This window comes from Salmo salar, chromosome ssa09, assembly GCF_905237065.1.
Source record: "Salmo salar chromosome ssa09, Ssal_v3.1, whole genome shotgun sequence".
Lineage (NCBI taxonomy): Eukaryota > Metazoa > Chordata > Actinopteri > Salmoniformes > Salmonidae > Salmo > Salmo salar.
The window spans coordinates 118,426,937-118,536,517 of NC_059450.1; the positions used below are offsets into that span (position 1 = coordinate 118,426,937).

The 109,581-nt window shown below is 43.6% G+C and overlaps 4 protein-coding genes across 9 annotated transcripts; 1 reads left to right on the forward strand and 3 right to left on the reverse strand.

Moving 5' to 3' along the window:
* Positions 1-9,216: 9,216 nt before the first annotated feature.
* Positions 9,217-14,407, reverse strand: LOC106612699 (forkhead box protein A2). Its single transcript, XM_014214122.2, has 2 exons — positions 13,726-14,407; positions 9,217-12,755 (listed from the first exon to the last, which is right to left on the reverse strand). Exons 1-2 carry the CDS (start codon positions 13,795-13,797, stop codon positions 11,496-11,498), a joined length of 1,332 nt encoding a protein of 443 aa, XP_014069597.2. The 5' UTR covers positions 13,798-14,407; the 3' UTR covers positions 9,217-11,495.
* Positions 14,408-18,131: 3,724 nt separating this feature from the next.
* On the reverse strand, positions 18,132-23,795 carry LOC106612697 (interferon regulatory factor 2-binding protein 1). 2 transcript variants are annotated; one of them, XM_014214119.2, is made up of 2 exons: positions 21,648-23,795; positions 18,132-21,420 (listed from the first exon to the last, which is right to left on the reverse strand). In XM_014214119.2, exon 1 carries the CDS (start codon positions 23,561-23,563, stop codon positions 21,668-21,670), a length of 1,896 nt encoding a protein of 631 aa, XP_014069594.1. In that variant the 5' UTR covers positions 23,564-23,795; the 3' UTR covers positions 18,132-21,420; positions 21,648-21,667. The 2 variants fall into 2 exon arrangements, with proteins under 2 accessions (XP_014069594.1, XP_014069593.1); XM_014214118.2 differs by having other exon boundaries at positions 18,132-21,423; positions 21,648-23,794.
* A 135-nt stretch (positions 23,796-23,930) lies between these two features.
* On the forward strand, positions 23,931-25,737 carry polr1g (RNA polymerase I subunit G). The gene is made up of 3 exons (XM_014214120.2): positions 23,931-24,224; positions 24,468-24,603; positions 24,816-25,737. Exons 1-3 carry the CDS (start codon positions 24,149-24,151, stop codon positions 25,579-25,581), a joined length of 978 nt encoding a protein of 325 aa, XP_014069595.1. The 5' UTR covers positions 23,931-24,148; the 3' UTR covers positions 25,582-25,737.
* Positions 25,738-47,563: 21,826 nt separating this feature from the next.
* nova2 (NOVA alternative splicing regulator 2) lies at positions 47,564-105,757 on the reverse strand. Of its 5 annotated transcripts, none has more exons than XM_014214115.2 (5): positions 103,969-104,875; positions 102,014-102,088; positions 92,778-92,921; positions 67,464-67,630; positions 47,564-49,224 (listed from the first exon to the last, which is right to left on the reverse strand). In XM_014214115.2, the coding sequence occupies exons 1-5, from the start codon at positions 104,123-104,125 to the stop codon at positions 48,196-48,198; spliced, it is 1,572 nt and encodes a 523-aa protein (XP_014069590.1). In that variant the 5' UTR covers positions 104,126-104,875; the 3' UTR covers positions 47,564-48,195. The 5 variants fall into 5 exon arrangements, with proteins under 5 accessions (XP_014069590.1, XP_045580346.1, XP_045580347.1 ...); XM_045724390.1 differs by lacking the exon at positions 103,969-104,875 and adding an exon at positions 103,144-103,526; XM_045724391.1 differs by lacking the exon at positions 103,969-104,875 and adding an exon at positions 103,140-103,170.
* Between the last annotated feature and the right edge of the window lie 3,824 nt (positions 105,758-109,581).

Consider the following 109,581-nt stretch of genomic DNA (forward strand, 5'->3'; position numbering starts at 1 on the left):
CACACTGGTAACCCGAGAGGCAGGCGGGACGTCGGTAATCTGGCCCAGCTGGGTTCCTGTCGTTGCTAATTGGTGCAAACGAGGGGGACCTGTGATTGCGGGGCCATGAAAACAAAACCCCCCAGTAACAGGCTCGTGACAGGGCGGGGACCCAGGCCACAGCGGCTGCTTCCACCAAACTGTGACCTCTCACTCAGCCAGGACCCAGGGTTGGGGAGTGAACAGGGACTCCAACCAAGGACCAACCAGATACTCCACAGGCTCTTATAGATGTCAAGACATAAGGCGAGGCTTTTTGTGGACTGACTCAATTTAGAGTGATCATTCTGCCTTTAGCTCTTGACATGTCTAACATCAGTATACAGAAATAACTGTCCCCTCAAGTGAGATTTTTAAGATCATGTAATAACCGAGGGTGGTAGATGAAGTGTCAGTACTTTTGGCTAGACTTTTGCCAGGTAAGTGACGATAATGCTAATGATGGTCATAATGATCATGATCGTGATGAGTAAATACAGCTAGTGTTATTGATGATAAGTCGATTCTGGAGGAATGCCATTTCCAGGGTAATATAGTCACCACACCAACTAATAGAGCTCTAACCCTCTGGCCAAAAGTCCAGGTCTGTTATAATAGCCCTACTACTCCTTTACTACATCTGTCAGTGGGTCAGGGAAACTAGTGTGTATCAGATATGGGACAAGACAGAGAAAAGCTTATCTGATTGGACTGAGTAATGAGGTCACATGCTGTAACGGCAAAGGGGCGGGGCGGATATCACTCACACACCTGTGATGCAAACGGCTTATAAGTACTGATAATAACAGCTTGGAGGCATTGCGTAGGTTGGGTGTGTCAAAAGTCCAGAAGTCCTTGTTGGGTTCCTGAAGTGTTGTTACCTACATCCGTTATCTGCCAGTGATCGCTAGCAACATGCTTGAAGAACAGGAAGAGGATCTCTAGGTTTCCTCATCTATATTTCATCAGATCATTAAACTTGGCCTAAAGCCAGTGAGATCCTATCTTGTCTACAGTTGAGCACATTCAGATTCCCGGAATGCATCAGTGTCAGTGCATGAGCAGATACCCTGATGTGGTCTATCATACATTCAAATCCACGCGTCCATCCTTTTTGTAAGGATGATCAAAAACACCTTTCAAAACGACCATGTATTGTGCAATGTGTAGGGGCCATGTGTTGTGGCTGCTCAGGTCCTTACTCTCCAGGACCTCCAGAGACAGAAGCTTAAGTGTGGTGGTGGAGGTGTTGGAGGTGGTGGTGGTGGCTTCACCCAGGAGCGGCTGGGTGGATGATGAACGCCTCTGGAATGTCCTCCGCCATCTGGGGTCCATGTGGAAGAGGGGGCAGGCCCTGGACCTGGACCTGGCCCGGCGGGAGCAGAGGAAGAGCGTGTCAGCCCCGGCTAGACCTTAAGACAACACAGCCAGGTCTGACAGCCACTGTCCACTGCCTCGTAAATCACCGGCTACACTATCACACACTGTCTCTCTCTCCCTGCAGCGAGACACTGCTCTGTTTGGACTCAGAGAGTGGAGTGTTTTTGGAAAGGAAGAAACAAGCATTCCTCCTTCTGTCTGAATGTCCTCTTCAAAATGTGTCAGCTCGTCTGTCGCAGTGTTAGTACCAAGAGGCAAATGAGGGTTAATGGACGCTTTGAGCGACAAAAGCTGTATCAGACGTACAGAGGGCAACTATTACAGGCCATACCAACAGTATGTGTTAGTTGGACATCAGCCAAGACATAAGAGCAGACATAAGCTCCTACGTACCGAGTTAAAGCCAGAGGTGTGACTGTGGCACTGGGCTGGCCATGGAGCTTTTCTCTCTGCATTGTTGACTCAACATTCAGGCCCTGATCAATCCAATAGTTTTTGTTCTTTCTTTCTCACAGGGAAATGTAATCAGTCCCCTTCTCTGTCTCGTTGTCTCCCAGTCCTGCTTTATCAGGAGCCACTTTAACAACACCCACAACTCACAGTGCAAAGTCCAGCGTATTATCTCTGCCTCTACCGCTGTCTCTCCCATGTGCACTCACTGGCTGGCCTCCTCCGCACAGCACAACATACAACAGGTTGGAGAGAGCTAGAGCAGGATATGAAGTCTAAAATAAAATGTTTATATATGTGTCCCGTTACTACACTCTGAGAAAAAAAAGGTTCTATCTAGAACCTAAAAGGGTTCTTTGGCTGTCCCCATAGGTGAACCCTTTGAATAACCCTTTTTTCCAGGTATAACCCTTTTGGGTTCCATGTAGAACCCGTTCCACGGAGGGTTCTACATGGAACCCAAAAGAGTTCTACCTGGGACCAAAAAGGGTGCTCCTATGGGGACAGCCGGAGAACTGATATAAACAGCCAGAGAACGATATAAACACAATACCTAATGTACACTATCTACATTAAATATATAACAAGGCATGTTTTTGTAGTCTCATATCTAATGTAATTATCATACAAGAGATTAAATGATGAATGTATACTATCTATTATAACTTTAAAACATGCATTATCGCAATTTTATATTTCACAGGGCTCAAATTTGTAATATTTCAGTATATGCTTCAAAGGGCAGCTACGTTTAAAAGTGCAGTCATCCCACCTGCGCAACCAGTCTTCCATTATTCCACTATTTTTTCCTCCAACAATCCAACATGAGAGTATAGCCTGAGGGTTGAACTGTAAGCCTCAGCACTTTCTTTCTTTTCTTTCACTGCTTGGGAAATGTCAACATACGATCCAACAGGATGCAGTGTTGCATCCAGGATGCAGCTCTCATTTACATAGTACATCTTCAAGGGATGAGCCAGGAGCCACCCTTCCCTCTAGTTTTATCTGTCACATCTACAGGTAAATGCCAAAATAAACGAAACACTTCAGTAAACGAGGGATACAAAAGTACACTGCTCAAAAAAATAAAGGGAACACTTAAACAACACAATGTAACTCCAAGTCAATCACACTTCTGTGAAATCAAACTGTCCACTTAGGAAGCAACACTGATTGACAATAAATTTCACATGCTGTTGTGCAAATGGAATAGACAAGAGGTGGAAATTATAGGCAATAAGCAAGACACCCCCAATAAAGGAGTGGTTATGCAGGTGGAGACCACAGACCACTTCTCAGTTCCTATGCTTCCTTGCTGATGTTTTGGTCACTTTTGAATGCTGGCGGTGCTTTCACTCTAGTGGTAGCATGAGACGGAGTCTACAACCCACACAAGTGGCTCAGGTAGTGCAGCTCATCCAGGATGGCACATCAATGCGAGCTGTGTCAAGAAGGTTTGCTGTGTCTGTCAGCGTAGTGTCCAGAGCATGGAGGCGCTACCAGGAGACAGGCCAGTACATCAGGAGATGTGGAGGAGGCCGTAGGAGGGCAACAACTCAGCAGCAGGACCGCTACCTCTGCCTTTGTGCAAGGAGGAGCAGGAGGAACACTGCCAGAGCCCTGCAAAATGACCTCCAGCAGGCCACAAATGTGCATGTGTCTGCTCAAATGGTCAGAAACAGACTCCATGAGGGTGGTATGAGGGCCCGACGTCCACAGGTGGGGGTTGTGCTTACAGCCCAACACCGTGCAGGACGTTTGGCATTTGCCAGAGAACACCAAGATTGGCAAATTCGCCACTGGCGCCCTGTGCTCTTCACAGATGAAAGCAGGTTCACACTGAGCACATGACAGACGTGACAGAGTCTGGAGACGCCGTGGAGAACGTTCTGCTGCCTGCAACATCCTCCAGCATGATCGGTTTGGCGGTGGGTCAGTCATGGTGTGGGGTGGCATTTCTTTGGGGGGCCGCACAGCCCTCCATGTGCTCGCCAGAGGTAGCCTGACTGACATTAGGTACTGAGATGAGATCCTCAGACCCCTTGTGAGACCATATGCTGGTGCGGTTGGCCCTGGGTTCCTCCTAATGCAAGACAATGCTAGACCTCATGTGGCTGGAGTGTGTCAGCAGTTCCTGCAAGAGGAAGGTATTGATGCTATGGACTGGCCCGCCCGTTCCCCAGAACTGCCCGCCCGTTCCCCAGAACTGAATCCAATTGAGCACATCTGGGACATCATGTCTCGCTCCATCCACCAACGCCACGTTGCACCACAGACTGTCCAGGAGTTGGCGGATGCTTTAGTCCAGGTTTGGGAGGAGATCCCTCAGGAGACCATCCGCCACCTCATCAGGAGCATGCCCAGGCGTTGTAGGGAGGTCATACAGGCACGTGGAGGCCACACACACTACTGAGCCTCATTTTGACTTGTTTTAAGGACATTACATCAAAGTTTGATCAGCCTGTAGTGTGGTTTTCCACTTTAATTTTGAGTGTGACTCCAAATCCAGACCTCCATGGGTTGATAAATTGGATTTCCATTGAAAAAAAAAAAAAAGTACTTAATAAGATTATTTCTTTCATTCAGATCTAGGATGTGTTGTTTAAGTGTTCCCTTTATTTTTTTGAGCAGTATATATTGAAAAGCAGGCACTTCCACACAGGTGTGGATCCTGAGATAATTAAGCAATTAACATCCCTTCATGCTTAGGGTTATGCATCATAATTCTGGGCAGGCCCTTATTTTGGCTACCATGGCTATGCCCCAATGGGATGATAATGCTCCCATCCTCGGGGCACGAGTAGTCACTGAATGATCTGATGAGCATGAAAACGATGTAAACCATATGCCATGGCCGTCTCAGTCACCAGATCTCAACCAAATTGAACACTGATGGGAGATTCTGGAGGGGTGCCTGAAACAGCGTTTTCCACCACCATCAACAAAACACCAATGTATGTAATTTCTTTGGGAAGAATGTTGTTGCATCCCTCCAAAAGATTTCCAGAGACTTGTAGAATATATGCCAAGCTGCATTTGTCACGTCCTGACCGTAGGGTAGGTCAGGGCGTGACGGGGGGGGTTTCTAGTTTTGTTTTTCTATGTTATGTTCTAGTTTTGTATTTCTATGTTGGGTTTTTGTTTGGGATGATCTCCAATTAGAGGCAGCTGGTCATCGTTGTCTCTAATTGGAGATCATACTTAAGTAGGTGTTTTTCCCATCTGGGTTTGTGGGAGATTGATTTTGAGTTAGTGTATGTTTCACCTCTGCGTCACGGTTTGTTGTTTTTTGTTCTTTAGTTATGTGTATGTATTGCATAGTTTCACAGTGAAAATAAAATGTGGAACGACACACACACTGCACTTTGGTCCGCTTCTCCTTACGACAACCGTGACAGAATCTCCCACCACCAAAGGACCAAGCAGCGTGGAATGGACCAGTGGACTTGGGAGGAGATACTGGACGGGAAAGGACCCTGGAGGCAGGCTGGGGAGTATCGCCGTCCTAAAGAGGAGATTGAGGCAGCGAAAGCGGAGCGGCGATATTACGAGGCACTATACCAACCACAAGGCAAGTGCAAGAGGCAGCCCCCCCAAAAAATGTGTGGTGATGCGCACTGTGTCGCCAGTGCGCATTCACAGCCCGGTGCGATCTGTGCCCGCGCTCCGCATTTGTCGAGCTAGGTTGAGCATTCAGCCAGGAAGGGTGGTGCCAGCTCAGCGCTCCTGGTCTCCAGTTCGCCTTCTCGGTCCAGGATATCCTACGCCGGCGCTGCGCACTGTGTCGCCAGGGCGTATTCACAGCCCAGTTCGTCCTGTGCCAGCGCCCCGCGTTTGCCGGACGAAAGTAAGCATCCAGCCAGGACGGGTTGTGCCAGCTCTACGCTCGAGACCTCCAGTGCGCCTCCACGGCCCAGTATATCCTGTGCCTGCCTCACGTACCCGGCCTCCAGTGAGTCTATCCAGCCTGCTACGCCCTGTGCCTGCTCCTCGCACTTGCCCTAAGGTGTGTGTCACCAGTCTGGCGCCACCTGTGCCAGCCCCACGTATCAGGCCTCCAGTGCGCCTGCCCAGTCCGGGGTGCCCTGTTCCTGCTTCCCGCACTTGCCCTGAGGTGCGTGTCACCAGTCTGGCGCCACCTGTGCCAGCCCCACGCATCAGGCCTCCAGTGCGTATTCCCAGTCCAGAGCTTCCGGCGACAGTTCCCAATCCAGAGCTTCCGGCGACAGTTCCCAGGCCAGAGCTTCCGGTGACAGTTCCCAGTCCAGAGCTTCCGGCAACGTTTTACGGTCCGGAACCTCCTGAGACGGCCTACGGTCCGGAACCTCCAGCGGCGTTCCCCGGTCCGGAGTTTCCAGCGGCGGTCTGCAGTCCAGAACCTCCAGCGGCGGTCGGCAGTCCAGAACCTCCGGTGATGATCCACGGTCCGGTGACACAAAAGCGGAAGGATCAGCGGGTGGAGCGGGGGTTAGTCCCCAAACCGGAGCCGCCTCCTCTGCTGGAGGATCCGCGGGATGAGAAGGTTCTGCGTACTGCACCAGAGCCGCCATATACATTAGTCACCCTCCCTAACCCTCCCTTTTTTTCCTTTTTTTTCTTCTCGTGTTTGTTTAGGTGCGTTCGGAGTCCACACCTTTGGGGGGGGGTACTGTCACGTCCTGAACATAGAAAGCTGTTATTTTCTATGGTAGAGTAGGTTAGGGCGTGACAGGGGGGGTTTTCTAGATTAGTTGTTCTATGTTATGTTCTAGTTTTGTATTTCTATGTTGGGTTTTTGTTTGGGATGATCTCCAATTAGAGGCAGCTGGTCATCGTTGTCTCTAATTGGAGATCATACTTAAGTAGGTGTTTTTCCCACCTGGGTTTGTGGGAGATTGATTTTGAGTTAGTGTATGTTTCACCTCTGTGTCACGGTTTGTTGTTTTTTGTTCTTTAGTTTATGTGTATGTATTGCATAGTTTCACAGTGAAAATAAAATGTGGAACGACACACACGCTGCACTTTGGTCCGCTTCTCCTTACGACAACCGTGACAGCATTAAAGCTATTCTGGCCCAACTACCTATTTAGACTCTATGTTGGTGTTTCCTTTATTTTGGCAGTTACCTGTACATACGACTACAAAAAACACAGCCAGGTTATAAGTATCCAATATTAACCGCCTGCTATGACAGCTTTTAACTTCCCAAATTATCAATGATGGCTGACAAGCCAGGAAATCCAAAGTGCATTCAGCAACCATTTAATTGCAAATAATGGTTCATTAGATACATGGTCTGGATGAACAATACATCTGTCCTACCAGTGTCCTTGTCGTATATCCACCCATATTCCCTAACAATCAACCAGCTCGCCGGAAGCCATTATTCACTTGTTCTTTCTGTCAGCGCACAGAACATCCGAAAAGTGATAAATTGTGTTTTTCCCCTGTGTGCTCCTGACAAGAGCACAAATTACTGTCACCTGTTTCTGTGCCTTAGGTGAAACGTTAAACAAGAGAAACTACAGTGGAGTTTCTCTTGAGGAGGACATTTTGAGATACTTTGCAAAACTATACCCTCTGGGTAAACTGGATAGAGTGAAAATAGTTGACTTGCTATTTCATCTTACTTTAGCGACATGACTGTAGTTGGTTGAATTGGCAAAAAGTTCTCAAATTGTAGCTAACATTTCTGTCTCATTATGAACCGATTCTGATCATCAATAGTGTTATGTTCATACAACTATCTGAGAAGTGTTTGAATGGGTTTATCATGGTTCACAACAGAGTACAAGACAAATCACAGCTAATATACGGGGGGTGACATTTTGTTCCAGGTTAGTCATAACTGGGCAGGACTCTGTCCCTTGTTCCCAATGCACCTTTGTGTAGCTGTGGCTACCATATCAGCTAAATACTGGCCTATCTTATCAAACCAACTGCACCATGTTGTGTGGAAGGTGACGAACGGCCATAGATTCCTATTAAAAGATTCAGGCCAGTGTGTGTGTGTGTGTGTGTGTGTGTGTGTGTGTGTGTGTGTGTGTGTGTGTGTGTGTGTGTGTGTGTGTGTGTGTGTGTGTGTGTGTGTGTGTGTGTGTGTGTGTGTGTGTGTGTGTGTTCTACGGTCAGCTTCAAACGCTCCCTCAGTGCGACGTGACACTGGAGAATGGTTTTGCACCCCTACGTGACAACTCCGGAAACACAGAGCAGTGTTGAGCAAGAAGGCTGTGGAGGGCTGTCCTACTGTCAATGGAATGCTGGTCTCTACTAAAACTCAACATAACGTTCTCCTCTGCCTGGATGACTCCTTCTTGTAAAAAGTGAATAACATGCCGTTATAACCTATCCATGAACGACACAGACAATGACAAAGAGTTCAGTTGACTGATACATAACATGAATGATACTTTTTAAAGAACTAAACTGCTATATCACAAAGACAATAACTGGTCACTTAAAGGAATGTCGTTCCTAAGCAAAACATGTATTTATGCTGCACTGATGTATATATCATCTTATTCTCAATTCCATCCTTTCTGGAATTTGTCCAACCAATGTATTGTCCCGTTGGACATGTGATCATGTCCCTACGCCAGCTATACTCAATAAAAACATACATGATGTTTCCTGTCTGATATGCCACAGAGATGTCTTCTTTCGGTCACACAAAATCATTTGAAGGAAACATTTTATCAAACTAGAAAAAAGTACATTTTGTGTGTTTGCTGTGTCAGGGAAAGTATTACATGTTACGAATAAGTACATGTAACGATCTAAGTTAGGGTTGCCTGAACACTTTAAAATGTGTTTTATTTTTAGAACTTTAATTGTTAGAAAGTTACAGCGTATACTCTACTATGCAAACTCAAGCAAATTCAAATAATCGAATAAAGTCTAGGTTTATTGTCGGAATAGTCTGTTCTGTCGAGTGTTATATCTTACAGTACATTACCTATATTCAGTATCATTATACATAGGCTATTTGCCACTTTAATATGGTGTGATGTGTAATCATTGTAAAATACCTTCCATGTATGCAAACGTTAAGGTTTACAGTAATTAAGTAATGTCGGGGGGTTTCCATCATCCCAAAGTTGGTTTGGTGTTTCTAGCATGAATGGTTAAGAAAGCAGTGGCACTTTGAATGTCTAGCTCTCATGGTCACCCGTGACTCCCATGTTAATTATGCAAATATTTAATAGTTGTTATTTCTAAATTATAAATAATATAAGAAATCTGAACAGAAGCAACGTAATTTACACTAGACTCGATGTTTTGAAGTTGCAAATATAATATAATAATATGAATCCATGAAGTGTTTCTATCTTCCTGAAGTTGTTTTGGTGTTTCTAGCTTGAATGGTTAGTATAATTTTTTATGTCTACATCTCATTGACTCACAATTTATTAATTGGGCAAAACATAATCCAAAACACAACCAAAACAAACTGCAAATGCATCTCACAAGCTTGATGTAGTCATTGTGTGCAATGAATATGGGACCAAATACTAAACATACACTAAAGCGCTTTCATTTCTAAATTGTAAAACAGATAAGTAGGAAAATACCCTCAAATAAAAGCTGACATACTGTACTGTCACGTAACACGAAACGTTCTATCTCAAATCTAAACTGCTGGAATATAGAGCCGAATTAAAAAGAGTTTGCTTCACTGTCCAAATACATATGGAGGGAAGTGTATGAGTTAGGATTTTTTTACAGTAAAACTAGGATATCCTGAAACAGCAGAACAAAACAAACTGCAGTTAGAGCTTTTTTAATGACTAGAATTATACTTTTTGTTCAAATGTGAAGGCACCCAATCCCAATTAAAACACTCTGTTGCGAGATGATTCACTGGCCATCACAGTAAAGTAGTGTCTAGAAGCCTGGCCCAGTTTGTGTCGGGGCCAGAGGGCCAGCGTGAGTTCAACACTGTTTAGTCTAACCCACCCAAAAGTCACATACAAGAGTCATTTGGTAGGGAGCTGTTTCAACAACCCTATACAATTCAGGTGGACCTGTCCATCCTGCAGCAAGACCTACACCAGTGTTACCATCCAATTGTAAATATAAACAAAATGAACATGGAAATGACATATGGGACGAATGTTTTTTCTTTCAATTATTTTAAAGGATTTTGTAAAATAACATATACTCCCATTTCATCAAATCTATAGATAATTTCACATATATTTTTATTTCAACGGAACAGGCAACAATCGTGTTTCTCCCCAAAGTTTTGCTTTTTAATAAGAAAAACATGAATCGTTCAAATCACAACATTCAAACCATAAACAACAACCTGACAATATATACAATATATAAGTCTGAAAACCAAAATCGTTTAAATAGTATTTTTAAAACTAAAATACAAGAAATAAAAACAGTATTTCTGACCTGAAACTCATGGTTTATCTTTGAAAAAGTGTTCCTTCAGTGAATATTCAGTTATTGGTCCTCCATTATCAGAACATCTTGAAAGGCACTTTGAGGATGAGGGTTGCGACATAAAGCTCAATGTTGCATTGACATTGTTACAGTGATCCAATTCTAGTTTGCCATTTGCAGTAAAAAAGGTTATTATATAGCATTGTTGTAACACACTGGGCCACCCCAGCTGTGCAAAATGGTGGGAAATCTCGTGCAAAGTACTGTATGCAAATGATCCTATTAGTGCATTTTCATTCAACTCCTATCTTTGTAACTGACATACCATGGCTCCTCTCCCTCCTAACCCTTGGTATGTTGTGTAATATAATGTGAAGCAATTCCCAAATATCCTATGCCATGAAGAGCTGGGGGAACAGCAGGCTCTCATTATTGATAATAAAAGGGGTCTCTGGAAATGTTGTAAAACAGACAAACAAAACTGAAATTAGATTTACCACAGTTTCATCCATTTTGAAACAGATTTCATATTTTTTCTTTAAATGGATACCTGATAAAAGAATACAAGAAAGGGCTCTCTTATCAGTAAAAACAACAGCCTTCCACCTCTTGTAAAAATGAACCATGGCAGCTACATTTGTGTTTATGGATGGGTATTTGAAGAGATTAAAACAGCATATTAAAAATGGGAATGAAGCAATATGTTGTAAAACACAACAATAATTCCCTGTAATGCAGTAACAACTGCTCGAAGCAGTAACCTGAACCTTTTCTCACTCCCACAATCCCTCAAATTGTTTCATGTCACATTTGTTTTGTAACTTGTCAATACAGCACTGTACAAGATATATTAATTTTCTTCCCTTCATAAATAAATGCACAACTCCTTTCCCCCACTCCATCTATTTACAATGTGTACAACCCAAGTAGTCCTGCTTGTCTGTTGAACAAACCAAAACCCAGTTTGAAGTAGTCTAAAAAAGAGATAAGCAAAAAAATGGCAAAGGGGAGACATGGCTTCTGTGTGAATTTATGAATGTATCAGTTTAAAGACCTTCTGATGAATAGGTGTCAATCCAGCACTGGGTTTTACCTTTGTCTTCGACTTCATGTAACTGTAGTGTTTCCCTTTTCAACTGTGTATCAGCACTGCTAAATCTTCTTTGGTCCCTATTGAGTAGCCCTTCAATGGCAGCCATCTTACATTTTGGGATTTCAAGGCTGCTAAAAGTCCTTGTCAGCACCACTTGGCTGTGGTCCAGAAGGCCTCCATGTTAGGAGGCATTGAGGACCGACCGGCTGTAGAGGGTTTGGTAGTAGGCCCCAGAGTCCATGGCCGAGGGTCCCGCGCTGTCGTAGATCTGCTTGGCTGCTATCGGAGAGGAGGAGGCGTAGCCATTGTAGGCCATTACCTGGTCCTGGTACGTCTTCAGATCCATCTTCTGCTCATTGGACATGAGGTTGGTGATGGAGAAGGGGTGATTGAAGTTGTAGTGGGGATCCATGGACTTGAGAGGGTCGTTCTGCAGGTCCAGATTATGCATGGCGCTGGGAAGGAGGTGGGGGCTGCCTCCCATGATCTGGGAGTGGAGGAGAGGGGCAGAGGAGGAGATGGAGGAGGGCACAGAGGAGGGAATTTCCACCGGGGTGCTCTGGATGTGGGACTGGGGCTGTGGGGGGCAGTCCAGCTGGACCATGCTCCTCTGCTGCTGCTCCTCTGAGGAGGAACCAGGGTGGGAGTTGTCAGAGTGGGCCGAGTCAGCCCCCTCCGAGCCCCCCGCTGGGCTGTGCTCCTCCATCAGGCTGTCTCCATGTCCCCCCTTCCCTGAGCCTCCCTCCTGGGACTTCCCAGACTTCTTCGCAGCCTTCTCTTGATCGATCTTGAAGCGCTTCTGGCGGCGCAGGTAGCAGCCGTTCTCAAACATGTTGCCTGAGTTGGGGTGCAGGGCCCAGTAGGAGCCCTTGCCGGGCTTGTCGGGCGAGCGGGCCACCTTAACGAAGCAGTCGTTGAAGGACAGCGAGTGGCGGATGGAGTTCTGCCAACGCTGCTGGTTCTCGCGGTAGTAGGGGAACAGGTCCATGATCCACTGGTAGATCTCGTTGAGGGTGAGCATCTTGCTGCCAGACTGCTGGATGGCCATGGTGATGAGGGAGATATAGGAGTAAGGTGGCTTGGCGTGGGTCAGTGAGCGGCGGTATGGCTTGGGCACCTCCTTGGCCCGGTTGAGGGAGGTGGGAGAGGGGTAGCTCAACTGGCTCATGGGCTGGCCCATGTTCTGGTAGTGGGAGAGGGAGCCCAGGGAAGGGGCTGGGGAGCCCAGCTGGGAGAGAGAGTTGGGGTTGAGGGATGAAGTCACCGGGGACAGGTTCATATGGTTGGCCCCTCCGCCCATGGAGGCCAGTTGACTGTTGAGCCCAGAGCTGCCATAGCCCATGTTCATGGTGGCTGGAGAACAAGCTGGGTTCAGGTTGATGTAGCTGTTGATGGTGCTCATTGAGCTCATTGAATTCATGACACTGGGAGAGGAATACATCTGAAAACAAAACAGAAAAGAGTTCATTTAGTCATTTAGAAACAAAAAATATAGATATGTAGTTTTTGACAATAAATAATGTAATTGTATTTTTGTGTACAAAAGCCTGTACTAATGGAAAGCATAAAAGGGACATTGATTTCACGTAGCATTGTTAAACCTGAAAATAAAAAATAAAAATAAATTTAAAAAAATACGACTCAAAATAATAAACTGAAAATGCGCGTCATGGATTCGTTCCCTTTCATTTAGTAGTTATCCTACTACTAAGTACTACTAAACCACAGCAAATAAAACAAACTTTTAACGAAACGTTCCAAAATATCTGACCATAGGCTGTCGGTGATATAATACGCGTATAAAAAAGGATCACAGAGCCGTAAACTACACAATCATCTAAGAAACCTAATATTTATTTGAGAGCATATAATGTTGATTAAAGACAGGATTTCAGTTGCCTTTCATTTAATCAAGAATTTCTTGAGGAAATGTATATCTTATTTAAACTTTCGGGGGTAACCAACGTTAATCAAATGAACTGCTAATTTAATTTCCGAGATGCTTTAACATTCACAATTTGCATATTTAAATATGTTAGTGTTAGTAAACAGACTAGGGAATAAAAATAATAATAAAAATGATAGATTTTATGTAAACAGGCTTCTAAATGTCACATATACAATTTCAACAGGTCACACAATAGACAAATTGAGCCAAATCATATCACATCAGTGTTATATGTTGAATTGTAAAAGTCTAACATTACTATATTAAAGATACGAAATTGCAGCCACAAGTGAAAAATGGAGTGAAAAATATCAAAATAAAGCCAGTTGTGTTCGTAAAATACTGAGCTTTCGATTCAATAACTTAATTTTAAGAAAGTCTAGAATAGACTTTAAAGAAACATACATCCAGCATCCACACACATAGCCCATATGGTAAACTTATATAGAAAAAGTGTTTTTACCTCACTGGCTTCGCTGTAGAAGGCATTCCACTCTGGCAGTTCATGAGACTCCATCTTCACTGAGCTCAACATCCCAAATACAACTTTTTATAGTAAGAAACTATATTTGAGCGAATGAGACTGCAAATCCTTGTTTGAGTTTATAATAGCTTTGAGTCTCTGCTCAAAATTCAGGCAACCGGCAAAAATAGTACAATTTAAATCCAAGATAACGAAAGAGTTCCACTGACTAGATAGAAGGCTGGAATGAAATTAAAAAACAATGCTTCCTCGGGCTATGAGTAGGTCTTCAGTTAAATGTCAATATTTATTCGTTGATGTATCGGCAGGGTAGCCTAGTGGTTACAGCGTTGGACTAGTAACCGAAAGGTTGCAAGATCGAATCCCCCAGCTGACAAGGTACAAATCTGTCGTTCTGTCCCTGAACAAGGTCGTTAACTCACTGTTCCTAGACCGTCATTAAAAATAAGAATTTGTTTTTAACTGACTTGCCTAGTAACATAAAGGTAAAATAAATAAAAAAATCAATCATCCATCGTTTCATAATCAAGAGTAACAGGTTATTTATATTAAGCAGACGTTCTCTTTGGGGAACGCTAGATCCGTATGAAGTCCGCAGAATTCTCCGGTGCAACACCCGATCCGTGTGAGTCAATGTGCTATGGGCAAGTACAGTAAAAGTTGGACGTGCCTTCTTAAAAACTCAGGTAAGGGCCCGCCCCATAAGGGCATTTGAATATCGTCCAAGGCTATTTGAATATCGTAAAAAGACCTCTCTTGCCCCCTGCTGAGGGTGTATATTGGCCCGGGACAGACACATCCATCTCAATTGCAGCATGCATCCTCCACTTCTTGACTACAAACTGCTGCTTAAACCTCACTGGATGTGTCTGATTGTAGGCTATTTTCATAATTTATTTTACACCACAATTATAAAATCAAAACTAATTATTTATTACAATATGAATTTATAAAGTATTGCTTCAAGCTGAGTCGTCTTTGATAATCACTATGACTGCCAATTGAAGTCAATCTGTAGCTCAATGGGAATACAAATATTTTATTTGTCTCTCATTTTAATACACTTGACCAATGAAAATATCAGCTCAATAGGTCAAGATATGAAATGAAGACGACAACTCAAAGTATTACTGCAGGCCTTGACGAGGTCTTGATGTGGTCAGTGCTATAACCTTCTCACGGGTTAAATGCATCAGTGGGAGGTCTGATAGGGAAGCCTGAGGTGAATGACCAGTGGGAGGGAGAGCTGTTAATACCCCTGACTAACACTTCTCTGCAGCTCTAACGGCTATATGGAGAATGATTAGTTGCTGGGGAAATTGACTTCTCAGAAGCACTTTGGTCCCCATCTCCCAAAGCCCATGCTCTTCCTCGTTATAGGCCTGCACAGTTTAAGTCCAATTGAACACTACATGAACGAAACATTGAATTATTCATGTGCAATACAGGCTGTTGTCTGCAACAAGAGGGTTACATTTGAAGGTAAATGAAGTGATGAAAATATTGGCCAACCGAAATAACGAAAAACAATAAATAATGTAGCCCTAATCCAATGTGTGATGTAGGCCTATCCTTGGCCTGATTCAGAATACACATCTCGTTGTCAGGCGCAGACAGTACAATCTGAATGTCAATGCATTTCCTAATTGCCAATGAATGGAGCTGTAATTGATGCGCATAGGTGGTCGACAGGATTAGCTGAGAAAAGTGCTAAGGAAATACGCAGGAAGGACACGTCGTGTTCAGCTCAATAGGCAGAAATAGCTTACTCCGGGACACTTTGGTTTAAAAAATAATTGAATGTATGAAAAACAACATAACTAATCAAAAGTTTAAATACAACCGAATTCGTTCATTAATACATATTTGTGATTCAACATTAAGATCATGAGGACTAAGGAAAGCATGATCTCTATTAGGCCTATTGGTCTTAACACTTCCAACGATTTGCGCCTGTTTGCAAAATGTTGTCAGGTCGATTAACACATTCAATGGGATCAATCAAACGTATTTATAAAGCCCTTTTTACATCAGCCGATGTCACATGGCGGTCTGTAATGCTAGCAATTAAGCTTTATAGAACAATTCTTTCCTAACCAAGTACATGATTAAAGTCGGCTATAAGCAACACGTTTGTGCACTGCTTTGAACAATTATATTTAGGCATGGGCGAACATTTGATTTAATTGTTTCCCAAGGCCAAATAAAACTATCAAGGCTATTTTGTTTTGAATCGAAGGCCAGCTATTTCGATAGATATAGATAACCCGTCCAATGACTCTACTACATTATGGAGAAGGATGCTGTGCGGGCTGTACTGCATTTGAGTAATGAGTAGACAGAACTACTTCCTCATTAATCCTTTGACTTTAAATGGTCTATTCCCCCAACACACATCCTACATCCTCCTGCAGGTCGGCCGCTTCTAATGCCAACGTGACAGTAGATCGTTCATTAACACCTCAATAATTAGCTAACAATAGCTTTAATGAGTTGACATTAATAGAGGAAGCCAGAGATTTCAATATGCTTTCTAGTGGGGGGAGTTATGACTGAGATTCGCCCTCTACAATATCTTGGTAGGCGGCGTTGTTCATTTAGGCTAACCTTTATGTGGGTTTTAAGATGTGTGGGCTTACAGTAAAATACATTGAGAAACAAAAGGTCCCCATCATTACATAACAGAACCTATTATCTAAGTGAAATGATGGCCGATGTCAAATACGACGCCATCTAATTGATTAACCGGTAACTGGGCCATTTCAACTCCAATATAGCGACCCCCTACAAAAAATCTAAACATTGGAAAATGAAGTGCCCTCCTGGTAGACTACAAGAAAAGTGGGCAGTAGTTCACAACACATTTTTAAAGTCAAGATCTGCACAGGTTAAAGTCCGCCATCTACTGGACATAGCAAAACAATGAACATCGAGCGTTTCTTTGCAACACAGCATAAAAACGTGGCAGTATTTATTTTTTATTTTTTTATTTATGCTTCAAAATTGTCGTCAATTACGTAGAAGCTTCATGAAAAATAACAAATCAAAAGTGACATTTACACCCAATGAAGAAAAAATATATACAGTACCAGTCAAAAGTTGACACACCTACTCATTCAAGGGTTTTTCTTTATTTTTGAAAACTATTTTCTACATTGTAGAATAATAGTGAAGACATCAAAACTATGAACACATGGAATCATGTAGTAACCAAAAAAAAGTGTTAAATCAAAAAATATATTTTGCATTTTTCAAAGTAGCCACCCTTTGCCTTGACAGCTTTGCACAAGCTTGGCATTCTCTCAACCAGCTGCATGAGGTAGTCACCTGGAATGCTTTTCCAACAGTCTTGGAGATCCCACATATGCTGAGCACATGTTAGCTGCTTTTCCTTCACGCTGCAGTCCAACTCATACCAAACCATCTCAATTGGGTTGAGGTCGGGTGATTGTGGAAACCAGGTAATCTGATGCAGCCCTCCATCACTCTCCTTCTTGGTCAAATAGCCCTTACACAGCCTGGAGGTGTGTTTTGGGTCATTGTCCTGTTGAAAAACAAATGATAGTCCCACTAAGCGCAAACCAGATGGGATGGCGTATCACTGCAGAATGCTCTGGTAGCCATGCTGGTTAAGTGTGCCTGGAATTCTAAATAAATCACAGACAGTGTCACCAGCAAAGCACCCCCACACCATCTCATCTCCTCCTCCATGCTTCACAGTGGGAACCACACATGCAGAGATCATCTGTTCAACTACTCTGCGTCTCACAATGACATGGCGGTTGGAACCAAAAATCCCAAATTTGGACCAAAGGACAGATTTCCCCCGGTCGAATGTCCATTGCTCGTGTTTCTTGGCCCTAGCAAGTCTCTTCTTATTGGTGTCCTTTAGTAGTGGTTTCTTTGCAGCAATTTTACCATGAAGGCCTGATTCACCCAGTCTCCTCTGAACAGTTGATGTTGAGAGGCTGGTAACTCTAATGAACTTATCCTCACAACACAACTGATTGGCTCAAACGCATTAAGAAGGAAAGAAATTCCACAAATTAACTTTTAACAAGGCACACCTGTTAATCGAAATGCATTCCAAGTGAATACCTCATGAAGCTGAATGGAAGAATGCCAAGTGTGCAAAGCTGTTAAGGCAAAGGGTGACTACTTTGAAGCGTCTCAAATATAAAATATATTTTAAGATTTGTTTACTACATGATTCCATGTGTGTTATTTCATAGTTTGTCTTCACTATTATTCTACAACGTAGAAAATAGTCAAACAAAGGAAAAACCTTGAATGAGCAGGTCTGTCAAAACTTTTGACTAGTACTGTATATGAAATGAAACTGAAAGTTGCATGAAAAATTAAAAAGGGACACCCAGTCCTATAGCTGACATTCAGGGTTTTATTTAACTAGACAAGTCAGTTAAGAACAAATTCTCATTTACAATGACAGCCTATGAACAGTAGGTTAACTGCATCGTTCAGGGGCAGAACGACAGATTTTTACCTTGTCAGTTCAGGGATTCGATCTAGCAACCTGCAGTTACTGGCCCAACGCGGTAACCACTGGGCTACCTGCCGCCCGGAGTAGGTTTCCATTCCAGGAAAATGTTTAAAAAAAATAAGGGCAGAAATAGGCTAGTGTCAAGTAGAAATAGAGTTGGAATACAAGCTTTAACCTTGAACTGTTTTGAGATAAGCAACTCAACAGGAGTCCATGGCAGACAGGACCATAATAATAGAAAGGCCGGCACAAGACAATCCTTACTAGTTTAGGGGCCAAATACAAAATACTTCTACTTTGTATGGATTTTTTACAAGTGCTTTCAGACAGAGGACGCCATTAAAGGCACTTTTTTGAAATGTATTTTTTTTTTTACTAGGCAAATCAGTTAAGAACAAATTCTTATTTACAATGACGGCCTACCCCAGCCAACGCAGGGCCAATTGTGCGCTGCCCTATGGGACTCCCAATCACTTGAGGAAAGTTGCATGAACATATCAGTGCTTTTGTAGGAAATTCATTTTTGTTGTAAGGGCTACATTTGACTTACCGTATTTTAGATAAGTAATAGGCCTAATTTTAGTACTACATACACTTTCAGATACAGCTACTAGTGTACAGTATACATTCATGCCCATGTGATCAGCAATGGCTTGATGTATTGTCCTCATTCAATTTCATATTTACACATGCACATGGTAAGGTATTGATTGGCACTAGCTTTGCAAATTGATAATTCAATTAATATATTAATTTTGGTGACGAACATGAAAGGTTAAGGAAAACCTGACAGAGAAGTATTTTGATATACATGTATATATTATCTTTTAAACCATTCAAAGAGATAAGTTCATAAGTAAAACAGAGCATAAAACAGGGATTTTATAGAACTTTAAAAAATAATAAGAATCATGAGGATCACGGGAAACAAACTTGAATCTCAGTCAATATAGAAAAAAACCTTTGACTTGACATAAAGAGTAAATTCCTTTAAATTAAACATCATAAAGTACACAATATTAGTTTAATCTCTACAACTTCAGTTAACCTAGAACTATCCTAACAAGAACCGTTTCACCCACTATTTCCCTGGCACATATTGAAATAATAAAGTCATTTAACACAAAAATAATAAGATTACAGAAAGTCTATACCCCCTTGAACTTTTTTTCACATTTTGTTGCGGTACAAAGTTGGATTAAAATGTATTTGTCATTTTGTTCAACAATCTACACAAAATACTGTAATGTAATGTCAAAGTCGATTTTTTTTAAAGACGAATGAAAAATAAAACACTAATATATCTTCATTGGATAAGTATTCACCCCCCTGAGTCAATACATGGTAGAATCACCATTGGCAGCAATTATGAGTCTCTTGAGTAAGTCTCAAAAGAGCTTTGCACACCTGTATTGTGGAATATTTGCCCATTATTCTTTTCAAAATTCTTCAAGCTCTGTCAAGGTGTTTGGGATCATGGCTAGACAGCCATTTTCAAGTCTTGCCATAGATTTTCAAGCAGATTTAAGTCAAAACTGCAAATTGGCCAGTCAGGAACATTCACTGTCTTCTTGGTAAACAACTCCAGTGTACATTTAACTTTGTGTTGTAGGTTATTGTCCTTCTGAAAGGTGAATTTCTCTCCCAGTGTCTGGTGTACAAGCAAGTTTTCCTCAAGATTTTGCCTGTGCTTAGCTCCATCCCATTTCTTTTCATCCTGAAAACCTCCCCAGTCTTTGCCTATGTCAAGCTTCTTAACTAATTTAGACTTGCCTAAACAAAGGGGGTGAATACTTATGCAATGACTATATTTTAGTTATTTCATTTGTAAAACATTTTCAAATGTTCTTTTCACTTTGACATTATGGAGCATTTTGTGTTGATCAATGACACTTTTTTTTTTTTTTTACAATTAAATCTATTTAAATCCTACTTCGTAACAACAAAATGTGAAGAAAGTTCAAGGGGGTATAGAATTTCTATAGGCACTGTAAATCTACTTTAGCATGAATCTATCTTTGGTTTCTACGCACGTGTATAGGCTACTCAGTGATACAATACAGCTTGTGTGTATCAAAACTATAGATTGCACATCTATTACCATCGCGAGAGATTGTCTTACATTCTACATTCAGTATAAAATAGAGAGGTATCCATCCCATTTCTTACATGCTATATAAAGCATCTTTGTTGGGCACTGTGAAAGCCATGTTATTGTATCGCGTAGCACTGAAAGTCCCTGTTTCTGTCTTATAAATCGATGGCGACATACCTTAACTGCTGGTTTGAGGTTTCAGCAAAGAGCAAACAATTAGTTCGGTGACAGTCAAAGTCAGTTTTATGTAAAGGTCAAATGTGACGCAAAAACAAACAAAAAACGGTCACAAGAGGAACAGTCCAAGGCTATACGTTGCTGTAAGATTTAGTGAAGTCATCAGTCTTTCTCAATGCCACTCAGAGATCTTTTAGAAAGATGTTCCATGAAACAGAAAACAGACCTAAAATCAACTATAACAGGACAGATTTATTTTTATTTAACCTTTATTTATCTAGGCAAGTCAGTTAAGAACAAATTCTTATTTACAATGACAGCCTACCCCGGCCAAACCCGGACCAATTGTGCGCCGCCCTATGGGACTCCCAATCACGGCCGGTTGCAATACAGCCTGGAATCAAACCAGGGTTTGTAGTGATGCCTCTAGCACTGAGATGCAGTGCCTTAGACCGCTGCGCCACTCGGAAGCCCTAGATGAAGTGCATACTTCCCAACCATGGTCCACTGGTTTATAAAGTCAGTGACTAATACTAGTGACCAATACTAATAAGTTGATGTTTGAGGGACAAAGGGGTGAATTAGGTATTAGAGGTGAGCAAGGGCTGGGGGCACGGTCACCCCCCTAACCAACCAGACAGTGGTGTGATAGTGTAAGGCCTGCCCCATGGAGGTAGAGGTGTATGATGATTGGCTGCGAGGTGGGGAGAACCTGTTGAGATCGTCATGGTGATTGGCTGTGAGGTGGCGAGAACCTGGTGGATTGCCGTGGTGATTGGCTGTGAGGTGGGGGAGAACCTGTTGAGATTGTCGTGGTGATTGGCTGTGAGGTGGCGAGAACCTGTTGAGATTGTCGTTATCTGCAGGCACCAGGCTGCTGCTCCACTCAGGCGTCAACAGCCTTCTGTCCAGACAGACATCACATAAACAAACAGATGAATAAAAAGGAGGCTAATCATATTCGGTGACAATTTAGGCTACATATCATATATTATACTGTATCATAAAGCACGTCACAAACACTAAATTAGCCTATGGCCTAGCTACATAGAGAATACTTTGGCCTAAAGACTGACTCCAAGACAACACATTAAAAGGAAATCAAGATGTAGTGAAATTGCATCTTACAGTCAGGTGTCCCAGAGGATTTAGGGGTCGCGCTCCTTCTTCACCTTGACGTCTCCAGCCAGGATGGTAGCAACCTCTCCCTGCATAAAGGCCCAGGGCACATTGGAGCCCACCAGGGGACACCTCTCTCCACTGGGGCAGAACATCTCGATGCCGGCCCCCTGGCTCCGGATGAAGTCTCTGGTGCAAGGGAAGCAGAATTTATGGGCCGCAACAGACGGGCACTGGACAAAGTGAGTATCTTCCAAGCGCTCGTGGCAGATGGTGCAGCAGAGAGGGGGACCAGAGGAGCCGGAGGGGTCCCCTGCTCCCTGGTCCGAGGCCCCAGCCAGGGGGAGGGCTGCCGTGGTGCCCCCTGTAGAGTTGCTAGCTCCCTGGGGTTCCCCGTTCCTGGAGGCCAGGTGGCGCTGCTGCCCTGCAGGGCAGGCTGCCATGGGGCTGCTGCTGCTCTGTCTCACTGCCAAGGAGGAGTGGCCCAGGCCTCCACTGCCACTACTGCTGCTAGGGGCTTCTCTGGGTGACTGGCCAGCGGCTGCACCCGCGTTGTCAGCCACGCTCATCAGTGCTGTGATGGGGGAGGGGTCGCTGCTGTGGGAGTGGGAGGCCGAGCCCTCCTGGTGAGGAGGTGGCTGGCTAGCGCTGGGTAGGGAGGAGGCAGCTAGGTGAATAGCCATGCCCGGGTACATCCCCATGGGCCAGTGCTGCCGGAGCTGCTCCTCTGTGGTCACTACCTCTCCACCCTGGGGCTCCGGGGAAGTCTTCCTCCGGCGCACGCGGGCTGGCGGTGCTGAGCGGGCCATGTGACACAGCGCTGTGGGCAGCATGGAGCAGCTGGTGTCCAGGTAGGGCTGGGGGAGAACGTCAGGGCTGGGGGTGTCCTTAAAGGCCCGTACCGAATCACTCAGCAGCTCAGAGAGCAGCCGCCAGTCCCCCGTGCCATGCCTTTTCTCGTACTCCACATACTTCAGGCCCAAGTTGATCACCTTGTTCCCAGAGTCTTTCTGGCTGTCGTGGAACATCTGCTTGACCAGCGCCGCCAGGCTGGAGAACATATACCCCGAGCCGCACGGGTACTCCGCAAAGATCTTAAGCTCAAAGTCCAGCGTCAGCTTGGCGTCGAAGGCAAAGATCCGCCCCACCAGGCTGTGGTCCTTCTTGAAGCGCACGTTGAAGGGGGTGCAGCCGGAGAGGGTGAGCAGGGCCCCTCGTACAGCCTTGGGTCGGCCGGCCCAGTCGTCTGCTCGGTTCCGTACACTCTCCGACAGCTCGGCCAGAGCCTCTGCGTTCCTCTGCTTCTCCCTCAGCTCCTTCTCAAACTCAGGGCTCAGGAAGGAGGCCACACCCATGCCCATGCTTAGCTGCCGCTTGGTGATCTCGTTCAGCATGGGGGCAGAGAGGGTGAGGGGGGTTCCCCCGACTCTGGTATTTAAACCGGGCACAGCTGCTAGCAACCCGTGCGGAGCCCCCACAAGGCCTTGTGTCATTAAATTGGGTGGAACGGTACACACCATGGGTCGTCTGGCGTTGTTAGGGCTCTGTCCACTGACATCTTGTTGTGGGCCCCCGTCATCTATTCTGTGCAGACCGTTGAGGAGCCGTGCTGGGGCTCCGTAGTCCCCTCTTACCCTTTCAAAGCGTTCAGGAGGTGGCCTACCACCCTCCATAGGTCCATCTCTCCCACCTGGGCCATGTTTGGTGGGCTGGGGACCCGGGGACCTGTCATCCTGCATACCATGAGTTATTTTCAAATGCCTGGCCGTCTCTATGAGGAATTCAATACGGTCCGCCCCTTCATAATTCACACAGCCTCGGCAGACAGTCTCGCTAAAGTCCCAGATCATAGCCCATGGCATCTTAGGCAAATCGCAAAGGTAACAACACCACTGCCGCCTTGAAGATGACTGGGAGGAAGACATATTTGATAGGCCCTCTTATATCGTTCTGGCTTTCTGAGGTCCTGGTTAAACAGATTTAGCTTTCAATTGTTCAGGATCAAAAGCCGCTTATTTTACTTCTCAAATACCTAAAAAAATATATGATACACTTTTTGTAATAAACACAAAAAAAATAGTGTTTACCCGCTTTCGGTCGCCTGCGCCCATGAAGTGTTTCTACTAGAAGACTGTCTTTGCTGGAACTTACACAACTCCGTGATAATGATGCATTCTGGGATTTATTGTTTTCGTTTGCGAGGGCCTTCGTGAGTACGTGCCTCGTGAATAGCATCAGTTGCGTCTAAAATGCGAATATAGACTGCACACAGACCAATGTTTACGAAAAGTTATCATATGGATATTAATAAACACAGTATGTAAAATAATATATATTTACAAAGGAACCCATATGCGCATCTCACGCAACACAGATCCTCGTGAACCGAGCTAGCTAGTGTATCCAGGTCAAAGGTGATTATTCATTTTTTTTTACAACACATGTTGTTGCACCCATGCGCTTTTAGTTAGACTAAGTTACATTTCGAAATTTAGCAGTACACAGAGGTCATGCCAAACGATGTATCTTCATCAAGTGATGAGGCAAGTGACACCCAGGAGGTTCCGCAAAAACGGAGAAAGCAGGGTAAGTTTTTGCTAGCTTAAATAACGTCGGCTAGCTATCTAGCTAATGTTAGCCACTACAATCAAGTCCATCAAAGCTGTCTGCCAGGTATCTAGTAAATCCTGTTAGGAATAAAATTTAGGGATGCTGCAATGGGCAGACAGCATTGTGTATTATATGGCGAATTCCAAAACAAACACAGATTACGTTCACTTCACTAGCTAGCTATCTAGCTAATAACAATAACTATGTTTATCCCTTCAGCTTCAAGGTATCAGTGTCCAGCTGATTTTGTGGAATTTGCCCACAAACCCTGTGCCAGTACCCTCATCGAAAGGGTTTGTGAGGACAACACAGAATTATGGCTCATCAAAGCTCCCAGCAGTTTCAACCTGGACAGGTAGGCTATCCTTTTTTCCATTTATTTGAATTATCATAGAATCGTCATGATTCACTTCTAATAACAGACAGAGATATCTAACAAAGTCCTCAGCATTTCTCGGTCAGTTATTAGAAGTAAGTCACCGTCCACTTCCATTGCTTTACACCCACATGGTCTATATCTGGTGTGCGTAACCGCTTAACATACTGTGATCTCTCTCTCTCCTACAGTTTCAGCAGTCTGAAGATGCCTCTGTCTGGGCTGCAGACCATGCAGGCCCCTGCCCAGCAGACGCATGGTGGTGGGAACACCAGGCAGATCTACAGCGTGCTGGGTGGGCCCTCTGGTGCTGCGGACCTCCGTCTCCTCACCAGTCACCCCCAGACGCTCAACTTGGTGGTCTGTGCCCCGGCCTTCAGCGGCCTCCTCAACATCTGTGAGAGCTACGGCGACTGCAGCACCAACCAGACCCCCATAGCCATCCCAGCCACCCCGGCCCCCACCGTGCCCCCGGGGCTCCGCCAGCGGTTCCAGCCTTTCGGAAGCAGGACCCCCACCCTCTCCAGACTGATGGAGGATACACCGGATACTCCGCTGTCGTCTACACCAGAGACGCCTCTCAGGGTCACACTGGACCCGGGGGAGGAGAGGAAGAGCAAGAAGAAAAAGAAGAAAGACCAACTTATAAAGACTGAGGAGGAGATGGAGGAGGTGGTCAGGGTGAAGCAGGAGCTGCTAGAGATGACTCACAGCCCAGAAGAGCCATATGAACTTCCTGGGCAGGAAGCTGAGCTCTCAGAAGAGAAGAGGAAGAAGAAGAAGAAAAAGAAGGATAAGGACAGAGGAAAGGTGGAGGACACTGTATATTCATCTTTTAATGTAATTAAAGAAGAGGTGGAAGTTAAAGTTGAACCAATGGACAGTTCCTATGGTGAAGTTGAAGATTCTGGAAAAAGAAAGAAAAAGATGAAGAGAAACAGGCATGATGATGACTAGTTATGTTTTTTCATGGTAATCTGGCTTTGTGAAGTTATGATATAATAGTATCATTCAATTAAGCAGTTCAACAAATAATTATTATGCTACTGTACTGTCATTTGGATTTTGGGGCGGAAATTTGATCATCTAATAAAACCGAGACGATAACACATACCGGAGTGTTCAGACTTGTGCCTCTTTAGTCACACTAAACAAAAATATAAACGCAACATGTAAAGTGTTTCATGAGCTGAAATAAAAGATCCCTGAAATTTTCCATATGCACAAAAAGCGTATTTCTCTCAAATCCTGTGAACAAATTTGTTTACATCCCTGTTGGTGAGCGTTTCACCTTTGCCAAGATAATCCATCCACCTGACAGGTGTGGCATATCAAGAAGCTGATTAAACAGCATGATCATTACACAGGTGCACCTTGTGCTGGGGACATTAAAAAGCCACTCTAAAATGTGCTGTTTTGTCCCACAACACAATGCAAGTATTGAGGGAGTGTGCAATTGACATGACTGCAGGAATTGAATGTTAATGTCTCTACCATAACCTGCCTAAAACATTGTTTTAGAGAATTTAGCAGTACGTCCAACCGGCCTCACCATGTGTTACCACGCCAGCCCAGGACCTCCACATCCGGCTTCTTCATATGCGGGATCATCTAAGACAAGTCACCCGGACAGCTGATGAAACTGGGTTTGCACAACCGAAGAATTTCTGCACAAACTCTCAGGAAAGCTCATCTGCTTGCGCGTCGTCCTTACCAGGGTCTTGACATAACTGTAGTTAGGAGTTATAACTGACTTCAGTGGGCAAATGCTCACTTTCAATGGCCGCTGGAGAAGTGTGCTCTTTACAGATGATTCACTGTTTCGACTGTACTGGGCAGATGGCTTGTATGGCGTTGTGTGGGCAAGCGGTTTGCTGATGTCGACGTTGTGAACAGAGTGCCCCATAGTGGTGGCGGGGTTACGGTATGGGCAGGTATAAACTAAGGATGATGAACACAGTTGCCTTTTATCAATGGCAATTTGAATGCACAGAGATACCGTGACTAGATCCTAAGGCCTATTGTCGTGGCATTCATCTGCTGCCATCACCTCATGTTTCAGCATGATAATGCACGGCCCCATGTTGCAAGGGTATGTACACAATTCCTGGAAGCTGAAAATGTCCCAGTTCTTCCATGGCCTACATACTCACCAGGCGTGTCACCCATTGAGCATGTTTGGGATGCTCTGGATTGACGTGTATGACAGCATGTTACAGTTCACGCCAATATCCAGCTACTTCGCACAGCCATTGAAGAGGAGTGGGACAACATTCCACAGGCCACAATTAACAGCCTGATCAACTCTATGCGAAGGAGATGTGTCGCACTGCATGAAGCAAATGGTGGTCACATCAGATACTGACTGGTTTTCTGATCCACTCCCCTACCTTTTGTTTTAAGTTATCTGTTACCAACAGATGCATATCTCTATTCCCAGTCATGTGAAATACATAGATTAGGGCCGAATGAATTTATTAAAATTTACTGATTTCCTTATATGAACTCTAACTCAGTCAAATCTTTGAAATTGTTGAATGTTGCGTTTATATCTTTGTTCAGTGTAGTTCATTTATCCTCAATGTTACCCTGAACTATTGATTCTGCTGCAGTCCTGCAGTACTCTGGCTCCACAGGCAGATAGCGCTGTGGTACAGGGGTTCTTCCCTGGTTACCGGACACAGATTCGGTGGGTTGCCTCTGCCTGCTCTCACTCTGCACTGGAGTATGGTCCTGTTTTCTAATGAGTTCAGAGACACCTCTGGTGCTATCCGACTCAATGTCTGTACTTTCCTCCCACTACACTACATGTATGCATCGCTTACTCACTGCAAGGATGTGGCAGAGCCGCTTTTCCATCTCTTCCCTCTCTTTTCAGACACACATTACTGTATTTTTGAAGGTTGCATTTGGTTGGTTTGATTTTGTGAGTAAATTCCGCGTTGTGAACAAAATATTGTTGAATATCCATAAAAAAGGTATAAAAGGTTATGTTTTGTTAAAAAAAACATGCATTTTGTTCCTGAATAACAATAAAAAACTTGCATGGAAATTCTAATCAGAATTCTTTTTTCATTCTTGCTGCTCAGAGAGTATCTCAAAGACAAAACAGCTGCTATTTTGTAGCTCTGGTATGGAGAGCATAGAACTTTGATGTTGGATCAAATCTTATGTGATATTTCTATGTGTTCTCACAGACGCGTGCAATGTGTGTCTGTGTGTGTGTTTGGGCTCTGCTTCCAGTATGGTGCTGCAGATAACCTGGCTCCTAGCTAGTGGGTTACACAACAGGTAAACAGCAGAACATTGGCTCCTGTTCTGTGGGTGTCTCCTACACCACCACTGCCCACCTTTGCTGTCTCACGGGCTAACAGATTTAACCATGACTGGTTATTTGTCCGTTTCCATTTGATCCACTTGAGGAGAGCAGTCGTTGTCCTCCAGCAACAAACCATTCTGGTGCTTGTGTCTTCCTCTACATTGTGCACACGGTCATTAGTGTTCAGTGGACTAGACATAGGGTCACCAGGTCAAGTCACAGCTGGGACAATGAGGCCCTCAAGTGAAGCACCTGGACGTGAAACAGAATTCTAGTAGAATTCTTAGTATGTTCCCCTCTATCTCTATGCGTTGATGTATTGTTTCATGGGGATGGTTTTGCTATAGGCGCTGCAGGTAGCTTGAACAGTAATTGCTGTCTGGTGAAGCAGATTAATAATTGAATGCAGTCTGAAGTTAAGATACAACGTGTCCAGACTGCAGAGCAGGATTGGGCCCTGCGCGCCCCAACCGATGCAAATGATGAGATTTGAGGGGAGGGAGAGGGGAGCGACTAGTGGGGGTAATGCATTGGAGAACCAATCTCGCCGGCTGTACCCACCCCCTCCTTCTCTTCCCCCTCTTCCTTCCTCCCTCCCCATCACTGCAGCGATTCCCTCTCCCCCCTCTCCCTCTCCCTCTGTACTGCTCTCCTTTTCAACCAGCGCTCTCCAGCCAGCCTGCTGCAATGTGAGGGTTTCCATGGCAACGCAGACCTGCCAAGGACCATGGTGCTCTGCTCTGTGGCAATGGAGAGAGAGAGAGAAAGAGCGAGAGGGGTTCGGCTCATCAATGTATTATACGTGAGCTCCACCACTCTGGGCATGCTAAGATTGGTGTCTCGGAAAGCTGCAGTCCCCCTCTGCTTTTCTCTCTGTCCTTTTCTTTCCAAGACCATAACACTCAGCATTTGACAGGGGATTAAAGTGCATGGATCGATGCAGAGAGAAATGGTCCATTGGTTTAAGGATGACAGTGAAATTGGTCTGTGTTGCTAAATGCAATGAGAATTGGCATTGCGTTCTGGCGTTGTTTGCCCTTTGATGAATAAGTGCCACCCTGACATTGCTTTGGCTGCAGCAGAGCGCCTCCAAAACAAGTCCTACCACACCAGCAACTTCATTGCATACTAATGCCTTAACATGACGCACACTCAGCCCTCCCATTCGAAGAGCAGAAATATGTCATTGAACCGAATAGTCTAAGGCCGCCTCTGCAATATAGAAGAAACTCAATACAGAAGTACGTACTCTTTAAAAGTGTTGAATACACATTGTGCTCAGAATGAAAAGACATACTGTCAATGGAGACTAACCTTGTACCGTTGATCAGGTGGACGAGGGTTTGGGAAGCTGTCGCTGATGATGTTTTGGGTCTTTTCTTCTCCTGGGCTTCATGTTGATTTGAATGGGCTCCTCTTGTCTGCTTCTTTTCTGTTGAATGTTACTTGAAGAACTGAACACCATGAACGTGCTGTGCCTATTAATGCTTGAGGGAAAAGCATTCAGCATAAATGGCTATCTAATGTAGATAAGCGTGTAGATAATTGATGATTGTAGATAAAGTGATTGAAAAACAATGTATTTACTTTTGATATTAGCCATTCAAATGAACAAAACTTCAATGGGGAATGGTCTGCACTGAGGAAAATCTGTTGCTATGCACTAAGTCAAGTCAGACATATGCTATGAAAGCAGCCCGAGCTGTCTTTGGAGCCAGTCTCCATGACAACCTCAATGCTATTTCCCTCATTGTTGTCTTGGACCAGCTTTAGACATCCTGAAAGTGTTTCTTGGACCCTAATTCGTAAAAGCCTGGATGTCCTTCTATGGGCTTGCATGTATTCTTACTCGTTATTCCCAGGTGGCAGTTTAGACTTTTGGAGGAACAAGACAGCAGAGACAGACAGCAGTCCCTCGGGGAGAGAAAAGTCCTTGATTTGACCTTCACAGTAGCAGGGAAGAAGGAGCAGTGAGCAGTTCAAACATCCCCGTAGCCCATACACTGGAGACTAAGACTCCTAAAAATCAACCTTGGTGATACTACATTGTCTGCATGCTGTACAGTGCCACTAAACACTGTGGCATTAGCCATATAATACTGCAGATCATTCACTCCAACATATGAACTTCAACTAGTTCCATATCAGTGGCATCTAAACATTTGTCACTTAATTGTATGCACATTTATGGTATGGAATGGAATGTGTATATGTACTGTACGCCCTAATACACATTGTGGCATAGAATATACATAATGTTGGTGGGATGTTAAAACATTTTGTAAATATTGAATATGGACAGTAATGCGGGTCACTTTTGTTCAAGAATGACTTCATTGACTTCAATTCAGTGAAATAGATCACATAACTACAGTCAATTGTAACCGTAATTCCTCGTTAATTCAGAGTGGACTGCACAGCTGATCTGTCTGTACAGCTGGACAAGCTGTGCAGGTTAAGTGTTTTGCTCAAGGGCAGAGCAGCACAGTCTCCACCTGGGACTTCACAAGGACCAGATGACACCATACCTTAGTGAGTCCTTAATAATGTATCAACTCACTGTCTCTAATGCAGTCTGTCTGGCATCATTTGCGATCTTTCAAGACGTCATAGCATCTAATTTAATAGAAGGAATCAAACATACATAGTTATACTATTTAATGTACCGCTTCATACAGTTGAAGTCGGATGTTTACATACACCTTAGCCAAATACATTTAAACTCAGTGTTTCACAATTCCTGACATTTAATCCTAGTAAAGATTCCCTGTCTTAGGCCAGGTAGGATCAACAATTTATTTTAAGAATGTGAAATGTCAGAATAATAGTACAGAGAATGATTTATTTCAGCTTTTATTTCTTTCATCACATTCCCAGTGGGTCAGAAGTTTACGTACACTCAATTAGTATTTGGTAGCATTGCCTTTAAATTGTTTAACTTGGGTCAAACGTTTCAGGTAGCCTTCCACAAGCTTCCCACAATACGTTGGGTGAATTTTGGCCAATTCCTCCTGACAGAGCTGGTGTAACTGAGTCAGGTTTGTAGGCCTCCTTGCTCGCACACACTTTTTCAGTTCTGCCCACAAATTTTCTATAGGGTTGAGGTCAGAGCTTTGTGATGGCCACTCCAATACCTGGACTTTGTTGTCCTTAAGCCATTTTGCCACAACTTTGGAAGTATGCTTGGGGTCATTGTCCATTTGGAAGACCCATTTGCGAACAAGCTTTAACTTTCTGACTGATGTCTTGAGATGTTGCTTCAAGATATCCACAGAATTTTCCTTTTTCATGATGCCATCTAGTTTGTGAAGTGCACCAGTCCCTCCTGCAGCAAAGCACCCACACAACATGATGATGCCACCCCCGTGCTTCACGGTTGGGATGGTGTTCTTCGGCTTGCAAGCCTCCCCCTTTTTACTCCAAACATAACGATGGTCACTATGGCCAAACAGTTTTATTTTTGTTTCATCAGACCAGAGAACATTTCTCCAAAAAGTATGATCTTTGTCCCCATGTGCAGTTACAAACCGTAGTCTGGCTTTTTTATGGCGGTTTTGGAGCAGTGGCTTCTTCCTTGCTGAGCGGCCTTTCAGGTTATGTCGATATATACGACTCGTTTTACTGTGGATATAGATACTTTGTACCCATTTCCTCCAGCATCTTCACAAGGTCCTTTGCTGTTGTTCTGGGATTGATTTGCACTTTTTGCACCAAAGTAAATTCATCTCTAGGAGACAGAACGCGTCTCCTTCCTGAGCGGTATGACAGCTGTGTGGTCCCATGGTGTTTATACTTGCGTACTACTGTTTGTACAGATTAACGTGGTATCTTCAGGCATTTGGAAATTGCTCCCAAGGATGAACAAGACTTGTGGAGGTCCACAATTGTTTTCTGAGGTCTTGGCTGATTTCTTTAGATTTTCCCATGATGTCAAGCAAAGAGGCACTGAGCATGAAGGTAGGCCTTGAAATACATCCACATGTACACCTCCAGTTGACTCAAATGATGTCAATTAGCCTATCAGAAGCTACTAAAGCCATGACATCATTTTCTGGAATTTTCCAAGCTGTTTAAAGGCACAGTCAATTTAGTGTATGTAAACATCTGACCCACTGGAATTGTGATACAGTGAAATAATCTGTCTGTAAACAATTGTTGGAAAAATTACTTGTGTTATGCACAAAGTAGATGTCCTAACCGACTTGCCAAAACTACAGTTTGTTAAGAAGAAATTTGTGGAGTGGTTGAAAAACAAGTTTTAATGACTCCAACCTAAGTGTATGTAAACTTCCAACTTCAACTGTATATAGCCCTAAAAAAGGTTTGTTCTATTTTGAATCACAACATCCTTATTTTTAGCAGTGTAACTAATTCAACCTTGTATAAATTATCATACCAACTCAATGTGTTGTAGTAGTGGATGAGATTTGTTTGTGTGTGTACCTTGGACAGTTTTGTCTCTCTGTGTGGCCTGGGGGACCGTCGTTTTGTCAGAGGCCAGGTTTCAGGGGCCAGGGCACTGGATGAGGAGCACGTAACCTGTCGAAGAGGGCCACCGCTGCCCCTGCCAACCCTGCTGTGCACCCATCTGCCGCTGGGCAGCAATATGCCGACACGGCTCCATCTGTCCAGTAGCTCCCCCCCCCCCACCCCCACCCACACGTACATGTCTTCACCCACCGTCTCCGTTTTTTGTTAGTGGTGAACTAGATAAATGGGGAAGCAGCGGAGGAAAATGGGTCACGGGTGCTTTATATACCTCCTCCATGTGTATGGTTTAACCTTCAAGTACTTGCTGCTGTCGCTGGAACCATGGACAGGCATTTTATATGACTCAAAGTGGAAATCCTGACGTGTGATCCACTTACAAATATGGCAGAGGCTTTTTCCTCCTGCCATTTTCAGTATTACAGTATGCATGAAGCTTGAGCCAGAGGTTTTGGTTCAGAATAGTATCACATTAGAATTAAGTGGGTCAAGATTGCAGTAGGCTAATTTCCTTCCTTAAATAATCACTGATTATCCTAGATATTAACACCTTAGTGGTCCTACAATCAGAGAGTACTCCATGCATGTTAGTATGATAGTAGAAAAATGTATCTAGGCTGAAACTGGACTTCCTCACATTATGAGTTCTCAGAAAGCAGGCTCAATAATCTGAGTTATGTAAAACAGGATTATGTCTACTGCAAGTATTGCATAAATACCCCTGTCATTCTAAATTCTCTGTGTAGTGTTCATCCATCATTTTGTAATACAAAGGTGACCCCTCAATCCTCAGCCTTAAAAGTCAGTTTAGTTAACAATTTATCTATTTTGATAAGCGATATTTCTGCCAGATGTTGATTGTCTAACCGTTATGTGTTGTCTTGGTCTTTGGGGGGAGTAAATAGCAGCCGTCTCATTTTCCTGCCCACTTTATCTGATTTGATTAGTCTGACTTACTGAATGGCCATAAAGCCTGTAATAACTCGGAGGGGTTCAGTCTAAAGGGATAGTATCATGGTCATCCATCCACTGTTCATTGTGTACTACTTAATGTGTCTAGTCTATGACCTTCCCCAGTTGAATAATGTCTTACCGTTTGTACTTTCTTCAACCTTTACCTTCTTGTCCCCTGTGTTCCTCTGTATAACCATTCTCTGACTCCTAACCCCTGTTCTTCCCCTGTGTGCCTGCTCAAGGCTAAAGTAGCAGCTCCTTACCCATTAGCCCACGGGATAAAATCCACAACTGCCTCAGTCTGTCTCAAACTGGGCCAAGTCATTTGGATCTCCCCTGGCTTCTCCCTTATGGTTCATTGGCATGTTGCAGAATCTTCCATCTCCGGCCTTCTAAGTGTCAGGCCAGGGCTCCTTAGAAAGGTCAAATATGTTTGTGTTTCCCGGGGCCTGAAAAAGAATAATGTGTCCCTTTAGGGTTAAAGCCGTCCTTGGAATGTCTCCGGGTGGCAGGTGTACAGTATAAGTCTGTAGCAGGACAGGAAGCCAGACGTCAGGTGATGAGTGGTCAGTTGGTGTCAAAGGACTTTGAATTCCACCATGCAGTCTGTATCGACCAGTGTAGAGTACCTAAGAGTACCCTGCTGTCTCTGTAAGGAAATCACAGTGTTGCACCTCTGTGATCGATTAGCAAGCCCTGACTGGAACTCATTATCCTAAGCAAATGGGTGAGTCAGTGTACGTTTAATATTCCTGTCTGCCTTGTTTTGTAATTGTTCAAATGAGCTGTATAACACACATTGTTGGGACAATGACTATACAAGGCACAGCTATGGTTGATAATCAATTATGTGAGCATTTAGTAAGTACAGTATATGCCGTTCCCTTGGGATAATTTAATGAAGTGAAGTATCATTTACAAAGACAGTTCAGGACCATACAAACATTAGCTATTGAAAAGCTATCGAAAAGACGGAAATGAATGATGGCATTGTCGCGTCCCTCTAACAAATGAAAATGTTTTAGTTGCCCCCCCCCCCCCCCCCGACAAAAAACACACACACACACACACACACACACACACACACACACATACACACACACACACACACACATCATCATCATCATCGGTTGGCAAATATGCACCCAAAAAACATTTCCATTATGCAAATCCACCCACAACCCACCCAGGCTCAGAATTCTATTGGTATGCTGTACTGTCACCCACTTCATTTCCCTGTAGGATCATGTTGATACTAAACACACAGAGACAGTTCACATATAGGATATTGGAATAATACAGCAGGCACTGCTTAGACTTCCCTTGTATACAGTAGAAAATGTATTTATTAAAGCATATGCTCAAGAACTGAAAAACAACAACTGCAAGATTGCAGAACATATCATGTACCATAAAATTGATAAAGGAATCACTGTACACGCTACAGTGTTTTAAAATCACAGCTTTTGCATCGCAATTTAAACGTATTTATTCTAACTTGTATTTATACACATAATAATCAAACATTAATTACATTTAAAGTACTTTTTGGAATAGTTAAGAATGTAATGTGTTTCTAATTTTAAACATAATCTGTAATGTTGGTTAGAAATATCACAACAACAGCAACAACAACAAAAATAAACATACAAAAACATACAATCATTGTTCAGTATTTTGCTTATCTGACTGGCATAAATTATTAAATCAATTTGATTTAAAAATAATGATAAACCAGATGGAATAAATACAGATTTTGGTCTGTGGAATAAAGGTTCTGAAATATAATCTATAAACTGGCCGTGAAGTAAAGTGCCATAATTATAAGGTCATTGGCTACACCTGTCATTGCATAGGCCCCGCCCTCATACCACCTGTGGAACAGCCTATTACACTAACAGGCTAGTAAGTTCAATGCCTATGTAATGTAAAGTGTTGCCAAAGGACAATAGGCAGTTTCCACTTCAGTTGCTTAGGATGTGGGAATCATTTTTGCATTGTTGCTAGTCAAATATGGACAGCTCTTGTACCAGTGCAGATGGCAAGTTTAAGTGAGAGAGGTCCGTTGAGGTTTTCTTCAACCTTGGGGTTTGTTGTAGCTGTGTGGTTTTAAGTTCATTTCCAGGTCCAGGAATTTGATTTCACTTTCTTAATGATGGATACTTGTTAAATGCATAGAAGGTACATGCAAATGGTAGACAGCAACAATTTAATACTGAAAAACAAGTGTGGATTTAGTTTCAAGATTTCAGTCTTATGACAGTCTACAATTTGTATCTTCCTCAATCAAAGACAAAGTATTAGTTTCCTAGACAAACATGCAATAAGTAGATGAAAACATTCAAGAAATAACCCAAACATTGACCTGAGTCCTTGTAAAAATGCGAAAATTTCGGTATAACTTTTAGAACACAAACTTGGTCTTCCACAGGCAGTCGAAATACAAATAGCATTCTGTTTGTCAAAAATATACATTCCAATTTCAATTAAATTACAAATAATCTCCTTTATCAGCCAATACTTTAAAATCTGATGTAGTCTATAATTAAACATTTGTCTTCCCTAATTTTTATACAAAATATTGCATTAAAAATAAATGTATCTGTTGATTCAAGCAGAGGTAGGGTGAAATTGTCATTAAATGTCTCTGTAGCCATGTTAATTCTTAGTCAAAATTGTATCTTTAATTCTTGGTCAGAACTTTCTCTTAACTCTTGGTCAAAACATCTCATAAGGGAACAAATCTCAAACATTGGCTGTTATGACACATTATTATTCTTATCCTCTGTATCAACCTGTGCCTTGAATAGCCAAGCACAAGAGAATATAAATGAGCTTCCATGGAATTCAATTAGGCAGTATAGCACTGTGATTTGCCAAGGATTAAGTGCTTGTGAATTTTTCAGATTCAAAACATCTGCTGTTTATTCTGGCAAATGCATAGCCCCCTTACCAGCGACCTAGGTAACAGAGCAATAGGGTGTGGGTGGACATGGGTGTGCTGTTGCAGACAGAAATCTGAACAGCTACATACAGTAGGTCTGGTGATGGGACTAATGCTACTGTACTGTAGCCACAGGCAAAGCAGGTCCGGTTTACAGTCTGATTGTGCAAAACGCAGGTAAAAAATAATTATTAGCAACACATTTTTGTACACATCAATTACTATATGTGTAATGTAGCATACCCCCCCCCCCTTGATGAAATTGCCTTGGAGGACTCTGCCTTTGTATCTATGGCACATGATAAACTGCTGTCATCTTATCTATGAGGGGATAATGTGGACATTTATTCCATCATCTATATTTTATCCTGTGAACCCCATAGGGTCACGTCCTGACTGGGCTGTTATTATGACATTATCAATGGGAGTTGTCTTTGATGTCCTTGTTCTTAGTTGAGGGAGCAAGTAGAAGAACTAGGTGCAAAATCTAGTCGCTCCAGCCTCAAGCATACTGTATTAGGGCAAACTCTTTGTCTCTCACTCTCTGTCCTCTAGAACTGAGTAGGATGTTAGCCAACACTAGCATCAGCTGAGAAGCAGTGAGGAGAAGCACAGCAACAAGGCATTACGTCTATCCTACCTATCTAACTATCCGAACAGGACTAGGGAATTCCATGGAACAGCCGGTCTGGGATTTACAGGGATTCTTGGGATGAACAAGGGAATGGAAAATGAGCAGCTAGGAGGAGAAGGAAAATCAATGTCGCCTCAGGCAGGAGAGATGCACAATTAGCAGGATTGGCAGCGTTGGCGAAGATGAAGCACAAGCTGTCCTACCACCAATCCAGTCCAACTGGCAGGAGAGATAGATGGGAGGGATATGGAGGGGCCTAATCTGTCATTGTAGCGGCTTCACCAGATGCCCAGAGGTTTCACGGAAAACACAAGCCACAAATGGGGCTTACAGGGATTGAGTAGTATTCTGTAGAGTGAATAATACAGTGCAAACGCACCCTTTAAAGGGATAGTTCACCCAAATTCCAAAAATGAAATTTTGGTTTCCTTACCCTGTAAGCAGTCTATGGACAAGGTATGACAGCAATCAATGCTTTGGTTTGGTTTCCCTAGCACTGTTTCGACATGCTAACATTTTTGAATTTGTAGCACAAATCCCATTCAAGTCATTTTTTTGCGCATCCTTTTCAAAACATACACTACCATTCTGGCAATTTTGAGCCTGTAATCGAACCCACCAATGCTGATGCTCCAGATACTCAACTAGTCTATAAAAGGCTAGTTTTATTGTTTCTTTAATCAGAACAACAGTTTTCAGCTGTGCTAACATAATTGCAAAAGTGTTTTCTAATGATCAATTAGCCTTTGAAAATTATAAACTTGGATTAGCTAACACAACGTGCCATTGGAACACAGGAGTGATGGTTGCTGATAATGGGCCTCTGTACACCTATGTAGATATTCCATAAAAAATCTGCCGTTTCCAGCTACAATAGTCATTTACAACATTAACAATGTCTACACTGTATTTCTGATCAATTTGATGTTTTAATGGACAGAAAAAATTTGCTTTTCTTTCAAAAACAAGGACATTTGTAAGTGACCCCAAACTTTTGAACAGTAGTGTACATGTGACTTTGTTGAGCTTCACAATCAATTTTAAAGACCTTGGATGATTTGGACATGATGCGTGAAAAATGCTAGTATTGGTCCCATGACTGGAATGGGATTTGTGCCACAAACGCTAAAACGTAAAGCATGGATTGCTGTCATGCTTTGTCCATAGACTGCTTACAGGGTAAGGAAACCAATGTGTAATGTTGTAATTTGGGTGAACTATCCCTTTTAGGTTCAGTTATTCTCCATTAATCTCACAACTTACCTCCTTTCAGTTCATTGATGTTCTGGAATGACTACAAAGCTATCAAGGACACAAAACAAACACATCTACTGTAGTGCCTAAGAAGAGGCGCATCAAAGTTATATTATGTAGCTCAGGGGCTCATTACAATTGTTGGCTTCATATTGTACCATAACGTTATTTTAGCGGCGTTACAAATTGCCTTGATTTAATGACTTGGGAGGTGTGTGCAGTAAACCATAAACTCTGCTTCATTCTGAACCTTGGAGGTACTTCTTTACTGTATGGAAGGTTTGTGAGACAGGTTTGGTTTTCAGACCATGCTGTGAATGTTGATTAACCTGGGGACTCTGCTGTGCTGCAGGTCAATAAACCAATAGCCAATGCATGGAGAGGTCTAAGCCCATGGGCCAGAAGTTGCTTGGATCTGCCTAAATCCACAGGTCCTGATAGGTTGGCTGTGGAGACATGGTGAATGCGGGGGGTGGTGTTTGCTGGTTGGTGCACAGTGATGGTGGGAGGATGAAAATGTCAAAGAGCAACATAGCCTCCATCTTGATTGTGTCATTTCTATTGTATTGGGTGTACTGGATGAGGTGAGACGAGTCCCAACCTTTCAGATCGTCTAACCTCTGATTGCTATGCTGCAACACTCCTGATTTCCTGATGCTTGTTCAGCAAAAACATGGTGATGTCCAACATTGTCATTCATGTCCTCCTTATATACCTAAACCCGCTTGACATATTCTTTCTGCCTCGGGTAAACATGTGTGTTTGTGAAACGCCACAATATCATGTGCAACGTTGTGTTACAGGACAAGGGGTGTTTAACTTACCTCTTTTGGGGTTTGGTTATAGTAATAACTGTATTCTGTCCAATATCAACTGTTTTTCAAGCACCTCTTTGAGTATTAACGTGGTAAACCAATGTGTGGGCCTTAATTAATGAATTAGTAAGACTAATGATGTCTACCTGACAATTAGCTTCAATGGTTTATTTGACCCATTATTACCATGTACAAATGAACAAAACCGTTACAACATTTTGCATTCATTGGTCCAAAACCTCTCCTGATGGTGACATTAACACTGACACCAACGTTTGTTTTATTATTAGCGTCTAAATGTTGCACTAATTTGACAATGTACCATCCATTCTAACAGTTCAAAAAAGATATTTTCATTGCAAAAAATAGTAACATGCAACGACTCGTAATTACATTAACTCATGTCACAAAGATTGTTGTTGAAATGTCATCATTTAGCAATACGTAATAATTTGTCTTGTCCTACACATTCTTTTTCAACAGCGTTGGTCTCATTTAGGTTGTAAACAATACAGCATTTGCACACTCCTTTAAGTGTGTGCATGTCATCCCTCAGAATAATTGCTTAGCAACCATTACATGAGCATTGGAAATCATCGTCGTCTTTGGGCTCCATAGAAATCACTAGGGCAGAATAAAGTGGGACAACTGCAGAACGCAGGATATAAAGGTAGATCAAGAAGATACCCTGAGAATCACTATTTCTCTTTCTGTCTATTCTCTTGTTTTTAGAAGAATCGTTTTCTGATGGGCCTGGCCCCGGCAGCTAGAGAGGATGGTTGAGTATCATGTGAAGCAGGTTGACTGGCAACGCACTCCTTTTGGAAACATGGAGGAGACATGTTAATGTGGATCTGGTCGAGTAGTATGTTATCGATGGAGAACATCACATGGTGCTGGCGTGTGGTAAGGGATGACTCAGGGATAGGGTAGTGGTGGAGAGTGGTTTGGTGGGAGGGTTATGAACGATAGTCGACTCAGGTCACATGATGAAGTTCCAGCTATAACGTCAGGGGATTCCATTGGTGAATGGAAGCCCTCCAGGTTTTAGCTTTGGTGGACATTGGACAGAACACCCACCCACCAAGGCTCAGACAGCAGCCTTTCCATTCACACACTCTCTCCCTCATACACACACGCACGCACACACACACACACGCCACTCATACCATATGGCCCCGCCCCCAGACCAAGCACATGGTTTCAGGCACAAACTTGCAATGTGTTACTTGGATGAGACTGAGTGTAGTGGGAGGTGAAGAATAAGACAACAGAAGACAGGTGATGCTAAAATGAACATTTATAATGACTGTTGTTGCTGTCGGAAAAGAATAATCCTTAAAAAAAGATTAAATATATATTAGCACTAGATTGCTGACTTCACTGGTAATCCACAAGTCAATAAACACAACTCACTACTTTTTTAAACTTTTTTTTTTACAAACACAATGCTACAATTACATTAAATATTCAATACTCTTTAAGTCAGTTAATGAATGGTGTTAAAAGCAACCACTAAAATACTAAAAAACAAAACAATAATTCACCTTTCCAGTCATTCCCTTTTTCTTGTTGTGTTGTAATTTATTAATAGTATATAATAGGTTGAAAATAAATAGCTCATGAAGTGTTATCAAAAAATGAGGCTGGCAGCATAAAACATTGTGAGTGGAGAACAAAGCTAAGCAATGATATGGTCAGTCCAGTCTAGCTGTGTCAAATTAATACTTTCAGTCTTCTTCGATCGACTAAACTCACTGACCGAGATATGTCTCAGTTGGCACTACGGGCACCTTTGTCATGTTGGCATTTACATTCAGCAACGCCCACCTACAATATGCCTAATTAACATAATCGTAGTTATAAACTATATCACTTTTATCATGTGACTCTTTTGCACTAAAGAGGGCTCAACTTCCTTTTTGTGGTTTGGGAGCGACACGGTTTTCCCTAGTCTTGTGTGTCCCACATCTAGTGTAAGGTGCTGAGACTAGCAAGTTCTCCACATTGATATGTTCTTCCACTACCAAGCATTACAATAACTACGACTCACACTAAGCAAAACGAAACCACCAACGAATACAGCTACGCTAGCAAATGTAAACAATTCTATCATGAGGAGGATTTCCAGAACTTAATTCTCTTTTGCGTTTTTACATCCTTTTATCTAAGTGGAGCTAGCATGGCGATAAACAACAACAAATACAGCAGGTCACATCAATGTCAATACAACAAGCTACTGTAGCAGAACCAATGAGTAGATGTATGAGGTGCGTCTTTCTTTTCCTCTTTCCACTAAGTGGGTTTTATGCTGCCGGCCCCATTCTGTTGAACACGCCTCTCTTTACAGCTCAACAAAATCTGACAAAAATATTTACAATGAGAGAAAAATGAAATTGTGGAGAAACAGTTGTTTAGTTTTTTTTGTTTGTCTGTATTTTTTTGGTGGATGATTTTTCATTCTTTATCTCTGAGAATTGCCCCAATGATGAGAAACAAGCAAAAAAATCCAATAATTTCAACTAGAATTGCACAGTCTCAAATAGTTTTGGTGATGGAATGGAAATTTAAGTCCAAACAGTTTGATGAACATAGAAGGGGAGGAAGAAGGTCAATAAAGTTCATGAGGGGTGAAAAGTTCAAAGTTCAGAAGACAGAGGATGGCTGCTCAGCTGACGATTACACTCCTCACACCATTCTGAGTGTGGTTTAATGTTAAAGAAAAAAATCGTCATTAGAAATGGATTTTTTATTTTTCCCATCGAAATCAAATGGAGAGACTTGGGGGTGAGGAGAGTGACAAGTGCCCCCAACACTATGGCACACAATCAATGATGTCCTGGAGGTTGAAGAGATGGTAGAGAATTAGGAAAAGCAGTTTATGAGAGGTAGCCAGCCTTTACCGGGTTAATCCAGGTCTGCTTTTAGCTCGGGGGTTTTTGATCTGTTTCTTTTGGGTAATGTTGAGGCGTCATGACTGACATCATGTTATGGAGGAACATGCTGGCTTCATGGGTGCGTCCAATGGATGTCCAACATACAAGAAAACTCAAAAAAGTTTGGAATGGTACTGTTTTTGTTTGGCACTCGGGAGAAACTCGAGGAGGAGGAGGAGGAGGAGGAGGTGGGGGGTTTGGTGGTGTGGCGGGATCGGAGCAGAAGTGTGGGGGAGTGGTTGGAAAAGGGGGGCAGTGAAAGTGCAAAAAGGAGAAAAGGGGAGTAAACAGGATACATATGAATGGCATTTTGTTATAATTGGTCTAGGTTAGAGAGCGTAGTACAAATAAAAAACAGGAAAACAAAAAAGAGGAACTGAACAGTGATATGACAAATGCAGTCTAAAATTGCTGGTGCTTCGATGGGGTACAAGCTCAAGAGTGGGACCCTGGGTTCCGTGAATGTCTGGCTAAGGGTGGTGGGAGTGGGTGTGAGCGAGGAGGGCGGGGGTTGGGGCATTGTGAGGTTTTGGAGTTGAGCACTAATAGCCACACACCTACTGAAAAGCAATGATGTCACCTACAGCAGGTGAACCATAAGTTTGCATTCCTCTGCACATCACAAAACAGATCTGTTTACCCAGCAACATGGAGACGACATGATGCTGACCTACTGCAGACAAACAGACACGAGAGAGCCAGACAATAGCACATGCACAGCTGTACAGTAAGGTACTACACTAATGCACAAACCCCCATCTCAGCTTACTCTACAGGGCTATACAGTATACCTCATGCTGACATTGTATTGCAACTGAGGCATCGCTAGGAACAGGGATGTCAATTTGGTTATAGTTTAGACTGAGTGTCCTTTTTTGACACTGTTATTAAAAGCTTCAGAAATATACACAAGTCCAAATTCTGTGTTAAGTGAGGAAAAGTTATGTTTTCTTGTGGCTGACCAGCTTTTGTAATTTACAATCCCCTTTTGAGCATGCCAACACCATTCAGTTGTCTAATGGTGAAACTGAATGACAGTTGGGCAATGGACAACATGGGGAATATTGGCAATATATATATATTTTGTGGTAGAAAGTGTAATTATGTAATGAGACAAAATTCTGTGATTATAGAGTCAAACACACCTTGTCCCAAATTCTGGAGAGAGACCCAGGATTTTGAGAAATACAAAGCTGAACAGCAACAGAGTGTGAAAAATCATGGTGCCGACACACGGCCTAGTTTGACACATCAAAATACTTTTCCTAGTTTCCTTTCAGGAGATGGGGGTTTAAATGAGAAATCTGTCTAAATGAGAAATATAAAGTGCATATTTACATCAAGACAAGAGATCAAGCTCAGAAGGAGCCGGAAAGGGAAACAGATGGTTAGAATGACACTAGGGCCAGATCTGGCCTACCTGATGTTAGTTATTCACACAAAACACATGGACACTCAAGCCCTGAAGTCATGATCGAAGAGTGATATGCAAACTTATGCAGAGGTGAGTATACTCCTGGACAATATCTCCATATCTATGTAAAAAGCATTAAAATTAATTCGGAATGAAATAACGCAGTTTTAGAGTTTTAGTAAAATAAGCACAACCAGCAAAAAACGAATTGCTTCATGTTTGATTAAAAGTTTGTTCCTATCTCTCTAAGAATGTTTTAATGCCTAGACAAAGTTCTCACAAAATACTCATCCAGTCATACAATCTAATTACACTGTGGCCTTGCTCTAATGGACTATGTCCCTACATGTTCTTAGTGAAAACAACACACGTTTGAAATTGTGTCAAGGAAAATGAAAAGGCTTTTCCATTGTTGGCATGCAACGATTTGTCTTCAAAATGAAGAATACACACCGGGCCAAAAATTTTGTACGATATTTTTTTCTAACATTTTTTTGTTGTCCACGCTTCACTTTGATATCATGCAATATAGACGTGCAAAAAAGATAACATCTATCTCCACAAAATACATTTTCAGAACTATAAAAGGCGGTATTAAGAATGTTAATATCATGTGTATCATTAACCATGCTAATCTATCTATACGTTGGTTCTTCTGTCCCCGGAGTCTAAGTACGGTAATATTCAAGGAATTCTGGATTACTAGCTAACAAGATGGCTCCCTTCCTTCACAATCCCTTATTTCATGTCTTATAGTAAGTAAAGGGGAATTAAAAGTTTAACTAAAACTTTTTTTTTTTCATCGATTTTACTCAACAACAAAAAAGTCATTTGTACCATTTCCTTCTATTTACAATTATAAATATGGTCCGTTTGGCACTTTTCACATTTTTTTCCCTATAAAAGTACGTTTCCTTTCATGTAATGTTCTTTAAATCACGCATATTTTCAGTTTCAGTCTTTAAAGATCTATTTTGGCACAGGTTTATTTGTTGAGTTTGTTTTAACAGTAATTATTATCTTACCAGCATGTATAGCATTTAGTACACCTCTTGGAACTAGAACACCCTGCTAAACGACCAATCAGATATGTTTTAACTTTATTTTTAGTACATCACTTATTAAATAGCAGCAATTTCACAAATTAAAAAAAAATTGTCATTATGTAAATCTATTCAACATCTAGGTAAATCCAAAGCTTTTACAACGGACAGAACAAAAAGACAATACAAGGACAACATGCTACTACGTATATTGCTTCCAGTACTCATCACATTTTATCTAGATCCCCTAAATTACAAACCAACCAAAAATGGACACCCTAAAACCCCATCATCATGGGGTAATTTTGTTGAATTAGATAAAAAGATAACAAAGCCGTCCTTTGACAAACTTTGTTGGCACCTTCTAGTGATCTCCAACTACAGCGCTTTGATATCATTCACATTGATTTGTCACAGTTGTAGTATCGCTTATATCCAGTAATCTCTATCATTTCTTATTGACTTCAACGTGCAGTATTTCCCTTATTCTACTCGCAATCTATGTAAATGTGTTTATGAATGTACTGTATGTATCTGGGCATGTGTACCAAATGTAGCATAATGCTTTCACTCCTATCACTAAGATACAGAATAAAATATGGTTTCAAGCCACTGGCCAGGTGATTGACAGAATGAAGTCAGCTCTCTCTCTTAGATGCCTGGTTGCAGGTTCTCTTTCTTACTTCCTCTGCCACCTACTAATTTGTTCTCATTGCTGCTGGCAAAATGGTCACTAACTAGACTCTAATGCTCAGCTCTACAACCAAGGGAACTCTGTCCTCTCAACCCTCAAAGCATTAAGAGACTCAGACAGTCATTGTTTTGGAGTAGTTGTGGTCTGGAAGGGCAAGCAGACATGCATCGTAACACCAGACATTATCACCCATGGAGAGATGTGAGAGGGGGGCTTTGGGTTGATGTGTAAGAATGGGGTGCACGGAGGTACAAGGGTTGGAGGGTGAGGAAAGTGGATGGTATTAGATGGGAATAAAGAAGCCTCCTTACCAATCTGTCGAGATACGCGCTCACTGTCGCTCCAATAGACAATAGAGAAAACATTCCAATGTTGAATAATGGTGAGAGAGCCCCCCATTGGATAGATTTCCTTTACATTACAGTGTCTAAATGTCCAATTGGGGAGATAGGTTCCCTTACCAGACCAAGTTAGATTGTTTAGTGTCAAGCAAAATGTGCCCCCCCCCTTTGGCATTTTAAAAGTAATCACATTTTAGGTTAGCCCTCCATTTTCAGTTGGCTAACAGAATATATCAATTTCAACTGTTTGAGAAAACAGCAAATATGAAGTTGGACGATTAGAGTATCTTAAAAACAAGAGCAACCCGGTCAAAACTGGGATGAAACTCTTCCACTCCCCCCTCCCGCCCATCCCATCCTCCAAATAGAGACTGTTTCTACAACCACATTACTTTCATTGCCAAACTGAGTCAAAGCGCATCCAGAATCACGAGTCAAAGCCTCAATCCTGGATCACGGTTTCAACGTAGTGTTTAGAAACATGAATACTCTTTCCTCGTCTTGCACGTCTAACTGAGAACTGATATTGTATGCAAATAGAGTTTTGTTCGTGAGATATGACTAGTTGCCTGGTATTTTCATGTGTACATTTCCCTGACATAATAATAACGCATATGCCTGTGACCAAGCTCCTACAGCACACAGCCCTGACCTCATGGGCAGACAAAAAGATACCCACACTTCACAGTGCATTAAGATGGACTTCAGTGTACTCCGATTGCAACAACAACAAACAAAAACAAGATAAAACAAACCAAAACATCTTTAGCAGCTTATAGGTTAGTGGGTAGTATCCATTGCAGGGAGTGTGTAGTGGGAGGTCCCTACAGTTTGCCAAAATCAGAATAACCCACAACCATTAGACTTGTAGTTTACGCCCAACAGACCGTAGCACCTTACATTCCCCCTGTTCATCGTGGACAGAAGAACACTGCTTGATAAGAGCAAGTATTAGGGAAAACAACTTCGAAATATGAATGACCTTAAAATAGATCTGCTTGCAATGAGACGGGGCCTGGCAATCTGCTTGGACCCTAGCGAGATTGTTTCAACTATCAACTTTCTCATCTTCAGTGTTTGTATTTTTCAGTAGTATGGACGTATCCTGGCGGGGTCGTCACCTCTAGGTTCTAAGTGCTCTTGTTCCTGGTCTCTCGGCTGGCCTGTCTAGACAGTGTTGTTAGAGTGCCACAGGCAGAAGAGCAGCGCTCGCTGGATATCTCAGTGGAGACGGCTATGGCCCTACAGTCCCAACAACACTTTGGCTTTTCACAATGTTGAGGGTAACAGGCTAAGCTGGAGAGGGAGAGAAATCTGAGCTCAGACAACACTGAAACAGCTTTGGGGGTTGACGTTATTAGAGAACTTCGTTCCTGCAAGAACGTGAACGCTGCTCTTGGGCCTGTTGTGCAAGTGGCATATTCATTGTGCAGCTATGTATGTATATAGAGACTAGTCTGCTTGATTTCACCGTAATCTGCCATGTAAATATGTTATAATCCATTTTTAGCACTGAAATGGCATCAGAGGGTTTGTGTGTGTGTGTTTTAATGTGAATATTTACTGTCCTGCTCTTTGCTGGATATCAAAGCTAACCCTTACTCTTCGTCATCACTGTAGTGGTCCCTACGGTGCAGTTTTTACTGGACTTAAATAAGACATACTGTATATTACACTACGTGACATACTATTAAATCCACTTAAATTAAACAAATCAAATCAAAAATAGTCTTTACATTCATGTCAACCTGAATTCACAGATTTAAAAAACAAGGAAAATACTGAACTTTATGGGTGAAATCATATTAATAAATAATGATGATGATATCTATAATAATCATAATAATAATCATAATATCAGACTGCAAACCTTGTTGAGAAAAATGCCCCAACCTCTATATGTACTCTAGCGCTACTCTCGAATTCTGACCCAATGAGATGCACCACGCGTCTCTGCCTTCGTCCTACATACGAAACACGAGCATCCCGGATATAAATACGGAGCGTGGCATAGCATGCATCTGGCTAAATCAGAACCTAAGGCGCGAGGCAATAGGGATAGGAGGGCACATCTCAACCTCCTTTGCCCAAAACAGAGGGGGGGGGCTGTGAGAGGGGCGAGGGATGGGGGAATGGAGGGGGATGTCATCAACTACAGGCATTTTCCTTAGATCTCAAACCAAGCACTTGTTTGCAGTCTTATCAGACCCTTGTAGGGGGAGGGTGAAAAGTGTGGGGGGGGCAGGGTAAGAGGCAAATTGAAACTGAAGGCAAATCTGAAGAAAAAAATCTGTGAGCTACACAGGAATGGGGGTGGGGGTGGGGAAGGGGCTGATTCCATGGGGGTCATCCCCCAGTACCCCCACCGCCCCCCTTTTCCAAACTGCAGCGCGGCAGCATGCCAGTTTAAAATCGCATTCACCACTGTCCGGAGAATACCCAAACAAACAAAAAACAAAAGAACAAAAAAACAAAACAATAAAAAAATCCCGAAAGATCAAGACTTAAGTAATAAAACCGTATTTACATTTTACACCTTATTTTCATTTGTATTCCGCATTACACTTTCTCCTCTCTCCGAGCAAATTTTTGCGTCACATCATTTTTACAATACTGAAACACGAAAAAACGTGTGGACGATTCCTTCCAACATTCTTGCTCTCCTCTCCCTTTCTCTCTCACTTTGCATTACTCCCCAAGCCCCCACTCGTTTTCCTCCATTCCATTCCCTTTTTCTATCCCACCTTCTGTGGGTTGGTGGCGCGCACACCCTGCTCATACGTGATCCGTTGGCTGATCAGATACTGAGCTGCCTGCGTTGACGCCGGAGAGCCGGTTATGGTAACTTTACGGTTCCGGGTGCCGGGAATGAACTCTCCCTTTTTGGAGATCTGGATCCGGGCTCCAGTCAGCTCCTGGTACTCCACTAGCGTTTTCCCTCCTTTCCCCAAGATGGCTCCTACCAGGTTTTCGGGAACAGCGATCTCCACCACGTCCTTGGCCCCCTCCTGCATCTGCTTCTCAGTGGCCATCAGGGATTGTGCCATCAGCGGGGATGAGGCGCTCAGGTAGCCGTTGGTGGCCCCAGTGGCCGCGGCCAGTGAGCCCAGGGTGAAGCCTCCCAGGGAGGCGGCCTGGTGGCCTGCGCTGGTGGAGGCATCGCTGGCGTAGGATGCCAGGAGGTTTGCAGCGGCAGCCGCAGCAGGGTTAGCGCTAGCCGCTACGGCGGCCAGGACTCCTGAGGCTGCGGCGGGGTTGAGCCCCAGGCCCAGGGAGTTGGTGTTGTAGCCGTAGCTGGCTAACGTGTTGAGGGCCGAGGTAATGGTCAGGAGGTCGTTGCCTGAGAAGCTGGGACCCATTGTGGTGGGGAAGCCGCCCATACTCTGCATGGTGGCCTGACCCAGGAGGCTGGAGGCTGTGGCAGCGGCGGCAGCAGCAGCAGCGGGGTTCACCTCGGCTGAGTTGGCGTAGGGAGAGCCGGTGGGGTTGGAGTTGGCCACAGGGCCAGAGATGTTGGAGTAGCTGATGTTGAGGCAGCTGCTGCTCTGGGGGTCCTCCTGGATCTTCTGAACGATGATCTCCACGGCTTTACGGTTCTGCTCGGGCTCTCCGCTAATGGTGACCACGCGCTCCTGCAGGTTGATGCCCTCTGGTTTTTGTGAGAGCTGCACCCAGGCGCCTGACTGCTCCATGACGGCCTTGACTGTGGCTCCACCTTTACCAATGATCAGACCTGCTGTGCTGTTTGGTACTATCAGCTTGGCCTGGGGAGAGGAGCAGAGAGAGAGGACATAGAGATGGTTACTGCACTGATTTCACACTGCCTTAACATTGTATCTCTACATGACAGAAGTGTGATATCAATTGAATAGAGGAAGGGACTGGGCGAGGGAACGGAAGAAAAGAGATAACCAAGATAATAACTTGAAACAACCCAGAACAACAGAGAAGGACGTAAGATAACAAACAAAGAGTGCGAATAGGGAGTATGTTAGAAATAACTGACAGACAGAGAAAAAGAGAGTGAATCGAGCTTGGGGGGGCTAGCAAAAGGGAATAGCAAAAGGGAATAGAAGTATAAAAATTGTTCTATACTCAAGATCTTTTTTCAATGCTGTCGCATAGGGGAGAAATAAGAGTGAGCTGTTTTTACTCCTTCGACAAACATTGTAACATTGACAGAGAGAGTCGTTTCTGGACAAAAAAAAGGGAGAGAGAAAGAGTGTATTTTTTCCCCCTTTGTTTCCGAGCTGTGAATCCATTATAAAGAGGCTCCTGGTGAAAAGCATCTACTCCCAGGGGTCAGTGTTACCATGGAAACAGCTCCAGCATTCAAGGGGTACTGAAAAGGAGTCGAAGCGACGCGTAGCAACTAGATCCATCCCCCCCCCCCACTTCCACCCAAATTCACACAAGCGTGCACACACACACATATACACCCTAAATAATTCTCGATACAACTATGTATACACACTCACATAAACACCCATATTAAAACATATGCACGCCTTCACTGTCCTTTGTCATTCAACATTAGAGAAAAGGTGCCAGCTGGGGAGAGTGAGGAGGCGGATTTTCTTTCTTTCTTAATAAGTATGTACTTGATTAAATGTACTGTAGTGGTATTTTGAGCAAGGGTAGTTTTGCACCAAAGCCAGTCAAACAATGTTACGAATGAACCTACTATGGGAGGATGATAAATGAGAGGAGTCTCACAGGGATAGTAATGGTTACCTACAATATGTTCATATCGTGCAATGTGGAAACAGTTACAAAACTCTTCTTTGAATATTTGAAAATCCATCTTGAATGGTAAAAGAAGAAAAGCAAGTGAGTGTTGGTCGGAAGACAAGGCAAAGAAAGGAAGGAACAAAGAGAGAGAGAGAGAGCGAGAGAGAGAGAAAGAGAGAGTGTGTGTGTACAGGGGAAGTATGGGGCTAGTAATTAGCATGGCCTCCATGTTTCTCGCACTGGGTGGCTGGATTTGATCTTTACACTTTCTCAATGTTTGCTCCAGTCCTTCTAAAGACATCAACATTTCTTTACAGAGGCGCTGCTGTAACCTTGATTCTGTCGCCTTGCTGGCTGTGGTACACTGCAGTGAATTTACATAGAAATGGGAAATTAACAGACGGCAGGGACAGAGAGAGATCAAGACTTGACTTCAAACTATTAAATATAAAATATTATTTTTGAGTATTTGTAGTAAAATATTTTATACACATATTTACTTGTGACAGTGATGAAGAATAGTCATGCATTGGAATTGAGGGATTGTTTTGGTTTAGTCCCCATATGGATAAGAGCCATCTAAATTGGTCTTGGCTCAGTGCAATTTCTCATCCAGTTTCTCACAACCAATTTTTCACCACATTCCCCCTAATTTTCATACAAATGTGTGTGGTTCAATGTTGAGGCAAAAATATGTCCCTCTTTTCGTTCAAGCACGCATTAGAGATGGGTTTGAGGATCAAAACAACTGAGTGTGGAAGATTCTTAGGTGAAGATTCTCCTAAGAATCCTTTTCATCTTCTGCATTGCACACAGACACATACACACATACACACACACACACACACACACACACACACACACACACACACACACACACACACACACACACACACACACACACACACACACACACACACACACACACACACACACAGCTTTTGCATGTTGTTGGATTGGATGTGTAATGATTCAGATGGGACTTGCCTCCTAAAGATTAGAAGCAGCGGAATAAATAGCTGAATAGTGCGATGTATAAAACCCATTACTGCTAATGATGAGTCTCTTGGACCACATTCAGCTCTTTAATATTTAATAGATGTTCAAAATTGTAATTGTCTTTCTCTCATAAGTCCTTTACCCCACATGCACTGTTTCTAAAGCATTCATTTTGTTGTTCTTGGTTGCCGTTGAGTTTCCCTCACTATGTCATGTTTGGCCATTTTAATCTGAAATAATCGTCCTCATCCCCAAGAGTTATAGCTGACAATCAGTTTTTTTGTGAGTGTGTTTTTTTATGAAGGGGAGAACATTTGGCCTGTGCGTCGGAGCAAGCTGCTGATTAAAATGTAGGCTCTTTAGAGTGCGGTAAGAATAGAGCAACGTCGGCGGATACGCAGAGCTAATTTTGCTGAATGTGTCTTAATGCAAGCAGACTGAGAATGAAGCCTCCTACCTCTTCCTTCAAAGACCGAGTCCGAGAGAGAGAGAGAGAGAGGGGGGGGAGTTGTGAAGGAGGATTGGGAGAGGGTAGGGGGATAGGCCAGAGAGAAAGCGAAGATGAGAGAGACCTGCTGCTGTTTCATCTGCCGCGGCTAGTCGTTCATTATGTACTGTGGGTTGGGGTGCGGGACGAGAATAGGGGTGAGGAAGGAGGAAGGAGGCTGGAGCTGCGCTAATGGGGACCAGGGATGGGGACCATAATAGCCATGGAGGGTGCTGAGCCATGGAAATATGTTTGAACCAGCTTTCGGAAGATAACAAACATGAGAACAAACAAACAAGCAAACCACAGAAGTTAACAAGGCCTGTAGCCATCAAAGAGATAAAACAGCGTAATTTGCTAGGCTGCCGCCGTCCCCGATATAGAAACCACTTCTTTTTCGGTTCCAGGTTTCCATCACGTCCATAGCTTGACAGAATGTATTGCTGTAGCATTACTACACCCCCACTGTTCCTCACCCCCTCTCCTGGTTTCTCTCGCCATGCTCAGGGATACTGAGAGGCTCAGCTCATGTCTTCTCTATGTCAAGGGCTAAGGCTCAACCTAAACCTCCAATAGTACTGTTTCAGCAAGGAGTTATTGTCTGTGGATGCCAGAACCACACTTCACCCCCTACCCAACCCTCCTCTGCCCTCCCCAGACCCCCAGTTACGTACGTGTGGGGACACGGAACAACTGTTGCCCCCTGCGCCCTCTGTCCATCCTTTAGACGGGACTTGATCCGTGAGCAGGGGGCTATTTGTACTTTGAAGTTATAAGCACCAGACTTTAGGTTAATCGCCTGTCTCCTGATCCCCGGGCTTAGCCGCTCCTCTCTGCCTCGTCTGCCTTTCAGTGTGTGGCTCTCTCTCCGAGTCTGGAAAAAAACCTGGGTTAAAAATAACACAGAAGCATCACACTGCAGCCGACCCGCTCCAAAGGTTGACAAGAACGGTCCCGAGTGATGGACCTTCGTCCACCCACCGCGCACGCACAATCCAAATCAAATGATGAAATTAAAAAAGAATGCGTGCCTGGATGAGCGCTGTGGCACACACTCTGGGCCGCTAGCCTGATGTAAAAATGGTCTCTTTTTTGTTGTTGTGGCTGTAAGGATTATCCCTGGTGGTCATTTCAACCCCTCCCAGTGTCAGTAATGTTAATCCGCTCATTCTCCCTCCATTTCACTGCCTATCACACTACGAAAGCTGAATTTAGACATGCTAGTGATATGATGGGAGTGTGTGACTTTTCTTTCTTTCTGATGACATAGACAAACACAATAGGGTGGAACTGATATCTAAACAGAGAGACACAGTATTTGAAGGGAGGACTTAAAGTGGAACAGACAGCGTTTAAACTACTATGCAGATATGAAACAAACAGAGAATCGTAATATCAGTCAAAAAGATCAAATTCCCAGTTTATGCTACAAAACCAACTTAATAAGAGGTTGAGAGAATAGATGGATGCAGTTCAATCCATGATTAATATACAGTGCCTTCAGACAGTATTCAGACCCCTTGACATTTTCCACATTCTGTTACGTTACAGCGATATTCTAAAATGGATTAAATATATAAAAAATCCTCAGCAATCTACACAGAATATGCCATAATGACAAAGCGTAAACAGGTTTTTAGAAAATGTTGCAAATGTATTAAGACTAAAAACAGAAATACATGATTTACATAAGTATTCAGACCCTTTGCAATGAGACTCGAAATTGAGCTCAGATGCATCCTGTTTCCATTGATCATCCTTGAGATGGAGTCCACCTGTGGTAAATTCAATTGATTGGACATTATTTGGAAAGGCACAAACCTGTCTATATAAGGTCCCACAGTTGATAGTGCATGTCAGAGCAAAAACCAAGCCATGAGGTCGAAGGAATTGTCCGTAGAACTCTGAGACAGAATTGTGTCGAGGCATAGATCTGTGGAAGGGTACCAAAAAATGTCTGCAGCAATGAAGGTCCCCAAGAATACAGTGGCCTCCATCATTTTTAAATGGAAGAAGTTTGGAACCATCAAAACTCTTCCTAGCGCTGGCCGCCTGGCCAAGCTGAGCAATCGGGGGAGAAGGGCCTTGGTCAGAGAGGTAACCAAGAACCAAGGGCTCTACAGTTCGTCTGTGGAGATGGGAGAACCTTCCAGAAGGACAACCATCTCTGCAACACTCCACCAATCAGGCCTTTATGGTAGAGTGGCCAGACGGAAGCCACTCCTCGGTAAAAGGAAAAAGACAGCCCTCTTGGATTTTGCCAAAAGGCACCTAAAGACCCTCAGACCATGAAAAACAAGATTCTCTCGTCTGATGAAACCACAGAATTTGGCCTGAATGCTCAGCTTTACGTCTGGAGGAACCCTGGCACCATCCCTACGGTAAAGCCTACTCGTAAAACTGATCATCCTACCGATCCTCGACTTCGGCGATGTCATTTACAAAATAGCCTCCAATACCCTACTCAATAAATTGGATGCAGTCTATCACAGTGCCATCCGTTTTGTCACCAAAGCCCCATATACTACCCACCACTGCGACCTGTATGCTCTCGTTGGCTGGCCTTCGCTTCATACTCGTCGCCAAACCCACTGGCTCCAGGTCATCTACAAGACCCTGCTAGGTAAAGTCCCCCCTTATCTCCGCTCACTGGTCACCATAGCAGCACCCACCTGTAGCATGCGCTCCAGCAGGTATATCTCTCTGGTCACCCCCAAAGCCAATTCCTCCTTCAGCCGCCTCTCCTTCCAGTTCTCTGCTGCCAATGACTGCAACGAACTACAAAAATCTCTTAAACTGGAAACACTTATCTCTCTCACTGGCTTTAAGCACCAGCTGTCAGAGCAGCTCACAGATTACTGCACCTGTACATAGCCCATCTATAATTTAGCCCAAACAACTACCTCTTCCCCTACTGTATTTATTTATTTATTTTGCTCCTTTGCACCCCATTATTTATATTTCTACTTTGCACTTTCTTCCACTGCAAATCTACCATTCCAGTGTTTTACTTGCTATATTGTATTTACTTCGCCACCTTGGCCTTTTTTGCCTTTACCTCCCTTATCTCACCTCATTTGCTCACTTTGTATATAGACTTATTTTTCTAATATATCATTGACTTTATGTTTGTTTTACTCCATGTGTAACTCTGTGTTGTTGTATGTGTCAAACTGCTTGCTATATCTTGGCCAGGTCGCAATTGTAAATGAGAACTTGTTCTCAACTAGCCTACCTGGTTAAATAAAGGTGAAATAAAATAAATAAATAAAGCATGGTGGTGGCAGCATCATGCTGTGGGGATGTTTTTCAGCGGCAGGGACTGGGAGACTAGTCAGAATCGAGGCAAATATGAACGGAGCAAAGTACAGAGATCCTTGTTGAAAACCTGCTCCAAAGCGCTCAGGACGTCAGACTAGGGTGCAGGTTCACCTTCGAACAGGACAACAACCCTAAGCACACAGTCAAGACAATGCAGGAGTGGCTCCTGGACAAGTCTCTGAATGTCCTTGAGTGGCCCAGCCAGAGCCCGGACTTGAACCCGATCAAACATATTTGGAGAGACCTAAAAATAGCTGTGCAGCAATGTTCCCCATCCAACCAAACAGAGATTCAGAAGATCTGCAGAGAAGAATGAGAGAAACTCCCCGAATACAGGTTTGCCAAGCTTGTAGCGTCATACCCAAGAAGACTCGAGACTGTAATTTCTGCCAAAGGTGCTTCAACAAAGTACTGAGTAAAGGGTCTGAATACTTATGTAAATGTCATATTTCCATTTTTTATTTATAATAAATTAGCAAAAATGTCCTAAAACCTGTTTTTGCTTTGTCACTATGGGGTATTGTGTGTAGATTGATGAGGGGGGGGAATTATTTAATACATTTTAGAATTAAGCTGTAACCTAACAAAATGTGGAAAAAGTCAAGGGGTCTGAATACTTTCCAAGGGCTCTGTAATTCACCAATACATTTCTTGGTAGTCTTGGTTTTGTTTGAAACTGCTAGTGAGTCGAGTGAAGCTAATAGTACAGAAAGTAAGAATGACTGGGTTACAGCGGCAATGAAAAACGGAGCCAAGACAAGTAAAGCTATGTTGGAAAATAGGAAACCCCTAGACTCGTTTTTGGTCGGAGTCAGGTTTTTGGATCAATGCTACTTGGGAAATCCGTTTAATGTCTCCAGGAAAATCTGTAATATGTTGGAGGAAAGTGTGGAGTCGGTTAGAGTCACAAGAAGTGGTCTTATTTAGTTTTTTGTGTGTCTGCGGTGCAGAAGAAGCATGTTTTAAGACTCAAAAAGATATCGGAGTGGAATGTCGTAGCATAGTGCCTATCAAGGGGGTTATTTCTGGGGTGGCGCAAGAAATAAAGGCAGAGGATATAACTGAAGACATCGATGGAGTGGTTGATGCACATCGACTGACCTGTATGGTGGACGGAGAAACAAATTCACTTCATCCATGCTACTGTTCTTTGATGAACAGTTTCTCCCTTCTCATATAAAGTTAGGATTCATGCAATACCCTGTAAGAGCTTTTGTGCATAAGCCTCTTCAGTGTTATGAATGTAAAAGATTTGGTCATGTGTCAATTGTATGCCAGATGAAAGGAAATGCTGCAACTGTGGAGGTGAACATGGGTCTGAATTCTTGGAGTGCCCTGTTAGGGTGAAGGAGAATGAGGTGGCAAGGGTAAGGCATGTCAAGCGTGCTCCCTATCTGGAGGCAGTGAGAAAATTGGAAGGAACGAGTGGCGGGGAAGAAGCAATGGTAGTAAAGCCACCACAAGTGAAGGTTTCTTATCAAATGAGGGATAGTGAAGTGCTACATGTTAAAAAGGTGAACTTTGTATTATTTATTGCAATGGTCATAAACTGAGAAAAGAAGAAGTCTAAGAAAATTACAATCATTGTGAATGCCGCTGAACGTTTTTTGGGTCTTCATGATTTCACAGCCGAGGACGTGCAAGAAATCCTGTCGGTGACAGAGTGGATATGTAGGGATGTATTTTGGAGTGGATATGTAGGGATGTATTTTGGAGTGGATATGTAGGGATGTATTTTGGAGTGGATATGTAGGGATGTATTTTGGAGTGGATATGTAGGGATGTATTTTGGAGTGGATATGTAGGGATGTATTTTGGAGTGGATATGTAGGGATGTATTTTGGAGTGGACTGTGATTGAAGAAGTGTGATGGGTTTTGTTAGTTGACGTGTTTTATTTTGTATGACGTCGTTTTCCCCATTTCCCAAAATGTTATTTTTTTGTTTCTTATTCAATACCCCGTCCAGCCGGTGGCGGTAGTGCACCATTAACATTGGATGCCAACCGCCGTTAAACCCCCATCAAAGAAGAAGAAGATTTGGCATTGATCAAATAGACGGGCAGGCAGGCAAGTTCCCATTCAGTTGTCAAAACGTGGGTTAGGATAAGCATGCATTGGCAGCCAAGCTGCAGAATGACGAGAAGGCTACTGTTCACCATCGTTTATCAGTGCAATTTTGACAGCTAACTAGCTGAAAAAGTCTGAGAAGGTTTATCTAATGTTCCCTTGTTAGATTGTTTGCTCATCTCGCTCTGGCTAGCATTAGTTGTTGATCATGTTGTTGTTGATGTGGATAAGAAACTGAGGGATAGATAGCCTACCTTTTCATGGTTATTTGATAAATAGGACTTTGAAGATCCCAAATGTAAGAGGACTACCTTTCTATTAACATATTTGCAGAAATCCATTCAGGTGTATTTTGTGGCTTTTGGTGAATGTGTTAATGTGATCTAATGTCGCGCTGTTGCTACTGTCTGTAAACACACAATTCAGTTCAAAATGGCAGGCCGTGTGGCAAATGGCTTATTTGCATATAGGCCTACTGTAGCTATGATTGGCTGTGGCGCGCTGGTCTGCGTAGACTTCGGTCCTGAACAAGACAGAGGTTTTTTGGGGGGTTTATATTTACTGCAGTGTCTATTAATTGTCCAAACGCACGACCGCTCTCCCACTCTATTTTGCTATAGAAATTTCACAAATGCCTTACCAGACGTCATTCCCAAACATTCTATGAATTTATGAAACCGCTGAAATGACCATATCTAAGTGCTCGCGTGTCAGAAAATGTAAAAAAAAAAAAAAATCTTCCTGGACAGATTGAACAGATTTTAATAAGATTTCATGTTGCTAAAAGTTCCACTTTAAATGTATTAAGAAAGGAGTGCATTTGATAGGGATTGTGGTCTAAAATAGGATCTTAATTACATTATTTGGGTCAGTATGTTCACATATACTATAATGTATAGTACATGAACATATGCACGCGTGTTGCGCACCAACTTTGCTCAGATTCGTGGCTGGCTCTGATCCCAAACCTGGGCCCTCGATCATGCATTAAGTGACCTCATGAGGCCTGCCATCTAACAAGTGCTGATGAGGCCCAAAATAGCCTGTCCTTGTGGGGCTGAGGTGGGGCCACGTCCGTCCGACGAGGAGCCTCAGTGTGCTGCTGAGCCGGGCCAATGGGCTGCTCCACCAGGACATGTTCACTCATAGACCCTAACACGCTGTGACAACATGGAGCGGTTAAGAGAGAGAGAGAGAGAGAGAGGACTGAGAGGAAGACCTTCTCCTTCCAGCTCCAACGGAAACAGGGCTGATGCTGGGTTCAGGCTTTTAGCCTTGGAAGTACTATTCAGCCTTAAGTAATACAACACCACTGTCCACTTAGCCCCCTCAAGGCTTTCATTAACAGAAGAATCCTGGAAGCGGCACAGCTGATAGAGAATTTTAAGTCACTAGGGAACGGCAGTGTGTTTTGAGGCTGGGCTGGGAAGCCCATGTCAAACACTAGCCAACCAGAGGAGGCGATGGATGACACGCTCAGAAATGTTGGCGACCACAATCTTATCGGATTGTTTGTACAGACATCTCTTCTCACAGTGGATTAGAATAACTCAGAACCCTGGTGTGCCACTGGGAAGGAAAGTTGCTCTTTTCTCACGCATATTTAATAAAAGGGGATTAGTAATGAATTGTTCTAGTATCCATGGCAACTGCTGACCTCCATCCTCCATCTTGGTCCCATTCCCAGTCCAAGCCTTGCAGGCAGATATAGTACATTAAATTGTGGCTACATATTTATTAATTTAAAAAAATTACAATACAAAATATACACATACAAACAGCATGCAGACGCACACAAACATCAATGACATCACACCAGCCCAGACCCACCTGCTCACACCCCATCCCCAGCACCCGCATCACTCTCTGCCACATGGCCTCAAACTGCAACATTTTGTTTCTCTCCACGCCCACGTACTTTCAACATTTAGATAATAAATAAAGCATTTGACCTTTCCATTGTGTTAACGATTGAGGATTGGTTAATTTCCAGTTTTTAAGTATACGTTTAGGCTATACATTTAAAATGCTGGACATATCACATACACATACACACATACACACATATCACATACACACATACACACATATCACATACACATACACACACACACATACACACATACACACATACAAATACTAACTTTAACACCAGACGTTAGTTTCGCTTCCACAAAAGCCTGATCTAAACCTGATCTAATATTCCTCTCCACACATACTGTAAAGCAGCAGTACCTGTAATTCATAAACATAAAACAATTTCCTTCAAAGGACCTCTCCCTCCCAACTACACACATGCATGGAAGCATCCTCACACACACATCCATACACACAGTGGCAAATGCGTCCTTCCTTCCTAAGAGATTTAACCCAACATTAACGGGTGCACATCCTCGTCAAACAACAAATATATTGTAGTGCCTCTCTCCACCGTCTTTCCTACGAATGGGATCGATACTTGGCGGAGGAAGTGACCTTTTCCTGGGCCAGCTGATGAATCTGAAGGTTAAAAACGGCATTAAAATATTTTCTGCTGGCCATCGGTCCTCCTGAGACAAGGCTGGAGGGGGAGGGGGGGGTGGAGGGTTATTGGAGAGGTTGCATTGCTCTGTTTTCTTTTTTCATACGTTACAGCGATTTTCCTAATGTAGCTTTTAATTTAGGAGATGAACGGCCCACTCTGCTTGCGCTAGGCCCGGCTATATGGATTAGCCGGCGCTGTTCCAATGAGAACAGTTATTAGATACAGGATGCTGGTTAATTAAATAGACTGGACTTGGTGGTGTTGCGGAGGGTGGGCTGAAATGGCGCAGCCACTTAAAGCAATCACTTACAGTATGTCATTACAATGAAAGAGAACCTCTGCGTCACCACAGAGCGAGGGAGCATTTTAAGAGTTGAGGTTTATGGCTTACTAAAGCTTTTAAGAGATTAGACCAAAGAAAGATAGTTTACTGCGTAGCATCTTCATGGTCGCTTAAATGTTAACTTTCTGAACCGTTAAGAATATAAACGTTACTGTTTCTGACCCACAAGAGTAAGATCTAACTTTCAATACCTAAAAAACGAAATCCCTAAATCACAATTCCTTGTAATTAACCACCCAATCTCAGTTACAGTACCAGTCAAAAGTTACTCATTCAAGGGTTTTTCTTTATTTTTATTATTTTCTACATTGTAGAATAATAGTGAAGACATCAAAACTATGAAATAACACATATGGAATCATGTAGTAACCAAAGAAGTGTTAAACAAATCAAAATATATTTGAAATTTGAGATTCTTCAAAGTAGCCACCCTTTGCCTTGATGACAGCTTTGCACACTATTGGCATTCTCTCAACCAGCTTCATGAGGTAGTCAACATTTAAATTAACAGGTGAGCCAATCAGTTGAGTTGGGACAAGGTAGGGGTGGTATACAGAAGATAGCTCTATTTGGTAAAATACCAAGTCCATATTATGGCAAGAACAGCTCAAATAAGCAATGAGAAACGACAGTCCATCATTACTGACATGAAGGTCGGTCAATGTGGAAAATGTCAAGAACTTATAAAGTTTCTTCAAGTGCAGTTGCAAAAACCATCAAGCACAATGATGAAACTGGCTCTCATGAGGATTGCCACAGGAAAGGAAGACCCAGAGTTACCTCTGCTGCAGAGGACAAGTTCATTAGCGTTAACTGCACCTCAGATTGCAGCCCAAATAAATGCTTCACAGAGTTCAAGTAATAAACACATCTTAACATCAACTGCAGAGTAAAGGAAAAGCAGCCAACAAGTGCTCAGCATATGTGGGAACTCCAAGATTTTTGGAAAAGCATTCCTCATGAAGCTGGTTGAGAGAATGCCAAGAGTTTGCAAAGCTGTCATCAAAGTAAAGGGTGGCTGCTTTGAAGAATATTAAATATAAAATATATTTTGATTTGTTTAACCTGTTGGGGGTAGGGGGCAGTATTTACACGGCCGGATAAAAAACGTACCCGATTTAATCTGGTTATTACTACTGCCCAGAAACTAGAATATGCATATAATTATTGGCTTTGGATAGAAAACATTCTAAAGTTTCTAAAACTGTTTGAATGGTGTCTGTGAGTATAACAGAACTCATATGGCAGGCAAAAACCTGAGAAGATTCCTTACAGGAAGTGCCCTCTCTGACCATTCCTTGAGCTTCTTGTCTCTGTTTATTGAAGACTGAGGATCTTTGCTGTAACGTGACACTTCCTACGGCTCTCATAGGCTCTCAGAGCCCGGGAAAAAGCTGAATGATATCGAGGCAGCCCCTGGCTGAAACACATTTGCGCTTTTGGCAAGTGGCTGATCAGAGGACAATGGGCTTAGGCGTGTGCACGAGTCGACCCCATGCTTTATTTTCTTTCGTCTTTTTACCTAAACGCAGATTCCCGGTCGGAATATTATCGCTTTTTTACGAGAAAAATGGCATAAGAATTTATTTTAAACAGCGGTTGACATGCTTCGAAGTACGGTAATGGAATAATTAGAATTTTTTTGTCACGAAATGCGTCGTGCTCGTCACCCTTCTTTACCATTCGGATAGTGTCTTGAACGCACGAACAAAACGCCGCTATTTGGATATAACTATGGATTATTTTGAACCAAACCAACATTTGTTATTGAAGTAGAAGTCCTGGGAGTGCATTCTGATGAAGAACACCAAAGGTAATAACATTTTTCTTATAGTAAATCGGACTTTGGTGAGTGCTAAACTTGCTGGGTGTCTAAATAGCTAGCCTTGTGATGCCGGGCTATCTACTGAGAATATTGCAAAATGTGCTTTCACCTAAAAGCTATTTTAAAATCGGACATATCGAGTGCATAGAGGAGTTCTGTATCTATAATTCTTAAAATAATTGTTATGCTTTTTGTGAACGTTTATCGTGAGTAATTTAGTAAATTTTTTGTAAATTCACCGGAAGTATGCTAGTTCTGAACGTCACATGCTAATGTAAAAAGCTGGTTTTTGATATAAATATGAACTTGATTGAACAAAACATGCATGTATTGTATAACATAATGTCCTAGGGTTGTCATCTGATGAAGATCATCAAAGGTTAGTGCTGCATTTAGCTGTCTTCTGGGTTTATGTGACATTATATGCTAGCTTGAAAAATGGGTGTCTGATTATTTCTGGCTGGGTACTCTGCTGACATAATCTAATGTTTTGCTTTCGTTGTAAAGCCTTTTTGAAATCGGACAGTGTGGTTAGATTAACGAGAGTCTTGTCTTTAAAATGGTGTAAAATAGTCATATGTTTGAGAAATTGAAGTAATAGCATTTCTAAGGTATTTGAATAACGCGCCACAGGATTCCACTGGCTGTTATGTAGGTGGGACGATTTTGTCCCGCCGACCCTAGAGAGGTTAACACTTTTTTGGTTACTACATGATTCCATATGTGTTATTTCAGTTTTGATGTCTTCACTATTATTCTACAATGTAGAAAATAGTAAAAATAAAGGAAAACCCTTGAATGAGTAGGTGTGTCCAAGTAGGTGTGATCATCACAGAAACCAGAGAATATTTTACATTATTCAGGAATTGTTTGGGTCATGTGGTGAGGGAGGGTTCATGTTGTATGGGAAGTGATTGTTTATACTGTGCAGATTCACTCAACTATGAAACAATTTCTGTACCACAACAAATAGCCCTCTACAGGCAATTACACATGGTGAGCTAGCCACAACTGCAATGCATTTTGGTGTCGTAGGGCGGAACAACACACATTTGAGAGAAATTCCAATTCCATATTCCACAATTCCACTTTTCTACTCACTCACATCTAACTCGAAGTTAACCTGATTCCCGAATTCCTATACATTTTTGGGCTACTTCCTGTGTGGCCAGGGCAATAACAGGAAGTAGGAAGCAGGTGTTCCTGCATGGGGTGAAAGGTCACAGGAAACTGTGGTTGGCCAGAGGAAATCTGGAGGGAGGATTCTGAAAACATTTGAGACCAAAGGCAGTGGGGCGCAGCTCAAAGTTGACACAACTCACTGTCATCATGTTATTGTAGACGTCACAGTCTCGCCATAGTGGGCAGTTGTTGCCTTGAAATGCCAGATCAGATCAAAGTTAGCTAGCAGAACAATGCTATTTAGCATTTCAGCTAAATTAGTCATGTATTAGCCTAGGTATCAGTTTGAGTACTGAACGTTGCTCCATGTTAAGTGAGATTCAGTGTCGGTGGGTGTGGATGTTTTTTGTGCCTGCCTGTCTGTCTGTCTGTCTGTCTGTCCTGAGTGAAAGCTTTGGATTTGATTGAGTTAGGTGTTTGCTGCCTGTGCTCCTGCTTGTCCCGTCTCCATTTGGCTGGTGGAGATTAGCGGCTGTAGCTTACAGAGAGCCAGGCTGGCAGCTGTTGCTTAGCATAACTTCACATCTTATCTTACATCTCTCACTCACTCTGCTCCCTGGGGCAACCAATAATGAGACACATGCCACGACAGCCGTGCTCGTGACAACCAGGTAAAAAAAATAACCACACACATAACCAAAATAGGCCCTGAAAACGCATGCGTTGTGCCTTTTGAGTTGAGTATGGAATATGGAAGTCGATTCATCAGAAGACCTCCCTTCTCACTTGTTGTTTTGGTTACAACCGTTGTCTGAGCAATGTCGACCATGCTCTGCAGAGTCTACAGAGAGTAGTGTATGGACCATTGGAGTTTGGAGAATAGCTTACGTTACTAATAGCCCAGCAACCAACAGGCTACACTGTCTGTCTCTGTGTAACTCAAACACAGAATCATTCCATACAACACTCTCAAACTCATTATTATTAATAGTAAAAGACAGGCACAGGAATTATTTCTGTCTAAAATAACTGCCCTTTATCTGATGCCATAGGAGCTGTTCCTTTTTCCGGCACTGCCATCAATCCATCGTTCACTCAAAAGCTTGAAGGAAAGAATCACCCATTTTGAATGTTCTATCAATTCCCGGGGTCATTTCATGTTTTCATGTGCATCTGAGCTTATTGCCGTTCAAGCAGGCAGAAATACAGCCGGTATGTCAAGTTTTGCATCGAGATGCACAAAAACCACATACCATTCAAAATGAGTGAATCTTTCCTTTAAATACTGGTTTGTGTATAAGAGTGCATTAGTTTCGATATACAGTTGAAGTCGGAGGTTTACATACACCTTAGCCAAATACATTTAAACTCAGTTTTTCACAATTCCTGACATTTAATCCTACTAAATATTCCCTGTTTTAGGTCAGTTAGGATCACCACTTTATTTTAAGAATGTGAAATGTCAGAATAATAGTAGAGAGAATGATTTATTTCAGCTTTTATTTCTTTCATCACATTCCCAGTGGGTCAGAAGTTTACATACACTCAATTATTATTTGGCAGCATTGCCTTTAAATTGTGGGTCACTTGGGTCAAATGTTTCGGGTAGCCTTCCACAAGATTCCCACCATAAATTGGGTGAATTTTGGCCAATTCCTCCTGACAGAGCTGGTGTAACTGAGTCAGCTTTGTAGTCCTCCTTGCTCGCACCCACATTTTCAGTTCTGCCCACAAATTTTCTATAGGATTGAGGTCAGGGCTTTGTGATGGCCACTCCAATACCTTGACTTTGTTGTCCTTAAGCCATTTTGCAGCAACGTTGGAAGTATGCTTGGGGTCATTGTCTATTTGGAAGACCCATTTGCGACTTCCTGACTGATGTCTTGAGATGTTGCTTCAATATATCCACAGAATTGTCCTCCCTCATGATGCCATCTAGTTTGTGAAGTGCACCAGTCCCTCCTGCAGCAAAGCACCCCCATAACATGATGATGCCACCCCCGTGCTTAACGGTTGGGATGGTGTTCTTCGGCTTGCAAGCCTCCCCCTTTTTCCTCCAAACATAGCGATGGTCATTATGGCCAAACAGTTCTATTTTTGTTTCATCAGACATTTCTCCAAAAAGTACGATCTTTGTCCCCATGTGCAGTTGCAAACCGTAGTCTGGCTTTTTTATGGCGGTTTTGGAGCAGTGGCTTCTTCCTTGCTGAGCGGCCTTTCAGGTTATGTCGATATAGGACTTGTTTTACTGTGGATATAGATACTTTTGTATCTGTTTCCACCAGAATCTTCACAAGGTCCTTTGCTGTTCTTCTGGGATTGATTTGCACTTTTCGCACCAAAGTACGTTCATCGCTAGGAGACAGAACGCGTCTCCTTCCTGAGTGGTATGACAGCTATGTGGTCCCATGGTGTTTATACTTGTGTACTATTGTTTATACAGATTAACGTGGTACCTTCAGGCATTTGGAAATTGCTCCCAAGGATGAACCAGACTTGTGGAGATCGACAATTCTTTTTCTGAGGTCTTGGCTGATTTCTTTTGATTTTCCCATGATGTCAAGCAAAAAAGCACTGCGTTTGAAGGTAGGCCCTGAAATACATCCACATGTACACCTCCAATTGACTCAAATGATGTCAATTAGCCTATCAGAAGCTTCTAAAGCCATGACATCATTTTCTGGAATTTTCCAAGCTGTTTAAAGGCACAGTCAATTTAGTGTATGTAAACGTCTGACCCACTGGAATTGTGATACAGTGAATTATAAGTGAAATGATCTGTCTGTAAACAATTGTTGGAAAAATTCCTTGTGTCATGCACAAAGTAGATGTCCTAACCTACTTGCCAAAACTATAGTTTGTTAACAAGAAATGTGTGGAGTGGTTGAAAAACGAGTTTTAATGACTCCAACATAAGTGTATGTAAACTTCCGACTTCAACTGTATACTGTATGTGTGTGTTCCTAGGATACGTGCGTGAGTGCGTGTGCGTGCCTGTATAATGTGTAAGTGTATATTATGCATAAATTCCTGACTATATCAGAACCGCAAAGTGTTCACTCTGCAGTAACTTTTTCCCAGTGGAGTATTCTTTGCCTAGCAGAGGTGTGTAACTTGTCTGATAACTCCTATAATTATACACATTTATAATCAGGCAGGCCTCGCGGCAGGAGAAAGAGCAGGAGCCGCCATCGGCAGGCCCTCGTGTTGTGTTCCACGAATTTAGGTTATGGCCTGCCATCACTGAGTCTGCTCAGTAAGCACAAAAGGGACAATGCCGTGAGGGAGTAGCACAGCACAGATACCAGAAAATAACTCAAATTCTGAATTCTGAATACCCAACATGTGCTTTTTGTCCTAAGAGGTAATTGAATTAACAGGACGATAAATAGAATGTTGGGGTCAATGTTGCAGATGAAAACAATGCAGGTCCTCCCCGAACAATCAATGGAGTGTAATCATCAAGTGATAATAAGTGATAATCACTTAAAGAGATTGGGAGGGGGAATCAATGGCTTGCCTAACTGAGCCTGTTCTGTGTTGGTATGAACTGGTGGACTCTGAAAGGCCAAACAATAGAGTTATACATGACAAAATACAGTGACAATTCGTCTTGTCATTTTCATTCGATAGTGCTGCCATGGTCGATTTTAAAGGAAGTGGAAGGGGAGAGAGGGTGATGGAAGGAGCAAATCATCTGGATAGAATGCCGCAGCACAAATGAGCTGAAAGTCTCAGCCCTGATGTGGGACAATGTGGATTTCTAACACCTCATCTATGTGTTTTAGCTGGACAACACTTATGAGCCACACTTCCTTTGCGGTGCAGGGGGAGCTTCCTTCCAGACCCTGGTCTGTTTGTGATAGCTGGTTGAGGGTAGTGAGGCTAGCCATCCATTGTTAATGTCACATGTGTGGGTTTAAGGGGGCCTATCTGGAAGAGCAAGAAACCCCACACCCCAGACGCCATATCCTGTCTGGGTGGATTATATCACAGCCGGAGGATGTCTCTTTCTGTCTGTTTACATGGAAGCTGGGAACACTCCCTCGAGCCTCGTGCAGACACAAAATCAGAGCTTGGCCACAAACTCACACTCAAAACATTTATTAGATTGGGCCTTCTTCGAAAGACAAATAATCATGACTTCCATCCCTTGTTGTGAGATGGTAGCTGCCAACACATAGACAATGGCGTGAGGCTATATACAAACTAATGACTGGGATTAGAATCATCCATTTTGGTCTGACTAGCTCAGGGGTCAACATTTTGGCTCAACTACTGCAATGATGCTCTTCCATAATGGTTCAGCCCAGGATTGTCAGTTTGCTAAGTCATATTCATACCTACCTACCCAACACACATCTACAACCACACACTCACGTGCACATGCACACAAACACTTTCATTGCCTCAGTTGGGATAAAATAGGTACAAAAACACATGGAAAAATCCCTTTTACATTCACTATACAGTCTCAGGTTGAACTCTTATTTAGTCCAGGGAGAGAATGTAGTCTCGGTCTCAACACTAGAGGGTCTTGAGAGAAAAGAAGCAGGGGTTGGGATCATGGTAATGGGCTTCACCTGTTTGATGCGGTCAGGGTTGACGGTGGTCTGTGGCTGCATTACGCTGACCGGTTCGGATTTCTGGGTGCTCTGTGGCATCTCCCGCACCTTCTCAGCAATGAAGTTATGGACTCCATTCAGAGCCTCCACTGTCCCCTGGATCAGACACACCCGCTCTGTCGTGCCTGGAGAACAGACGGAAACACTTCAATGTCTCATTCATACATACAGAACATGACTTACTAACTTAAGGCTTTTGGTTCCTATAAGGAGCACTGGTTGTTGACAAATACATACAGAACATATGCAACTTTAATGAATGGTAATGTACTCTCATTACCAATCAAGCATCTCGAGAGAATGTCATTTTATGGGTATGTGTAGGCCTAATCAAACATTAAAAAAAGACAATGCAATCAGTATGTGTATTTCTTTCATGTCCAGTGACTCCCTCTTTTCCCAGATTTCAAAAGTTTCACTTCTGGTCTTTCCCAAGATGGCAGCCAACATAGGAATTGGTTAATAATATTTGCCATCTCATAAAATACAACCCTGTAATTTCTAACTACAGTCTCTATTGGTTCCCCTTAGCGGACGCTCCCTACAGTATCTATGCAATGACTCAATGTAGTTTGCTTCTATGAACATTAAACATAACTATTTTAACTATTGTACAGATTGTTTTCAGTTTCCTGGCTTCACATCTCCCATCTGTGAAAGTAATATTAGTAATGCCTGGTCAAATTCCATCAGTAAAGTCATACAGAGTCAGCAGGATGAATACAGCCTGGTCCCAGATCTGTTTTGTACTGTTTTGCCAACTCCTATATATATACACACAATGCTCAAAAAAATAAAGGGAACACTTAAACAACACAATGTAACTCCAAGTCAATCACACTTCTGTGAAATCAAACTGTCCACTTAGGAAGCAACACTGATTGACAATAAATTTCACATGCTGTTGTGCAAATGGAATAGACAACAGGTGGAAATTATAGGCAATTAGCAAGACACCCCCACTAAAGGAGTGGTTCTGCAGGTGGGGACCACAGACCACTTCTCAGTTCCTATGCTTCCTGGCTGATGTTTTGGTCACTTTTGAATCCTGGCGGTGCTTTCACTCTAGTGGTAGCATGAGACGGAGTCTACAACCCACACAAGTGGCTCAGGTAGTGCAGCTCATCCAGGTTGGCACATCAATGCGAGCTGTGGCAAGAAGGTTTGCTGTGTCTGTCAGCGTAGTGTCCAGAGCATGGAGGCGCTACCAGGAGACAGGCCAGTACATCAGGAGACGTGGAGGAGGTCGTAGGAGGGCAATAACCCAGCAGCAGGACCGCTACCTCCGCCTTTGTGCAAGGAGGAGCACTGCCAGAGCCCTGCAAAATGACCTCCAGCAGGCCACAAATGTGCATGTGTCTGCTCAAACGGTCAGAGACAGACTCCATGAGGGTGGTATGAGGGCCTGACGTCCACAGGTGGGGGTTGTGCTTACAGCCCAACACCGTGCAGGACGTTTGGCATTTGCCAGAGAACACCAAGATTGGCAAATTCGCCACTGGCGCCCTGTGCTCTTCACAGATGAAAGCAGGTTCACACTGAGCACGTGACAGACGTGACAGAGTCTGGAGATGCCGTGGAGAACGTTCTGCTGCCTGCAACATCCTCCAGCATGACCGGTTTGGCGGTGGGTCAGTCATGGTGTGGGGTGGCATTTCTTTGGGGGGCCGCACAGCCCTCCATGTGCTCGCCAGAGGTAGCCTGACTGCCATTAGGTACCGAGATGAGATCCTCAGACCCCTTGTGAGACCATATGCTGGTGCGGTTGGCCCTGGGTTCCTCCTAATGCAAGACAATACTAGACCTCATGTGGCTGGAGTGTGTCACCAGTTCCTGCAAGAGGAAGGCATTAATGCTATGGACTGGCCCGCCTGTTCCCCAGACCTGAATCCAATTGAGCACATCTGGGACATCATGTCTCGCTCCATCCACCAACGCCACATTGCACCACAGACTGTCCAGGAGTTGGCGGATGCTTTAGTCCAGGTCTGGGAGGAGATCCCTCAGGAGACCATCCGCCACCTCATCAGGAGCATGCCCAGGCATTGTAGGGAGGTCATACAGGCACGTGGAGGCCACACACACTACTGAGCCTCATTTTGACTTGTTTTAAGGACATTACATCAAAGTTGGATCAGCCTGTAGTGTGGTTTTCCACTTTAATTTTGAGTGTGACTCCAAATTCAGACCTCCATGGGTTGATAAATTGGATTTCCATTGATTATTTTTGTGTGATTTTGTTGTCAGCACATTCAACTATGTAAAGAAAAAAGTATTTAATAAGATTATTTCTTTCATTCAGATCTAGGATGTGTTATTTAAGTGTTCCCTTTTGTTCTTTTGAGCACTATATATATATATATATATATATATATATATATATATATATATATATGTATATATATATATAGGACCAGTGCATATAGCTTGACTTAGATCCTTAATCTGCTGTATCTGCTATATATATATACTAGGAATCCGTCTGCTACATTCATCATCAACCATTTGGCTTCACTATTGCATGTCTAGAACCATGATTAGCAGTGATACAAATGTTTAAAACGTCCACATGGCCACATCTGTTCAGTGTTACACTGTACTGTGATCCCAAGACAGGATGAAGTTGTGAAAGCAGCTGAAACAACAGCCACACGGCTATGGAGTGTCTTGTTATTCGGAGCGTGGGCTACAGTACATAATGACTAGTGTTGGACAGGGAGTCTACTGAAAGACTCCATATTGGAACTAATTCGATAGTAACATGAGTCATTGACTGGTCTGACATTGGAGTCTCCCTCAGGAGGGGAATTGGACAATAAAAGGGTTCATTTACAATGTCGACCTCTACATTACCAGCACTATACAGTAAGCACTTAATTTTTAGGTCCAGATTCTATCAGTCTGGGTACAGACCTTGGTTAATTATGTTCCTCTACTGTTGTTATCAGGTACATTGGTGCCACGCATCCAAGACAAACACAACTTCTCTCTGTGTAAATATATCATCACCGTTCTCTCAGAAGATGAGTGTGTTTAGACCATGAAAGGAAAACAACCCGCCTAAAAGCCCTCATAACGTGGCAGAAACCAGGCCAGTCCCAAACCAAGCCGTCTCCCTCTCTCTCCCTCCCTTCCTCCCTCTTTTTCTCCCTCCCTCTCTGTTCTGTTAGGGCCGGACTGAAATCTGTCCTTATCGCCTCCGACCAGTCGCAGCTTCCTGCTTCACGCTTTCCCTCCATTGTTTTCTTGGGCCAATGGGGTTGAGTTTGGCCCTGCGCACTACCAGTTGTGGTGAGCTATTAATACAGGGACATTTAGGAATTTCAGACTATGGGTTGGGGTAAAGAGCCTCTGTGAGTTTCTGACAACTGGTATCCCAGGGGTAATCTAGGCCCGACCAATCAGCCAGTGTATTATTAGGGCAGAGATGGCCATTGTCTTGGCATGGGGATGTGGGTAAGGGGGGTGGGGAGGGCAGACTGGTTACGCAGCAGCAAAGGCCATCCTATCAAATTGTACCCTTTTTTGCAACACTTTTCCTGTATTTTCAATTGTATAGGTCATTCCTATAGATAGACTGTCTGTCTGAGGTTTGATATTCAGCAGCAAAGTTGTACCCTACTAGTTACATGAAGGCCTAGGAAAGTGATGACTATAGTAATGTAGCTAAAGGTGTGTGTGGGGGTAGGAGGGGGTGAGATTACATGGGGTAACCCTGCCCGAGAAGTGTCACAGTTTGACAAAGCCTTTCTCTGCTATGTTGACATTTCCCACAGTGCTCACTGAGCATGCTCAGTTAGCAGTCCCATCCCTACTACTCGTGTTGGTTTGACTAACCTCTACCTGGTTACTGCTATAGTTACAGTTACTATGGTAGGGAAACCCCTTGTTTACTCCCAATCAAAAGCACAAAAGACCACTTAAAAGTAAGTTGTATTTTCTTATTTACTGTGTGGCCAGGATTTCCTTCTACAATAATCTGAACCTGAAATAAATGAAAATAGGAATACAACTGAACTGTTCATAGGCATTATAGGGAACTGGGTAAAATATCTTCTTCAAATGTGGCCCGATGAACCACGTTTTGGAGCCTTTGGCCTGACACAAGTCATTGAGAAGCCCTTCGTGTAGTAGATGGATGGTCTGGCTGGGAGAATTCAGCTCAGCAACAACTGCCATGCTGAGAGCGATGGGCCATTTCAAGAGCAGTTGTTTTTATGGAATCATTAATTGTGTGACTCATTCATTCCCTGCACGAATGGGCAGAGAGGGGAGCAGAGGGAAGCTGCTGAGAGATGATGTGTGCCCTGGCCTCCCCTGCTCCCCTGTTCCCCTGCTCCTGAGAGCATGACAAGCCTTACATGCAATAGCAGCAGAGGGGGCAACCCTCCGCCTCCATGTCCTCCTCCACAGCTCTTACATACACAGTTCTCCCAGCTTGTTCTGGTGGACGTCCAATGACAGAGCCCATCTCTGGATCACCAGGAAGTACTTGAAGATGTATTTAATTCTACCGCTTTCACTGAAATCATCCCAGTTTAATTCCTTCTTCCAATTCTGAGACTTCTTGAAAACAATCCAGGATTGTATTATGGTTGGATTCACACTGGGATAACCTTAGAGAGGAAAAGCCTGATAAATACCAATCTTAAACAGTGAGATATGGGTAGGTTTAATGTAAGCTCATTAAAGGGAGCTCCTTAGGCCCTGGCTAAACCCGGTAAACTGTGTACCTTTGATCTAATAGCAGGATTATCTGCCTATTATGGGTGAGACTTTCATCCATTTTGTTTCAATGGGTTAAAAATCACCAAATAGGAAATGTCATTAGGTAGAATCACTCAGCCATGTCACATAGGCTGTGTTTACACAGGTAGCCCAATTCTGATATTTTCCACTAATCAGATCAGCTCCTTTGCCAATAATTAGCAAAAGATCAGAATTCCCCTGCCTGTGTAAATGCAGCCTAAGAACAAAAACTAATGCTGATGAAAAAAAAAAAGCTCTCTCAGACACTCAAGGTGTGTTGTTCTCATAGGTAAACAGAATGCATACTCTCAAGTATCCTTATGGTCATATTATGGTGTTAAACTATTTACAGATTACAGGTTAACTCTGAGTCACACCACAACAGTTGAATAGAGAAAAAACCCACGTCTCCAAGGGAAGAACTCACTGTCATTTAGAAAGTGCTGACCACAAGCTAATACCAGCCTAGTAGAGAGAGATTGATTGATTTATTGATTGACAGGACACTGAACCCATAGAAATGACCATGGCCGCCCCAATAACCAATTAAATTGGTTTTAATGGCTTAACAACCTGGCCCAGCTCCAGGGACAAAGGACGCAGAACTATCTGTCTCAGCAGACAGGGGGACACTGTAGCAGAAGACTCTGCCTGCTGGTGCCTGCCTGCCTGCCTGCCTGCCTGCCTGCCTGCCTGCCTGTCTGTTCTGACTACGTTTTGGAACATGAACTCTAACCCGTGGAAGGGGTTACAGATGTTTCCTGGCTTTATGACCATCAGAGAGAGAGAGACAGAGAAAGAAAGAGATTGTGTGAGAGAGAGTCAACGAGGACGACTGAGAGAGGGGGGAGAATATAAAAGCAGGCTTCAGCCTTCCTCCGTGACTAGTATTTTCCTGTCCGCCCATCGCGGCTCACTTGATTGCACTTTTGAAACAGATGGGGCCCCTGAGAGTCGGGGGCTCATTGTCTATAGGCTGGGAGCCGGAGCCCTACTCATAGTCACCCAGGCAACCGGCAGGTCCCCCGAAAATATTGCAGGGCAGCTGTTGCCTGTTGGGTGATGTAATGTGTTATTATTTAAAAAGGAGAGGTTGCATGTGAGGCGACTGCACTGGATGTGGATGTTGCATGTGCTTATGCAATCATGAACAGTAAGGGAGGAGGCGGTGGGGGTCCAGGAAGCTTGGCAAATGGTTTCCGTCAAAAATCACTTCATGTCTTTTGACTGTGCTCATGTCAGTCATGTTCCAGGGTGCCCGTGGATAGAGAGAGAGAGAGAGAGAGAGAGAGAGAGAGAGAGAGAGAGAGAACACGATCTGCAGCAGTCTGCAACCACTGAGTCTGAGGGCCAGGTTGGGCCAGAGTACAGCCAAGGAACGCATTTAGGAAACCATATGAAAACTGAGTGTTGGTGTGGACAACGGGCCTGCAGCTTACTAGAGGAATAAGTACCTGTAACAGCAAATCAGCAAACATGATTGACAGCCTCCTTCTCCTCAGCTTTGCAACAATTGAGTGCACCAGAAGAAGTATAAGAAAGTCTCAAAAGAATAACAAAAGGACTTGGAAGAAATGGTGAATTCCTCTATAGTGATGTCACTCTTTTGAGTGGGTCCAGGGCTTTCTCCCCCCTGTCCACCCAGCCACCCCCCCTTTTCCTCAGTTCGACTTCAGCCAGCAAGAATGGCGTTGTCATGGTTACGGGGCCCATGCCGTGCAAACAGCTGAAAGATGCCGTGTCTGCTCTCTCCGCTGGTCTGCCCTTCATCTCCTCTCACACTCTCTCCTTCACCCTCCCAAGGCCTTCTATCACACCCCTCTGAGACCTTACAGCTAGCAAAGAGTACACAGAAGAGAGGGGGGAGAGAGAGAAGAGAGAAAGAAAGAGAAGTAAAGAGAGAGAGAGAAGATGGAGGGAGGGGGGGGGAGGCAGAGAGAGAGGGGGGGTGGTGGGAAATGAGGGGTGTTACCCAGAGAAAAATCAATTTTGCCAGGTTGCTGTAAGGACTCTTAGAAGTTGTTATTTCTATGGACAATTGTCACACTTTCTTCCATTTCAATTTCACATGGGTCTAACTGCATGTTAACATGGCCACAGAGCCAGAGTAGGGAGATGTGTCAAACCAGCCTTGTTTGGCTGTGTACCAGGCTGCGTTAGCGAGGAGCAACGTGTTTACTATGGAGATGATTTCAAGTGACTGATACTACTAACATCCTAAAACATCTGACCCACAATACACAAAGACACAAGGACAAGCGCACACACATGCACACACAAGCTGCTAGCCTATCCATGTGGAGAAAATTCACACGTCCAAACGCATACCCACAGAGGTCTATATATACAGCCATAATCACCAAACATTCACTCTGCTTAATACACACATACCAGCCTGCAGAGACACAGAGCAAGAAAGGAATCACACACACCACACACACACTGACACACACATAGCTAGAAAAGATGCTCTCTCCAGCTAAACCGTGCACATTGGAAACACACAGAAACAGTTACAAATACACATTTCAGCAGCTCATTTGTCGTCTCAGGGCTTGTGTGGTAACTGGACCTCGTGTAAATTCCTGGTCAGCCCAGATGAGTCTAACGGTGACTGATTGCCATCCGCATTGGGCTCGGATGGAGGGAGGAGGGGGCGCTGGAGTGGTCTGAAACCCTGTCTCATCAACCTCTGGGCCGGGCTGTACTGCACAGACGGCCTAACTATGATACACCCACACTCCCCATCTCTCACACGCACGCACGCACGCACGCACGCACACACACACACACACACACACACACACACACACACACAACCCCCACTATGAATAATGAAGCAGCTACTCTTGGCTCGTGGGTGATGGAGAGGAGCGAGAGGAGGAGCAAGGGAGGAAGCGAGGGAGGGGGGTTTGGAGGAATGAGGTTAGGGGGGAGAGAGGAGAAGAGAGGCTCTTGGCTGAAGGAGCAGGCAGCATGCTGCCCTCCCTCACTGAACATCACCCCCCCAGCCCTCCCTCTCCTCAACCCCTCACCACAGCTAGGTTACAGAGGTGTCCCTCAAATCTCCTCTACCACAGATCACACTTGAGAGGTGTACGGGGACCCTGCTGTACTGCCATGTCATCTGAGTCAGCTAAACCACTGTGCTGATTACCTCAGAATCTTTACAACCACAACAGGAGGATAGATGACAAAGTGTCTGTCCTGCTTTTCTACTTGGATTCTATTATGTTGAATTGACTATTTGACTCCCACCCTAACTATCCCTCTAGTACCCTGCTAGGGTGTGTGTGTGTGTGTGTGTGTGTGTGTGTGTGTGTGTGTGTGTGTGTGTGTGTGTGTGTGTGTGTGTGTGTGTGTGTGTGTGTGTGTTTGAGAAGGACAGGAATGGAGGTCTGTGTTTAGACTGGCAGCAGTGGCCCAGGGTTTTAAGTAGCATTAAGGTTGGCTGTGACCTTCCCTGCAGTGGACCTGGGCTCCAGGGTCAACCAGACCATGGTGGCTCCTGTCAGTGGAGCAATACGGGGGCCTGGTGAAGCTTTCACTCTGGGGATGAGGTGGGGGCAGCTGAAGGCGGTGGATAAGGGGCCTAAGCCTCTAACCCTCCCACCCCAAATGCTCCCTGTCCTCAACTCTTTTGAGCACCCGTTAAGAACATCTCCCCTTTGACGGTGTTGGGTATCGCCCAACTGCCAGGCGGAGGCCTGGTTACGGCACACCTGTCCCCGCTCACCCTGCGTCCGTCAAAGTTGTCTAAACATCCCCCTGGTCTGGTCTGGTCTGGAGGATGGCCAGACTGCGTCAGCTGGCATCAACCACCCCACCCTGCCCCCACCCAATCTCTAAACCCTAAAATCCCCCCCAAATCCATCTCTGTACCCGTTGTCCCTCTGACTGTCTCCTGCCCCTGTATGTCAGCTGCCTCCCTCCCTCCCCACAGTTACTCACCCTCCCATGCCACCCTCCTTCCTCCTTCCTCTATCCTCCACCCGGTCGTGTGGCTCCTCTGCTGAGCTGCAGGGTTTATTGGGACGGTTGCTCAACTTTACCACCGTTTTCACGACTTTATAGACTGCTCTAATCCTGCCGCCGCTCCTCTCCCCTTATCGCCCTGCTAGCACCTCCCCCCCATCCCTCTACAAGTAACCCCATCACTGCCACACATACTGCCACACATGCACGCACACACACAGAAACACACACCCTGGCAAGACTGCACTGCCCCTCCCCGACTGCCAACAACATCTCTTCTCCAGCTCTTCTCCTCCACCTCTTCTTCTCCAGCTCTTCTTCCCCAGCTCTTCTTCTCCAGCTCTTCTTCTCCCTCTGCCCTTCTTCTCCAGCCTTCTTCTCCACCTCTTCTTTTCCATCTCTTCTTCTCCAGCTCTCCTTCCCCACCACACCTTCTCTACCTCTTCTTCTCCAGCTCTTCTTCTCCACCACACCTTTTCCACCTCTTCTTCTCCAGCTCTTCTTCTCCAGCCCTTCTTCTCCAGCTCTTCTTCTCCAGATCTTCTCCAGCTCCTCTTCCCCACCACACCATCTCCACCTCTTCTCCTCCACCACACCTTCTCCACCTCTTCTTCCCCAGCTCTTCTTCTCCACCTCTTCTTCTCCAGCTCTTCTTCTCCAGCTCTTCTTCCCCAGCTCTTCTTCTCCACCTCTTCTTCCCCAGATCTTCTTCTCCAGCTCTTCTTCCCCAGCTCTTCTTCTCCACCTCTTCTTCTCCAGCTCTTCTTCTCCAGCTCTTCTTCTCCAGCTCTTCTTCCCCAGCTCTTCTTCTCCTGCTCTTCTTCCCCAGATCTTCTTCTCCACCTCTTCTTCTCCAGCACTTCTTCTCCAGCTCTTCTCCTCCACCACACCTTCTCCAGCCATGATGATGGAGTCCAGTGGGAGCCACAGATTGAAAACAGAGCTATTTTCATTGTTTCCATGGGCACGTGTTGTTAGTAGTGTTGTTCCTTCTAAACTGTACTAATCTGCAGCACAACGTTTACTCAACCTTTTCCATGGAGACGGGGATGCTTGCCATTTTACATCATACACAATCTGTTCCTCATTTTATACAGCTGCAAACTGCAATGAGGCAATGGAGCCTGTGAACGGGCCTCAGCCAAATAACAGAGGCTGTGCAGTCTGCACTCAGCCCTACATGGGCTGCTATCTGAAATGCACAATCAAATGGAAAAACCACATAAAACACAAGCTTGCCGATGTTGGCACATTCTTTTCACAAGTGTGTTTCTTCTACACTATGTAAACACTATGAAACAAAACTAATCTATATGAATTAAGATGGCGCTGAAGAGTATGGTTGACATTTTACATGTTGTTTGTAACTTATTTTTGAACTTATTTTGTACATAATGTTGCTACGACCATCTCTTATGACCAAAAATAACTTCTGGAGATCAGAACAGCAATTACTCACCACGAACTGGAAGAAGCTTTTTCCTTTAACGAGTCTGACGAGAAGGATATACTGCTCTCCCGGGAACAGGCCCAGATCCCCGCCATTTGCGTGAAGAAAAGATGGAGAAAAAAGGACGCAGATTGGGCTGCCTTTTGAGAATCCGTAGGCGAGCAAGTAAACTCCCACTGCCTTCCGTTCTACTTGCTGACATACAATCATTGGAAAATAAAATTGATGACCTACGATTACGATTATCCTACCAACGGGACATTAAGAACTGTAATATCTTATGTTTCACTGAGTCGTGGCTGAACGACGACACGGATAATATAGAGCTGGCGCGATTTTCCATGCACCGATGGAACGGAGATGCTACGTCTGGTAAGACGAGGGGTGGGGGTGTGTGTCTTTTTGTCAATAAGAGCTGGTGCGTGTTGTCTAATATTAAATACGTTTCAAGGTATTGCTCGCCTGAGGTAGAGTACCTTATGATAAGCTGTAGACCACACTATCTACCAAGAGAGTTCTGGTCTATATTATTCGAAGCCGTCTATTTACCACCACAGACCAATGCTGGCACTAAAACTGCACTCAACCAACTCTATAAGGCCATAACCAAACAAGAAAATGCTCATCCAGAAGCGGCGCTCCTAGTGGCCGGGGACTTTAATGCAGGTAAACTTAAATCAGTTTTACCAAATTTGTACCAGTATGTCACATGTGCAACCAGAGGAAAAACACTCTGGACCACCTTTATTCCACACACAGCGATGCATTCAAAGTTTTCCCCGCACTCCATTTGGAAAATCTGACCATAATTCTATCCTCCTGATTCCTGCTTACAAGCAAAAACTAAAGCAGGAAGTACTAATGACTCGCTCAATACGGAAGTGGTCAGATGACACGGATGCTACGCTACAGGACTGTTTTGCTAGCACAGACTGGAATATGTTCCGGGATTCATCCAATGGCATTGTGGAGTATACCACCTCAGTCATCGGCTTCATCAATAAGTGCATCGACGGCATCGTCCCCACAGTGACCGTACGTACATATCCCAGCCAGAAGCCATGGATTACAGGCAACATCTGCATCGAGCTAAAGGCTAGAGCTGCCGCTTTCAAGGAGCGGGACACTAATCTGGATGCTTATAAGAAATCCCGCTATGCCCTCAGACGAACCATCAAACAAGCAAAGCGTCAATACAGGATTAAGACTGAATCCTACTACACCAGCTCTGACTCTCATCGGATGTGGCAGGGATCGAAAACTATTACGGACTACAAAGAGAAACCCAGATGCGAGCTGCCCAGTGACGCAAGCCTAACAGACGAGCTAAATGCCTTTCATGCTCACTTCGAGGGAAGCAACACTGAGGCATGCATGAGAGCACCAGCTGTTCTGGATGACTGTGTGATAATGCTCTCGGTTGCCGATGTGAGCAAGACCTTTAAACAGGTCAACATTCACAAAGCCGCAAAGCCAGATTACCAGGACATGTACTCAAAGCATGCGCGGACCAACTGGCAAGTGTCTTCACTGACATTTTTAACCTCTCCCTGACTGACTATGTAACAGCTACATGTTTCAAGCAATAGTCCCTGTGCCCAAGGAAGTGAAGATAACCTGCCTAAATGATTAACGCCCTGTAGCACTCACGTCGGTAGCCATGAACTGCTTTGAAAGGCTGATCATGGCTCACATCAACAGCATCCTCCCGGATGCCCTAGACGCACTCCAATTCGCATACTGCCCCAACAGATCCACAGATGACGCAATCTCAATCTCACTCCACACTGCCCTTTCCAACCTGGACAATAGAAACACCTATGTGAGAATGCTGTTCATTGACTACAGCTCAGCGTTCAACATCATAGTGCCCACGAAGCTCATCACTAAGCTAAGGACCCTGGGACTAAACACCTCCCTCTGCAACTGGATCCTAGACTTCCTGACGGGCCGCCTCCAGGTGGAAAGGGTAGGCAACAACACGTCTGCCACGCTGATCCTCAACACTGGGGCCCCTCAGGGGTGTGTACTTAGTCCCCTCCTGTACTCTATGTTCACCCACGACTGTGTGGCCAAACATGATTCCAACACTATCATTACAGTGCCTAGCAAAAGTATTCATCCCCCTTGGCGTTTTTCCTATTTTGTTGCATTACAACCTGTAATATAAATTGATTTTTATTTGGATTTCATGTAATGGACATACACAAAATAAACCAAATTGGTGAAATTAAATGAAAAAAAAATGTCTTGTTTCAAAAAATTCTACAAAATAAAAATGGAAAAGTGGTGCGTGCATATGTATTCACCCTCTTTGCTATGAAGCCCCTAAATAAGATCTGATGCAACCAATTACCTTCAGAAGTCACATAATTAGTTATATAAAGTCGACCTGTGTGCAATCTAAGTGTCACATGATCTGTCACATGATCTCAGTATATATACACCTGTTCTGAAAGACCCCAGAGTCTGCAACACCACTAAGCAAGGGGCACCACCAAGCAAGCGGCACCAGGAAGACCAAAGAGCTCTCCAAACAGGTCAGGAACAAAGTTGTGGAGAAGTACAGATCAGGGTTGGGTTATAAAAAAATATCAGAAACTTTGAACATCCCACAAAGCACCATTAAATCCATTATTAAAAATGGAAAGAATTTGGCACCATAACAAATCTGCCAAGAGAGGGCCGCCCACCAAAACTCACAGACCAGGCAAGGAGGGAATTAATCACAGAGGCAACAAAGAGACCACTTAAAGAAAAAATTAAAGCAAACACTTTTGGTGTTCACCAAAAGGCATGTGGGAGATGCCCCAAACATATGGAAGAAGGTACTCTGGTCAGATGAGACTAAAATTGAGCTTTTTGGCCATCAAGGAAAATGCTATGTCTGGCACAAACCCAACACCTCTCATCACCCCTAGAACAACATCCCCACAGTGAAGCATGGTGGTGGCAGCATCATGCTGTGGGATGTTTTTCATTGGCAGGGACTGGGAAACTGGTCAGAATTGAAGGAATGATGGACGGCAGAGAAATTCTTGACGGAAACCTGTTTCAGTCTTCCAGAGATTTGACACTGGGACGGAGGTTCACCTTCCAGCAGGACAATGATGCTAAGCATACTGCTAAAGCAACACTCGAGTGGTTTAAGGGAAAACATTTAAATGTCTTTGAATGGCCTCGTCAAAGCCTAGACCTCAATCCAATTGAAAATCTGTGGTATGATTTAAAGATTGCTGTACAACAGTGGAACCCATCCAACTTGAAGGAGGTGGAACAGTTTTGCCTTGAAGAATGGGCAAATATCCTAGTGGCTAAATGTACCAAGCTTACGGAGACATACCCCAAGAGACTTGCAGTTGTAATTGCTGCAAAAGGTGGCTCTACACAGTATTGACTTTGGGGTGGGTGAATAGTTATGCATGCTCAAATGTTCAGTTATTTTGTCTTATTACTTGCTTGTTTCACAAGAAAAAATATTTTGCATCTTCAAAGTGGTAGGCATGTTGTGTAAATCAAATGACACAAACCCCCCAAAAATCTATTTTAATTCCAGGTTGTAAGGCAACAAAATAGGAAAAATGCCAAGGGGGTGAATACTTTTGCAAGCCACTGTAAGTTTGCTGACGACACTACAGTGATAGGCCTGATCACCAACAACGATGAGACAGCCTATAGGAAGGAGGTCAGAGAACTGGCCGTGTGGTGCCAGGACAACAACCTCTCCCTCAATGTGAGCAAGACAAAGGAGCTGATCGTGGACTATAGGAAAAGGCGGGCCGAATAGGCCCCCATCAACATCAACAGGGCTGTAGTGGAGCGGGTCGAGAGTTTCAAGTTCCTTGGTGTCCACATCACCAACGAACTATCATGGTCCAAACACACAAATACAGTCGTGAAGAGGGCACTACAAAACCTTTCCCCCTCAGGAGACTGAAAAGATTTGGCATGGGTCCCCAGATCCTCAAAAAGTTCTACAGCTGCACCATTGAGTGCATCCTGACTGGTTGACTTACCGCCTGGTATGGCAACCGCTCGGCATCTGACCGCAAGGCACTACAGGGGGTAGTGCGTACCCCCAGTACATCACTGGGGCCAAGCTTCCTGCCATCCAGGACCTATATAGGCGGTGTCAGAGGAAAGCCCATAAAATTGTCAGAGACTCCAGTCACCCAAGTCATAGACTGTTTTCTCTGCTACCGCACGGCAAGCAGTACCAGAGCGCCAAGTCTAGGACCAAAAGGCTCCTTAACTGCTTCTACCCCCAAGCCATAAGACTGCTGAACAATTAATCATGGCCACTGGACTATTACATTGACCCCCCCCCCCCCATTTGTTTTGTACACTGATGCCTTTGCATAGTCACTTCACCCCTAACTACATGTACAAATTACCTCAACTAACCTGTCCCCCCGCACACTGACTCGGTACCGGTACCCCCTCTATATTGCCTCATTATTGTTATGCCATTGTGTTACTTTTAAATATATATTTTTTTAACTTTAGTTTATTTGGTAAATACTTTCTTAAACTCTTCTTGAACTGCACTGTTGGTTAAGGGCTTGTAAGTAAGCATTTCACGGTAAGGTCTACACTTGTTGTATTCGGCGCATGTGACAAAGAAAGTTTGACTTGATTTGAATGCACTCTCGCTATCTCCTAAACACACAGACTGTCACACTCACTGGAGTGTCAAATAGACAGCTACGTGTCAGTCAATATGTTGTGAAATACTTAAACAACCTCATGGTATAGGACTGCATGTGTTAGAAACCATGGAAAGAATTCTCAAGTAGAGAACACTAGTAAAGATTCTACTCCTGAATACTGAATGTGGATCTGTGGATCAGACATGTTTCCTTTCAAATGTGGTTCAGCATGAGAACGTCAAAGGTTTGAGTTTATGGTTCAAGGAGAGTCGTAGGGGCTTTTCCCAGGAACTGTGGGGGTTTGTCAGGGTTAAAATGCTGCCTTCCTACCTCTCTACCCCCTTTCTCTCTCTTTGCCTGTTGGCAGATGGACAGACGATCCCCTGTCCCCTCACTTCCCGGGTAGAGGTGTAAGGCGCTATAGCGCGCGGCTCCAGAAAGAGCCTCTGAAAAGCAGCCTTCTCCTCTCGCACCTGCCAGGAAGAGGAGGGGTAGGGGGGCTGAAGGCTGGGATCGCACGTGTGGCCCATGGGCGACCTTGGCCTGAGCTGCCTCTCGTAGGTCTCTCTGTGTTTAGACTAAAGACATAATCGGCAGGACTATAATTATGCAGAGGAGGGCGTCTGACTCAATTAACAAAATGCATAGGACACCATTCCTACTTCGTTCATTCCCCTTCTCTCTCCTTTCAACTCTACCTCTTTCTGCGGATCTCTTTTACTCTCTCTCTCTCTCTCTCTCGTTTTGTCTGATTTATGGGAGCGGTATCCCCTTTCAGTCTGTCTTTTTGGGGGGTGTTTGTGTGGTTCCAACAGCAGGGTGAGAAAATAGCAATTAGCTATCAGCAAAACAACAATTAGCAATGTCTTTAGTGACTAACGGGACCAAGGTTTCACCCGTCTTTACTAATGCAGTGGAGCTGAGGCCGCTGCTCTAGGAGTGACATGAAGAACTCACTGATATTAAAGCGTCCTCATCCATCCATGATGTCATTATCATTCATCAAAACCATATGGCGTTGGATGGCTATGATTTCAACTTCCCAAAAAATGATGTGTTTCATAAACAGCCTCACCAACTCATGCACTGCAAACATTAGGTTTATTTATTGTTTCCATATATATCCCCCAACATCGTAAATCATCATATAGTGTATTTCTGGTTAGAGTTGATAAAAACGGTCTAAAATTATCATCTAGAGTGTGTCATGCAAGAGAAGAACAAGAGCCCAGAATGTAGCCGCCATCCATCATCAGACGCAGGTCAAGGGTTATAAAACCCATCAAGCTCTCATCACAAGCCCTCTCAGGGCTCCAGCAGCCATGTGACAATGGTTCCGGCTGTCTCATGACGTGGCTGGACACCAACTGTACTGACCCCAGCCAACACACCCACAGGCCTGCTCCCCTGCCCCGTTGCCCCCTAACGAGACCCCTCTGTAGGGTCACAGTTAATTAGCGCTCCCCGATCTGCCGCAATTAAAGCGAGAGTGCAGATTGTGTGTTGAAGGGGCCGTTCCAACAACTAATGGCTTTGGGGACCGACCAACCGGAGGGGAAATTAATCACAGAGAGGGGGTGAGGATATAGGGGTTGGGGCGGGTCGGACCCGGGGTGTGAAGGGGGAGCTTTTCACTGGAGATTAGAGATAATGGAGGGACAGGGGGCGGAGCTAGAGGCAGCTGTGGAACCTCGTCTTTTTCTAGGGGGGAGATGGGGGGTATGGGCAAGTGGGAAGGGGCACAGGGGGGAGCTTTGTCCCCATGTAAGAGATTAGGTCTGTAAAGAAGGGGGAAAAAATCCTCTACCGGGCCAGCTCTCTTTTTCAATGAACCTCTTTGTCAGCGCTCACCTTCCATTTTAAAGGGAATGCAACCTCCACACAAAGCAGGTCTCCATTGTCAGGCAGTAAAAGTGCAGCATGCTCCTTTATGACCTTCTACTTCTTCCTCCTGAGAGTTGCGGTATACACTCTTTTCCTCAGAGTCTCCACCCACAGCAAGGACATTAGGAGATGTAGACCCTTGCTTCTAACCTCATTCTGCAACGAGGGATATCTCCATGGCAACCATAAACGCTAAGTGTCATTGTTGTGAGTGTGCAATCACAGGAGACTGTGCTCGGGGCCCAATGTTGTCGAATCCAAAAAGGCATCTAAACAATCCAGTTCTGTTCTCAAGGAAGTACTTGAATAAAAGGTGTTGTGTTTTTACTTCCCATCCTTTCCCGAGAGCACAGAAAAGACTGCAGCGCTGTTTGCTACCCATTGGTTCCCTGAATCTGTACGCCCTCGATGTGAGTCGAACAACGGAGAGCTGCACCGCGGTCCCACTTCACTCTCCTCTCCTCTAGCAGAGACACAAGGCCAGAAGTGACAGACATCTTCCTCTTCCTGCTACACCTGCTGGGGCGGGGAGGGAAGAGGAGGGGGAGGAGGGAGAGGGCGAGGAGGGGGAGGGGAGAGGGCTCTGTTGCTTGGGGAGCTGTCACTTTCATTCCGATCACCAAGGCAACCGGGTGTGCAGTGCAGTCCCACAAAACCCGCTTTGTTTTGGGAGTTGGGGTGGAGTACGAGGGTCGTGTTTTCTCCTGCTTTGTACCTCGAGAACACCGTACACACGTATACACACCCAAGCATGCATGCGCACCAGAGGAGGCTGCTGAGGGGAGGACGGCTCATAATAATGGCTGGAACGGAGCAAATGGAATGGCTTCAAACACATGAAACCATGTTTGATGTATTTGATACCGTTCCACTAATTCCGCACCAGCCATTACCACGAGCCCGTCCTCCCAAATGAAGGCACCACCAACCTCCTGTGATCGAACACAGGCAGTCGCTCTCTGTCTCCCTCTCTCTGCTCTCTAATATATCACAATTCTTCCAATATCATCCCATCCGCTCAATTCAGATCACAAAGCAAGTCAATTGTGGTGGTGATTCAGACATCTTAGTGGGTGGGGCTGAGCTTTGTGATAACTTGTTTCAGGAGAGAACATGTCAAGTCCTCTCTCCTCTCCCTAACTTGACGCTGTTGTTGAAGCCAGAATGTTTGTTGTCTCCTACACTGTCACTCATGGCGTGTTCCACAGTAACATTTTTCCCCCCTCTTTTTGTCTGAAGAGGCAAGCCTTGTTGCTTAGCCAAGCAAACCTAAATAAAGACCACTGACTTTTCTGATAAGCTCACAGAAAATATGCAGCTGATGACAAGATGAGAAGAGATAGGCAGGCGGTTGTCTGTTATTCATCAACTATATTCTGCTGACTTTAGCAGGGTGGTACACAACAACAACATATATTGTGATTATATCAAATCATACTCATGGCATTGACAAGACATGGAGAGAGAGTTGCATTATTTCATTAACTGCTAGGATAGCACAATGAGTTAGAAAGCCTGGATTTGTATCTCCTTAGATAATAGGTTTCAGTGGAGGCTGGTGGGAGGAGCAATAGCAGGCCAGGCTCATTGTAATGACTGGAATGGAATCAGTGGAACGGAGTCAAACATGTGGTTTCCATATGTTTGATCTGTTTGATACGGTTCCATATAGCTCCTATAGATCCTCCCACCAGCCTCCACTGGTAGAATTACTGTAGCTATCAAACTTATACGACAAAACCAAACATGAGCTCAAGCTAGCAACCAAACAAATGCATTACATCCAAAAACTGATACAACTGTAGTCCAGTTCTAAAGTCCTGCCTGCCTGCACACACACCACACCACACACCACACTACACCACACCACGCCACACTACATTGCACCACACCACACCACCACATACCACACACACACACTACACCACACACTACACCACACCACACACACCACACTACACCACACCACACTACACCACACCACACTACACCACACACTACACTACACCACACTACACCACACCACACACACTATACCACACCACACACACCACACCTCACCACACACCACACACACTACACCACACCACACACACCACACCACACCACACACACTACACTACACCACACACCACACACACTACACTACACCACACACCACACACACTACACCACACCACACACACTACACTACACCACACACACACACTACACCACACACACTACACCACACACACCACACACACTACACTACACCACACACACCACACACTACACTACACTACACCACACCACACACACTACATCACACCACACCACACACACTACACTACACCACACACACCACACCACACTACACTACACCACACCACACCACACACTACACTACACCACACCCCACACACACTACACTACACCACACCACACCACACACACTACATCACACTACACACCACACACACTACACTACACCACACACCACACACACTACACCACACACTACACCACACCACACACACTACACCACACCACACACACTACACTACACTACACACACACACCACACCACACACACTACACCACACACACTACACCAGACCACACACACTACACCACACCACACCACACCCCACACACACTACACCACACACACTACACTACACCACACCACACACACTACATCACACCACACCACACACACTACACTACACCACACACACCACACCACACTACACTACACCACACCACACCACACACTACACTACACCCCACACACACTACACTACACCACACCACACACACCACACACACTACATCACACACCACACCACACACCACACCACACACACTACACCACACCACACACACTACATCACACACCACACCACACACACCACACACCACACACAGTGTGACATGACCCTCTTGAGGCAGATGGGAGACCAATCCGCTCCCCCCTTCCCCCACCCTTGAGGGGCTGAGCGGTCACAATGTCAAAGACTCTATTGTCATTAATAGTGGCCCACCACTCTCTATTGTCCCTGACAGTTTGGGGCCATCATTGACCATTGAAACCACTGGATATTCAGTCCAGTGGATATTCAGTCCACTGGATATTGCTTTCCTTCATCCCTCTCTCTTTCACTCTCTCATTCCCTTTCTCCCTCCCATTCTCTCTGTTCCCCCAATCTGTCACATACACATTCCCACCTCTAATTTACTCACACCTCTCTCCTTTCACTTTCACTTCATCCACTCATACAGCTTCTCTCTCAGAAACCTCATCCATTCATACAGCTACTCACTCAAAAAACCCCGAGCTATATCTTTACTTGTGCATTCAACCATAGACATGAATATACCTACATTAACACCCTCCAACAAACAGGCTCTAGTGCAGATTAGTCCTATGTAGGTCTGGGCCTCTTTAGGCCAGGCAGTAGCAGTTGTTGCATAGTCCCAGAGAGGAGACAGCACAGCTGGGGCAGAGCTTTGTCATGCCAGCACAAAGGAATGATTGAGGCGGGCTATTTTCGACTCCCCTCGTACATAATCGGCCTGTAACAAAAGCCCCTGTCCTTCTCTGCCAGCCAGCCCGGCTACAGCCAATCCCAGGACAGCTCTGGCCTGTCTGCAGTGCCCGCAACCACAGAGGTGTATTCTGATTGGTTGCCAGGTCTGATGGTGTTGTGATTGGCAGGTGCCTTGTGGAGTGGAATTCACAGGGTCAGATATCCCCCATTTAGACACAGAAAAGGATCCTATTCAAAGATTCTTAAAAGAAATTAGATAATGACTGGATTCACTGTCCCCTGCATTCTTTTCCCAGAGAGAATATTTGAAAAATGAGCTTTAAACAAGTCCTGTTGCATGACTTTAAAAAATAATAATACCTTGTTTCATGACATAAAATTTCAACTGGAATGATACCCCCGTTTGGTTTTAATTCTAGCACTTCTACGAAAACATTGCTCCATTTTTACTCTAACTAGGGTGTGAGTTATCAGGCTGACTGGCTGTGGTGGCGCAGGGGAGTCTGGGGGGGGATATGAGTAACCGTGTGATAAAACTCACCGGGTGGAAAAAGATGACTGCCTCTCTTCCCTTAGCCTTTCTCTGCACACTTAGTCACAGTTCTCATTTCCAGAAGTAAACACAGACTTAGGCCTGTTAGATCAACGGAGGTTATGCAGTGATTGGGTTGTCGGGGGGTGTTTGATAGTCAGAGGGTAGGGGGTTGAAGACAATCATATTTCACCATGCAGGAAGCATCTGATTAAAAAGTTGGAGCACATGGAGCCGGCAAAGCTCCAGCACCCTAGAGACTGAAGAGATCTGGGAGAGAGAGAACAAAGGATACAAGATGAATGAGAGATCAAAACAGTGAGGAGACTTGGAAGACGAAAGCGATAGAGGTAGCTAATGAGAGAGAGAGCAAGAGAGAGAGAGAGCGCGAGAGAGAGCTGCAAAATTAGATCGCTGCAAAGGGTAGGAGGGAAGAAGGGAGATTGGGGTGAATGCATGTCTGCAGGTAGCTACAATGTCCTGCACTCCACTCTGGATGTGGCTCTTAGATTGATTAGCCATGCCTTTCTTGGCTGGGCAGGGTGATTGATGTGGCCTGATGCAGGCTGTAGCAGAGGTGAGTGCGGCCTCTGGGTTAGTTACACAAGTCAGCTGGGTGATAGAGTGGACCAGGAAGCATACAAAATGTCCAGCAAACTGAATACATCCCAAAAATAGCTGTCGTACAGTCAATAAAGGCCATTTTGATAATCCCAGAAAACCATTCAAATCAAAACAATAACCTGGTGAAGATAATGTGGATGATGAGGCTGATAAGTAGTAGTTTAATCATCATCATTCTAATCCTCCCTGTGCTCCTGTGTGCTCCTGTGTGCTCCTGTGTACTGCCTGCCTGTGACGTGACAGCCCCATGGTGGCATGGTAGACTACGCAGTGATCGCTCAGGCACTGACTGGCACAGAGGATTATTCAGGCAGTCGGCCATTCGTTGGCTTGACGGTGACGTCACACATGATGGAAAACAAAAACAAAGCCAGTGGGATCAAGGGGACCTTCTCTGTCCCCACGGTGACGCGGGACACCCTGTCACCAGCCTGTGATCCTCTACTACTGGCAACGCTGTCACTACTGCTGCTCAACAAAGACCCTCTACATACTAGGCTGACATGCACACAGGCACTGAGTATAGCTACATAGCATTGACCTAGCATCAGCCATGTGCTGTGGGTTTTATGATATTGTTTTAAAATGGAGATGGAGTGTATTAAAATGACAATTGCTGCATTTGTGGAGGCTGCTGAGCGGAGAACGGCTCATAATAATGGCTGGAACAAATGGAATGGCATCAAATCATATGTTTGATGTATTTGATACCATTCCACCATCCCGCTCCAGCCGTTACCACAAGTCCTCCCCAATTAAGGTGCCACCAACCTCCTGTGAGCTTTACATGTATGCCAATGGCATAATGTTGGGAATGGTGGATATGGGAACATTTTCTATGTTTTCTAAAGGTAATCAATGACAGAAATCATTAACAGTTCATGGCACCGCTGTCTCAACCCAATCAAACTGGCCTGTCTCTAGGTGTGAGTTCACAGAGAATCACTTGAAAAGACAGTCAAAATAGTGGTATCCTTCTACCATTAGCCTTAAAATGCCCCATCCCATATCTAACTACTCCCCTGAAGAGCATCACTTCCTGGAATAAAACTACTTCCTGGAACATGGCTGACCAGAAATGAAAAGGGAAAGGGCAGTCTAGATCATGACAACCTAACTTCATATTAATAGTGAAGGTCTTGTTTAGGCAGCACAGCACATCAAACTATACATTCATCACAATATTTCTGAAATTCAGTCAGAATCAACATCACATTGGATTTAGATGATATACTGAATTAACTGAATAACTGAATTAAACCACAGACGGTAATAATGATTCGTCTTGGAAATAGACCGTAAATGAAAACAAACAGGAAACTCATTTCAGCCAGACGAGTTGGATATGTAATATTACGGCTTTTCATCTTTCAGTCAAAAAGCTTAGAGCCTAAGCGGCTTGGAAGGGAGAAATCAGTGATGTTGATAATGCTTTGGTGGGGGGGGGGCTGGAGGGTTTGGCTAGGTATTAAATACTGAAAACTGCAATCATGGCAGAGGATTAAGACAAAGCTTCAATATGGAGCCACGCTCCAGCGATACGGAGGGACAGGGGAAGATCAGTGAGCGGTTGGTCGGGACAAACTAAACGTGGAGGGAGTCCACGTTTAGGAACAAACGACAAGATGGCGGGGACTGTCTCTCGCTTAAAAGGAGAGTTCTTTATTCTTCCACCATCACCTTTGAACCCCATTAAACAGTCCCTGTGGTGATGTCATACTGGGAGGGCATCCTAAGGGATGGGGTGTCACAGGGGCAAACAATTTGTCGGTGGTAACCTGTAGGTGGGTTCATGGGTCAAAGGCATGTAAAGGCTGTGGTCTTTATGAACCATGTGTAAATAAGCATTTGTATCTCCCAAATATGAAGAAAAATGGTCCTCATATTAAAGGAGGGAAGAGACGCCACCACCGTTCTCTTGACCTACTTACAGTCTCTGGAGACATTAGCTTCCAAAAACTGGACAGGTGACCCAGAACAAGTAAGCTCATCACCTGGATGATAATTGGACTGGAAAACACCTAGCTATCTTCTTGTATTCCTTAGTCGGTAGCTAACATATGAAAGTGAATGAGCATATAGCACCTTGAGGCTAATTGCCATCTGAGGGCATGAAATTACAAATGTTGACGTTGACTTTCTTAATCAGTTTCTAGCATTTCTCAAACTTCAATATCACATACAGCATGAGAAAGAAAAGCCTGATCATTTCCAATTGCACTCCGGGTGCGATAGCTAATGTCTTAATATCTTTATTCCACTTGTGATCCCCAAAGAAAGAGTAATGGATGACATGAGTGGCTGCAGCATCCTTTACCTTATCTCCCTATAGGCCCAGACACCTGCAGGTATGAGCAATGATGCTGTCATACAGAGATCTTTTTTTTCAAAAACGACATTTTTTCAGCCCTTGTAAAATAGAGCAGCGGGCCTCCACTCTGCCGACGCAAGGTCGCAATAAAATATGGTCGCTACTTTCCAGTAAACGTCGCAGGGGCCTATATTTGCAAGGGGCTGTATCTAATAAATCTTGGCTCCTATAATAATGAATGTTGCCTGTCTTGGCCCAATACTGCTGTGGCCAACTAATTGGTTGGCAATGAAATGCTGGTGAGGCACTATCCCAGGATGAATTGAAGGAGCACGTCTTGTGCTGTGGGACAGAGTCTCAAGCACTACACAGCCATTCTTTCTGGCTTGATTCTACTTTTTTCCCCATCATTCCCCACGCCACCCACCTTGCCCAGCGCCTCCCTCCGTGCCCCGCTGGTGGAACCCCAGACGGGACATCGCAGCAGGTGGACCTTTTGATTTGTCAGCCAGGAAGAGCAGCGCCGGTGCTCATTTGCATACAGATGCCTCCTTCAGTGCAGAGGAAGGACACCCCCCTCCCCCTACACAGTTCCTCTTTACCCCCCCCCACCTCCATAACCCCCCCCTTCCCACCGCACTCCCCCAAGACGACAGAAAAGGGCCTTTACAGCCATCTCTTTCATTTTCTTTCTTTTATTTCCCTTTCACTCTTTTCCTCCCTCTTTCTGTGGTCCTTTTCACTCTCTATCTCAACAAGGCCGTTCTCAACATCAGATCACTAGTTACTGCCAATTCCAATAAGGGAGGAGGGTTTGGGATGTTTGGGAGGGTCGAGGGTGGATGGGCTCTCACACCTTGCATCTGCTCTAGCTGGCTGGAGTATGGGGTCTTGAGTCCCAGGGAGAGGAGATACAACAGAGATGGCCTGTTCTGTTGACAGGGCTAGCAGTAGAAGGATGTACAGGGAATTACAATGCTCTTCTAACAAGGAGCCCAACATCTGAAACTGATTGCACCTTCTCCAATTTCACATGTCCAGACAAGAATCCCGTTGAGTGTGATTGAGATATAACATGTACAGTGATAGGTTCATCTCATAATTTCAATGTATCCCTTCTTGCCTGTGTTGTTCAGAGCAAATTCTCATCGAGCACAAAAGCTGCTTCACTGACAGGCTGGGCACACAGCTGAGGCGCATCTCATGTGTCTAGCCGTGCAAAAACGTCATGTCATGAGGGAATTAAGAGTTTAGGCAAATACAATTTCACCTTAAACTAACCCTTTAATCCTGTATCTGTGGTGAACTTGACTCTGTGTTCACTCGCATGTTCCTATGTGATCCACGGCTGCATGAAACCTGAGCCCTGACAGAGGCCATGTCTGTTACCCAGTGGAATCAGGTTCCAGACACAACACGTCTGGGAAAGGGGAAGCCTCTTTGAGGGGCAGAGGTCAGAAAATAAATACATACAGGAGACTCCTAAAATAAGCGAATTTATATTGAAAGATCTCTAAAATACAGCGTCATTGACTGAAATATTGCCCTGGTCAACGAGCACTCACCTGGGTAGAAGTCTTTGGATTTGGACAGTTTAATGGTGGCGCCGGTCTCTTTCTGCAGCTGGACGATGGTCTGTCCTCCCTTGCCGATGATGGAGCCGGCCGCATAGCTGGGGATCAGCACCTTCAGGAAGTACTCACCTTCCTCTGCAGGCAGGTAACAGAAAAAGAAAGTCAGAATGTACTACACTCAGGTAATCAATCTACCTGTACTAAAATCGCACAGCCACTATCATCCATCTCTGTTTTGCACAGTCCCCCCCCCCTTCTCCCCCTCAACCTATCCATTCATCTTTCAGGCATCCTTAAACTCTACAGAAAATCATCTTAGTGCCTGATTAGATTATGACAACAATCCACAACAACTATCCTCTTTCTATGCATTTACAGCTGTAAATCATTTCACAAATTGATTTAATCTCATTTTTGTGTTTCACAGAAGTATCTGCTCTTTGTCATCATCTTGGCAGACCGTTATTAATAAAGGGCTATGGGATTTGTTAAATCTAATCAAATAGATGTAATGCTTTTGGAAACACAGTCACACATTGCATAACCATACTCCCATATTTACACCATCAACCCCTACATTCTGGTTTCCATAAATGTCCCTTACACTTTGGCCAGTTTCAAAACTACTGTATAAATAACAGAAAACTTGTACACTGCTCTCAGCTCCTGTTGTTCCGCCCACCCTCCTTGGATATAGGACAAAACAAGAAGACACACAGGCTACTGTAGTAGGAACACAACTGAAACATCAAAAGCTTGAAGACATGAAGGCGTTGCTTCAAAGTGGGCAAATGGGGGGTTTAGTAGCAGAGAGGAAACAAAGCTACCCACCCCCTTTCGGCACAAAAGTGCCTTTGTTCTGTATGGCGATGGCTACCTGCCTGCCGAAGCGTCCACATGCTTCCTATCCAAAACAGTTCAGTGATTGGTCAACGGTAGGGATTCTTCAATCAAGTGTTTGTTGCCATTCAACGATAGACGACTCGTTTTCATGAGAAAAAAATTCACTTGAGAAATACTGCACCAAACATCTTAGTTAGATGTAAAATTGTGCGACTAAGATCTTCGCAAAAATGTCAAAATGAATGACTAGTTTGAGGAAGTGTATACTGGCTATGGCATCTCAAGATGGAGAAACAGTTCTATTGTCGCTTTTTTCTAGTTTTTCAAACAGTCAAGCACACTTCGCCGAACCGAAGCATGAGGAAGCCTTAAGCCAGCAACCGGCCATAGCCTCTTCCCTGACAGGGACTTTAAGGTCTATAGCTTCTTGCCTGACTGTAACTTTAAGGTCTATAGCTTATTGCCTGACTGTAACTTTAAGGTCTATAGCTTCTTGCCTGACTGTAACTTTAAGGTCTATAGCTTCTTGCCTGACTGTAACTTTAAGGTCTATAGCCTCTTGCCTGACTGTGACTTTAAGGTCTATAGCCTCTTGCCTGACTGTGACTTTAAGGTCTATAGCCTCTTCCCTGACTGGGACTTTAACCCTCAAACTACCGACTTGGGTCATTTTGACCTCATAGTCATACTTTTGACCATAACCCAAAGGTGGTTTATTCTATTCTAAATTTGATTTCTAATTTTATGAATTTGTCAATCAACCTTTTCTTAATAAATCTAAATAATTGTTTAATATGGACTTTAAAAAAATGTAAGTCCTTTGGGATCATTTTGACCCCAGCCAAAAACACATATTTTTCCACCTGTAGAAATTGAATAGATAGGACTTTTATTTTAATTTGGGTTTCTCTGGGGACATAATTACAAGTTATCCATGCCACCAGAGGGTGGAGGGGGACTTGTATCAGTGATTTTGACGAGATAGACAGATCATCTGCAGAGATACAGCTCCCCATGTACTCATCTAAAATTGTACTTTTTTATACCACGTATCGTAATGAGCTAGTGTACAAAACCAAAATTACCTTATTTTTGTGAATATAAAAATCTGCCAATGGTATACAAAGTCTGCCAATGGTGTAAATACTTGATAGAACTGTAATACAGAAATCAGATATGTTCTGAATCCCTCTCCTGTTCCTGGAGAGTTACTGTCCTGTAGGTTTTAGCTTCAACACAAATCTAACACACCTGATTCTAATAATGAGCTAGTTAAAAAACTGAACCAGGTTAGTTACAACAGGGATTGAAAGGAAAACCGACAGAAGGGTAGCTCTCCAGGAACTGGGTTGGAGATCCCTGTTCTAGGGCAAATCTAAAAAACGATTTCTTTGGTTTCTCCAGAGACATAATATTAAGCTAGACAAATCCTCAGAAGGTGGAGGGGGACCTGTTGAAGTGATCTTAACCTGATAGACAGATCACCTGCAGATATGGAGCACCTTATGTACTTGCCTATGGTTATAACATGTTGTAACTAGGCATGTTGTAACTACACATGGGGCGGCAGGGTAGCCTAGTGGTTAGAGCGGTGGGCTAGTAACCGAAAGGTTGCAAGTTCGAATCCCCGAGCTGTCGTTCTGCCCCTGAACAAGGCAGTTAACCCACTGTTCCTAGGCTGTCGTTGAAAATAAGAATTTGTTCTTAACTGACTTGCCTAGTTAAATAAAGGTAAAATAAAATAATATAAAATGACCCTGTACAAAATCTAAATTACCTTAGTTAGTTGCAGTCAAAACAGTATGTCAGTGGTATGAATGCTTGGTAGAATTATAATACAGAAACCAGCTAGCTCCCCTCTGAAAGTACACATAGTGCTGTATTGGTGTGTATTCTCCGAAAAATAGTTATTCTATGGAAACTGTTATATGGGGCGGCAGCGTAGCCTAGTGGTTAGAGCGTTGGACTAGTAACCGAAAGGTTGCAAAAATCAAATCCCCGAGCTGCCAATGTCACAGCTGTCAAAAGGAGCGGACCAAAGTGCAGCGTGGTTGTAGTTCCACATTTTATTAAATCCGTGAAACTTTGCAATACATAAATAACTGAAATGACAAAACACTACTCAAAATATAATAACCCACAAAACCCAGGAAGAAAAACCCCTACTTAAATATGATCTACAATTAGAGACAACGAGGACCAGCTGCCTCCAATTGGAGATCAACCCAAAAAACAACAACATAGAAATAGAAAACTAGAACTAAACATAGATATAGAAAACATAGAACAAAACACAAAACACCCCCTGTGGGCAGGCTGACCTGCTCTACCATAGAAAATAACATCTTACAGGACGTGACAGACAAGGTAATAATAAATAAATATAAATACTAGAATTCCTTTAATAAACTTGTTATGGTATTTTGGTTGCTATAACATTTATTTTGAAGTGACTTTGAGGATTTGGGTATGGTTTTTGAAGCATCCTGCCAGAGGCCCTACCACTCCCATTGTTTCACTAGCAGTAATGCTAATGCTGGCTGTGGGGTAAATAAATGAAGAAAACTTAGCCATATGTCTCTCAGGATCAATGGGTGAATTCCATTTTGTCCCCAAAATGTAGCATATTTCAAATTTTGGTGTACTGTTCCTTTAAATGACAGACATTTTTACCACAAATATGACACAATTAATATTTACTTAACTGAATGATACTACAATCAAATTATGGTGAATCTGCTTTTTAGTGTTCCTGTGGATGTGTATAACTGCCATTTTTTATTTCAGTTTTACAGATGCTAATGAACTGTACATTTTCTAAAATAACAGTCTGTTTTGGTAAAAAAACTAATATCTAAAAATAATTACGTTGATATTTTTCTATGATTGTTGCTTTTTCCAATAGTTTCTTCTTGGGGTCAAAATGACCCAAGTTGGTAATACGCGTATGTAAAATATGTTGGTAGTTTGAAGGGTTAAGGTGACATTGTATCCCAGTATCTCAACCAGTCCTCTCCTCCTCTCTTAATATTCCACCACAATTTATCCAGGTTGCCTCCCCCAAGGCGGCAGATATAAATAGGATTATTATTACGAGGGCATGGTTTTGTGTCACTTCACGACACACATGCACTGTTGATGTGCAAGCTACGCTACGGATGGAACATGCCATAATACCTGTTCCATACTAACGCAACAGAAATCAATCCACTGTGCAAGATGTGGAGAAGGTGGTGGGGTGTCATGAGTTCTGACACAATTGCCTTTTGAGTGTTAGCTTATAATGATGGCTACACTCACACTTTGACTTGAGTTGCAATAAAATAGCGACATCTCTTGCATGTGTATTGATGACTTCCTAGCATGTGTTCAGGAGTGTCATGCTATTTCTAACGAAGAACACTGAGTACCTTATAGAGCGTTGGTTGAGGGAGATGGTGAGAGGGGTGCAAGCAGGCAGACATAAGAGGTTTTGGCCTAGCTGGGGAAATCAGCAGATAATTAAGAGAGTTCATTATCTTTCATCAAAACACTCACTGGTCCTGTTATAATCTCATTAATCGATGCACCCCCATTTGTTGTGTTTTCTGTGACTGTTTGTTTGTGGGTGGATGGCTGTGTGTGTGTGTGTGTGCAAAGTGTCTGTTTGTTAGAAATATAGTTTTCTAAGCACTGCTGTTCTCCTCAGCATTCTCCAAATGTCACGTCCTGACCATAGTAAGCTGTCATTTTCTATAGTAGAGTAGGTCAGGGGGTGTTTTGTGTTTTTCTACGTTTTCTATTTCTATGTTTAAGTTCTAGTTTTTATATTTCTATGTTGTTGTTTTTTTTGGGTTGATCTCCAATTGGAGGCAGCTGGTCCTCGTTACCTCTGATTGGAGATCATATTTAAGTAGGGTTTTTTCTTCCTGGGTTTTGTGGGTGATTATCTTTTGAGTAGTGTTTGTTTCGCTCTGTGTCACGGTTTGTTGTTTTTGTAAATTCAGTTAATTTGTGTATTGCAAAAGTTTCACGGCTTTAATAAAATGTGGAACTACAACCACGCTGCACTTTGGTCCGATCCTTTCGACAGCTGTGACACCAAATCATAAAATTGCACCATTGGCACCATCTGGGACCTGGTCTGTTGAACCCACCCAAGGGTGATATACAGAGAGCGCTTTACACAAGGAGGAAATACGATACTTTCCATTCTAACTGGGAGTAAGGTCATAGCAATGAAATCATGCACAGAGCTGGGACGGCCTTTTAAAGCAAGTTATAGCATTGTTTTCTCCCGCACAGCAATGCCTGACAGTAAGCCTGCCTGCACTGAGTGTAAGAAGCAGCAGAACTGCCTGCCTTCTGCACTGACCCAGATTCCCAATAAAGCCAAGACTGACCTCGTTTTGATTGGGATGGGTCTACTTTTAACCAGCCTCAATTAATAATGGAATGAATAAATAATATCAAACACAAACGGGTTCTGCTGCTGCACATGAACCCTCATACAAACTACACAATACAAGTACACACACACACACACACAAATACACACACAGACAGGTGGACATACATACATACATACATACTGTATATCCATATAAACATCTCATAAACTGTAAACACACACCTTTCATACACAGTGGGTCACTTTTATACATAGAAATTATTTTCTAATTGTCTCTGTCTTTAATATTTTGTTATACAGATTTGCCTGTATCATGGCGAGTCCCGGTCGCTCAGATGATAAACCTGCATGCAGCCCGTACTAATCAAGCATGATGACTGTGCACAGTTGCTCGGCTACTCCTGTCTAGACAATCAGCACGCATTCTACATCGATCTCTGATAGGTAACATAAAACCAATTGCTCTAACCCTGTCAGATATATTTCCCCGACGCTGTCAGAAAATAGCCTAGTCAGGCTAGGGCACAAGATCCTCAGATTGAATTAGTACGTTTTGTGAGAAGATGCTTTGTGCTGAACTGTTGTGAGTTTTAAATAATTGTCTGATACATCCCAGTGAGGACTGTGGATGGATTGATTTAAATGAGCATAGACCTGAAAGAGATGTGATCCGCCCTAAGCAGATGTTAGGCATCAGGATTGTGGTTCCTGGTTGCCAAGGGTCTTTGTTTTCTTTCCTCTCACACAACAAAAACAGGGACACATCCCAGCAGCTACAGTTTCTGCAGGAACACAGTCATTTCCCCTCACTTGTCACTGGTATCAAAAAGATACTTCAAGATTTTGGCAATGAGACCCTTTATCTACTTGTGGATACCATTTTTATGTCTCTGCGAGCAGTTTGAAGGAAGTTGCTAACTAGTGCTAGCGCAATTGCTAACTAGCGTTAGCGCAATGACTGGAAGTCTATGGATATCTGCTAGCATGCTAGTTAGCATTGGCTTGCGAAACTACCTCTAACTTCCTTCTTACTGGACACAGAGAGATGAAAATGGTATCCATGACTCTGACTCTGGGGAAGTAGATAAATGGCCTCATTGCCAACATCCCGAAGTGCCCCTTTAATGGAGGAAAATCAGTCACCTATTCTATGTGTGTGTGTTTTTATGCGTGTTTGTGTATGCGTGCATATGCGTGTTTTAGATAAATGCTTCCAACTCACCACTCCCAATGTGTTCTATTGGGAAAACAACAAAGTGAGCCAGCTAGGTCAGAATGCATCCCGCATGTCTTACTCCTAGTATGCTTGGCGTTGGATCAGTGTCATTCGTTCGAGGGTGTGTGTGTGTGTGTGTCATTATGTGTGTATGTAAGGGGTAGCTCCAATAAATAATGAATAGGCATCTGACATAATAAACTAGTTTGTAAACACAGCAATCTGTTGCTAGGGGCTCCCAGGAGTCCTGGAGCCCAGAATAGGCTCCATCAGCCTGGACGGTTCAAACCTGGAGATCTGATGTCGGCGGCTGGGTGGGCTTCTGGGCTAGGCTAAAGCAATGGGGTGTTGGAAAAATGCAATTCACTTAAGCTGGGGAGATTGTGTGGGGGAGCGGGCCTTGGACTCACCCTCCACTCCTTTTGTTCAAGTTAAATCTCCAAACCAGTTAGTGGACAACCACCTGTCTTGGTTCTATATGGGAGCTACTCTGAGTCAACCCTAGAACATGAATAAGACAAAATAAAAAGTATTTCACATCTGTAGCCATTCTGTTGTCTGGGAGTGTTTTCAAGGTCACCAGTTAATCTGTATGAACCTCCTAGTGGCTGTCCTCTGTTTCTTATGTAGCCAGGCGCTTAATGTGTTTCGGTTTGGTCTAACCAGTGTGTAGCCTTTTCAAAATGTCCCCCCTTCTAGTGTCCACTTTTGAGCCTTTCCGGACACGGCTATCTGAACTACGCTAATGCCCATACTGAGTGGCACTCCTTCTCCAGCGCGTGAGTGTGTGAAAGGCGCTGTGCATTGTTCGTCGAGCACGGCTTTTTCGAGAGGGGGCTAGATCTTCCCCTCTGCATCGCTCTTTTCATCGCTCTCATCCATATTCATCGCGAGGCCTCTCCTCCACTCAACAACCCGCTGGAGGAGACAGGCGACTCCTGCACCCAATTGTAAGCCACCATTTCAACCGCCCCAACCCAAACCCCGCCCTATACAATGGGATTTTTTTTTCTTTGACGCAGTGCTTTAAAAAAACAAAAAACAGATGATGAAGAAGAAGAAGCAGCTCCCCCTTCATGTTCATGGTAATCGATGGGCAGACACGGCTGCATGCGGTTGCTGGGGGTAGGTAGTCAATGGCAGCTGGCGATTGATGAGGAGGTGGGTGGAGGTTGAGAAGAGGGAGCAGTCGTGATGGGCTGAAGGAGAGCCATGATTAGCATGGATGGAGAGAAAGAGAGCGCCGTGCTGCCTAGAAACACTCAGCTGAAAAACAGCCATGCCGCAGAGAAGTGTTTCGGCTACAACAGCCCGGGCTAACACACACTAGGTGGCTACGAGATTGGTAGGCGATGGGCAAAGCTTACATTTGCTCTTTGTTCATAGTGCTCCTTCAACATCATTGACAAATCAATTTGCAAATGTTTATGCAAAGCCTCTATAAAAACCAGCTCTGCTCTCTTTTGGGGTTTTTCACTCTGTGAAAGTGTGACGCATTCTCCTCAGCACCAAAGGTTCAATCCAGGGAAGGTAAGTCACTTAAGCATGCGTGAGAGGTGCTCAGCTCCGGAGGGGAAAGCATCACAAAACACTAGCGATGCGATCGATAACATCAAAGGCCCTGTCCTATAGACCGACGGCTCAGTGCTGTGTATGGTATCTGCCAGAGGGGGAGGGTTGGGGAATCATCACCCCCCCCCCCCTCCCATCATTAGCTCGTCTGGGTGCTCGTCATCCTCGCACCCCCTCTCTGTCCCCCCTCCCTGGACCTATTTACAGTCTCGTCACGTCATTTGGCAAGGGCATTAGAAGGCCTCCTCACCACTATCCACTAAAGCCACTTTGGTGCCAGTCCATCCATTTACGAAATGACTTCTACATATCATATTATAGTGGACAGAGGGGAATATAATGTTTTTATTTATAAGAGGGGAATATAATGTTTTTATTTATAAGAGGGGAGTTGGGCTGAAGACCTATCTTAATATGCGTCCCATGGGTATGCAGTGGGAGCAAGTCAAGCATCTGGATTGTAAAATAAATCAAACCAAGGGAGTCAGTGATTTTCCCCCTGATAAGAATGTCACCTTTATGTAACATATAATCATGATTTACAGCCTCTATAGACTACAGCACAAAGCACTCTCAGACAGAGATGAACATTCAGTAGAGTACACAATATTTAGAGAACACAACATTCATTGAGGTTCAACTATGTCTAATCTACTTTATCGTCATTCCCAATCAATCCCCCCTTTAACAATTTCATGCAAAGGGAACGAAGGTGATCATGTTAATTATGAAATTATAAACAACCAATTGAATATACACAATATATCCAATAGATATGCAAATATTATAAATATGATAGCTCGTTAAATTCCACAAATATGAATAGCATGGCAAAATAAGCATGGCAGGTTAACATGAAAATGGATGCTATGGACTTAATTATATAAAACTTAAATATATGCCTACATTTTTTTGCAGATGATATGCTTAGAATCAAAGCTTCCATGATAGTCCATATACATAAGATGCTTATGAATTGAGATATCTTTAGTTCAACAAAAGATGTAGGCCGAAAATGTGAAATCAGATTTAAAGGTTTTCCAAAATAGTTTCAGACAAGATTGGGTTATTGTAGTCTTCAGACTATTTTTGCCTTTCTTTAGGAACTATTCATATCACTGTCAAACTGCTATAGTAATATTGTAATTTAGTAAGCGAATAGCAAAAGAAAGTAGAATAATAACAAAATCAAAGTGTCTCTCTTACCATGTGCCTCAGAGTGTGATTCCTGGTGAGGGAATACAATGCCTTCAGTTTCAAAAAGGGGCTGCAGGAAGGCCACTATACAGGAAGAGGAAGCACATTGTGTGTGTGTGGCAAAACTAATGTTATCACAAATGATTATGAGGTACTGTACCCCCCTGTAACTAGCTTCAATGTCCTGAAGTCTACTACTGGTTCTGTTTAACCACAAACAACCTGCACATGAGGCCTGTTGATTAAGCTATTGGGCTCCAATATGGACAGGCCGCCAGCTAGCCTACATACAGTATCAATGGTTGCTCTGCTATAGAACACAGTCAATCACTTTTGGGTATTATGATCATGAGGGTATTATTTAGAAAGGTCTCAGTGAAGCTTTAGTTAACCATTTCTGAATGTTTGTGTGTGATGCAAATATTAAAACATCAAGCTATTGAAGTGGTTGGTAACACTGAACTCGATATAACCGACTGCTATAACGCTTTACTCGTTAAGCATGTACGAGCCTTTATAATGTATTCTTATCAAGCTTGTATCTTTCCAGGATATTGCTCTTTATATAATTTCCGAGACAGTAATTACAATGTGTAAACAAAAACAATCTCATTGAGTAGATGTGCGTGTGTAAATATTTTGACTGGGTGTCTGTTGACTACAATACTCCATGGGAAAGTGTGGCTACTGTACTCTAGCTGTTCTCATAATCACAGACATTTCATTTGGTCAAATGGATGAGATGTGTGTGTTGGTAATGTCTCCCAAGAGTGCTGCATGGTTTTTAGATATGTGCAGCTGTGCATCGATTCCTTTTAACAAAGCTGTCTCACTTAATTTCCTTGACAGCATTTAACCATTGCAGTGCATTATGGGAAATCACTTTTTTGGTCACTATATGCTTATTTCTGGTTGTATACAATATCATGATATTGTTATGTGTGTGGTAGGTAGGTGTGCCACCCTAAAATGCCTATTCTAAAACTATTTTTTTACCTTCAAAAATGTTTTGTAGGCGTATCAAAAGTCCACGAAGACAGGATAAGTAAATACTAATGGTATAGTAATAATGCCAGTAGAGGATGATAATCCTTGGTGCATGACAGCATGTAAACAAAAACCAAATGGTGATTACCTACAGTGACATCCATGTTTGATCCAACCAGTGAACATAACCATGATTGGAATGTATTCAATGGCAATGTAGTCTTTCTTTTAATGAGAGTTGCAGTATTTTTTTAATGCTACAATGACAATGATGCATAAGCAGTGACTGCATAATAGCAGATGACAATGTTGCACTGAAATGGCGACATATACTGTTAGCTCCTGTGTTAAGGCCTACTACTAATGGTGTCTGTATGAACGTTACTGTCTTCTTGAGCAAATGCACGCAAAGAGACTAGAGTAACCTAGCCTATGTGACAGATTATCGACTATCACACGAGTACACGTCACAAAGCAAGGGATGTGAGCGCGGTCAACAATGGAATGTTTTTCAGTTGTTTGTAGTTTCGAGACTGTTTTGTTATTTTGGACATCCACAATTTCCTTTGCGTAAAACTCAAAACGGGTGAAATAAAATATGAATGAAATAACCCTTTTAGGTTCAAGATAGCACCTTTGTTTTTCTAAGAGTGTACATGAGACCTGAGGGTTCCCTCCAAATCAGCACCCTCTCACTCACCCCCTTCATTGTACACATTCCATCAACACAAAGGATTTTCCTTATTTTGTAAATAGATGCAATGAAAAAAGACTACAACAAGATGCAATATATTTGAAATGTTGCTTTATACATCAGTAAATAACACTAGTTTTAGTGCTATGTTGAGCCATGCTACATCAAGATAATAATCAACCTGCCATCCTTTCCCTTTTTCGGTGCTACCCAAGTGTGCGCATAAGGATAAACTGGCTTCACACATTCGAGATAATCCCTCGCATCCACATCTTTTACTTACCTCCCGTGTTTGTGCGTTTAGTGCTGCTAGCCTCGGTTGGGGTCTCTAGCGGTCTTTTACGCGAATCGGGGGGATCCGACTCCATGTGCGGCTGTTGATTGTGATGGTGAGGATTCAAGAAAATCCCGTTTTGTTGTACTGCCCCGCCGGCCATCATTTTTAAAGTCGGTTGGGTGAAAATGCGTTTTTCCCTTTATTCTACGAAGCCTATTGAAAAAAAATGTCTTCAAAAAGACGAAGCGATTCAGAAATCGAAAATGCGTATATTCTTGCAAATGAAATATCTTGCGCGTTATCCTCGCCTTTTCAGAGAACACCGAGATGCTACGCAGAGTATGGGTTATTTGTTCTAACGGAGGAAGACGATGCTTGCGCTGCGTATGGAACGTAACCTCAACAAAGATCCAATGAACAGATATATGATGTCCCGTTCCAGATACTATAAACGTGTTGTAGAAAGTAGGCTAATTTAATCTTCCATTAATTTCTTCATGTGTTATTTTACTCCACTGCAATAAAGCGCGTATTCCTATCAGACAATGGAGAACGATGGCGCTCCTCTCCGTATTGCGGTTAGGCAATCGTCAAGAAAATAAAAGATCAAAACAAAAATATACAGACGACAAAGAGGTTAAATAAATAAAGCTAAAGGAAAAGTGCTGAAATAAAAATATGGTGTTCTATCCGGTCCTCCTTTCGTGCATGAAGACACCCTGCAGTTGGAGGGCAAGAGGTGGGTTTTCAGGAGGGTCCAAAGGGAAGAGAATGCCGAGAATGGATACAAAGCTAGAGGGAGATGCGAATTGTTTGTAGTCTCTCAGGAAAGATGCTGCAATCTTTCGTTCAGAGCATCCCTTCGCTGACTGACTGTAGGAGCGCAGGGTATCGGGTGACGTCACGAGGATCAGAATCATCCCTGTCAAATGTTGAGAAAACGAGCCGCCCCTCTCGAAACGCGATTGGATGAACTGATTTTCTCCGGCAAAGAGAGTATAAAATAAATGTCACATGATAAAGAAAGAGGTGGTGTCGGGGACAACTAGGTCAATGCTAGAAAGGATACAGATTTTGTCAAATTAACGTCAAAAGTTGATTTTTTTTTTATATATATTTTTTTTAGCTAACCCTAACTCTTTTCCTAAACTTAACCTAATTATCCTAACCTGCTACGTTAATTATCCTAACCTGCTGCGTAAGTTCTCCTAACTTGCTATGAAAAGTCAAATCTGACAAAAGCTGTATCCCATCTAGTCAAAACCGGACAACTAACCGAGGTTCGATGCACAGGAAGATGTACAGGAAGATGTAAATCTAGGCTGATTTGGAGCCGTAACTTCTAACGGCGCTCCACAGTGCCTCATTCACTGGATTTCTTATCGTGCACATTTTATAAAAATAAAAAACAGCCACGATGAAGTGGCTTAGTCATAGAATACCATTATTATTATTATTATTATTGCCTATTAGGGTAGGCCTAATTATTATGTTATTCGCCTATGTTATAGTGTAGACCTACAGCCTATAATTGCCATAACAGGGTTGACTAAATAGTTATACATAATTACACCCCTTAACAGATTCTAAAATAAATATTTTCAGAAACTGCTATACCTATAGGAAAGGAAACTTGGAAGTATATAGTAGGCTACTACCTGTGTGGAATCCAGCCATCTCCGTGTGGAATAAACCAAATGGAGGTGATCCTCCGTGCGCGCGAACACTCCGAGCCGGGCTTTACTGCCTCTGTCACACACATACACACTTTCCGGCACACACCCTCTCTCCCTGTCCCTGTCCAGTCCTAGACAGATGCTGAGCGCCCCTCGTGCTCCTCTAGATTCTCGTCAAGGTGACATTACGTCGACCGTGGCCTACACACAAGCAGGGATCTCACACGATTTCACATTGCTGTGAAATTCTCAGCGTTGAGCCATCTCGGAGAATACGCCGCTTGATGTGTAGAAATACGTGGCAAATCCAAGGCAGATGTATAAGAACACTGTATTGGACCGCCAGAGTTCGGATAAGAAACAATCGCGCATTATCCCACTTTCTTAAAGCCCGTGTTGTGGACCTATACTTTTCAGCTATCTTTTTAGTGGTTGCCTGCTACAGTAATATGGAAAATATAAAGTACCCTAGCCCATACGCTATTTTTACAATGAGGCATATTAAGAATATTCTTTGGGTTTTATAAGGCAGGATGTATAGGAGCTAACAGCTGTTGTAGCCTAGACTATTCTGAAGCGTATCTGGGTGTAAAGTTTCCTAGATTGCTTAATAAAAAATGTAGGATACTATCTGTACTTGTTGCTAGAAAGGCTGATTATTCAGGCGATGCACAACATATGATATACATGTATGATATGAAATATGACAAGGTTTCAATGGGTTCCTCATCTCAGGGGCGGACTGGCACCAGAAATCGGTTCTGGCATTTCTAACACACTGGACCATTTTCCCCCCTTGAGGCCCCCACACCAGAATATTTAACTCCTTGAGGCCCCCCATTATTAGCCAGATAATTATAATTTTGCTTCAATGAAAATGAGGGGGTTGGGGTATACACACACACACACAAGCTAACGAACTGCAGTTCTCTCTGATTACCATGGAGAAAGAAAAGCACTCATTACAGCTGTGACCCTTTGGCATTATTCAAAACTCTGGACTGTCTAGGCAGGCAGTAAGGCTGACTATAGCTGAGCCCAGGGCCGGCCCTAGGCATAGGCGACATAAGCGGTCACTTAGGGCCCCCGTCGAAGCTCGCATCCACTGCAAATGTACTTTCTATACCTGTGATATGTGGTTGTCCCATCTAGCTATTTTAAGATGAATGCACTAACTTTAAGTCTGCTAAATGACAAACATTTCACTCCTCCCCATGCAAAATGTGTAGAATTGCAGGAAACTTGCTTTAAAACTGCAACATTTTCTCTATGCTCCATTGCAAAATGTGTAGAATAGCAGGAAATCAACTTTCGAAATTAAATCTCTCCACCGTAAAGGGGGGGGCACTAAAATATTTTGGCCGCTTGGTGGGAGGCCCCCCAACCAAATCTCGCTTAGGGACCCTAAAAGGCTTGTCTGACCTTACTGAATCGCAGATGGAGCCTGTCGGATTGGCTCCCCATGTGGTAACTAGGGTGAGGAAGCAAGATTGGACTGTGAAAAAACACCAGTTATCTTTTCTCACTATTGTTTTCACATTTAGATTTTTGATTTAGTTTTTTAGACAAAAAAATCCAAATGATATGCTGTAGACTTTTGATTTTGACACACAGGTTTCAAACAATTATGTAATAGCAATCAAATAAATCACATTTTATATGTGCCTGCACATTTTAAGTCATAGGTCACAATAGAAGTCCCCCTAAAGAAAAGTGTCAGGCCACAATGCCATGAGAGCACAGCAGGTCCAATAGAGGGGCAGATGAGACCGGAAGAATCTTTAACATAGCATGGTCTGGTACAAAGGCTCCTCTGAGAAGGGGAGAATAACAGAGATAAGAAATATGCAATAAGGAAAAGCAAAATGCTGTGTACAGGAGGACAACATAAATACCAAAACAAGTGCAAACATTGGACAAGGCAATTAGAACGATAGTATACTATCAGGAGGTTGATAGAGATAGTTCATGTAACAATGGCAACTAGATCCAATGCCACCATTAAAATAACTGTTTTTTTTCAGAGTGATTTGGCACGTATTATGTGTAGGTAAAGCCACCAATCTCAGAATTTTCCCATCAAAGCATCGTATTCATCTGGTAATTTTGGACAGATGGCCCGGGGTAAACCCCTCCATTCCAGCAATATGGGTTTATGAGCTTTCACATAAACCCATGTGGCTCACCTTCTGTGCTAGAAGTAAAAGGCTAAAGCCTGCTTGATGTAGACCAGCAGCGGATGATTCTCCATGCATAACCCCCATCCTATTGTTTGGAGGGATCCCCATCTGCCCCCTCCTACATGGTGTTCGGACTACTGTTCCCTCCTGACCTGCAGCATGAAAGGAGCCGGTCAAATAGCCACATCTGGTGTGATCATCTTTATGTTATTTAAGTTAAGTCTCCATTATGTACTTTTATTATTTATTTTCATCATTATTAGTATTAATAATAATTGTATTATTCAACTACATGAAAATGAGGTTAAAGTTGTATGCAAGAGTTTTATTATTAAATTGTATTGTTATTTACTGTTATGTTTTGTAGATATATTTCATATTTTTTCTGGATCCTTGATCCCAAAAAATAACTGTTTTAGAATCTACAAACCCTCATCATTTTGCATTGTAGTCCTATCCACATTGTGATTGGTGAAAGTAAAAGTAGGCTATCGAGAGCGGTGGAACTAGGATTATTATACAATGTCACCACCTAGTGGTTAAATTGAGGACACAGTTTATTCTACTGCTAAACTACGCATCCAGCTGCAGTCCCTGACAAACATGGCCCCTGACTAATGTTAAACCTTTTAGGCTACTAAAACTACTGCTACCGTTTTGTAAGATATATTCAAAGTACAGGTTCTAGGCCCATTTATAGGGAACATTCAGATATTTGAAAAAAACAAGCTTAGTTTATTAAAGGTTAGAGGTTTAGGTTTGCTTGTTCGAACCAGATTAAGGCTACAGTAAAACACATTGACACAAGTACACAAATATCTCAGTTCCATTCACTGGATGGCTCTATCACTTTCAAAATGCTGCAGTGCTCACAGACTACTAATCTTGGACAACCAGAACTTGATTAAGATGCTTGATTAAGTTCTGAGACATGTTAGAAAATGTACAAACAAGAATAGTGACGTCTCCCCCGTCTCAACGGAAACTCTCAGCCAGTATCTGAAAAGTCCCTTCCCAAAATGCAAAAAATTCCAGTGCCCGCAAAATCATTATTTGTCCAAATGATCAGTGAGGAAAAATTGTGATTTGTCAAATGATCAATGACACTGATACAGTGAAACAAACATACCTCCTGTACAGATTTGACCACACCCCAAACAATTGCTCACCTGAGTGTTGCACCTGAAGAGATCTAAGGGGTGCTTTTATGGTTAGTGTTATCTTGGCTCCTTGGGACGTCCCTACCCTTACCCTAACCATAATCTTAACCATAACCCTTACCTAACGCTAACCTTAACCCTTACCTTAAAGGTGCACTATACAGAAATCACCCCGCCATTTCTTAGTTGCTAAAAATCTAATTGACATTTACATTTTAGTCATTTAGCAGACGCTCTTATCCAGAGCGACTTACAGTAGTGAATGCATACATTTCATACAATTTCATACAAAAAATTTCTGTGCCTAATTCGCCTAATTTCAGTTTATGTGACCGAACAAGCAGTAATTGTGTAGATACTCATTGTACCATCTAAATATTGCATTTTCAGTTGTTTGAAGCTGGTGTACAAAACCTAAAGTAAAAGAACCAAAAACTAAACTTATAAATGGATGCATAGAAATAGCGCAAGTAGAACATATCTACCGCTTGTTAGACTTGCTTTCTATGAGCATGGCAGATCTGGTCAGGTTGCCAAAAAAAGTGACATATTTCAGCTGTAAAGGCATAGTGCAGTCAAAAACGGAATTTTCCAGTGTTTAAT

What these genes read in the sequence shown, in the direction of transcription:
- LOC106612699 (XM_014214122.2), bottom strand. Translation starts at nt 13,797, where the DNA reads ATGTTGAGCTCAGTGAAGATGGAGTCTCATGAACTGCCAGAGTGGAAT. An exon ending in TCTACAGCGAAGCCAGTGAG is followed by an intron (nt 12,756 to 13,725) that starts GTAAAAACACTT and finishes TTTTGTTTTCAG; the next exon opens with ATGTATTCCTCTCCCAGTGT.
- LOC106612697 (XM_014214119.2), bottom strand. Translation starts at nt 23,563, where the DNA reads ATGTCTTCCTCCCAGTCATCTTCAAGGCGGCAGTGGTGTTGTTACCTT.
- polr1g (XM_014214120.2), top strand. Translation starts at nt 24,149, where the DNA reads ATGCCAAACGATGTATCTTCATCAAGTGATGAGGCAAGTGACACCCAG. An exon ending in GCAAAAACGGAGAAAGCAGG is followed by an intron (nt 24,225 to 24,467) that starts GTAAGTTTTTGC and finishes TTATCCCTTCAG; the next exon opens with CTTCAAGGTATCAGTGTCCA. An exon ending in AGCAGTTTCAACCTGGACAG is followed by an intron (nt 24,604 to 24,815) that starts GTAGGCTATCCT and finishes TCTCTCCTACAG; the next exon opens with TTTCAGCAGTCTGAAGATGC.
- nova2 (XM_014214115.2), bottom strand. Translation starts at nt 104,125, where the DNA reads ATGATGGCCGGCGGGGCAGTACAACAAAACGGGATTTTCTTGAATCCT. An exon ending in ATCACACTCTGAGGCACATG is followed by an intron (nt 92,922 to 102,013) that starts GTAAGAGAGACA and finishes ACCTGCCTGCAG; the next exon opens with AGGAAGGTGAGTACTTCCTG. An exon ending in ATCCAAAGACTTCTACCCAG is followed by an intron (nt 67,631 to 92,777) that starts GTGAGTGCTCGT and finishes TCTGTTCTCCAG; the next exon opens with GCACGACAGAGCGGGTGTGT.